The 133,846-nt window shown below is 46.3% G+C and overlaps 15 protein-coding genes, 1 long non-coding RNA gene and 8 other non-coding genes across 46 annotated transcripts in view; 11 read left to right on the top strand and 13 right to left on the bottom strand.

The window, feature by feature from the left end:
• Positions 1-2,752, bottom strand: part of sh3bp5lb (SH3-binding domain protein 5-like, b) — a 7,356-nt gene extending 4,604 nt beyond the window's left edge. The window contains exons 1-5 of one of the 2 annotated variants that reach the window (XM_018754457.2): positions 2,555-2,752; positions 2,011-2,311; positions 1,636-1,698; positions 1,247-1,375; positions 80-241 (exon numbers count right to left, since the gene is read on the bottom strand). In XM_018754457.2, the coding sequence (XP_018609973.2) occupies positions 80-241; positions 1,247-1,375; positions 1,636-1,698; positions 2,011-2,304 (648 nt within the window). In that variant the 5' untranslated portion in view covers positions 2,305-2,311; positions 2,555-2,752. Of the gene's footprint in view, positions 1-79; positions 242-1,246; positions 1,376-1,635; positions 1,699-2,010 lie in introns of both variants that reach the window. The other variant, XM_018754456.2, reaches the window with a different exon arrangement.
• A 1,372-nt stretch (positions 2,753-4,124) lies between these two features.
• Positions 4,125-12,078, bottom strand: gtf2h4 (general transcription factor IIH, polypeptide 4). Of its 2 annotated transcripts, none has more exons than XM_018754400.2 (14): positions 11,931-12,078; positions 11,384-11,501; positions 8,946-9,050; positions 8,727-8,858; positions 8,193-8,378; positions 7,714-7,822; positions 7,335-7,403; positions 6,583-6,666; positions 6,110-6,266; positions 5,873-6,003; positions 5,525-5,572; positions 5,323-5,401; positions 4,834-4,895; positions 4,125-4,715 (listed from the first exon to the last, which is right to left on the bottom strand). In XM_018754400.2, exons 2-14 carry the CDS (start codon positions 11,497-11,499, stop codon positions 4,605-4,607), a joined length of 1,389 nt encoding a protein of 462 aa, XP_018609916.1. In that variant the 5' UTR covers positions 11,500-11,501; positions 11,931-12,078; the 3' UTR covers positions 4,125-4,604. The 2 variants fall into 2 exon arrangements, with proteins under 2 accessions (XP_018609916.1, XP_018609915.1); XM_018754399.2 differs by having other exon boundaries at positions 11,974-12,078.
• Positions 12,079-12,691: 613 nt separating this feature from the next.
• On the bottom strand, positions 12,692-14,552 carry polr1h (RNA polymerase I subunit H). Of its 6 annotated transcripts, none has more exons than XM_018754408.2 (5): positions 14,433-14,552; positions 13,757-13,876; positions 13,555-13,658; positions 13,230-13,339; positions 12,692-13,073 (listed from the first exon to the last, which is right to left on the bottom strand). In XM_018754408.2, exons 2-5 carry the CDS (start codon positions 13,872-13,874, stop codon positions 13,049-13,051), a joined length of 357 nt encoding a protein of 118 aa, XP_018609924.1. In that variant the 5' UTR covers positions 13,875-13,876; positions 14,433-14,552; the 3' UTR covers positions 12,692-13,048. The 6 variants fall into 6 exon arrangements, with proteins under 6 accessions (XP_018609924.1, XP_018609922.1, XP_018609921.1 ...); XM_018754406.2 differs by lacking the exon at positions 14,433-14,552 and adding an exon at positions 14,311-14,349 and having other exon boundaries at positions 13,757-13,874; XM_018754405.2 differs by lacking the exon at positions 14,433-14,552 and adding an exon at positions 14,226-14,341 and having other exon boundaries at positions 13,757-13,911.
• A 36-nt stretch (positions 14,553-14,588) lies between these two features.
• ddx39b (DEAD (Asp-Glu-Ala-Asp) box polypeptide 39B) lies at positions 14,589-26,038 on the top strand. 3 transcript variants are annotated; one of them, XM_018754403.2, is made up of 12 exons: positions 14,589-14,650; positions 15,318-15,565; positions 15,734-15,861; positions 16,552-16,644; positions 16,741-16,924; positions 17,155-17,273; positions 20,936-21,067; positions 21,644-21,753; positions 22,137-22,281; positions 22,570-22,717; positions 24,140-24,192; positions 25,158-26,038. In XM_018754403.2, the coding sequence occupies exons 2-11, from the start codon at positions 15,328-15,330 to the stop codon at positions 24,154-24,156; spliced, it is 1,314 nt and encodes a 437-aa protein (XP_018609919.1). In that variant the 5' UTR covers positions 14,589-14,650; positions 15,318-15,327; the 3' UTR covers positions 24,157-24,192; positions 25,158-26,038. The 3 variants fall into 3 exon arrangements, with proteins under 3 accessions (XP_018609919.1, XP_018609918.1, XP_018609917.1); XM_018754402.2 differs by having other exon boundaries at positions 25,155-26,038; XM_018754401.1 differs by lacking the exon at positions 25,158-26,038 and having other exon boundaries at positions 24,140-24,629.
• A 1,231-nt stretch (positions 26,039-27,269) lies between these two features.
• mgat1b (alpha-1,3-mannosyl-glycoprotein 2-beta-N-acetylglucosaminyltransferase b) lies at positions 27,270-35,491 on the bottom strand. 2 transcript variants are annotated; one of them, XM_018754397.2, is made up of 3 exons: positions 35,238-35,491; positions 29,710-30,968; positions 27,270-28,404 (listed from the first exon to the last, which is right to left on the bottom strand). In XM_018754397.2, the coding sequence occupies exons 2-3, from the start codon at positions 30,523-30,525 to the stop codon at positions 27,703-27,705; spliced, it is 1,518 nt and encodes a 505-aa protein (XP_018609913.1). In that variant the 5' UTR covers positions 30,526-30,968; positions 35,238-35,491; the 3' UTR covers positions 27,270-27,702. The 2 variants fall into 2 exon arrangements, with proteins under 2 accessions (XP_018609913.1, XP_018609914.1); XM_018754398.2 differs by lacking the exon at positions 35,238-35,491 and adding an exon at positions 34,360-34,742.
• Positions 35,492-36,898: 1,407 nt separating this feature from the next.
• vars2 (valyl-tRNA synthetase 2, mitochondrial) lies at positions 36,899-54,608 on the bottom strand. 5 transcript variants are annotated; one of them, XM_018754448.2, is made up of 31 exons: positions 54,016-54,082; positions 53,147-53,270; positions 52,542-52,754; positions 52,317-52,398; positions 51,940-52,040; positions 50,581-50,702; positions 49,551-49,617; positions 49,166-49,263; positions 48,564-48,645; positions 47,257-47,376; positions 45,764-45,872; positions 45,345-45,433; positions 44,855-44,945; positions 44,148-44,275; positions 43,462-43,565; positions 43,160-43,241; positions 43,017-43,093; positions 42,660-42,747; positions 42,207-42,300; positions 41,839-41,909; positions 41,632-41,757; positions 40,991-41,095; positions 40,515-40,583; positions 40,355-40,433; positions 39,891-40,021; positions 38,919-39,071; positions 38,556-38,783; positions 38,315-38,426; positions 37,979-38,184; positions 37,484-37,633; positions 36,899-37,160 (listed from the first exon to the last, which is right to left on the bottom strand). In XM_018754448.2, exons 3-31 carry the CDS (start codon positions 52,749-52,751, stop codon positions 37,080-37,082), a joined length of 3,255 nt encoding a protein of 1,084 aa, XP_018609964.2. In that variant the 5' UTR covers positions 52,752-52,754; positions 53,147-53,270; positions 54,016-54,082; the 3' UTR covers positions 36,899-37,079. The 5 variants fall into 5 exon arrangements, with proteins under 5 accessions (XP_018609964.2, XP_029104038.1, XP_018609962.2 ...); XM_029248205.1 differs by lacking the exon at positions 54,016-54,082 and adding an exon at positions 54,357-54,608 and having other exon boundaries at positions 43,017-43,241; XM_018754446.2 differs by having other exon boundaries at positions 43,017-43,241.
• Positions 54,049-58,510, top strand: ppp1r11 (protein phosphatase 1, regulatory (inhibitor) subunit 11). Its single transcript, XM_018754450.2, has 3 exons — positions 54,049-54,344; positions 55,797-55,905; positions 56,199-58,510. Exons 1-3 carry the CDS (start codon positions 54,267-54,269, stop codon positions 56,378-56,380), a joined length of 369 nt encoding a protein of 122 aa, XP_018609966.1. The 5' UTR covers positions 54,049-54,266; the 3' UTR covers positions 56,381-58,510.
• Positions 58,511-60,238: 1,728 nt separating this feature from the next.
• c23h6orf47 (chromosome 23 C6orf47 homolog) lies at positions 60,239-65,982 on the bottom strand. 4 transcript variants are annotated; one of them, XR_001966219.2, is made up of 3 exons: positions 63,413-65,982; positions 61,785-61,832; positions 60,239-61,568 (listed from the first exon to the last, which is right to left on the bottom strand). XR_001966219.2 is itself a non-coding variant. In XM_018754323.2 (3 exons), the coding sequence occupies exon 2, from the start codon at positions 64,335-64,337 to the stop codon at positions 63,435-63,437; it is 903 nt and encodes a 300-aa protein (XP_018609839.2). In that variant the 5' UTR covers positions 64,338-64,970; positions 65,146-65,982; the 3' UTR covers positions 60,239-61,568; positions 63,413-63,434. The 4 variants fall into 4 exon arrangements, 3 of the variants coding, with proteins under 3 accessions (XP_018609839.2, XP_018609838.2, XP_018609840.2); XM_018754323.2 differs by lacking the exon at positions 61,785-61,832 and having other exon boundaries at positions 63,413-64,970; positions 65,146-65,982; XM_018754322.2 differs by lacking the exon at positions 61,785-61,832 and having other exon boundaries at positions 63,413-65,538; positions 65,686-65,982.
• Positions 65,983-66,657: 675 nt separating this feature from the next.
• On the bottom strand, positions 66,658-68,979 carry LOC108935621 (uncharacterized). Of its 2 annotated transcripts, none has more exons than XR_001966221.2 (5): positions 68,950-68,979; positions 68,403-68,450; positions 67,645-67,695; positions 67,396-67,430; positions 66,658-67,085 (listed from the first exon to the last, which is right to left on the bottom strand). It is a non-coding gene; the product is annotated as an uncharacterized LOC108935621 (long non-coding RNA). The 2 variants fall into 2 exon arrangements; XR_001966220.2 differs by having other exon boundaries at positions 66,658-67,080.
• Positions 67,789-67,857, bottom strand: LOC114909426 (small nucleolar RNA SNORD52). The gene has a single exon (XR_003797296.1). It is a non-coding gene; the product is annotated as a small nucleolar RNA SNORD52 (small nucleolar RNA).
• On the bottom strand, positions 68,546-68,613 carry LOC114909427 (small nucleolar RNA SNORD52). The gene has a single exon (XR_003797297.1). It is a non-coding gene; the product is annotated as a small nucleolar RNA SNORD52 (small nucleolar RNA).
• A 257-nt stretch (positions 68,980-69,236) lies between the features above and the next one.
• On the top strand, positions 69,237-69,309 carry trnak-cuu (transfer RNA lysine (anticodon CUU)). Its single transcript has one exon. It is a non-coding gene; the product is annotated as a tRNA-Lys (tRNA).
• Positions 69,310-69,824: 515 nt separating this feature from the next.
• Positions 69,825-69,896, bottom strand: trnad-guc (transfer RNA aspartic acid (anticodon GUC)). Its single transcript has one exon. It is a non-coding gene; the product is annotated as a tRNA-Asp (tRNA).
• Positions 69,897-70,387: 491 nt separating this feature from the next.
• Positions 70,388-70,460, bottom strand: trnak-cuu (transfer RNA lysine (anticodon CUU)). Its single transcript has one exon. It is a non-coding gene; the product is annotated as a tRNA-Lys (tRNA).
• An 89-nt stretch (positions 70,461-70,549) lies between these two features.
• On the top strand, positions 70,550-75,118 carry nrm (nurim). Its single transcript, XM_018754368.2, has 4 exons — positions 70,550-70,850; positions 71,701-71,894; positions 72,014-72,190; positions 72,369-75,118. Exons 1-4 carry the CDS (start codon positions 70,700-70,702, stop codon positions 72,669-72,671), a joined length of 825 nt encoding a protein of 274 aa, XP_018609884.1. The 5' UTR covers positions 70,550-70,699; the 3' UTR covers positions 72,672-75,118.
• On the top strand, positions 71,401-71,473 carry trnak-cuu (transfer RNA lysine (anticodon CUU)). Its single transcript has one exon. It is a non-coding gene; the product is annotated as a tRNA-Lys (tRNA).
• Positions 74,771-87,232, top strand: ppp1r18 (protein phosphatase 1, regulatory subunit 18). Of its 4 annotated transcripts, none has more exons than XM_018754387.2 (4): positions 74,771-74,842; positions 75,268-75,501; positions 76,179-80,689; positions 85,929-86,361. In XM_018754387.2, exons 3-4 carry the CDS (start codon positions 76,274-76,276, stop codon positions 86,214-86,216), a joined length of 4,704 nt encoding a protein of 1,567 aa, XP_018609903.2. In that variant the 5' UTR covers positions 74,771-74,842; positions 75,268-75,501; positions 76,179-76,273; the 3' UTR covers positions 86,217-86,361. The 4 variants fall into 4 exon arrangements, with proteins under 4 accessions (XP_018609903.2, XP_018609902.2, XP_018609905.2 ...); XM_018754386.2 differs by lacking the exon at positions 74,771-74,842 and adding an exon at positions 74,989-75,061; XM_018754389.2 differs by lacking the exon at positions 74,771-74,842 and adding an exon at positions 87,028-87,232 and having other exon boundaries at positions 75,186-75,501; positions 85,929-86,142.
• A 1,664-nt stretch (positions 87,233-88,896) lies between these two features.
• On the top strand, positions 88,897-99,505 carry cratb (carnitine O-acetyltransferase b). 2 transcript variants are annotated; one of them, XM_018754391.2, is made up of 15 exons: positions 88,897-89,361; positions 89,630-89,851; positions 90,328-90,446; positions 91,016-91,069; positions 91,792-91,957; positions 92,947-93,121; positions 93,710-93,800; positions 94,366-94,453; positions 94,593-94,693; positions 95,614-95,733; positions 96,504-96,626; positions 97,406-97,541; positions 97,823-97,885; positions 98,021-98,158; positions 98,726-99,505. In XM_018754391.2, exons 1-15 carry the CDS (start codon positions 89,302-89,304, stop codon positions 98,927-98,929), a joined length of 1,860 nt encoding a protein of 619 aa, XP_018609907.2. In that variant the 5' UTR covers positions 88,897-89,301; the 3' UTR covers positions 98,930-99,505. The 2 variants fall into 2 exon arrangements, with proteins under 2 accessions (XP_018609907.2, XP_018609906.2); XM_018754390.2 differs by having other exon boundaries at positions 88,901-89,361; positions 89,627-89,851.
• Positions 99,506-99,776: 271 nt separating this feature from the next.
• Positions 99,777-105,583, top strand: ppt2b (palmitoyl-protein thioesterase 2b). Its single transcript, XM_029248053.1, has 8 exons — positions 99,777-100,324; positions 101,991-102,144; positions 102,502-102,597; positions 103,398-103,505; positions 103,660-103,743; positions 103,943-104,027; positions 104,129-104,183; positions 104,288-105,583. The coding sequence occupies exons 1-8, from the start codon at positions 100,118-100,120 to the stop codon at positions 104,429-104,431; spliced, it is 933 nt and encodes a 310-aa protein (XP_029103886.1). The 5' UTR covers positions 99,777-100,117; the 3' UTR covers positions 104,432-105,583.
• Positions 105,584-106,353: 770 nt separating this feature from the next.
• Positions 106,354-109,079, top strand: LOC108935637 (40S ribosomal protein S5). Its single transcript, XM_018754395.1, has 6 exons — positions 106,354-106,431; positions 107,289-107,394; positions 107,784-107,993; positions 108,247-108,375; positions 108,779-108,877; positions 108,968-109,079. The coding sequence occupies exons 2-6, from the start codon at positions 107,290-107,292 to the stop codon at positions 109,034-109,036; spliced, it is 612 nt and encodes a 203-aa protein (XP_018609911.1). The 5' UTR covers positions 106,354-106,431; position 107,289; the 3' UTR covers positions 109,037-109,079.
• On the top strand, positions 107,533-107,665 carry LOC114909429 (small nucleolar RNA SNORA3/SNORA45 family). Its single transcript, XR_003797299.1, has one exon. It is a non-coding gene; the product is annotated as a small nucleolar RNA SNORA3/SNORA45 family (small nucleolar RNA).
• On the top strand, positions 108,527-108,659 carry LOC114909428 (small nucleolar RNA SNORA3/SNORA45 family). Its single transcript, XR_003797298.1, has one exon. It is a non-coding gene; the product is annotated as a small nucleolar RNA SNORA3/SNORA45 family (small nucleolar RNA).
• Positions 109,080-109,152: 73 nt separating the features above from the next.
• On the bottom strand, positions 109,153-116,710 carry ddah2 (DDAH family member 2, ADMA-independent). The gene is made up of 6 exons (XM_029248054.1): positions 116,245-116,710; positions 113,561-113,949; positions 112,282-112,470; positions 111,109-111,228; positions 110,741-110,884; positions 109,153-110,602 (listed from the first exon to the last, which is right to left on the bottom strand). Exons 2-6 carry the CDS (start codon positions 113,858-113,860, stop codon positions 110,486-110,488), a joined length of 870 nt encoding a protein of 289 aa, XP_029103887.1. The 5' UTR covers positions 113,861-113,949; positions 116,245-116,710; the 3' UTR covers positions 109,153-110,485.
• Positions 116,711-121,590: 4,880 nt separating this feature from the next.
• Positions 121,591-128,135, bottom strand: clic1 (chloride intracellular channel 1). The gene is made up of 6 exons (XM_018754479.2): positions 127,821-128,135; positions 125,928-126,037; positions 125,344-125,469; positions 125,091-125,197; positions 124,623-124,804; positions 121,591-123,492 (listed from the first exon to the last, which is right to left on the bottom strand). The coding sequence occupies exons 1-6, from the start codon at positions 127,860-127,862 to the stop codon at positions 123,331-123,333; spliced, it is 729 nt and encodes a 242-aa protein (XP_018609995.2). The 5' UTR covers positions 127,863-128,135; the 3' UTR covers positions 121,591-123,330.
• Between the last annotated feature and the right edge of the window lie 5,711 nt (positions 128,136-133,846).

The raw sequence follows: 133,846 nt of genomic DNA, 5'->3' as shown, positions 1-133,846 counted from the left end.
TTGAATCTAGCAACAAATATCAATCCAGAGGGACTATAAATTCTCTTATCACCGAAACTTTACTACAGGTTTCTCCTACCTTAGCGGTGGCGTGATTGAGCATCTCCTGCCAGGTGGGGTCCAGGGTGTTCCTGTCGGCAAGAAGCCCTTGTTCTGCCACGTACACCATCTCCCTAGCTGCTGAGTGCATAGAAACTGCCCTCTCGTAGCTCAGCGCCGCCTTCTGTGTCTCCTGCTGAGCCTGTTGAGACAGCAAGCAATCACGACACATGAAGGGACTCAAAAAGAGTGCAGCTAGACACCGGGTACAATATATAGTATATAGAGAATTGTCCTTCCAGCCTTTAACTGTCAGCAAAAATGGCAGCTAACTGATATTTAATGAGACAAGAAAACCAATCTCAAAAAACCTTGAGTAATATTACATATCAGAGCTTATTTAGAGTCAATATGACATGTTTTTAGCACAAACACATGTTTAGCTACACTATCTATAACTAGGAAAAAACCAAAATGTAGGTAATTTAAGTGGAAAACTCTATGTTTCAGGACACCAGCCTCAAGTAACACTCCAGCTGGTAATATCAAATTGTCAGTTTCATCTGTTGACTAAGTCTTCAGGGACCAACTGCATCTTAAGTACAGGGATGCTCCTAGTGTGAAAACAAAGAGCTAGACTTCCCCTTTTCAGCACTAGTGTTTTATCATGTGCTTTAATAAGATAAGGTTTTCTTTACTGATAATTCTTTTGTTAAAGGAAATGGGAAGTGACACCACTTTCTATGGTGTCTGAGAACACATGGCATTTATACCGTCAGGATAAACAAATAAATGTGGCTGGTGTCAGTAGGAATCAACAATGTACCGCATCATCATCTTAGTGTGGAAGAAAATCCTAACATAAGTCACTTTATGAGAAGGCCTTGGCTTAAAGTGAGAAATAGAAACAATATGGTAAAACAAACTGGAACAAGAAAGTCATTAATGCCTCACTAGGCCCAGGGATGGCTGTGCCAAGACTGATGACTGCTTTAGCCTGCATGAGTACATCAGAGCCTCCAGTGCTCACTGTCTCCTTTCACAGCAGTCAAGCATGGCTAAGGAACTTTCATCACAGTGCCATCCATGCATTGGGCATCGACAGCTACCAAATGCCAACGCTGTCGACTCAAAGAAGGGCGGCTTTAATCCTTTGCGATCTTCAAACCCCAAGCCAGGACTGGGCGTTCTCACAACTCTGCCCTACCTCTTTGGCCAGCCGGCGAGCCTCATAGTAGGGCCTGGCCTTCTCGATGCACAAGCCCAACTGGGAGCCCTGGGCATTGAGCTTCCTGGCTGAGTCTGAGAGGATCCTTCTGTAGCTCGACCGCGCGTCCTGAGCAAAAACAATAGTAAGCGAGGAATCATTTCTGTATCTCTATCATTTAAGCTTACAATTATTTACTCATTTATACAGCTGTGTAATTTTACTGGAGCAATTTAGGAAAAGCACCTTGCTCAACAGTACTACAGCAGGAGATGGGGATCAAACCTGCAACTTTCTTGGGTCCAAAGGCAGTAGCTCTAACCACTACGCTACCAGATGTCCCTGACTTCTGCTGGCTGTGACCGAAGGGCCGTGAACTAGTTACTCACATCCAGCTGCAGTTCCAGCTGGTTGATCTCAGCACTGGCCTGATTCAGGTGCTCCAGCTCCTCCTGCAAGACAAAAGACAGAGATGCACAACGAGCACAGCTCAACACATCCAGCTAATGTCCAAAAAACAAGTTACCATTGAGATTAGTATGATAAAGCACACATAAAACAGGCCTGTAAATTTAAAGTCACAAAAGAAATGCACAACACGTGGATTAGTCTTACTCTCTTTATATCAAACACACCAGGACTGAATTAAAAATGGTTTTATTTTTCACTCAATATATAGTCAATTTTGCAGCAAATCCAGGACATTAAGCGTATGTGTATGTATGCATGGATGGATGGATGGATGGATCTATGCACACACCTACCTGAATTCTTGGGTCTAGCTCTTCTTCATATGTGCTGTCATCTGCATCATCATCCTCATCGACATTTTCTTCTTCCGTTTTGTCATCCAGTTTTGCATTTTTCTCATACTGCCCCCCCACCTTGTCCCCGATGTCCCTCATCATGATGACGTCCCTCTCCCCACCGTCCCCAACCCGAGCTTTCTGCCCCTCAGCCTCCCCCTTCGACTCTCCCCCCGGCGTCTCCTCCCGCCACTCGCCGGCTTCAGGGCCTCCGGATCCTGCCGGACTTTCACGCAAGCTCCCCGGCTCCATTCCGGGCCTCGACATTCAACAAGCAACTGAATGAATAAAGTCCACCGGCGGGAGTGACAACATGCATATATTTATTCAGTCTTTCAGAAGGGAAAAATATATGCCTGAAGTCTTCTTCCTATTTTACCGTAATATTACATGTAGTCAGTTACCTAACAACAGATTCTAAATACTAGCTATCTAGTTTATTTAGATGAACCTGAGCCTGTAGTCAGCTAGCTGGACTCGAGTTAGCTAGATAGCTACCTACCATTCTTGTTTTATTGGCTCCCATTTCTAATGACTGGTAAGGTTGAATTAATGTTTGTCCTTTGTAAAGGTACGTCTGACGACTCACGATGAAGATTAAGATAATCCTAACAATGTTTCGGGTTTTATGCTAATATCATATACGTTCTGCCATATTCTCCGGCGCTCACACCTCTCATCCTCCAACTAATACCCTAACGTAAATAGAAAACGCGTTTTCCTCGCGGCCGCCGTAGCTTAATCACGTCATCAGGAAGCGCTGCTTTTGGTACTTATTCCCAGCCAAATAAACCGACTTTAACTATTAACTTTTTAACTTAACTGCAGCGATAGATCAGTCTGCAGTACTGATACCACGGCATCACATTTTATTGAAATTGTCACTTCTGCTTCGTTTAATTATTATTGTTTGCACATATTAGTAAAAATGAATCACAACTGCATGAAATTATTATTTATATAATAATCATCAATAATTATTATTTGGAATAAGTCATGGTGCAAAAAAACAAACATCGCAAAGACATTTTAATCGTTCTAATCATTGTTTTTTTGTATTTCATTTCATTTTTTATTAACATAATCAATAATGGTACAAATGATAGCAACAAAGAGTATAACAGTATAAAGATATATTAAAAAGAAAAAAACAAATGTAGCCAGAGGAATACAGATTACAGTTTAGATAAAAATGCTCAACAATTTACAGAGTGTAATAGTTTTAGTTGCTTTTATTAGTGGAGTCTTGGATAGTAGTAATGTACTGTTTGATTTCATTTGAGAGTGCTATAGGTCAGATTTCTTGCTAGAGAGTTCTAATCAAGGAAACCAAAGAGCACATTTTCCCACTAGAGTGACAATGGTTTGCGATGCTGAACATTTACATGAATGAAATTTTGCAATTTTTGCCAAAGTGTTACACTTACGAGCACTGCAGGACTACGTGCAGAACAGTTTATGATTGCTCTTTGCAAAATAAGACAGGTTGTGCCAATGTTTTTTTGAATTTTTGATGATAAAAACTTGCTGGGTAAATTGTCTGGATCAGCTTAAATGATACCTCTTTAACCTTATTTATGAATACAGATACATCTGTGGTAACAACCATATTTTCCTCCCTGCACACAGGCCTGTTACACATATGGAATTCCAGAATGAGATGACATAGGGTACGGAAGTGGCTTTGTTATTGTTTACCGAGGCTACAGAGACATAATACTTGTCAATCAATGACTATTTTGGGTTGAGTGATGGCAGTTCAACTGAGAAAGAACTGCGGAGATTCTTGAGGAGCATACGAGTACCAGAAGGACTAGCCTTCACGATAGTCAAAAATTCTCTTAGTGATATTGTTTTGATACTCTTCACTGTACACAATACAAAAATGTATTTTGGATTAATCTGAGAATTTTTTTTAACATATAATCAATATAGTTGTAATACATACTTAATACATAAATTAACATGAAGGATTTGTTTATCAATTCCACTTAAATTTCTTATAGTTTGAATTAATTTTTAACTTTTCTCCATAATTATAATCTTACTTAAATCAGTATGAGTCCTGAAGACTGATTTTCACTTGAGTTTCACCATTTGCTGTTTCTAGTGTGGTATATCATTTTCATAGTTTTCACTTTTTTCCATTGTAAAAGTGTGTGATTTGATGACAAGCTTGAATTTTTACAATGTGGGAGACCATATAGTCTAAAATGCAAAGTATTTTTAGAAAATATAAAGAGGGTATATCCTATTACTCATAAATTCATTAAATACTGTAAAAGCATGCTATTCATTAAAAAATTTATTTCAAAATACCTTATCTCACGTGCTTATGATGACAAAACAGTGCCAGCCCTCAACATTGCACAGAAATTAGACTGCATATTTATGTTCCAGACTTTTGAATGCATTCTCATTAAGTCCAACAAAAAGTGGTATAACTCAAGCTCTGGTTTCTTTCAGAGCTCTCCATCTTTTCCAGTGCCTCAGCTCACAACCAGCAGCTGGCCTTCAGCACATGTCACAGCTGGGGTCATCTGCTCCCAGCACTATGTGTGACTTTTCTGCCTTTTCCAGAACCTTTTCACTTCACTGTGTCCGTGGGGTGTCACAACCATCACCCTGTGTGGGGCGTTCTGCCACACAAGCACCCCTAATTCCTGCACAAGGGAGAGAGGTTCTTCCAGTCAAAAAAGCCCAGCTGAACTCAGTAAAGTGTTCTCAGTTTCCACAAGCGAAAAGGTCAACGGCAAAAACATGAGAGACACAGGAACTGACCTGAGCTCTGTCTCTCAGCACTTCAAAATCAGCCTGGGACAGGAACTGGTTATATAGCACTCCTGGTAAGTAAAAACAAGAAAACAGAAGTAGTACACAAGACAATCATATCTGTTACATACAAACAACCTGGCTATGGCAGACAGACAAACGTAGCTGCAGGACTTTGTGTGTGAATAAACCAAACTGCGATCTCACTGCACTGGGCCGACGAACTACAGCACCACAAATTTCACTCTAAATCAGCATTACACATACTCGGTCACTTTTATATCTTCTGGACGACAACAAAAAAAAAATATTGCCAATAAATGATGACAAACACATTCAGAGAATTTCATACAACAACACAGAACAAACACTGCCATGCAGATCACAAGTATGCAAATGAAAGTATTGGATGGGTAATTTCTGACCCCTAATCTCCATAAATGGACCCTTCAATATCTACAGAAGAGGATGTGTTTACACACTGAGACACATACTCACCTTCTGTGAATGACAGCCTGTCTCGTTCCAGCTCCCAAAGTCGAATCTGGTCAGTGATTGTGGGGGGGAGCACAGGGGTCTAACAAAAAAACAAAACATGGGAGGGGGTGAATTTGCTCACACTAGGAAACATATCAATCCATCACAATCCACCTGATCACATCATGTCATCAGCAGTGTGATTAAACCATAGGTCATATACCTGTTTGAGCATGACAGGGTGTGCTCTTGTCCTCAGAAAGTGGATAATCTGAAAGCCGCACAAGACATGCCTTATTTCAATACAAACTTGCATCAGTTACTTAAACCGTTAAAAATTATGTTTTCTAGTTTAACCAAACTGAGTATAATCAACACATTAAGCTATATTTTCTTTAAAGATTTAAAGTTCCACAAATGTTCTCAACAGACCAGGGGTCAGCTCTGTTACTGGAGGCATAAATCGAGTAGGTTTTACATTAAGCATTCCAACAGACATCAGAAAAATCATGCAAAAGGATGACGTGTGTCTGTCTATCCTGACTCAGTGTGTCTACAGCATTCTGTTTACCTGGTGAGCAGTGATGCCATTGGCTATGGCCTGCTGGACTGACTCCCTAGTCACCTGAGCCACCACCACATTGGGGAAGCGGTATAGCATCTCACTGAACAAGGCCACCAGAGCAATCTGCAGTTCTGAGTCTGGGGGGGAGGAGGAGGAGGCAGGGAGGGTGATGATCTACTGCCCTGAGAGAGGGTAGTACATTTTGGTTAAACAAATGACAGGAGAACAGTAACAAGCACATACTTGTATAGGCATACAGGCGATAATTTGTTTCCACTATAATGAAGCCAGAGTCACCGGTCCCAGGAGTGACAGGCATGGAGGCAGAGGAGCTGTTGGCCGTGACGCCCGCAGCCAGGGTGATGGCCAGCCTTGTGGGGTAATATCTCCTGGACTTCCTCTGAGAGATGGAGACACTGAGAAAATCAGCTTCTTCAACCACTTTAACTTCTCTTAATATCTAGATCCCAGTAGTTTTGTCATTCACTGACAGCAAATAATGTAAAAACATCTGATTTCAACACTTCATTAAAGACACCTCAAAGCTGTTATTCCCCCTGGTCTTTCTTACATGGTCCTCTAGGAACTGAACATGCTGTTTAGATCAACTTGTACAGGCTTGCTGTTTGCACTGGAACCAACAAGTCAATGCACTCAGCTTTCTTTGTGAACCACTGAGCAGATGGCACTGTCCATTCAGCTCCCTTGTCTCTCACCTTCCTCTGGAAGACGAGCCCAAACTCACGCAGATGCTGCAGGAAGGTCAGCAGAGATTCACTCATTCCCTCCACTGAGTAGTCCTAGAGTACAAGGGCAGACAGGGCAGACTGCCAGGTTACCCCCGCAGGGACTCAAACATGGTCAAAGACAGTTTTACAAACCCTTACAAGGACACACTTGCTTTCAAACAGACAGGTTTGCTCACCCATCAGTAATTTGATGCAACAGGCTGTCTGGCTAAACTGGATGACTGACAGACAGCTTTAAATGAACTACATGACACTGCACTTCGAGATGTGCTGGGCAGAGAAATGCTTTTACCACTACAGAAAAGCTCATAGAGATCATTTCAAAAATACATGCACAAAAAAATGCAAGATACGGCTGTGTGTAAAATAATGACTTTAGCTTTAGAGTCCCGAGGGCTTTTTGCAATAGTCACATCAGAGCAACAAAATGGCCATACTTGTAAATCACAGCTAGAATCAATACACATCTTTTTCAAATACCTCAATTGATTATGATAGATCAAGTGCTTAACAGAACTTTACTAATATTTCGTTAAAATGAGTGTAAGAAATATAAAAGTCAACAAAAAACTTATAAATGCAAATGCTATATTTGAAAACCACCTTGGAAAAATTAATCCATTTATTTCAATACTATTGTGGCAAAGCAGTACTCTCAGTGCCAGAAACTAATTATGGAACAATCAATATTCATTACAACAGCAGAAATTTTTATTTACCCTTCCAAGTGTTGAAAAACTGAGCTGGAACAAAAAGGACAGAATTTCCACCAGGTCCATCCCTCTGGACTGAGAGAGAAATGCAAATTAAAACAATGCAAACCCTTTTGAACACTTTCTGTTACCATGTGCTACAATTTGCAGATATGGAGATCTGCAATTAATAAAAAATTATATACTATGACAACATGGTAATTATTTGTATGTTGTGAACATCCTGTGACTTAACAATATATGCATGCCACCTTGCTTTCACCAATCAGAAACATTCAATAAATGGGTTCCTCATGGACAGAGGAGGGTAGAATGAGACAGCGAGTCCTCAGAGAGAGGTGCGAAAACACAAGTACAGGGGTTAAATTTCTTATTTAGGACACACCTGGGCAGTGTTGAGGTACTGGAGAATGAAGTACCAGAGCTGCGAAGCCGTATCGAGGAGAAGAAACTGAAACCCGGCCGAGGTAATGCATGGGGCTTCTCCTGCCTCACTAGGGGGAATGAGAAGAGAAATGACAGACACAGGGGGAACACAGAAAAGACATTTTTAGCACACAAACAACTCAGATCAGCACTATCCATCGAAATGAAAAAGACTTAAGAAAAACAGGTAGATTTTAATATTGATGCTAACAATATACGCAGGATGAGGGATGCTTTCTAGTGTCATGTTCTTTATCCTGATTATTTTTAAAGTCTTTAATATTAACCGAATATATGAAATATCCTTGTGGTATTATTAGAGTGAGTGGTTCTAGGATCAGGTCTTGGAACCACTAGGGATTCTGAAAGCAGAAGCAGCGGTATGTTGAAACACAGATCAGAGTGTATGAGCACTAAGTAAATTGCAGGCCCTCCTACCTTCTCATGAGACCAGCCTGCGTGAGCAGCTGAGCCAGGTCCTGGCTCACAGCTGCACTAGGTGAGCCCACCATGAAGTGCAGGATCACCTCCCAGCGCTCCATGGCATAGCGGTCTAAGCTCTCCACGTCTCGCGCATGCCGGTCTGGCCCCAGAATGCTGCCTTCGTCCGCCCATGCTTTCCCACTAAGGGGGAAGAGAGAGGGGAACCCAGGTCATCCTGCCTCATTTAACATCTCCAGTCTGAAAACGTGCTGAACTTCACTCTTTAAATGTGTGCAGAAATGTGCCAAGACATTTTCACTGTACTAACCATGTTTACTCAGAAATGCACAGCTTAGAGAATAAAAATTGATGTGAAAATGTGTTGTGAAGAAGATACTGAAGTTTTGTTTTCTTAAGTGCACAGGCCATGACCTGGTTGCTCCTGTAAACAGCATATGAGACAACACTTTCTGTCTCTGAGGTAAATAACTAATGCAGTGTAGGTAACAGAAACCTGAGGTATTCACTTCCTATCCTCGCAGAACTCACCCCCCCAGAACAGCGATTCTCAGGTTGTCTTTGAAGATGGGGTTCAGCACGATCCCTTGCAGCCCCCCTTGGAGCTGCTGGCTATGCCAAAGGCGAAGCCCCCTGAGCACAGACACACAATGGTCGTGCTCCCTGCGGGGAAGTGGTAGCGGGTTAGTTAACGCACCGGAGAGGTGTGAACCCGCTACTTTTCATACAACATGCAGCACAGTTACGCACTTCTGACCGTCCTTCTTCACCCACAGGGACGTGGCAGCCTCAGGGAGTGCTTGATCCAGGAAGAGCATTCGCATCACATAGTTCTTCGCCAGTACAGGGAGCTCCCTGCAGTAAAGGAGACAGCAAAGGCACGCAAGGACTGACAGCACTGTCATAAATTCAATTCCTGTCAAACACACAATACTATTTATCCATTTAGCTTGTGCTTTTCTCCAAAGCAACTTACAATGGGAGGCTTGTCTGATAAGCTTATTTCAGAAATGTATCCATTTATACAACTGGGTCATTTTTACCATATCTATTCAGAGTAAATACAGTCATATCCCAAGATATTTTAACTTTACGAAAAATTTTGTTTACATTTATTTATTTAGCAGATGCTTTTCTCCAAAGTGACTTCCAATTGAAACTATGTAGCATTACCAGCCCACACACCTTATTCACCAAGGTGACTTACACTGCTAGATACACTACTTAGAACGGGTCACTCATCCATACATCAGTGGAACACACTCTCTCTGTCACTGACACACTATGGGGGAACCTGAACAGCATATCTTTGGACTGTGGGAGGTAACCAGAACACCTGGAGGAAACCCACGCAGACACGGGGAGAACATAGGTGCTGTGAGACAGCAGCGTTACTCACTGTGCCACCATTTAACACCCATTTCAGATACTGAGCCTTTTTTTTGTTTTTCATTTTGATGGTAACTGCATTCCACGTACCAAGAGCCAACTTCTGTCGCGAGGGGCCGCGACACCATGCACCGCACCACCCCACCCCCCCTCCCGCTGCCTGGTACACATTGCACCCGACCGCCATGATGGACCTTGCAGCTGGTGGGCCCACATGGCCTCCCCACGATGCCTTTTTGGGCTGAGCCCGGCCGGGTTACGCGGGCTGCCCGGCCACCAGGCGCTCACCTAGGAACACTACCCCCAGGCCTGGCTCCAGGGGTAGGTCCCGGTGACCCTATTCCGGGTAGGGTAAACGTTTTCCTGTTTCCATTTTTCATAGGGGTTTTTCGGATTGTGTTAGTCTGGATCTTCACTCTAGACCTGTTTGCCGTGGGAGACCCTACCAGGAGCATACTGCTCCCGACCACATAGTTCTGGGGATCCCTAGATCACACAAGCCCTTTCACCACACCAAGGCCCCGATCCAGGGAGAATTTGCCCCAGGTGGAGGAGTTCAAGTATCTTGGGGTCTTGTTCACGAGTGAGGGGAGAAGGGAGCATGAGATCGGTCGCAAACTGGGAGCAGTGGCAGCAGTAATGCAGTCGCTGTACCGGACTGTACTGGCGAAGGGGGAGCTGAGCCATAAGGCGAAGCTCTCCATTTACCGGTCGATCTACGTCCCTACCCTCACCTATGGTCATGAACTTTGGGTAATGACCGAAAGAATAAGATCGCGGATACAAGTGGCCAAAATGAGTTTTCTCCGCAAGGTGTTGGGACTCTCTCTCCGTGAAGGGTGAGGGGTTCGGACATCCAGGAGGAACTCAGAGTAGAGCCGCTACTCCTCCACATTGAGAGGAGCCGGCTGAAGTGGTTCGGGCATCTAATAAGGATGCCCCCTGGGCGCCTCCCTTTGGAGGTATACCAGGCACGGCCAACTGGGACGAGGCCCAGGTGTCGGCCCAGGACCCGCCGGAGGGATTATATCTCACAGTTGGCCCGGGAACGGCTGGAGATCCCCCACACTGAGCTGGAGGAAGTTGCGGGGGACTGGGGCGGCTGGGCCTCTCTGCTCTTTCTGCTGCCAACGCGACCCGAACAGGAGAAGGGGGATGGAAGATGGATAGATGGATGGATGGATGGTTGGTAACTGTGCTTTCAGTGTACGATAATTGCCTATGCAATGAGTTTCTCAGGAAGGTGTTACCTTCATAAGAATAAGTAAGAGTGTATGTTGAAAAACATTCTCACTTATCTAAAAAGGGTGCTGCAATGGTATTCAACTCTGGGTCCTTTCAGTGCAAGGTGGTGCCTCTAACCACTATACCACCTGCTGCCCCATTTAAAAATACAAAGCTGGCATCATTCAAGGACCTTATTTCTATTCTCTAATAAAATTATTTACATGTACAGTTTGTTTAAAGGGTGTATTGACAGTCAAACAGATTAATAATATGAATCATCAGTTACCAGCCAGCTCAAATTTATTAACGTGACAGGAAAAAATTTATTATAAGACTCGCTTATAGGTTTTTCTTTTCCACACTTCATTAAGATCTAATTAACTGAAAAAAAGAGGAAATATAGATCTCCATGTAATTATATACTAATGAAGATATTGCACAGGATGCTACAATTGGTCTTTTCCATCAGTCGCTGGGACTTCAACATTTTACTCCCATGAAGGTGATACTGAGGAAGAGGGGAGGGGGAGGTGTGTGTGTGTGTGTGTGTGTGCGTGCGTGCGTAATTTCACCTGAACACAGCGAGGCATGTGGCTGGATGGTTGTAAAGCCGATCCAGGATGTCTGGACTCAGCTCTCTCAGGTACTCATGGAGGTTCTTACACTGCAGCTGCACGCGGAGCTTCATACCTGCAATGAGAGAGAGAGAGAGAGAGAGAGAGAGAGAGACACACACTTATGTGCAAATCATGTTGACAAATGTGTGCCAAGGCAGAGACATATATGCCAATGTGTATAAACGTAAATGTGAAGAAATGTTTGGAAAAGTGGACAAATAATATGCGCAAAAATGCCGCACATCTCGGCTGGCGCAAGTCAGTCAAGTGCGTCACAAATATTAACAAATAAGAAATATGTGTACAATTTTTACTACCCACAAAAATGTTACAATTTTTGCATAAAACTAAATATACTGTATAAACATTTTTGGTCTTGTGAAACTGTATTTCCACAAGAAAACTAAAATATTTTTCATCTTGCTGCTGTGTAACTGTTTTTCGAATCCTCCACTCACTCACTCACTCAGTTCGTCACTAACAGGAACCGGCAACTTGATACCTTTTCAAACTCTTTAAAGTACAGGATTGCGAGTCCTTTTTACCTCAACTGCTGGTGTTTTGCAGTAAACAGAAGAATTTTCTGGACAAAGTAGCAACTTTCACCAAATTCATCCTCATTCAGGTTTTCTGCTGTGCAGAAGCCATGTTGGAAGATCACATGACCAAAACCGCGCTTTGTCATTGGCTGAAATCAGACGCTTCGGGTTGCCAGAGTTTCAGGTAATAAATCCCCATTTGGGGGATTTTGACAAACCAATGGGTGTGAATGTGGAGTGAATATTATGAAGCCTATAAACACGCAAAAATCAATGACGGGATAAAAAAAAAAAGACTCTGCAATGTAGCACCAAACAGCCAACAACCTTTTTTTTTTGCAAAATATTAATATACACATGTGCTTTCTGAATCATTACCTTTACTCATTTGTTGACCCATTTCTCCAAAGCAACTTAGTGTTACTCTGCTTATAATTATTAACCCACTTATACAGTTGGCTGATCATTCTTAGTGGCACAATTGAGGGAAACAACAGCTAGAGGTGGCATCTGCAGCTGAGACGAAACGCAGAAGCTCTAACCACTATGGCACTTTCTTCTACGTTTGAAAACTAAACCGTAGAGAGAACTGGTAAAGGCTGTCTTGATGCTGAGAAATAGTACTTCTGAGGTGTAACACAAACTCTATAGGGGATCAAAACAGTGAATGCTCATGAAAACTAAGCTGGGAAATCATGGACATTATGCTGTAGTTCCACAAAAATATTTTATTGTAAATAAAAAATTAACATGAAAAATGTAAAAATATTTGGCTAACATTTACTCTTCCATTATCATTTCAAGTCTTACATTATTCAACCTCTATTACACAATCAGAAATATAGACACATTATACTGACAAACAACTCTCTCCATTACTCAGTGTCTGTTTACATTGCTGTACATTCTTGCTTATTAGCCAAAGAAATCTGAGCCAGTGTTTAGCTGGCAAAGAAGCCCGAACTTCAAAGAGTAAAGCCGTATGGATGGACATTCTCCCAGAATGGCAGTTTTAATATTAAAATATTCAGTCCATCCAGATACAGCAGAGTGAGAACAACTGCAGTCATCCGACATGCTCTTAAGAATCCTCTTTCTCTTGGAACCTGCAATTAACACCAAAGGGTGAGGAGCAGAACATACACTGAGCAAGTACTTATCTGTAAACATTGTACTGAAATACATGAATTTATAATAAACTTTATGATGATCATCTAAAATGTTTGGTGGTATATATGATTAAGTGCATTTCTGTACATTACCTGCAATGTATGCATGTATAGAAGACCGTCTGCCCTTCATCCGCAGACCTCATCTGTCTAGTATGATACACCATCCCCTCTTTGTTACAGCGGGAGCATCGCCTGTCGATCTGCAAAGGAAATATTCAAAAGCCCAAAAAGTTGATGAAGCAGCTTATCTGTGTAACTGGAACGTCTCAAAGTTCGGCATTAGACATAAGCAGTAAGCATCAGCATCCCTGATCATCCCTGCATTGCTCTTTGATCTGAGAGGACGGATTAGTTCGTGGTAAAGTGTCATACTTAAGTATTTTGCTAGTGGGCTAAGTGAACGTAGGGGACTCACCACTGGTCCCTTGAGTTCAGCCTCCTCCTCCTCTTCCTTTGGAAAAGAAGAGGCTTCCAAAGGGTTAAACACCACTGATGATGTGACCGCTTTGTCTGCGAATTCTGACAAAAAGAGCGGCGTGAGATTTTTAACACCCCTTTCTGTGGCTGGGGAGGGGCACTGGGTTTGTGAGCGTGACCCTGCGGCGCCGATGTCTCACCGTGGATGGACACCGTGAAGCGGCACCGGGGGCATGTGACCGTCTCCTCCAGGCCGGGCAGGGGCAGCACGCAGCCGCATTCAGGGCAGAAGCTGTGATCTCCGCTGAAGGTAGACATCTCTTCCAACAAAACGCACACAGGTGTATCAAACACACTCCAAACAAAGAAGGTCAAAGAATCTCACCAGTCAAATTAAACACATGTTTTTAAACACATAACAAATCTGTGGCTTACATGGACAATATACACTTCAGAAAATCAGTTGATAAATGTACAAGATGTAGAAGCAATAAAGGTTAGATATCACTTAAGTTCTAGTGATTTAACTACTTTACAAACATTACTACTTAAATTTAAAAACAATTCATGTTTTGTTTGTATCCCTTCCTTCTCCATTCATCATGTCATCACTAAAAATGCAGTAAGAGCACATCACCGTTCATCTGTTTAGCTCTTAAATTCACATACAGAAGTGTTTGTATGTTTTCCAGTGAGCTAGAATGCAGTTTTAAGAGCAGATTTCTAGTTTAGTTCACAAACCGTAACGACCGACCTCTCTAACACGTTTCTACTCCCTGCTCTCCAACGATGGCCACAGTTAAAACGCATATGGTGTCCTCTACTCGCCCTCACTTAATTATCACGTACATTCAGACATGGGATTGACAAGCTTACCCAATGCAAATATTTTACGTTATTATTTGATCGTATTGTTTTTACTTTTAAATATCGTAAATAATTACGAATAATTATAATTTCCAGACAATTTGAGAAATTGCTGTCAGGCGAAGTCAACGAACAGCATTTCGGGCCTTTATACAAAAGCTTAATGGCGCTTGTTGATGACGTCTGTTCGAATGAGTCGACTCTTCGTATTGGAGTGAAAGTGCAAGGTAAAGCGGTCGACTTGATGCATTAAACTGTTTAAATACATTTATTATAGGGTCTGGCAGGGAATGAACACCACATTTTTTGATAAAAACAGGAGGGTAGCAAATATCAGCTAAATTCCTATATTTCCTTGTGGCCTTTGTTTGTAGACTGAAGTGTGTCATGTTACGAGCTAGCATGTCATGCTAACTGTTGTGACTGAGAGCGTAATGCAATGGAGAGGGAAATTACACAAAGGGTTATTTGTGCAGCTAAGCCTTGCCCATACGGTTTTATTAACCAAATGATAAAGCAATGGAGACGTGCAGTATTTTATTGGCGGGTTTCTTCTTGCTAGCCATCTCTGTCTCGTGTTAGCTTAGCTGAATGCTTAGCTAGCTTGCGCTGTCTTTTTCCCGCCACGATGCCATGGCATGCAACTTCGTTTAAAATTAAATTCGAGATTTTTTGACAGATATGGAGTAAGAAAGAGTTACTGGAGATGCAGTTAATGATGATCAATCAATTTGCATCTCCATAACGGGTTAAAATTGTGCTGTGATTCTCATGTGTATATAATAAATACGCCGGTAAGTTAGTTCTGTTCACATACAGTGTTGTTGTATTAATGGTGTCAGTTAAAGTTACTTTTTCATCATCATATAATGGAGCTAATGTCAATTATTTTAGTCATCTGACAATGACGGAGAACGATGTGGAGAACGAACTTCTGGACTACGAGGACGATGAAGTGGATGGAGGTGGAGGAGTTGGAGATGGGGGCCTTGGAGGAGGCGCTGGAGACAGTCTGTCCCTTCGGAAGGAAGGGGTGAAGGGCTCGTATGTGTCCATCCACTCATCAGGGTTCAGGGATTTCCTGCTGAAGCCTGAGCTGCTGAGAGCCATTGTGGACTGTGGGTTTGAACATCCCTCTGAAGGTGAGGAAAGGGAACCACTTTTCCTTAAGAGCACTGATACCTGAGTAGTCCACATGCTGGGCTTTAAATAACACTTGAGGAACAACTGTTCTCCTTATTCTGGAAGCAGTAAAAGTAGGTCCTGGGATACATGCTAACCCTGCTGTGTTTTCTCTAATCCTCTCCTAGTTCAGCATGAGTGCATTCCCCAAGCCATACTCGGCATGGATGTTCTGTGCCAGGCTAAATCTGGCATGGGAAAAACTGCAGTGTTTGTGTTGGCCACCTTGCAGCAACTGGAGCCTGTTACTGGACAGGTAATATTTTGGTTTATGTGTAACAAGCAGTGAGGTTCTGTTGGTATCAGGGAGCTGATCTGTTGATGATCTTGTTGGCCATAACCAGATGATATGGTATGCCAGTGGAGAGAGATAAGGAGGGGAGATACATGGGAATGCAAACACAACTTGTGCAGTAGCATTCTGTGTCAGCTGGAAAGGTTTGTTAGAGGAGGCCAGAAGGCCAGATACTAGTCCAGGTGGGATATCACCATGGCCTTCACCAGAAGCTTTACTGAGTGTCAGATAAGGATGGATCCTGTGGATGTTATGCAGATGTTTGTAGGACCGTGTTAGAGCATCGTATTGATAGAAGCTGAGACATGAGTAGATTTTTAGAAGAGCTGGGTATCGTCAGCATAGCAGTGATGCCAGAATCCAAGAGAACCAATGACAGAGCTGAGGAAAGAGGTAGGGAGCCCAGCTCCCAGCCCTGCGGAACACCACTTGAAAGACGCTGTTGGGAAGACAGGGAGCCACGGCAGACCACCTGATAGTGTACATGACATGTAGGACTCAAAGTTTTGACAGAAAAGAGAGAGGAGAGACAGACCTATAATTCGGGACTGAGTTTGGGTCTAGGGAGGGTTTCTTTAACCTTGGTGAGATGAGAGTAGTGGGTTTAACTTCCTGTGTGTGTCTGTTTTTAACTAATTTTTTCTCTCTCAGGTCTCAGTGTTGGTGATGTGTCACACTCGAGAACTGGCCTTTCAGATCAGTAAGGAGTATGAGCGCTTCTCAAAGTACATGCCTACTGTTAAGGTATTGGGTCCTCCCTCTCATCTGCTTGGGTTCTGCTCTCACCATTGGAGGCTGCTTGCTCACCTGTTCTTTCACTCCTGTCATCTCTCTGTTCAGGTGGGAGTGTTTTTTGGGGGTTTGTCGATCAAAAAGGACGAGGAGGTGCTGAAGAGGGAGAGTCCGCATGTGGTGGTGGGAACCCCAGGCCGCATCCTGGCCCTGTCCCGCAATAAGAGCCTCAACCTGCGTCACATCAAGCACTTCATCCTGGATGAGTGTGACAAGATGCTGGAGCAGCTGGGTAAGGGTTATAACTCTGTCTCTGGCTGTTAGACTGTATTTCATTAATATTCTGTGAAGATGGCCTCTGGAAGAGTAAAATTACTTTCTTACACGGTTCCTGTGTAAGACACATGACTGTATTGAAAGAGTCTTGTTTAATAACTTGTTTTATTACAGTATTTTTTTTTTTCTGCCTTAACTGTCCCTAATCTTGCTCTCCTTATTTCCTCCTTCTTTACTCTCTGGCAGACATGCGCAGAGATGTCCAGGAGATATTCCGCATGACACCCCATGAGAAGCAAGTCATGATGTTCAGTGCCACCCTGAGCAAAGAGATCCGCCCTGTCTGCCGAAAGTTCATGCAAGATGTAATTACCTCTCTCGTCCGTCTCCCTCCGCTCCTCCCTCTACCCTCCCTGTCCAGCCACGCCTCTGCACCCCAGAACCTCAGTGGAGGGTTGGAGGAGTCTCGGAGCATCCTTGAGAGCAAAAGCCACAATACGGGAGGGAGGGGTTCCGTTGTACAACCTGATGTTTCGTCGCGAAGAGCCAAAGTCAGTACGAGAACGCACATAACCTCCTCGGCTAAAAATACTCTCCAGGCACTACGACATTATACAACACTCTGTGAGTTGATATTTGGGCCTTGCAGTCCGTTATACAGGCTGACAGCGCATGATTCTTTGAAGATTTTTTGTCTTGTGGACAAATGAATTGTTTGTTTATGCATGCTGACACATGCATACCAGCAGACTCTGTGAGGTAATGTCAGAGGAAATGATATGAAAGGCTGAAGTTATGAGTTTGCATCTCAGTGCCTCAGACCTCATGTGTACATTATTCCTGTCCCCCTGAGTGAGTTTTTACATCAGCTGTCTGCTTTGAAATAACAGAAGGCACCAGACATTTTTGGATGCATGCATATTGAGCTGTGTAGGCATAAGCACACACAAATATATGGCTGTGATCTACACAATTACCGTAGTTCAGTTAAAGCTAATGGTTCAGCTGGCTGCCGAAGCTGTGCACGAGGCGGTCAAAAAGTTCATCCAGCTGCGTTGTTTAACTTTCCTCTCGATTTATTGACCCTGCAGTACAAAGTGACTGGTCTTCAAGGACACAACGGCAAAACCTCTCCCGTATCTAAATCAGTTGGCCGTTTATTTCTGGTAGTTTCTCCCCCGACTGAGGTTTGAAATGGCTCCGTCGCCATGCGCTAAAATTGTAAAAGAAATCTTTTTGTTGCCTGTAAAAGAGTAGCCTTTTAGCTTCATATTTAGGTTCCGTTTTGTGAACACTGAGACTGAAATTTGGGAAGAAATGTGGAAATAAGTCTGCGGGCCCATGTATCAACCACAGATTAAGAAAATCATTGAAAAGTACATGCAAATAAAAATGCAGAACGGGATGCGTAAGAACGCAGAGGGACAAAAATATTTTAAGGCTTTTTTTTTTTAAAAATTAAAAAAAAAAAAAAAAAAAATTCCCAGACCCACAGTAATGCTATGCACACCATGTTACTTGTTCAGTAAGTCACTGAGGATCTCTTTCATGGCAGAAGGTTGTGAGTTAATTTCCCAGAAAAGTTGTATGAAGTCATAAGACCAACGAAACACGGAAACCATCACCTTTGGATATGGTTGTCTTCATCCCCGTCTTGGTCCAGCGTCAGCTCTGCAGCTGGACCAGCATCGCTTTCCGTTTAGCAACGTCGCACTGAAGAGAGGAACCACCCGGAAACGGAACAACACAGCCACTGTGCCACGAAAGTCGCAACACGGCCTGTTTCTGGAATCTTCTAGATGAGATGCGCGGGTCTGAGACAAGCAGGAAGTGAGGGATGGTAGGGAGGGCTGAGCTGCGGAAGACTGGAGCGGGAGGGTTGAGATAAACAAAAAGCTGAGGCTGCAGGAGACTCGCGGGTGCAGATAGAACAAAAGAATCCGGATTCATAGAAAACGCTCCAAACCAAGTCGACATGAAAATGCTGAAAGTCCTACACAATGCCAGCGAGAGAAGTGCTTTAACTGTTTAAAAAAAGACCTAATAAGAGGTGTAATTAGGACATGTCCCTTTCCCTTAATTACTTTGCCAGCAAAGGAACTTTTTTTATGAGTCATCCCATTTGAACTAGCTGTCAAATCCAGTGTCCATCTGACAAGTGAAATGTGTTGCATTCATTCAGTTTACACACATTGCCATTTATTTAAACACAGAGGACTGCTCTCTCTCTCTCTTACTCACACACACACACACACACTGTACACTCGCGGCAGTCACATCTAGGTCAGAAACACCTCACCGTGGACAGGAAATCAAAGAAGTTCTGCGGTGGACTGGACAGATGGACAGTCTGATTGGATAGGACTGACTGGACAGACCTAGACTAGAGTGACTTCCAGACTGGCACGTGATGTTTGGAGTGTAGGCACTGGATGACTGAGGAACTTGACGTGACAAGGACTGAAATGTGTTCAGATTCAGACAACTGGACAGACCAGAACAGAGGACAAATGGCAAATAAACTGAGGACTTTGGGACTGATGGTCTTACGTGGTGAGACGGTCAATGAGTCCCTTTTTGAACTTTGCTAACATTGCTCATATAAGGTAAGTACAGGGTTCCTTGTTTAGCGGTGTGTTGGAGCTTTTACTGAGGAAAGATCCTGTTTCAGGCAGAAACAAACTCTGCTGAACCGGGGTTCAAAGGAGTACAAGATTTCTGTTTTTAGGCCTCGCTTTTCAGAGGCAGCTGTCGTTCTTTGGAAAAAAATAGCTTAAATTTACCATTATGTGTTAAAGGAAAAATAGTCTAGTCAGGTTTTACAAATGGGGATTCTAACTTTTTTTGGTAATGATTCTGGTCTGGATCTCAGGTTAATAAGTTGAGAATGTGATGAACAGGCTGCTGGAACCGTCTGGTTTAACCCCCACGGTCTTGGCAAAAAATGCTTTTCGGATGCGTTTCTCTAATTTCTACAAAGTTGTCCAAGCCCTACCCACAACCATGCTGTATTATTTGACAGCGTTAGAACGCCCTCTGTAAGGACGTTAGGAGTTGGCATTGTGGCATGTATAGTTTGGGAGGGGCTCTCAAAAACGTTTGTCCTCTAGAGTGGACAAAATTGTATGCTTGGGTCTCAGGACGTTGAGACAGGAAATGGGGGCACAGGTTCCCACTCGTGGACTGGGGCTTCACTTTGAGCTGGTCAGTCATTGTAGTTGAAGATCTTAATGATAACCTATAATGTTTTATGTCGTATTTATAATGTACAGCATAGGACTGTTTTCCTTTAACACAATTTTCAATTAAAATTCTTCATTCATACCAAACTTATGAAAGGGTCTCATGGTTGTGTAACTAATTTGTCCTGTTGGGGTCTTTGACGGACACCCATAAGTGTCATAGTTAATCAGTGACGGCACAGTTTGGCGGTGAAACTGGTCACACATTGCTAAATAAGGAAGAACCAGGAACAGAGGTGGAGTCCTGTCTGTGTGTGTGTGACTGTGTTTGTGTAAATTCATTGTGGAAAATAAGTAATTGATGGTAACTCCCAATCAACTTAAAGCCAGCTGTCCTAATGTTTGCGGTTTGTAAATACTGATGAAAACTAGATGTTGTTCTTCATCTTCACACTCTAGATATGTCAAATTCTCCTTGTGGTTTTTGTCTTGAGTGGTGTATCGTGTCAGTATAAGTGTGCGTAAGAGATGGTGTGTATTTACGCGTTGTCTTGTGTGTGGTCTGTGCGTGTTGTTGTTGTTCCATGTTGTGTGTTCTCTGTGGGACGGGAGGGGGAGGGTGTACATCTAACCCCCATCCCTCTCTCCCCACCTTTCTCTTTTCTCTCACCCCTGACCTCCCGCCGCCGTGTACTCGTATCCCTCACGTTTTCCTCGCCTCCTTCCAACCCTCCACCGCAAAACGCTCCTCTCGCTCATCCCTCTTCCCCGCACCCTCCCTCACACACACATGCTCTACGTGCCTGGCCATTTTCCCCTAAACCCCTCCCCCCTGCTCACCCCAGCCAATGGAAATCTTTGTGGATGATGAGACCAAGCTGACCCTGCATGGCCTGCAGCAGTACTACGTCAAGCTAAAGGACAATGAGAAGAACAGGAAGCTCTTTGATCTGTTGGATGTTCTCGAGTTCAACCAGGTACGGTCCGCGTCCAGGAGCCACTTTTCCACCTGCCGGTCACTCCAGTTCCAGTACAGCCAACATAGTGGGTTTTTACCAGTAGGTCATCAAAAGCACTGCAAGTATGAGAGTGGCACTGCTTGCTGTTCGGGCTACGGAGTTCCTTTTTTTTTTTTTTCCATCGTTATCAACCAACTGGCCAAGGCAGGCTTGTGATCTGAAGCGTAGGACATGAGGCAGGGAACACACAATTTAGAGTCACCAGTCCACCCGAAGCTCATGTTTGGACTGCGGGAGGAAACGGGAGCACCTAGAGGAGACCAACACAAACATGGGGAGAACATGAGAACTCCACACAGGCTGAGGCAAGAACTTCAGGCATTAGCACGACCTGCTGTGTTGCCGTGCAGCCCTTGGAAAGAAAAGTGATGTAGGAGAAAAATCATTTTCCAAGCGTGACTTCGATAACCTGTTCCGCCAGCTATCGTCTTAGTACAGTACCACTCAACTTCCACTGTTAATTACCAGTTGTGCGAGATGGCATTTTCACTTTCGTAAGCAAATCGTTGGTGTGTGCGTGGTGTCACCGGCCAGGTGGTGATCTTCGTGAAGTCGGTGCAGCGCTGCGTCGCCCTGGCCCAGCTGCTGGTGGAGCAGAACTTTCCCGCCATCGCCATCCATCGCGGCATGCCGCAGGAGGAGAGGTTCGTGCGGCACTTTGTTTGTTTGTGTTTGTGCGCCGCTTTCACTCATTTGTATGGTGCTTTGTCAGTCATTTGTGTGGCTCTTTTGTCATTTGTTTGTGTACTGAGCTGCGTGTTTGTGTGGCGCTCTGGTGCGTTTATTTGCGCGGCTGTCTGAGCGCGTCTTTGTTTCCGTGTTCACTGGGCATTTCATAAAGTGTGCTTTGTGCCCGTAAGACGTCAAGTCTTGTTTCATCTTGGCTTCATGTTGTGTTTTCTCTAAGCGCACACTTGCACGGTAGGTTTGTGACTGTCATCTAATGTGGGTCCCGTGGGTGGGTCTTCATTGGTTCAGTGGTGTATGGAGGGAGATGTTTAGGTTGACCTTTGCTCACCCTCTCCAGGCTTGCCCGCTACCAGCAGTTCAAGGACTTCCAGCGGCGGATCCTGGTGGCCACCAATCTGTTCGGTCGAGGGATGGACATCGAAAGAGTAAACATCGCCTTCAACTACGACATGCCAGAGGACTCTGACACCTACTTACACAGGGTAACATGTTGAGAAACTGCTCCTCCTTGAGTTTCAAGTCTGTTGCCACCAAGTGTAGGATGAAATCAAAGTGCATAAAAAAAAAAAATTGAAAGTTACATTCTAAAGGAAAGGCAAAGCAGAGAAATGTACACGCCTGTGACAGCTGACAAGTAATGTTAGACTGTTTAGATCATTTACTTGCCTGGATGCCAAGAATTGGAAGTGCTATGACTGTTCCTCATTGGAGCGGAGAGAGTCGCCGTTTCCTCCAGCGCAATCTGACCACGCGCACGCATCCGTTGCCAGGTGGCCAGGGCCGGCAGGTTTGGGACGAAGGGGCTGGCTATCACGTTCGTGTCCGACGAGAGCGATGCCCGAACCCTCAACGACGTGCAGGACCGCTTCGAGGTCAACATCAGCGAGCTCCCGGAGGAAATCGACATCTCCTCTTACAGTGAGTGTCCGTCCTGGCTGGAAGCCGAGAGGGCCTGGGAATCCATGCCCTTCCTCTTGGGGTCCTTTGAAAAGGCCATCGGGACACGTTTCCACAGGACCACAAGACACGGCCGTCGATCCTCCAGAGCAAGTCAGAAATGGAAAAATGAAAGTGTGAGAAACTGTAAAAATGGTAACGGTAAAAATGATTCCCTGTGTAAGGAAGACGACTGGCTGGAACTTCTCAGAAGGGGTGTTAAGGACTAACTGAGGCCTTGGGTGACATGAGGCACAGGATGAGTCCGATCTTTCTATGGGCCACAGCGCGAAGGTTAACAGTTGAAGGCACCTTTGAAATTGCCGCTCGTGTTGTCAGACTGATAGGTCTTAAGTGTTCTTTTCTAATTAGATTGATAGGTTTTGGAGGAAAAGCTTCCGAACAGTTGATCTGTCTTTTGTGATTAAGAAACATTTTTATTTCACAGCAGCTTAGTGAGATCCCCACAAATGATTAGAGGAGCCAAAGGCAGAAAACGGTTAAGGATTTAATGTTATATTGTGACGGCTCCTCCGAACAGTGTCAGAGGAAATGTGTCAGCAGCCTGCTTGTCGAGCTCATTTCTTGCCCCATGACACAAATAAATGTGAGGAATGTTGTTATTAATGCAGTCGGTTGAAATCAAACGGCGTGAGCGATGCGTCAGATCCAATCCTTCGCTGTTATCCGAGCGTCTCGTTAAGTTCACATCACGGGAGGGAGTTTGCGCTAGGAAGGCAGCCGCTGGCTGAACTCATTGCTGCGTGCATCATCACACAGCTGCGCAGTATGTAGGGCAGACAACAGTTAAGGTGTTTCCTTGTTCTTCGGTAATGGTGTCGTGCGTTTATGTGTGCGAGAGCCAAAAATGAAGCAAACCAAGGAGGTGGGTCCAAAATGTATGAAGGTGTGGACTGTATTTTTACTTTTTTTGAAAGTGTAGTTAGCTAGTCTCGGAGATCACGATTTTTAACTACAAAGGGGACGCTTGATCGAAATGGAAGCTTCACACCCCGCTCTTACTGTGTTGCTGATCTGTCACTTACCCCTTGTGTTTCCAATTTGCTTGTGGTACTTTTGCCTCCTCTTGACAGTTCAGATGAAGTGTGTTGGGCACCATGTGGGGAGAGGTACTATGTAAAAGGTGCAGGTGAACTTTTACTGCGCGTGTGTATAACTTAAAAAATCACAGTAGGAATGTAGCTCTGAAGTCAATAGGCAATATTTATGCAGTGCATATATTCAGCTCAGTTTTTTTCTAGCACCCTCTGTGCTAAGAGGGTGGCATGAAGGTGGTATCTGCTCCTAGAATGTAAGGGTCTCACCTCTGAGTGCAGGTTCATGTGCTGTGGTGTACTCATGACCACTGTCTCTCTCTCTCTCTCTCTCTCTCTCCCCCCACAGTCGAACAAACCCGATAAAGAAGCAGAGGAGCCGTCAGCATCTCCATGCAATGAGTAATTTGAGTGACACACTAAGAAGTGCACATCTTTGTTTATGTAAATCGCCTTTCTGAATGAATCAAGTTTAAGCTGAGGTCACGGCCCCCCACTGATAGAAACGAGTGCAAGTGTCACGCAGACAGTGGTAGTATTGGGGCCCTCTTGCTTTTGCCATCATCACCTTTGTTTTGTGTATTCCATTTCTACTTCGAGTTCTTTGTATGAACCTAATAGGCAGCTTTTTCAGTACTTGACATATTTCCCGATTTTTCCCAATGCCCTTTTAGAGCTGTGACTTTGTTAGTTACCTGTGGTAGTTCTTTAACCTTGACATGAAGATAGAAGTGCGTGACGAGAAAAGTGGTGCGGTGGAAAGAGATGCATATTAAAAAGGAAATGGACAGTAGTTCTAGCTGTGTTCTGCATTTGAGAAATAAAACATCTAGACGGCACACGTTTTGGGTTTGGTATTAACAGCTCTCGGCCATTCTGATTACTATCAATTACATGCCTATCACAGTGTACTAGTGTAATGGCAGACTTGTACCTTGCCTGCAAAGGACAGGAAGTTGACATGCTGATTTTAAATGTATATGAAATAGCTCAGTGAAGGGGTTCAAAGTTACCGCTGACCCAAAGGGCATGAAGCAGCTTTAACTGTTTTAAGGGTGAAAACATTACTGTTTACCTTATCCATCCAACTGTTTGCACTGGGGAGGCTTGCAGCAACTCAGAGCCTATGCTGCAAGCATCGGGTGTGAAGTAGGGACCAGAGGTGGAATAAGTAAAATCATAGCCTCTTCCCTCAGGTGTCCAAGTTTCCCCAGAAGAAAAGTCACATTTCATTCCATAGAAGATACCTTTCAGTTTAGACATACTTAAAGCTAAACTGCTACACATGAATTTTAAGGCAAAGGGTTTAAAATGCTCAGTGCAGAAAGTATGCTTGAAACTAAGTTTTTTTTTTTTTTTTTTAGCAGATTATACACCACAACACTCCAGTAATTAATCCCCTAAGCTGTTAACGGAAAATGGATCAACTGCGTTCTAACTGGTGCTTTCGGATGACGCCTGTAGCCAAGTGCCAGACGGGTTTCAAACGCCCGTTAGATGTGACAGAGGCTGGAGGCTCGTTGACCAAGCAGGAAGGCCAAAGTGAGCAGCACGCGGCATCAACAGGAAGATGAGGGGAAGAGAGTGCGTCAAAGGAAACTTGATTAATGAAGGTTCGAAAAGGGAGGATGGGAGGAAACGGGTAGAGACCAAATGAAGCCTATTAAAAGTGCAGAAATACAGACATATTAAAATATTCAGTTTATTCTCAATGTATTAAAGTTATAAACATATCAGGCAGTGGCTTATCACATCACTATTAGAATAAAACCAAAAGAAAATTTCTCCTAAAGAATAGAAATAAATTTGTATTACATACTACTATGCTTCACCCAGTCAAACACCACCATGAATTGCAACAAGAGACATAAAATAATCATTGGTTTTTGAACAAACCAAACTTTAAATTCTTTGAGTGTCATGGAACTATACTGGTACTCATCTGCAGTAGTGCACAGTACAGAACGCCATTATGTGGAGGTGGGGGGGTGTTATACCGATGTCCTATGTCATTTGTGATTCTGGGTTATATTTCAGTATGGGCTTTGAAAGTTTGTTTATAAAGTCTGGTAAAGTAAATTCAGGAAGTATGACAATAGTTTTATGGTTTTAATTAAATCAAATTGAACAGCAATTATCCAGAATGCTAGATTTCATTGTCAGTAATGAGAATACACATGTAGGACCCCCTCTCTGCCCCCACAAAAATACTTGATTGCAAGAGACAGAGAACAAAAAAAAAAAAAAAGTACACCAAGGGAAAAGAATGAAGAGCACAGTGAGTCACAGGAGGAATCACCTTTCGCCCCAATGATATACCAGGCATGAGGTGGGCAACACAACAGAATGTTGGCAAAGTCTCCAACCTGCTTCTGTTCTCAAACACACACACAACCTATATCGCATTCCAGCACGTTTCCACAAGCGAAGGGAGCTCAGCTGGACATTCAGGAGAATGTCACTCCTTTGTCAATACCACCGAAATGTGATTAAGACTGAGCGTGCGCGCACATCTCCTGGCAGCAGGACCCGTTGGGCATAACACTTCACCGCAACAGCAAAGACAAGCAGAGCCCATTCAAACCCATGTCCTACATAGTTTCAGCAGCTCCTTCCATTTAGAGTATCCAGAAAAGTTGTGTGCGATCACACCAATGTCACCATTTAAGACACCCCAAACACTTTGCCGTTACAATTTGCCATCGATGCAAAATTACATCCAATATCCGTTACACGTTTCCAGTGTGAGCTTCTGTGATTTACGAGCTGAAAGAGCTCATCTGACCCCAAGAAATTTTGCACAGACAGCAGCACACTTCTTTCCCAGAGTTCCCCACATCGCAGAGCTTCAACACGGCAAACTGGGTCAATGGGAAATTCTAGTGTCACTTTTCGGCACATAGATAGCAAACAGCTAATGGTGAAAGTGAAAGGTGCTCTGGGGCAAAAAAGCATTTCCCTCACACGACTTCATGTGCAGAATGTGTCGGTAGCGTACACATGACGGCACTGGATCCACACGTGAGCGCCCCCCCCCCCCCAAACCACAGTGTGATTTCACAGAGAGTGGAACAGCACTGGATGCCATTTGGGACAGACACAGCGACTATCCCATCCAGTCGTTATCAATAACGTCCCAACCAGCATCAAGCAGAGCAACAACTTCAGAATTCTATCAATTAATATTTTACTTCTTTCATCATATAATGTATTCAGCTGCCTTAAACTTCATTCCACATGAGGAAAAATTATCCTGTTGCTCATATGCATAATCAAAACATAAATATTTATGGGCCACAGTTTATCTGCGTCTCTGTGGTTGGGGGTTGGTGTGACGCAAGGTTCTTTTTCATAACAGACCCAGTTTGAGAAACATCTTCCAGATGGAGGAAAACCCTTCTGCTGGCTCAAGCGAGACGTAACGAGACAAAACCCCGACACGATACGCGCTGCCCACCAACACGATGACGTTGTGGCACAAAGTGATTTTACTGACAGTCATCGGTTGCACGTGCTCTGCGTCTCAGTCAGTTCTCAGACACCCATGTAGTGACGCATCCTCTGCCACGCAGGACAACACTTTAAAAAAAATTTAAAAAAAAAAAAAAAGGTGTACAAATTGTTTAATTACACTCCTTTCTAATGAGAGAAGCTCAAGATGACAGAGTGAGAGATGGCACAGATGCAGTTTTCCTCTTCCTGGCCTCCCTGTCGTGCCCAGTATACCTCATCCTACTCCCTTCCCGGCCCCCTGGCTCCTCGTTCAAAAGGCCCCCCGGTTTCCTAATCTCAGAATTAATACCCGTCCCCCATTTCTTCTGTTACTGTTTCTTTGGTTTGAGAGGGTCTTCCTCTCTTCCTTAGCAGTCATCTTTACATTCCCAACCCCCCACCCCGCCCCGCCCTCCAACCTCAACTCCAGCTGGTGTCGTAGCGGCTCCAACCAGGAGGGGGCGCCAAGTAGACCCTGCGGCCCTTGGACAGGAAGCTGACGACGCCCCTGTACCCCGCCCTCGGGACCCCAGACTTGAAGTCATCCATCACCCCAAGGTTGCGAGCCAAGACCTTAAAACTGTCCCGGCTGGAGTACTGCACCCTGAAGGGCCCCCCTCCTTTCAAAGTGCCCCCTTGTTGCAGTTCCTCGATTTTGACGAGAGGGGCGCCGTACACGTCCTTCTCAAACTTCTCATCGTACGTCTCACGGACCAAGTAAGACAGATCCAGTTTGGTAAAAGGCACAAATTCAGTGTTAAGTTTAATGTAACGCAGGTACTGGTCAAAAAACTGACCCATGCTGACACCTTTGCGCCCGAACGTTATGGTTCTGGATATTTCCGGTCGGATGCAGGAGCGGTCCTTGCGCTGATCCGGCTGGCGCATCCAGTCATCCCAGAATGCGGCCGGCCACTTGGGCTCCAGCTCCTCCCACAGTTCCTTGAGGAGCATCCAGCCCAGGCCGGGGAAGAAGTCTGTCCTGTACAGGAGCGCCGCCTGGCCCGGGTCCACCAGGCCGTCGCGCCCATTATCGTTCCAGGCCGACACGCACCACAGAGTCGGGTCCGAGCGCAGGATGGGGTACAGGGCCCGGAAGTACTCGTAGAAATCTGGCGCGACCTGGAGGGACACAGCAGTAGATCTGCATTCAGACAGCGGAAACGCGAGCCGATCAACACTCCCGCACTGGGACACCACGGGAAATTGAGAACATGTCCGAAGCTCTCGAGTGATTTCGCACAAACATTAGCAGCCCCATCCAAGATAATTAAAAGTATTCTATAAAATGTTAGAGTATTCCGTACTCTATAGAAGCATAATCCCAAAAGAAAGGCCTGCCAAAAGAAGTGCGATTTTCTACATAAAAATATTACACTTTTTTTCCCCTACTCTAAAAAGGTCCTTTTTCAGGGCTGTATTCAAGTGAAAAAGCATTCAGAGCAAACAACAAACCAACAAACAATCTGCATAATTTGAGGTTGTGCACGGTCAGGTCTGTAAGTTGGCGCCAACGGAAAGTTTCACAAGCATGAAATTAAGTACGTAAAATATAATCTTCTCGCGTTTTTCCTTCATCTCCTACCCAGGCTGACCAATTTCGTCCGTGGCCGAGGTTCGGATGAGAAGTTGCCCCGCGCAGCAGCGCCTTTTCCGCTTTACCACGTTCATGACAGTTTCTCTCTCTCATTTCACTCAAACACCAGAGGGTGAAAATGGCCATCTGGTAATTCTCCCCGTGCAGATTTGCTCCGGCTGCCTCTCAGGAATCTGCAAATCCCGGTTGCGGTCCTGTTCTGCGTCACGCAGACACCGTGCTATGGTGTGCCCATTACACAAATGAGCGAATGGGGGGGGGGGGGCAAACAACATTCACAGCTGTCAAGTCAATTGGACACGCCATTTGTAATTCCAGACGGGACCCTGACTCCGGCACCCGGGCCGATATTAATCGTACAGTTTTAACTCGACAATAATTAAATAATCGCAATAGTTCCCGTTTCCTCAATTAAAGTTGCGCCAAAAACATTTGTCCAGAAAACGCACACGACAAAGGTCTAGCGAACCAAGAAGAGATTCAAAAAGTAATTAACCAGGCAGCCCTTTTCACTCCTGATGTTTTTTAAAATGTGAACCCGATTGGCTTTGCGACGACTCCTTTAGTCACCTTAGATTTCAGTCAAGATTAATTACTCTTTTTTCAGAGTGCAAAGTGTTCCTGAAGTCTCTAAGGAGTTTAATTAGTCAAGTGAGACCAATATTGTGATCCTGCCTAATAAGAGCACTAATGTGAACATCAGGAAGGATCCAGGAGTCTTAGCGGTACTGCACTATGCCGTTTCTTTTATTCAAGAACACAAAGCGACAATGCCGCACGCCACAGCCCTGCGATGCCAACGCAGAAACGCGGCGATCCGGTGCACTCACCTCGAGGTCGTCCTCGACGATCACAACTGTGGAGTAGGAGAGCGTGTTGAAGACCTGGTTGAGTGCCCAGCGATAGTGCCTGGCGATCTTGTAGTAACCCTGGAACTTCCTGTGTTCGGGTCGCACGGCGATATCGGACAGGTCCGGCTGCTTGAGGTGGGTTACTTGACTGCCGTAAGAGCCGATCACGTGAGCCGTGTCCGCGTTGCCGCAGTCCTGGCTGACGATGATGGGGTGAAGCTCTTCGGAGGGCCGGTACTGTATCAGTTTATCCAGACTTCTTTTTACAGTCACTCTGTCGCAGGCGATGACCAGGATGGGTATGACTACTGGGGCCACCGTGGCAGGAAGTTTGTTCGCGTTTGTCAGTTCCTTCTTAGCGTTTGAGTCGGGGGCGGCCGAAACGACCGCGTTCCCCATACGTTTCCCACCGCTTTTGTCCGTGTCAGGAGCTGGTTGCTGGTGCTGCACCGGCTCTCCCTTTCCGCCTTGTGCGGCAACCACCTCTTTCTTCCCGAACTCCTTCCTTCGCTCCCACAGAGACCTGTGGCTCTGTATCTGCTGCAGGAGCTGCTTTTGGGTCTCCAGTTCCGACTCCACTTCCTCGGCCAGTCGAATCACTTCCCCGGCCAGGTCGGCTCCTCTGGCCCTGCCCCCCGCCGCTCCCCATTCTTCTCTGCCCCCAGGTTCAGCTCCGCCTCCTTCCCCCAGTCGACCAATGGGTGGACGTCCCCAAAGAAAGAGGAGGAGCAAAGCATTCCAGGCAACAAACAGGAAAGCTCCACACAGGATGAGGGAACCTTTCTTGCGAACCATGGCCCAATAAGAACAGAAAAGGTGCTGAACTATTGGGGGGGTGGAACCAAGTACAGGAGGAAAAATGAGGCTGTCGACTGACAAATGACAATGGACACAGAGGCAGTGTGAGCCAATCGCAGGTGACAGCAACAGCACTGAAGGTGCGTCGTTACTACAAGGAAAGATCTAAAAGCAAGCAGGTTTTACTAAATGGCTCACAGGCTATGATCTATGAATCAGACTGAGCAATGGGGGGGGGGGGGGAATCTTAACCTAATGAGCAAAGATTTTCCAAAAAAGAAAAAAAAAATCTGTAGCAAATGAATTTTGTGGAGAGGGAGACAAAAAAAAAGGAAAGACCAGCAGGATGGGGTGGGAGGCGGGGAAAGACAAGAAGGTACAGCTGGGGTAATATCAGGGTGGGGGGCCAGAATCCACTACTTTAGCCTTCGGCCATCACCCTGAAAGAGAGAGAGAAAGAGTAGAAGATGGGAGTGAGTAGAGTACACCAGTTTACTCAGATTCAATATCCAGAAAACCATGTGCCCTGAGGGGAAGTGGTCACTCCTCCAGCTGAACACAACCCAGGAGCTTGGGCCCACAGTCTGCCGAACGTTAGCGGGTCTACTCATCTGCATACAGCGCTCCGTGTCTTTCAGTCATTTTGCGTTCCCTTGGGAGGCATGTTCCCCGCAATGATCATTCTGAGAAAAACATACTGGAGGCGTACCTTCTTTTTGTGCAAACACATTCGGTTTGCGCGACCTTTTCGACGGCATGCTGAGCGACCTTAGATCAGGAACCCTCGTACATTTCTCGCTGAATAATAAGAACACATTAGTGGCAAAGCATATCATCTTTAAATGATCAAATTACTTCAGCTGTCAGTCACCTGTTCAATTCCTATTCACATGTACCAGCCTGGTTGCTTTTAAAACTCAGTATTAAGCTCTCCTGTGAAGGTCACATTTAATAAATGTCAAAAAAAAAAAAAAAAATGTGTTGCGTTCAACGGTGGCATCAGAATGCCAGGACTCCAACATAACCATCTGCGGTAGCATTCAGAGTCTTTATTCAGCTCTACCTAGTTCTACACGTTTTTTTTTTTTGGGTGATTTGAAACACACACACACACACACACACACACACATTTCTGAATGAGCAAACTGGTGGCGTCAACACTTGGCCACTGCTGTGAGCGTCAAAGTAAATGAAAACAATATTAGTGGAGGTTTGGGGGGGGGAGTTATGAGCATTAACAATAACGTGATTATGCAATGAGTGAAGGTAAAGGGATTTAGATAAGGTGATTTGAAGTCACCTTTCCAGTGGACAGGACAAACACTCTCAGTCTATTTATAACTCACATGCCATCCTGCCACAATTGAATCTGCTGGATATGTTTTATTCACTTATTCAAAGTTGATCACTTCTATGCAGGAACAGAAATATAAATACGTATCGTTTTGCAATAACTGTTCTAATCAAGTCGATGTACATGCATTACGTTGCAAAACTGCTGTGTAGAAGCTGGAGGGGGGGGGGGGGGGCATTTATCGCAGAAACTATCGGTGTTGTGCATAAATGTCCTTTAGCATCCTTTTGATTTTTATTCCCCTAGTATTATGCACACAAATATGTGTGTGTGTGTGTGTCATTTATAAGAAAAAAAGTGAAAGGTTTATGTTTAAAAAAAAAAAAAAAAAAAAAAAAAAAAAAAAGTTTGATTTTAAAGAACAATTTTGAAATACACCTTATCATAGAACAAAAGTGTTTCTTAGGCGGGGTAAACTATTCAACTGGTGACTATTCATAACATACAAATGAACAATCTCAAGATGACAAGCCTATCCTAAAATAAAAGGGAGACAAGTTACTTTTCAACACAACCTTCAAACAGAATTTTAAAGTGTCCACCGTAAAGCTCACGTCGTTACGGACCGTGGGGCTGCAGACACGCACACGGACCCCGCTTCCAACAAAAGGTACACAGACACTGCGTTAGATCACTTGCGGCACCTCTTCGGAGTTTCGCTGCGCTGTAAATACTCAGTGCGTTGGCTCAACTTCACACATTTGGCACAAATATTTTTGTGCGGCCTCAGATTTGCCAACTTCCAAGCTGCGCTCTTTACAGCAAACGCTCACGAGAGCCCAGTTTTCCACGGAACACACAATACGGTACACTAAGGCTAGACAAAAGTCCGTACAAATCATCTGCTGCTTCGCATGCCTTTCAGGAGAAACTTATGCATGCACGCAAAACGTTTCCAAGTGTGCAAAGGGTGTGTAACGCACACAGGGTGTTTCTGCGATACGAACTGCGGGACATAAGAGCAACCCAATCCCTGAAACAAAATCTTGGGTTACTCAACGAGGTCTATTTGTACAAATACTCTGGTACCTGGGTTGGCCTTTGCCCAACGTCCCGCACCCCTCTGAAAACTTCTCGGACGCTTTGCATGCCTTTAGCTTCCATGACATCTCACCGTCGCCTAACGGCGTACGAAAGGTTGGTCGCTCATCCCCCGTTTAGCCGGACGGGCCGAGTTCTGGCAGTTACTCGCCACATCTGCGGCAGCCTTTGCCCAACTGACATGTGCCGCATTCAGCAGAAACGCTCTGAACCCCGTTGATCCACACGACGAGGTTGGTGTGGGCGCTGCGGTTCGCTGGGGCTGTTTCAGGGTAAGGGACTGGAAACGGCAATTGCAGCTGACAGCTCACCAAAACTAAACCGAGTAGAAAAAGACACACTAACAATACACCATTTATACGGGAAAAGACAGGAAGGAAAAAATTAAACAGGAAAAGAGCCGTCATCCAAGAGATTTCCATATATACACAGATGCCAAAAACCATGACAACATAATCCCGATGAGGACCGTACCGTACCGCCGCCGAGTCCCCAAACTAACATCATACCTCGTGTGTGAAAATGAGGTCTAGCTCATTAGCTCGCTACAAACTCTGAATGTTTTCCCCACAGCGCTTATGTTTTCAATCTGATTATGAACAGCCCCCTTATTACATAAGAAAATTACAACATAATGCAAACGCAATCTGACTATTAATTCATTCCTTCGCACTTTTCTCTGGAGCGACTCACAGAGTTAAGCTACTTACGCTGATTTTCCACTTTATACATCTGGGTAATTTTTACTGGTGCAATATAGGGCAAGTACCCCGATCAGGGGTGTAACGGCAAGAGCGAGCACTCGAAGCATGAGGCTACGGCTCTAACCACTACGCCGCCTGCGTCTCACTCAGCATTATTTGCACCGCCTTCAATTTCACTGCAAAAGCAACATAAATAATAAAAGCCTAGTGATTTGCTATGTGTTTCCCCATCATACTAGTATAACTTATGGGAAATAAAGATGTCTTGTAACTTGTAGCTGTGCTCTAACGTCATTTACCCACATCTCCAAACTTGTTTTTACAGGGTTTCGAACACAAGGGAGAAGTGTACACTTCGCGAGCCAAGCGGGCCTGTTGGATTGCGCTCGGAGCGGTGCGCGGACCCACTTTTAATGGAACACAGAGCACATCTGTACGGCTGCGCGCACAGCGTGAAGCTCTCATTAAAAACACATGGCTTTAAACAAGGAGATACACAGTGGATGCATTTAAGGGTAAAAGGAACTACGGGAGAGGGGAAGTGGAGCATTCGGGGGGGAGATCATGGTAAAACATGAGTTGGTGTAAAAGCAGGATGAACAAGTTCTGGCAAAGAGGGAGGAAAGTAGCACTGGAGACTATCAACCAATGAGTGAAACACACACACAAAGTCTGTGGAGAAGTGAAAAAAAGTTAGTTACAAGTTTGTAAAAGCGTTGTTTTTATTTATACCTGATGCGAGATTAGCGAAGGCGCAGCCCTGCGGCCCAGATCGCGCCGAGGAAGAGAGAGAGAGAGAAGCTGGCAACGCTCTCCGTCAGGAAACGTGTGACTATCTGGTAGGTTCGCGTACAGGAAACCAAAGGTCACGGCGTTTCTCGCTGCAGGAGAGCCGCCTTCTGCCTTTATTTCCCTTTCTTTGTCTACGCCGAGTGCGGGAAAACTTTCCAGACACCGATGACCGTGCTCTTTGCACCCCCAGCGCAGTGCCACAGGTAAAATTATCTGAAAGAAACACTGCGAGAAGTTGCTCTGCTCGCTGCGGAAACCACATCGCCGCACAGTTCCAGCAGGTTGTGTAAGTGATCTGTCGACAAGCGTGAACAAGACACACACACACACACACACACACACACACACACACACACACACACACACACACTCTCGAAGGAGGGTGCTGGAGTCCTCAGGCTGCCATCTCCTCCATTCCGGTGAGCTGCTCTACCTGGATCGGGGTTCAGGGCGCTTCGTTGAGGGTTACGCTCGTCATGTGGATGTGTGTTTAAACCCCCCCAAAAAAAGCCTCGTCAGCAGGTTCAGTTGTGTGCTTTATGAACTCACGTAAACAAGCCACACACAAGGATCAGGACTGCAGACACACACCAGAGCGGGGTGTCGCTCCCTGAACACAGATCAGATGCTGGCTGTGTGTGGCAGTAAAGTTAAAAGACTGACTTTGAGTTTATTAGAGAAACAGGATCATCACGACGGTTAATTCGGAGTTAAGGGCTAACTAACTACTAGCTAAACCCCTCTCTCTCTCTCTCTCTCTCCCTCCCCCCCACAAACGCGCGCACACACACGGCACGGCTCGGCTCGCTGTCTCTCACCTTTCTTTCCTCATGGCCTCTGCTCAGCCGTCCGGCTCTCTCTGGTGCCCCTCAGCGGTCTCCTCTTCCTCCTCTTCCTCCGTCTCCTCACCAGTTGTGCTCCCCCATGATCGCCTCCCCGCCGCGGGCTCCCACCACTTCTTCCCCTCTCTCCGCGCTCGCTACGGGCGATCCGCCATTGCCGCGGTCCGCTTTAAAGCACATGCGGGCGCATCGCAGGGAGCGCCTGGCGAGTGCGCGAGCGCGCGCGTGTGTGTGTGTGTCTTCCGCTGCTCCTCGTGCGCGCGGACGCCTGCCTGTTTTCCTCGAGCTTCCCCAGCGATTTTATTTATGTGACACGGAGCGCGGCGATAGACACTCCACTTCCGGATTGACTCATTAAAACAAGCCCCGCCCCCTCAGTCCTCCTCCTCTCCCCCCCCACACCCCCTCCTCGCTTTTCCCTAGCAACACAGGCACCTTGGCAACGGTCGCGAGGCGGCGGCGACGGCGGAAGCGCGGCCGGGAGGTTTCAGTAGTGAAAAATAACAGGTGATAAAAGGCCAAAAAATAACTGTCAGCTGTGCCCTGGCCTCTCCCCCTGGCCCAGAAGCATTCTGCTGGGTAGTGTTTCCTCCACGCCCTCCGCAGGTATTTCCACGGCCCTCCTGTCCCTCACGCTGCCGGAAACCGGTTGTGGGAGTGAAAACACATAAAAAACTCGAGTCGCTCGTGCCGTTTTTCAGGCCCAGACCGCCGCCCGTCGAACCCTGGAACTGGTTTCCCCCGAAGCCACAGACCGCCGAACACCGGCCTCCATTCCCAGGCTTCGTGTCGCTTCGCTTCACCTCTTGCCTTGTTTTAACAGCCTGCTGCACGAGCGAACGGGGCTGAAGAGAAAGACGTGATGTTGTACGACGCTGGCGCGAGCGTGGCCGCCCAAAGCGCGGGAAAGGCCGAGCGGACTGGGCCATGTGTCGGCGCGTGCGGTGGTGCGGTGCGTCGCGTCGCGTCGCGTCACACAAGAGAACGTGAGGCGCGATTTGTAAAAACAGCCGCCGTCTGAGGCGCGTCGGGACAACGGGCAAGTTTAAGAGTTTTGTAGCCATAAAACGGGTTTTAAAAGCAAAGGGAGTAGTAGAGTCAGGCGATGGAAGAGGGTCCACAAAGCGATATGCAGCGTCGTGGGAACATTCCTATTCTCTATCGACGAAGAAACTACCGAGTTTGTACGGCCCACCTGTCTGTGCAAATTTCTTCTTCTTCCTTCTTTTAAACAGTACTGTCTGGGGTCACGATCGTGCAGCTCCGCGGCTACATGCTTATACTGTGCGTCATAAATCACGTGTCCTGTGGCGGCAGAACGAGTAAAGTACTACAGTACCACGGTACTACAGTAGTTACTGCAGCGCTGGCTTTCTGCCTCAGCCCTTAAGTTTTCTGTTCTCACTGTTTTACTCCGTTTTAATCTTTCTAATCATTCTCTAACAGTATTTTACTCAACATTTATGAAACTTGGTGGGGGAAGCCTTTGGTTTGCCATGTTTTAAAAAAAAAAAAAAAAAAAAAAAAAAAATTCTCAAATGTGTCATAGGATTTAGAAGATGGAAAAACTGGAATCGTTATTATCCCCCCTGGATAAGGGATCCTTACGAAATAAATAATGCATAAAATTACCCCAACGCACTCAGTGTGTAAATAATTTATTAATGACCGATTTGATGTCCATATATTTAAAATAAGTGGAACTGCTGCATATAGTTTAGATCTACGCATCACAAGTTGAAAACTCGAGCGGTCCGAGAGAACGCTGGCTTCTCCTCGAGCCCCGAAGCAGCGTGAAAAGTCCTTCCTTCCTTTCCTTCAGCTGTCTTGTTCCCTTAACCTGTGTAACATCTGCTGCTGGTCGTCAATGTCCTTCAGCTCCTCTTCCAAGGCAGTGATCTGGAAAATTAATGAACAGAAGGAACGGAGGAAGAAGCAAGAGATGAAGAGCACTGGTGACACAGGTGGGGTGGGGTGTTCAAGGGGGTCCCCGATATTTCAAAATACAGCCCTGCTGATTTAACACATTTTCATATACTTTAATGTTTTTGTCATAGGCTACCATGCCCTCCCATCATATTAATCCTAGCACTACACATCTTTAAAGAAAACAACAGTCTGGGGACAAATGTGACTTTCAAAGAGATGTGAACCCAAGAAAAGGCCCATTATGTTTTGATTTGACATTTGTTCCTCCAGTTTTCATCAAGACCACAGCTCACCCTGTTCTCGGTTTCCTGTCTCACCCTCTGCGGCACCCGCTCTGCATAGTGCGGCATTCGGGTTCGAGACTGTAATTGCTCCAGCTTGGACAAGAGCTTCTGTCGGCGCTGGGAGAGCTGAGCACTCTGTTTGTCTGTGCCCACATTCCCCTGGAGGAAATAGATTTCCATTTTTATACATAAACCAAGAGAGGTTTTAATAGTGTCTGTGTGTGTCCTCACTTTATAAAAACAATGGGAACGAAAAGCCTGTTTGTAACTGGGTTTGTTCAAAAATACAAATTTATGTAGAAATGCAGATCACTTTCACACCGCAAGAGACAACTGAATACTGATGGGATCGTGAAGAAAATGCAATTATAAATAAACTGGAAAATGTTCATACCTTTGAAAATTTGTAACTCAGATATTTGTAAGAGGAGGAGGTAGGGTACACACATTCGCTTACAGTTCGTTAACTGCAGTAATACCACTATACTAATATCAGGGTGTTACCTGAACAGACAGATGTACTTTACAGGTGTGGTCAACCACTCCCACAGCACCAGTGTAGGGGAGAGGGGGAGCTTGGAGAGCAGAGGGTGTAGTGCCACACCCTTCGGGGCAGTGGAGGTGAAGCCTGGAGATTCGGCTAAGGATTTGAACTGCAGAGCTGTACTGGAGCAAGACTTCAGCTTGGTTCGGCGCGCACACAACCCACACTGGAGCAGCGAGAAGACACGTGCCCTCGTTATATGATGGGATACATTGCAATAAACACTCCATTGTGTTATGCTCAATCATGTAGGCCAAATGGACCAATAGACAGACTGCTGTTGACACAGGACTTACTGTCAGGTTTGGCTTTGGTCATGCAACACTGAGATCGCAGGGTTCTGGCCACTCTGATAACATCCTGTACAAAGGGAAAATCGGCCTCTTCCTGAGGAAAGTACCAGTGTGTCTGAGTTTGAAGGAGGGATCAAGTGATGGGGAGGGGGGAGAAAGGACAAAAATGTTGAATGATGACCAAAGGCACAGGTTAACACGCATCTTCCTCTTCAACGATGGACAATGACTCCCCTTCACCCACCAACTGGCTGGACCGTGGATATGGTTGCAGGCACAGGCTAGTCACCACGGCACTCTTCCCTCCAGCATGAGGCTGCAGTCTTTGCCACAGCTCCTCTGTCAGGAAGGGCATGAAGGGGGCGAGGAGGGAAAGCGTGATGGTCAAGCAGTGGAACAACACACTACGCGCCGTAACCCTCTGCTCTGCCGTCTCCGCCCCCTGTTGCCCCAGCAGTGGTTTAATACATTCCTGTGGAGGGATTCATAGAGACAATGGTTGTTTGCAGCAGAACAACAGACCAGTCACAGGCCAAGTGGTAAACAGTAAATGAGAGGAAGGTCAGGGCCTCATCTGCTAAAGGGCTGCCAAATACATTTTGCTCACCAGATACACGTCGCACAAGTTGTGCACCCAGAAAGAGTACAGTGCAGACGTGACGGACAGGAGGTCGTAGTTCTCAAACCCACGCTCACACTGTTGTACGGTGCTATACATTCGAGAGCAGAGCCAGCGGTCGACGCTGCTGACGGGGACAGTCTGGTGAGGAGGCGGACAGGAACAATAGAGACACAGTTACAGATATGGGTAGAGAGGGGGACTGCAGACTGACATCTAACCAGAAATGTTTCTCAAAATCTATTGTGAAAGGAGTCGAATGTTGGCGGCTGAGCGCTTTGTGTTGTTTTCCCCAGACGTGCCTGGATGGCTGGACCTAAAAACACCGTCAAGTGTATCGTGTTACTCTGCTCCTCCCTTCATTGTGTCTTTGTACATCTAGCCCCCCTGCCTGTAACACTCGACCTCCCGTAAAGGTGGAAATGGCACCTGACCTTGTTTGAAACAAAAAACGGTTAAAGGAAACAGGACAGATTTCACGGTTGTTGTCTGAAAAACGAGAATCGTGGCCTCTTCCCGTAACATAAATACCCTCAACTTGACATATATCATGCACTCTCGGGCCTGAAAAAACAGGCCACGCATCATTTAGAATGGAAGTCAGGCAGAAGGTCTGGATGAATGAGACATGAGGCAGTTTGGCATCGTGAGCTAACTGCAGACGTGTGTGTGTATGGGGGGGGGGGGGGGGGGGGCTCTAGGTCCTGAATATGATCTATTGCAGCTCCTGGGTCTTTCAGAAATGCTCTGTCTTATCAGTGGACTATTTTGGAACCAGAGCAGAAGGTGTGCTGTTTGGGAGAAACCATGAGAGAAGTGGAGAGGGAGAAACCTAGAAAGAGTGGAAGGTGGGTCGGAGCGGACTGTCAGGGTGGAGCACAGCGACTCACGCTGACCAAGGGATCCAAAAGCACCTTTAGTTCGACAGCCCACTGTGGGGTCTGCGCCGGGCAGTCATACCTCCGCCAAGAGGAGGAGCTCCACGTCCCGGGGCTCCAGCACTCCCAGGGCGAACCTCACTGTCTGCCACATCTTGTTGCAGAAGTGCCTGCTGCTCAGCACCTGGGACACAGACAGGCTGATGTCCTCTCCTGAAACACACACATGCACAGGGGTCACAAAGGGACAACGGCTGCACGAAACTGGTATTCAAAACACTGGCATGTAAAACAAAAGAAAGAGGAAAGGAAGATAATATGCAAAGAGGGAACACACCCTGGAAACAAAAAAGAAAGAGAATGACTGACACACCAAGCAGTACACAGATAAACTGAAAATCCAACAGTGTGTTTCGCGACGATATCATATTTCTTAAGATTACTGTAAACGCAACTGGCATTTTTGCTTTGTCCCCAAATGTGCAAGTGAACTTAGCAGAACAACGAATCCCTTTCGGGAAACGACGCGCACGGGCGGTCGCTCACCCTGGGCCTTGTATGAGCACAGAGCGAACCGGAGAGCGTCGGTGCCACACTCGGGGATACCACTGGGGAAGTCTCTCCTCTGGGGGACAGAGAGAGGACACAGTGAGCAAGCTCGCAGGGGACCGCTGATGCCAGCCTTACCTCTAGGGTGTTGCCTCACCTGCGCTTCCATGGCAACGGCAGTTTCTCTGGGGTCCAAGTTTCCTTCTTTGACCTTCTCTTGAAGCCGCTGGGAAAGAGCGCCAGAGGGCTGAGCAATGTCACTTCCAGTTACTGAGACTCTTCACAGTGTGTGTGCTATAAATAAGTCCATTCATCCATCTATCCACCATCAATGCAGAGTCGCAGTGGTCATGAGCCTATCCCAGAACCATAGGGTATGAGGCAGGGTACATCCTGAACAGGATGCCAGTCTGTCACAGGGGTATCACACACACATTAACTCACACACACACACACACACACACACACACACACTAAAGGCAACTCAGATTCACCAGTTCAGCCAAAACACACATCTTTGGACTGGGAGGAAACAGGAACATCATGTATGTCCTGTAAGTGACAATGCGCTCAGTCACACACACTTCAGTTCAGTTGCGCACCAGAACTTCAGACGCATTTGAATCCCGTTACCTGCAGAGAAACACCAGAAATAACATCCAAGGGGTCGATGACATTTCCCAGCGACTTGCTCATCTTCCTGCCATGCTTGTCTCTCACCAGAGAGTGCAGGAGGACCTGACAGGGAGCACGAGACAGAGCGAGACCATCTCAGAGTATCAGAGCCTGTCATCTCTTCTACAGCACACACACACTAAGGATCCACATGAATAACAGTGTGTGAAGCTGAGCAGTTTGCAAAACTGCCCAACACACATATTTTGTTTCACACCTTCTTCAGCTAGAAATCTGAGGAGCTGAACTGAATGGACCAGGACCCCGTTTGCTCTGGTTTAGCGTGGAACATGAGAGTTATATCGGATAGAATCTCGGCCGCACGTCCTGCGGAGACAAATGCTGGAAGCGGATCAGACACCAGTGACGGTCTCTGTCGGCTCTGCGACAGACAAGGCGAATGTGTAAAAACTGCTTCCCTGTGAAGGACGTGTCCCAGAGGTTTACATCTCCCACTTCACATCATATGACTGACACACCATGTTTGTCTCTGAGTCACCAGTGTTTGCAGGGATCAGAGAACAAATATTTCTACCACAGTCCTGTATGCCTTCAAAAAGTCTGGCGTATCAGCAAAGCAGGCATCTCTGCCCCATTACCTGTCTAAAAGGCAGCTGGCCAGTGAGCTCTGTGCCCAGCATGACCATCCGGGCCACCCAGAAGAAAATGAGGTCACTTCCCGTTTCCAGTAGGCTGTTGGGGTAGAACTGCTGCAGGTCTGCGGTCTGTGGGTAGGAAGTGAAGGGGTTTGAACAGGGCAAAGAAGTGATGATGCTGGTGAAACAGGCAGGTGGAGTGAAACGTACCTTCTGGGGCCAGCCCAGCATGGCAAAAGGGAAGAGCGCCGAGGAGAACCAGGTGTCCAACACATCTGGATCTGAGCAACGTAGACCGACAGTGTTCTTATCAACACACTCGATTCCACCATTTCATCCATCAAGACAAAAAAAATCACAGTGAAAAAATTACTTATTTTCCTACTAGTATAATAATTGTAATAAACTATCAATCATCATGTCTCCAACCGGGTCGTTTAATTGGTGTGCTGCCCGCTGCCCAGACTTGGGCACAACTCGAGCAATGGCAGTAATGAGCCTGTATCAGGGCAGTGTGTCTAATGCCCACGTCCCCTCCGGCTCTTCGTTTCACTCCCTGTCGGACAGTGTCGACTCACCCCGAGTGAGCGTTATCGCATCGGGTGTCACTCCAAATTTGGCTGCGGCTCGCTCGCTGGCCTCGGCCTCGCTTTTTCCCCACACCCACTGCTCCTAAGGAGACAGAAAAGTTCGCCGTCACTGACCAGCCACGCCAAGGACGCACGGAACAACCCGGGGGAAGCGATGAGTCGGACACCACGTCACCAAAAACTGGAAATGCGTGGGCTGCCTCCTCCTTAGCGGGTCCAAGGAAAAACCTTTCCTGGGCATTTCTCCCCCATTTAAATATTCACAGTCTCTAGAGGATTTCAAAGTTAGCTGAAAGCCTCAATGAGAAGTACATATTCAACATATTCAAAGACTGAAGTTAAATTAAAACCATTAATGAGTTTTCAGAGGACTAGACCTTTCTGATGTGGGAGACAGAAACGATCAAATCAAAGACCGCTTTAGTGTGTGAGGAGCCCCACCGTGTCTGCATCAGTCGAACCCGGGAAGGACACGCGGTACGCAGGAATCTGGTGACCCCACCACAGCTGTCTGGAGATGCACCAGTCACTGAAGAAAAAGAAAAATGCTCACAGCTTGTAGAGAAAGGTGAAATGCTATTGTCTGAGCTCTCACTCAAGACACAGGTAACATGTGAGGTGGGCTGCGTAGACCAGAGGTAGGTGAGGGTAGAAAGCTGGAAGAAGAGGAGATCAACTAACAAAGGTACAAGAACGATAGGGAAATAAAACTCCAAACTGCTACCATAGTCTCTCCTACACTGAGTTGGTCCACAGGAAGTAGGCCACCCCACCCCCAGCACTTGGTTGTTAAGATACCTGATGCTGGACAACCAGTTTCTCCACGTCTTGTGGTGCAAGTGAGGGATGAGCTCCAGTTCTCCATCATCGACCGCCTGAGATGGAAAGGCAGCGTTACAGCACTGGCGAAGGATGAGCGACAGGAAGACTCTTGCTTTTACCTGCACAGCTTTCTTTGCCATTTCTCCACAGCGCAAAAACCACTGCTTCTTCAGCAGAGGTTCAATTACGTCTCCAGAACGGCTGACCGGTGGAAGGAGAGGTGTACAGAAAGAGAGACACGCAGTTATAAAGCCAAAGGTGAACACTGTAAAAGAAGCCCTGCTGAGTGACTTGAGTGTAAAAGCTGCTATTAGCGTAAAGCACTAATGCCTTTCAAAAAGTGTTGCAATCTGAATACAGGCGGAAGGGCCGCTATGTGCTTTCGGATGGGACATCCATCAACGAGGCCTTTCGCTCCTACCTGCACACGGGTAGGGCCATGGGGTGCTCCATCTTCCCCTTGAACATCTGTTTCTCCACCAGGGCTTCGAGTACTCGTTCCCTGGCCTCAAAGCGCTTCACACCCTAGGGAGAGAGAGAGAGACAGAATGATTTGTTCTGCATACAAGTATAAGTCTAACTGTAACTGCATTAACATGTGATTCCACAGAATTTGTGGCATTTGGTAGCTATAGTATATAATAATAATTTCACAAATCTTGTGGGCTATACTATGTGAGACACTGGACCGCAAAGCCCGGCACTAAGCTGTAATTCACAGGTGCATCATAATGGCAGAGCAGAAACCCTTCAATTCATTAAAAAAAAATGTCGAAAGTTCACAAAATTCAATCTGTTTCTAGACCTCATTACATTCTGTCCCTCCTCCCCGGATAAGAAAAGTAATATTTTCCAGACAGGTCATCACTGTTTTGTGATATCGCCTCATCATCATTTCTAACATTTTGTGTCATAAGTAGTGAGCTCCCACAGATCAGTGTGATTTTACACTCTTTGTCTGTTAAAGCATCACTGCCTATTATAATAAAACCGTTTCTGACACAAAAATAGATGAGGAAATGACAAAATATGCTGTTATAATATCTCATCTGTATATGTTAAAATAAAAAAGTGAACGATCCACAGGTGAGACTGGCAGCTCCGTACCTCCAGCCACGGGCCGCAGGAAGAGGTCATGGTCCCGTCTTCGCCAATGACGGTGATGCGGGGAAGAGAGTGTCTTTGGGAGAGCAGGAAATCAGTCTGGTCATGAGCTGGGGTCACCTTCACAGCCCCTGAAAGGGAGAGCAAAATGTGAACAAACACAAACGGTGGGACAGAAGTGCGCCCCCCTCACTTTTCACAGCTGGTCAACGTCACCATGAAAACCAACAACCAGGAGACGGCTTCATAAACCATCAGAAACAAGCACTGCATATTTAAGTTAGAAGTGCAGAAGAGACTTTGTCCAGCTGACATCCCGCTCAGGTTAAATCTCCAGTTCACTTTATTTGGGACCAAGAAAAACCGTTTTCACCAGTCTTTCTTTTAATCCATTAGTTGTTATTACACTTTGGAGCAACTAAGATGTACTCCGTAGCTGTTATAACACAGCTCTCTCAGATGAATTAGTATGAAGAATATGAATAAAATGCTTTTCATATCAATTGGGGACTCTATATCTGCCTTTGTGTGTGTGTGTATGCAACTCCCCTGAGATGAACTGGCATCCTGTCCAAGGTGCACCCTTCCACACACTTTGTGTTTCCAGGATGTACTGTTGTTGATAAGGGACAGATATACACAGATAATAAGGGTGTCAGTACTGACGGTGCTGCTGATGCGTGTACACCGAGAGTGTATGAGGACCATACCTGTGCCCACACTCATGTCCACCACGGTGTCCGTGACGACCGGCATGAGCCTGCCGGTAAAGGGGTGTCGGCACTCTCTGCCATGGAGCGCCTGCAAATGGAGAAGCAGCAGCAGTAGGAACACCAGGGTAGGAGGGGAAAGAATGGGGAGGACAGCAGTGAATAGAGGAACAAGTGACAGACAGAAAGGAGTGAAGAATAAATGAAAAAACACATCATAATCTCACACTGCTCAGGGGGCTGTATGACTGACCAAACAAGGAAGAAGAAGTGGAGTTTAAAGCAGGATGAAGGTCTGGGCATGTATGCGAGTGCCCTTAGAAAACAGGAAAGGCCTTTCACAGGAAACTGTGTCGTCCTAAAACAATCAGCAGTATTTGCAACTCAGAAAAATCTCAACAGCAACTTCCTGGTTCTGCAGAACGCAGAGTCAGCTGCGGAGGGGGGCTGCTTGGCGAGGATGCGTGAGCACGTGTGTGTGTAAACTGGCCTGGTATCGGGGGTCATCTGGGTGCACGGCAATGGCCACGTCTCCCATCATAGTCTCGGGACGTGTGGTTGACACAGATATCTCGCCATCTGAAAGAACAAACGCTATCTGAAAATACATCACATCTTCCACCCAACTAGTTTTAAAGATATTTTAAATATATCCCACAGCTACTACATATTTTACATTAGATGCAAAAAAAAAAAAAAAAAAAAAAACAGGTGAAAGCTGGAGAAAAAAACGAAAGACTAATTTGAACTTCTGCTGCTTTGAGTGCCTGTGCCTACTTGATGTTACACTTTACAAGATTGGCAAAGAAATAAAAGAAACGTAAAGTTGGAAGGAAACGAACCAAGCCGAACCGAGGAAAGAACAAGCGGTGACAGAACAGCAGAGGTTCGCGGAAGTGGTCCACTCACCCTGTCCTTCCAAGGGGTAGGAAAAGGTAACCATGCTCCCGAACTCCACCTTCTGCTCATAGCCCGGGATGGAGAGCAGGGTCCGACCTCTCAGCTCTAGCATGTCCACCTGCAACGGACCAGCAGCATCAGTTTTTAACGGCTCGGCCGAACTCCTGGCAAAGCCGGAGCCGCACAGGCTTCCGGGAGTCAGGAGGTTTGGAGAGGGCTAATTACACGATCCATCACTCTTACACACCACCCACACATCAGTATATTTTTGTCAAACACATATGTAAGGTAGGGCTGGTGTCTCACAACTCCTGGGCTGCAGGTTTTAATATGAGTTTGAATTCAGCTCAGTGTGTGGAGTTTACATGTTCTCCCTGTGTTTCTTTGGGTTCCTCCCACAGTCAAAGACATGTTTCAGGTGAACTGCTGACTCTACACTGTCCTCTGTGTGAGAGCGAATGAGTGTGTGTGATTGTCCTGCGATGGACTGGTGTGCCCTCCAAAGCGGACCCTGCCTATTCCAGGATGGGCTCCAGACCACCGTAACCCTGCACAGCACAGGCAGTAACTGATGATACATGGATGGACACGTAAGGTATCAGCCATGCATAAGTGCAGTTATTATGAACTGAAGTTGCAGAAAAGCAAGGAATTAAAACATGAGCAACGAACTAAATCCCACACAAAAAGACCAAGGTGAGTAGAAAGTGAGTGTGGTGTGGAGTTTGCAGAATTCTGAAAATGTCTTTTCACAGAAGCTAAGTCCCCCTTCCACTGTAAAGTCATGCAGTGTGTATAGCGTGGCAAGAAAGATTACTTTGCATGTCATGAAAATGTCACATTTAAAAGGAAAAAGTCAAGTCAGCTCTCAAGCGTCCACGTCTCTGCCTAATCTGACTCCCCGTGACTCAGAACGGGTTAAACACAAAGAAAAACACTAAGTGCAGCGTGAATCCAGGGTACATCTTTCCTTTGAACGTCACTGACTGACTTTGTAATTCGTAGGAAATAACTTGCTGGAACTAAGGTAACTTTCTGGATCCAGAGCCAATTTGGACATGTTCATTTGCAGACATTCGCACAGTTTAAAACCCGTAAATCAGAGCTGCAGGAAGAGAGCGGATGTGCGACGTTGTCCGCCTTTTGTCAACCTGCGATTCTTGAGACAAGTAAAAGAATTCAGATGAGGCATCGCAGTGAGGAGCGAGTTTTGCGGTACAAGCAGGGAAACTTGAGACGGGGTGGTGTATTCTCAGAATAACTCATCTCGACATTCCTGTGGGTAGTTTCAAAGAACGTTCTGCTTATGACACGAATCTATGGCACGGAACCTGCGCTACACTGGCGACTGCGAGACAAGGGATGCTCCGAGATCGGTAATCCTGTGTCTTTCGCTGTAGACCTGACATCTGCATGCGTGCGGGGCGCAGGCGGTTGGGTTGCAGTCTAGCACACGGTCGTGAGACTGCAGCAGCGCCACCCGGTGAAAAGCCTGGCCTTGCCTCGATGTCGGAGATGGCGGAGCCCAGCGCGCAGCTCCAGTTCACCAGTCCCTCGGAGCGGTACACCAGGCCGGAGTCGCACAGGCGGACAAAGGCCTCTGTGACAGCACTGCTGAAGTCCTAGGGGAGGAGTCACAAGAAAGGGGCAGGTCACAGATGGACCACCCACATCACCCTGTCCTTACATACCAACCATCCTCTATTGAGGAATTTGCAGGGCAAATGACTCACAGTATACACACATTGGAAAGAACATAAAGTATTTAAAGCAGATGAGCTCCCTATTTATGCATATGCAAATCATTACACTTTCAAGGAAAAATCTATAAAGCCACACGGTTTCAACACCCAGCATCATTCCCTGCTTTCAGTGTAACCTTTACTGTACGACATGGTGGTTTAAGCATGGAAAGGTGAACTGAGCATGGTTGGATTTCGTCCCCGAGTCTGAACAAATTAATCTTAACCTCAGTTTGAATGAGGTTATGAATGCAGTAATTTTATAATATAATGGCAACTTGGAGGCCAGTCCCATCCCAGTGGAGTCAGAGATGAAGTGACAGCATGGTGGGGCTGCCTGGGGTGATTGAGGACTCTGGGCACTCTGCCCCAGGCTGCCCTGCTGCCAAGTGCCAGTGTGTTTATCTAAGGTGTGGAACAGACCTGGCACTTGCCTATCACACGACAGCAGACATGGATGTCCTTCCGGATAAGAGCACCCGTTAAACTGCCAAAACATAAGGAGTCACCTCGTGTTACAGTGGACATGAACACGCCAACACACCGTAGAGTGTTATTGCCGCTCAGTGGACATGAACGACGTGTTTTACACAGTTAAAAAGCAGCAGCGTAAACATTCGAGGTCGTTGGCCGCGAGCACACAGCCTCCAGCGAAGCCCTTGGTTTCGCATTTCTATTAAAAGGCTGGCGACTCCTGACTTTCCGCCAGTAAATGAATTAGTGGAATGTACTTTAAAGCGGTGCTGGGAATTCCACAGCGGTAGCAGGGAACCTGCGCTCACAAAAAGGACCCAGCGGTGCAATTGGATCCGAGCTCACAGCTCAGCTCTCATCAATCCTGACAACCATGTACATCATTCTGGCTCTTTCGGTCTTCGTGTGTCCGGATCCAGAACACTGCGGGATTTCACATCCTGCTCGAAGGCAGACTTTGTTCTTCTTATTCCAGCTCCAGTCCTCTGAACTGTACACACACGCTTGTCAAAAAAGTGTATCATTTGAAAAAGGTGATTGCCTGGCTGACTCAGACATACACACATATACACACAAACACGTTCATAAATTACCGGGTCCATGGTGAAGCACGCTCGACTCCAGTCCAAAGATGCTCCCAATTTCCTCAGCTGATGATATATCTCATCTCCTTTCCTGAGACACACACACACACACACACACACACACAATCGCTCAGAATAAAAAAATTGTACGATATTATACATGAAACGGCTCATGTATAATATCGTACAATTTATTTCCCCACAGGTAGCAGTGTAACTACAGCTATAATATGAATACAGAAACAGGGAAAGTACACATACATGTGTTCTCAGCTATTTAAGTCTGACTTGAGTGTTATCTGCCATTGAAGCACATGGAGTAATGATAAAGTGCTAAAGGTTCAAATGGAAATATGTAAAATGAGGCTACAGTTATTAAAAAAAAACATTAATCAAACATGGTGGTAAGTAGATTAGCTGTTGTACTGAAGTGTTTTCTTTTTTTTTTTTTTTCTATTTTACTACTATTTTTAGATTAAGGTGGCGGCTAAAAAAATACACATAACCTGTTCTAAGCTCTGCAGATTCTGGGGATGATTACAAAGGTTTGGCGCATTTATTCTTGGCAGAACAAAAAGGATGAGCGAGACATGACCAAGGGAGAGACTCACTCATTCTTCCAGTTCCACACCTCCTGGAGAAACTCCTCCCTGCTATAGTCCTGCCTGCGCCTTCCTCGCTCCCAAAGGAGCCTGCGCTCCACCACTGACTGGCGCACAAACACACACAGATAGAGAGCGGGGGAGGAAAAAAAGGTTGTTATGCGACTTCAGCTTCACTGCACGCAGACCAGTAGCATCTGTGATTTTCACTGGTAATATTATTCAGAGCTTTTAGAAGAAATTCGTCCAACAGATGTTTGTTCTAACACTCATCACCTTCATTATCTATCAAATGTTTGTCACATTCAATGATCACGTGATTAGGAAATGAGATATTCCTCTTAAAAGGGCGACTCTTTCCATACCAAACCATGCCTGTTATGAACAGATTTACCTGTGTGGCGATGCCGGCGTGGTCACAACCCGGCACCCACAGAACCTTGTGGCCCTGCATCCTTCTCCTAAAAAAAAAAAAAAAAAAAAAAAAATCACAGTACTCATTAAAGCCTTAAGTCCAAAAGATGCCAGCTCACACTTATACTGAAGGACATGTTCTTGGGAGACTAGACAGCGCACAAACATAGAAATCTCACAGCTCTGCTTTAAGAATCAAATATGCCTCCATTTTCCTAACGTGTTTGCGATAACAGCAGGTTAACCAATCATAGTGTTAAATAACTTAACTTGTCCTTAAACAGGTTTTACCATGCTTTGCCCAAGTCGGGAGTATGAGTCAGCTACAAGGCTGCGGTACACGGCACAGCCTTTTCAGACTAACATCCACCTACCCCTTGGGGGCCAACGCCGTTCGCACGGATGTCCTTAACTAAACTGGCATTTAAACAGCCCTGGCTGAAGCTCTCACTTCACTTTAATCTCAGGTTAAAGTTGTGTTACAACTCAGATTACAATTAAATACACGCAAATACATAACAGGATCAGAGAACACAAGTGAACCCTTTAAGGAGGCAGTACAGCGGCACAGCAGGTAGTAATGATGCCTCACAGCTCCAGGGATATAGGTTTGGATGCGAGTTTGAATCCAACTCAGTACGTGTGGAGTTTGCATGTTCTCTCCGTGTTTGCCCGAGTGCCCTCCCATAGGCCAAGTCCAAAGACATGCGTTTCAGGTGTTCTGAGGACTCTAAATGGTCCTTAGCGTGTGTATGTGTGAGTGAAAAGAGACTGTCCCGACAAGGACTGGTGTCTCATCAAGGATGAACCCTGCCTCACACCCAATGCTTCCAGGATAGGCTCCGGACCACCGCAACCCTGCGCTGGACAAGGAAATACTGATAACCGATACGTAAATGCACCCTTTAATTAAACACAATCTGAACAAATCAAACACTTTTTCCCCTCAATGAAGTATTTATCACAATGAAATTTTCCAAAGCCTATGACAAATAAATTTTAAAAGTTACCATCGAACCAGGGCATCCTGTATGGCAACAGTGAGAGCATGGCCGAGGTGCAGACTGCCAGTCACGTTGGGTGGAGGGATACACATGGAGAACGACTGATCGACTGCGTGCGGCAAACTGCTCTGTACAGAGAAACGTCACCGAGTGAAGAAGGGGTTAAGCAGAAGGAACGTGAACTGATCTTCAGAGACTAAATCTGAACACCATCATGAACGCAGAGTCTGTTCAACCCCCACAGCAATACTACACACAGCATTATGACATAGAAATACAATTAAGGGAGATGTAATACGGAGAGAGAATGACCGTTGTGGGTGTGCTAAAGGCTGCATTCCTGCTTACCCCAACCGAAAACTGAAATAATCCTTTAGAATTACCTTATTGCTCCAAGGAATTGCACTTTATAAGCTGCTTTTTGTTTCATTTATTCTCCCATGTTAGAAATTGTCAGGGTTGTAAGCCAGATACAACATCTACAAATTATAAGAGTGCCCTGAGCTGAAAATAAAAATTTAAGTTTGATAACTAACTGCTAAATATACTGGCTCCTAAACTTATCAACACAGCTTTGATCTGAACTCGTTTTGTTTGTAACTCCGAGGTCATTTTTTAACACCATCAAATGACAACAAATTCAAACTCAATAATATAAATATTACTCAACTTATCGGCTGGCTGTGTTTGGTAAAAACCTCAGATATAGCAATAATAAATTAAAATACTAAGTAAGACCATTTTAATATTTTATTAACTCCGCAATATATTAAAACTAATTTAAAATATGTGAAAAAATCATGTTCTCTCTGCAAACACCTACAGAATGCTGATTGCTGTCTAATTTATTCAACAAACGTGCAACATTCTTCATCTTGTTATTGATCACCGACACTCATGAACACCAGACGCTAGCTGTAAACACTACGGAAGCGAGTGGAATAAAGGTGGTCCTGCAGTCCTATTGTCTGGACTAACTTTTGTGCCATCTGTCAGCTCCGCAGGTAAACACAGGTCAGAACAGACAGAAAGTAAAAAAAAAAAGAAAAAAAAAAGATACACGAAGAAAAACATTGTTCAAAGCCGGAAATTATTGCGTAATAATTACAAAATTGTTTTTTTTTTTTTGAAAAATAACATCTGTACCCCTGAAATCACCAGTGGACCGTTCATAACCCGAGAAGCACATATAATAAACATATAATTTAGTGGTCACACCTGCAAAATTTCTAGAATACTGTCTACTTTTCATCACATTCTAGATCCAGGCTGTCAACAACGAACCTGAACTTGAGACCCTAAAGGGTGAATCATCGTACGACACGCAAATGCCGAACACACCACCCTTCTTCACTTGATCCTTACATGAAGTTCAGGACTGAAGAAGCCTTTCTTCTCCCACCACTGGTACCAGCAGGCCTCCACGTACTGGGGGCTGTAGGATGCAGGGAACGGCAGCGTGGTGTCTGAGAACAGGGGGCAGAGGTCCGGGTTCGAGAAAGAGACCACGAGGAGTGCATGAGACAGCTGGTTGTGCAGTGGTTATAGCTGCTGCCTTTGGACCCAAAAGTTGCAGGTTCAATCCCATCTCCAGCTATAGTACCCTTGAGCAAGGAATTTATCCTAACTTGCTCCAGTAAAGGTAGACAGGTGTAAGTACCTCAACATTGTAAGTCGCTTTGGAGAAAAGTGTCAGTGAAGTGAATAAATGTAAATACAATAAATTACGTAACACATCCTACCTTTCTTTTCCCCGGGCAGGGTGGCCCCAGCGTACACGATCCGTTCTGTCTCAGTCCACTTAATATTGTGTCCATCGACAACCTGGGGAGGGAGAGTTGGAGAGGGGGTTACGCCATCAGTGGCAGCGATTGCACCAAGAGTTCTGGGCGGGTGGGGGTCGCAGCCCCATGGGACTCCATTTAGTACAAAACCCTTCACATATAGAGCGATACTGAGATGCTCACGCTGTGCTGAGCGTTCAGGATGGCCTTTTCCTTCTCCTTCCTCCTCTTCTCCTGCTCCACTTGGGCCCGAGCAGCATGGCCAGAGGTGGGAGGTTGACGGGAGAGGATCCCTGGGCTACGTGAAAAGCTCCTGCGCTCCGAGGACCCCCAGGGCCTGCCGATCCGTCCTCTGCGAGCGTTGGCAGGTAGGCGGCAAGCTGGCTTCCACATTGTCTAAATAAATATATTTTAAAGGTGTTAAATATTGCATCAGATCAGGAAGTTAGAAAAGCTGTCTTTTTCATGTCACCCAAAAGGTGAATGAAACAAATGAATAAAATGCAATTGTTATCATTTATTATCATCTCCATTTGTTGGCCTTAAGTATTCTGCATATAATATCACTCGCTTATATAAAAACATTGTCTTAACCAATACATATACATTTATTAAATTTAAATTTTATAATAATCAGGCTGTTTCATCCTCCCTTGTTACAGTACAGTCCCAGTTCAAAACATATTTTACAATAAAAACCGAGACTGTCATTTTAGGACAGATATTTAGTAAAAGCAATTCATAGACGATGCTTGACTTTAAAGAAAGAAAGAAAAATATGAGTGTACCAGTTCATTTTACGGGCGTCTGTTAAAATCCTGGTCCTGATCCTGCTCACTTTGAAAAAGAGCAGGGCGCAGACATTTTCTGCCGACCTTTGAACTCTGACCCATGCTTCGCCAGTCTTCCTTCCTGAAAAATTGAAATACGTTTCAAAATTTCTATAGTAGAATTTTCTGACAATATTTTTGGAGGAATTATAAATAACTAAAGGCGTTTCATATTTTAGTCAACGCAATTTCTAAGTAATTTACTGTTTACGCCCTGTAACTGAAGGTTCCGCCGAGAGTTTCCCTGGGGAACACAAATACCGGCGCACCGATTCCGCACATGGGCTGCGATTTTATAAGGGGAAGTTTCTTTCAAATTAAATTTTATTGACAATAAAAATTAGAAAATGTATATAATGTACTGAACAAATAATTAGTCATATTAACATTACAACATTGCTAGCAGGACAGCCAAGAGAAAATAAACAAAATATAAACATATTGTAGCGCAGCTCAGAAAATATACAATACTTGTAAAGATCTGACAAAAATTTCTGTGTGCCAAGCAAGAACACGTAAACAGCTGTTTTGGAGAACCTTCACAGAATTAGCACCTGGTGCGTAGTCTATAAAGAGGAAATTTTCTACATTATATATATGAATGTTGCATCTTTCAGGGCACGTAAAGCAACATAAATCGGCAGGTAAAGAGAGACAATGTACAACTTTTGAGGTGGTTCGCTGCTTAACAAAATGCCAGATTCCCAATTCACATTTCGGGAGGAAATGTAATAAAAAGTCAGATAAAAGCAAAAAACGGCCCGTTCAGATAGAATTTAGAAAAGTCTGCACCATCCACCCAAGTGAACGCGCGCGCGCTCCCTCACCGGAAGTGGTCCGTCCAGCGGTACTTCCGGCCTGGTCCTGCGTCGCGTCAAGTGCCACCAAAACAAACTGACTGTCGCCAAGCGCTACTCCGGTCACTTTGATGGTAGCGTCCTGAACAACCCGCCGCGTTTTACCGTGCGGAGCGCAGCTGGTAGCACAGCGCGCGTCGGGAGGTGTGTTGCGCTTCGTCAGTGCAGTGAGTGCGGAGCTAAGGCTAAGCTGCTAGCCGACTCGCCGACGACGACTCGCCATGGCGGAGGCTCCGGGCACCTCGAGCGAGACGATCACGGAGACCGTGCCGGCGGACACAGCGTCGCAGCCGCAGCAGGTAGTCAAATACCGAGTGATGGGGGGAGGAGGAGCAGGAGCAGGAACCATCCCTGCATGACCCCGGGCTGAGCGAGGTGTCTTGACGACGAGACAAAATGCAGGCAGCGGCACCGCTTCCGCCTCAGACCAGCAGCATCATCACGCGTCGGCCGCTTCTTCGCTTAGTCATTTCGAGCGCCGAGTGCAGGGAGTTCAGCCGAGTTGCGTGTCTCCAACTTGTCCCCACTTGTTCCCCTGTCCTCTTCCCTTCCCATCAAACGTCTCCACCTCGGGTTCGTTCGGCCGATTTAGTGAGCTGACGGAATTTACCCGTGTCGTGATAAATTTACCCTGGTACTGCGAGCCTCGTTTCCTGCAGGCCTCGAGTGGAGTCTTTTTTTATTCTTATTTTTAAACAAAAAAGAAACAGATGAAAATGTTTCAGTGTGTCGTACTAGTGTGTAGGGGGCGGGATGCTGAGCAGGAGCTGAACACACAGTTGCTCAAACTACATTTATTATTCATCTATCTCGTGCTTTTCTGCAAAGCCACTTACAATTATTTACTCTACAGCTGGGGAGTCTTACTGGAGCAATTTACCGTAAGTACCTTGTTCGAGGGTACTGCAGCGGGAGGTGGGATTCGAACCTGCAACCTTTGGGTCTTAAGTGTACGTATTAATGGGAGACCAGCGTGCGAAAATGTCCACTGTGCCCTGGGAAGGGACAGAATGATGCCCATCGAGTGTCCGGCTTGTGCGCGCAGAGAGCCAGGTGTGTGCCGAAGAACATGCCGGAAACATCAGGATGTTTTACTGAACCTCTGTCTGCGAGAGACACGAGGAGTGACGAATGAATGAATGAATGAGGAGAGTGTGACGTAAGCTGTTGCTGTGAACAGAGGGTCCTTCCATCCGAACCTGCGTACGTACATGTTAATAAGTGATGCTTTGATATCGGTTGTTCTAAAAAAAGACTTATGATTCCCAAAGGAGTGTGATCGGGCCTAGTGAGGCAGTGCTCATGTTCTCAGCAGCCCGGTCCACGAGAGATCGCATGAATCTCGCAATGTGACTCATCCTCTCAGGAGCTCTCGGTAATCCAGCAGATAGCGTGATGGTTAAATACGGTCTGAGGGCCAGGGTTCGAATCCCGCTACTGCTTTAGGACCCTTAACTGAACTGATGTAATAAAAATGAGCCAGCTGTATAAATGGGTGAATCACTATAAGTAGCTTAGTGTTGCTTTGGAGAAAAGCATCAGCTAATTCAATAAGAAATAAATTAGCAAAAAAATGAGCTGCCGTTCAGGCTGGTGTACTGCGCTGGTATTGCACTTTGCACCAGGATACACACTAGGAATTGTGGGATTTTGGAGTTTTGCGACATTGTGGGCTGTGGCTGTGGAGCGGAAGCGCAGGGGAAGGGAAGGTCCACGTGAAGACATGCTCAGCGATCTTCTTCGTGTTGCAGGAGGGCCGCAGTCTGACCATCACGCTGAGGAAGAGGAAGACCGAGAAGAAGGTGGAGTGGTCCAGTGACACCGTGGACAATGAGCACCTGGGTCGGAGGTCCTCCAAATGTGGGTTTGAGCTCAGCCCCTTTACACGTCGTCTGCTGCTCCTGTTGAGTCGCGGCCCTTACGTTTAGCCTTCCTTAAGTGTATTTTTGTTAATTTCTTAACGTCAGTGAAATTGCAGAAAAGCAAAGACCGTCTATCTTCAGGTCTTTGGAATCATGGGAAATAAGTTTTAGGTTGTGCAGTAAAGTGTAAATATTCATTTTAAAAAAAAAAAAATCAGAATTTTTCTATAGTGTGTAGCTTCACTTTATCAAAAGTAGGTTTTTTTTTTTTTTTCTTCCCCCCCCCCGCAGGCTGCTGCGTATACGAGAAGCCCCGGAAGTTTGGAGAATCGTCTTCGGAAAGCGAGGGAGAGGACGAAGAAGGCTGTGGAAGCGCACATTGTATTCTGGGACACGGAAGGAGTAGGCATGGACAGAGTAGTAGTGGCGGCCCGGCGGCGCCCCCTACTTCTGGAGGATCAAATGCCCAATAGTAGGGTTATTGTGAGACTGAACACGATAGTGAATACGGCCTCTCGTAAAGATAATACACACAATTCTAGTTATTCCCACTCGAGTTAAATTCAACCACTACGTATTGATAGAAAAGAGTCGATTTAGGACATGAAATGCAGGAAACGATAACATGGTGCCTGACAAAAGCAGAGGAACTTTAAAGGAGCAAGGTGCTGTTGGCAACCTACTGAATGGGGTGGTAGCCATTTGTATATAACCCAGCCATTTTACCTTTTATGATCACGTTTGTTTTTAATTTATTTTCATAAAACGTAATTGTGAGAATATATTATATCTTCCAAATAGCGCACTGACTGATAGTGTATGGTCTAAGATTACAGATACGCCCCCCTTCTGGCAAATACGTTGTTAAACTAGAACGCCTTTCATTTGAAAGTGTTATTTTTGACTTGAAAAGTGTTTTTTGTGACTAGTAAATAACAGAAAACATTTATACAAATAGTAAAACTTTTAATGGGGTTGATGGGTGAAAAGAATGTATTTCAATTCTAATAGTGTAAATTTGAAAACGTGTCAAAACATTACATAACAGTTGACATACAGTAAGCTGTAGACCGACGCACTTCTTACAGTCCGCACCATGTTTATGTAGAAACCTTTAAAAATTACCTTATGTCAGGCGTTACTAAGTATTATAGATTTATTTATGATAATGCAGTGCAACAGAAGAAGTCTCTGCTACTGTTTAAACAGATCAGCACGTAAAACTCTTTCAAATGATGGGTAAAATTAATTAAAAAGGGCATTGCAGTGCTATTTTGATGTTATGCTGAGATATTTCCGCACATTTTTCAGACAGTGTTCACACATTCACTGTTATCATGCTGAAGTTTGGAAATAAAGATGTGAAATTCATGGTATATACATACTTTAATCAGACACTGCACAGGTAGCTGAAGCAGGACGATGAAAATATAATAAATGTTAAATGAGTTGAGTTAGATTCTGAGCAAAAAGAATGAGACGAGGGCAGGTAGAGTCCCTGTACAGGTGTCCTCCGATACGGAAAACATGACACGACGATGCAGGTGACTGAGCGTAAAGTTTGCCAAAAAAAAACGTTCCCGTTCCCAGTGCTTTGGCCTGAAGGCCACAAGCTCCCTTTATTCATTCCAGTTGCGTGTTGTCCTGGTCGCTGGAGATTTTTCTCTTCCCTGGTCGGCAAAATGGCCTTAATGAAACTTCTGTTTTAGTGACACGCAGAATCTGACCGTGGAAACTGGGTGACTGTTGAGTGAGAAAATGGGAAACCGCAGTGGAGACTGTTGACAAAAGAGCTGAACAGGTGATTCTTTCACCTTCCAGTGACCCTGGTTAAAACTGCAGGGAGAAGATGTGAACCGAAGATGTTCTCCACACAGACACACAAATGTTTATAAGCTGTGTGTCTAACTGGCAGCGCAAACATGAAAGTTGCCCAAGGTCGTCTGCCCAGCCAACATAAGGAGGACGGGTTCAAGCAGCAAAACCACCGCCACCTACAGTTAATGAGTAGCTTATTCATGGGGTAGTGGGTAGTGTATGTTTTAAGGCTCTTGCTTTCTAATTTCAATGAAATTGGTTTGGATCTCACTCCTGCTGCAGAACCCTTGATCACGATACTTAGAGTGGCCCTAGTAAGAATAATACCCTGCTGTATAAGTGCAGTAAATATGAGTTGCTTTGAAAAAAAGGCATCAGCTAAATAGTAACAGGAGGCTCTTTAAAAAAAAAAAAAAGCACGTTGAAGTTATACTGCCTCATTGCCTTTTCACCATGTCTTTCCTTTTCTATCATCCACTCTGAACTGTACTGAACTCTTGAAATGGAATCTGATGACTGGATATGCACCGGAAAGTACGAATTCCAAAACAGACCACCACCTTCTGTTGTTTTCATACATAAGTGCACTGCTGTTGTATTGTTCATGCACATCTCTGTACATAGTAAATGCAAAGAACTAACACCAATAAACATGTTTGGGCTGTGTGTGGGTGTATCCCTCTGTTTGGCACTGTCAGAAATCTCCACGTACCTCCTCACTGGCTCAGATACTTATGGTGGTGATCTGCACAACACTTGTGCTTTGTTTAGTAAATGGCAAACAAGGGGAATAATACAAAAATTGTGGAACGAGGGGTTGCGGAGGATCTTAGTCACGTACCTCGGTTTACGCTACATTTCTTCCATCTCTTCTAGATCACAAAGCCATTGAATGTGAGTGAAACAGGTAGAGCAGAGCTTAGAGTCCCTGCTGTCTACCCGAAGGACACGGGTTTGAATCCAGCTCCTGATGAAGCCCCATTGAGAGACACTGATCCTGAAGTGGTACTGCAAGAAATCACTCACTGTGGTATAGTTAGCAGTTCTGAGAGGAAGAGACTTTTTAATGTATAGGGCTTCAGTGATGGTTTGAAGATGTAAAAAAAAAAAAAAAATCCCACGTTAACCCTGCGTTCTGCTTTGCTGGACACGCACTACGAATGCTGAATACGCGGATTGCTCGCGGCACAGCTGAAGAATGCGGTCGTACCTGTTTGGGTTTTGCTGGTTGGACTTCGTTGATGTGTTCGTACTTGGCTAGAACACACGTGCTCAGTATGTTCGTGTTTACGACACAGTTCTGGATTTTGACTTATCATCTTAGTTTACCATCTCTTCTGTGAAGACAAGTTTACTAAGGGTGCCCAAAGCGTTAAAAAATGCTTCAGTAGTTTTGACCCTGATAAACACCTTTTCCTAATAGTTATGTCAACTTTTCTTTTTCTCAGAGTCGCACAAAGGGAACAAAAACCACTTTGTGGGGGAAACGTGGATGATCCCACAGCGTTTTTCAGCGGAAGTTGGCAGGCTCAGTGCGCAGCACTGCTGGATTAAGAATATCCAGAGCAATGAGCACGGCTAAACATAAGCTCTACTTTGCACTCACATGCTGTACAGGGATTAATCTCAAAAACTAAAGAAAGTGGAAAAAGTTTAAGAATGGCTTTTACTGTTGAATACTTTTGTCATTTAAATGTTGACCCTATGCAATTACTGTAATCACCAATATTTAGTATATTTACATTTATTCATTAAGCTGACACTTTTCTCCAAAGCCATTTACAATGTTAAGCTACCTGCAGTTATTGACCCATTTATACAGCTGGGTAATTTTACTGGATCAGTGTAGGGTAAGTACCTTCCTCAAGGGTACTGCAGCTGGGATTTGAAATTACAACCTTTGGTCCAAAGGCAACATCCTTAACCACTACACTAGCAGCTTTCCCAATTATATAAAATTACTTATATTAATAAATATATTAACTGCTTTTTCTGCTTTTCTCTTGTAAGTAATCTTATAATGCTGCAGTTTTTTTTTTTAACAGTATTCTCTATTTTTTGTCCTCTTGCTATCAGCATGTTACAGTAAATGGTCAGTGGCATTATCTGGAATTTGGGGTTGTATAAACTAAGTGTTTTGGAAATGTATCACTGACAGATATTCTTCATCACCAGACCAGTGCAGACAAGGTAAACAAACTGGACTGAGGGTGGACTCCCCCAAAGCCAGTGTGACGTGTAGATCAGGGGGTGTTGAATTACCTCTACTTCAATACACCACGTTACAGAAGGCCAACCAGACACAGAACAAAGCAAACCTGCATAATAAACATTTTCCACATCATTATAATATTCTGTTAGGTCATAATCATTCAAAAATACCTATGCAGCATCACTATCCTTACCTTTTATTATGATTTTGTATTTTGAGAAACTTGCACTTTTTTTTTTTTAATTTGCTCACATTTCACTCACTGCTGACCCTTCAGTTTGAAGAAATAGTGCAGTACATTTCTCACAAAAATGATACATCTTGACAGTCAGTCCAGCTTTTCATATAATATATTTTATGGTGTATTAGAGGAAAACATTTTATGTCCCTCAGCCAACAGGACAGCATAAATTTCCACATACTTTGACAACGGGGATCTAGACATGCAACAAACTCCCACCATAGCAAACATACAAATACATACAATGTGAACATGTGAATCCTGTTCAATTTCACACAGGTGCTCAAACAAAACTGGGAATAATATCACAACATGTGAAAAGTCAACCAAACCATGTTCATCCTAAAATGAAAGTGGTTCTCAAACGAGCACAAATGAAACTAATGGAATATTCAACAGTTTTTGAGTTAAGGAATACAAAAGGGTTCTTCTGCACATAAAGTGAGAAAGAACAAATAGATACTATATTGCAATCTATTAAATGCTAAACATGGTAGAAACTTCAATTCACACATCTGTTGACCGCAGCTGTTAACTTTGAACCTAACCACACTTTCTTAAAAGACACATAAAATTTATTTTCTCATATAGATATCCAGAAGAAATGGAAATATTATGATATCAACTATTAAAAATGGCCACAATTTGCTTTTCAGTAACTAGGTTAAGATTCATCTTTAGCACTGCAATTAATATGAAGAATGTGCCGTTTTAACTGTGATGCTAAGAGGTGATTTAAAACATGTTCAACACCCTCGAGCTCAACCATAAGCAAGGTTTTAGGCATAGTCAGCTGAATTCACCTGACTTGCATGCTTTCGTGTCGTCTGACCGCAGGCGAAACCTTTTGGCTCCAAGATGTCTACATTGACACTGCGATGCATGAAAAATTCTCATGGAAAACAAGGCATTTTCAGAAAATCCAGAAAATTGCACCGACAAGTTTTCAAGGGAAAATCTGTAGAGAAACTGGAAAGGCTTGGCATGGATAGAGCACAGAGTTATTTCCACATGGGTTTATTAGGTATGTGTTTTGTGCAATAAGATTAGCAAAATTTGTAGTGATCATCCTTCACTTTGACCCCCAGCCCTGCATGGGGTCAAAGCCTTCTGTGGCAGTGAGGGAAAGTCGTGTTGGGAGTGCTGATATGTCAGGAATCGAGTCCTTCTGCACTTACCACAACAGCTACACAATTTTTACAGTGTTACAGTTCTTCCATGCTACTGAAAGGTTTTATTGTAGTAAAACAAGCTAGGATTTGTCCATATCCTAGGAATAAATACAAAAGCATAACCTGTGTGCTTTACTCCAAAAGCTCACTTGACTATTTACTCCTTATTGTCTCAGAGGATGGTAGGTCTTCAGTTCAGCTGAATAAACCACTGGGACCTTGAAAAACAAGGAGGGAGAAAGAAGTGAAAACTCAAAGTTGTAATGAAAATAAACGGGAGATGTTTAAGACAATTTGCTGAAAAATTCAAGTTCTTTTTGCTGACTTTACCTCCCATGATCAGTAAGGTTTCTTTTATATTTTATAATGCAAGATTAGAGTAAAAGAAGCAGTCAGCCAGCAGTTTCAAATCACGTGAAACGCAAACAGCTTACCTCAACTACTTATCTCAACCATCTGCCAAAAAGTGTTTAGTCTTGTATCTAAAGAATTTAAAGACAAACTTTCACTTCTGAACAAGTTCCAGAATTACACTACATACTCTATTCTAAGTTAACAGTGTACCATCAGAAGACACACTGGGCCTTTAGACAGAGCAGTACTACGATGGTATACAATATTACTTAGCTTTAAAAATCATTATGAATTCATGTTTCTATGCTTATAGACACTGTATTTATGATTAACAGCTAAAGACTGATTTACATGCAGACCAGTGATGAAGCAAAGCAAGCAGCTCAAATGCAATGAAAGTAAAAAGAACTGGAAAGAATCATGCAAAAAAAAAATGGAGGCAAAAGAGAATGCAAATAAGCTGAAGGCTTCTTTGTCCAATGAAACAAATGAAGCTACATAATAACATGGCTGAAAGGTCATGGTGACACAGAATGAAGACTTGGCTTCTGTGCTAATGGGTATAAAGAGTGTCTGTACACAAACGTGATCCAACCACACAAATACTGCCAAATTTCACACTGATGTAATCTATATATATATATATATATATATATATATATAAAAAACTTCAATTGGTCCCTGCATCCATTTCATCAATTAGTATGGTAAAAATCAACACAGCAATGTGCCAAACTACTGTATTATTATAGGGGCATTTCTAGGCATGACAATTTCTCCCATTTACTAAATTTTCTATTTGTCAGGTGAATTAAGAGAGAGTGAGAGAGAGAGAGTGTGTCTGTGTGAGAGTGTTTGTGTGTGATTACCCTTAATGGACAGCTGTCCTATCCGTGGTGTACCTTGCCTTATGGTTATATGCTTCTAGTAAAGGCTCTAGACCACCGTGACCATGCACCGGATGAGCAGTTGATGAAAATGAAATGGAAAAAATAAAAAATTACTGCCACCACAACCTACTGGAACATGTCTTGGCACAAATCTGGTTCTGCGTGAACATCAATTCCTTGCTGCCTAAAGTCTCAAGTCACTGCAACAGCTGAAGTGACAACGCCTTCCCCTGTTCTTCTCGATGTGCATGACACAGAGGACAGATGGAGGCTCTGAGAGCAGAGGCCTGTGAGATTTCGCACAAGTCAAAAGAGACCTCTTCCTCCCACACAGTTCCCAGTGGACACGAGAGACAGGAAATCCCAATCCTCTGGGGCTGAAGTGTCCACTTACACAACCTAATGGTATGAACGAAATTGTCTGCTCACTAAACAGTAATATAAGAAGTAATGCTACAGCTAGCAATTCCTACAGGCCACAAAGTCAGAAGCCCCTTATTTTAGTCAATGTGTTGTGTACACAATGGAACGGTACTGTAAACTACAATAAAAATCTGATCAGAAAGAGACGGTGTCTGCCTTTAATTCAGCCCGATTTCACACCCCACTGAATACAACATGGCCAGTTTTCAGTAGCTGTCTGAATAAAATAGATTTCACTATGGTGCCAAATGGAACAGAGAACACAGTGGAACATTACATTTTACAGTATTTGTAAACAGACAAACATTTTAGTACAGGCAGGAAAATCAGTAAGATGGTTGTTAGTTGGCAACATGACATTTACCAAGGATTAGGACACTGGAACAAAAACTCACCACAACATATCGCAGTATTTTATCACTGCACAGTCTTTCCTTTGTCATGGCCCTCCTTCGGTAGGTCAGTCTCTCCCTGCATCTCCTGTTCCTGCCTCTTCTCCGCTTCCTCCTCTCTCTTGGCCTCACCTGCCTCCCCCAACACCACGCTTTGGTGTAAACTGACGGAGATCACAAGTACCTGCAGGATGCCGTACACTAGAGCAAACTGCGGGAGGTATTCCTGGATCAGCCACAGGAGGCCTGCCATCCCCACTGTGGATACAAAAAACATGGCCATCCCGTGAATCCACAGTTTCAGTGTACCCTGGACCCCCAGGATGTCCAGCACCACCCTGACCGGAGGGGAGACTGTCCACAGGAAGCCAACAACGAATAGGTCGAAAAGGTGTCGCAGGAAGTTGAAGCAGATCTCGTAGTGCTCCGGCAGGACCTCACCCGTCCAGGAATGCATGAAAAAACGGAACGGGGAAGCATAGTGCAAACGAGGGGTGGGAGACGGAGGAGGGGTTCCATAGTCTGACTCGCCTCCATCTTGATCACAGTCCCATTCCTTCTCCTTTTGGCCTACACACCTTTGAGCCTTTACAGCTCCGTGTTCAGCCCTTCTTGGCCAGGAAAAGTAAGATGATGGCAACATCCTCCTCCACCACCGAGGAGCGGTCTGCACAGGAGTCTCCATCTCCAACCTCCCAGCCCGAAACTCTTCCACTTCCATGGGCTGGGCTCTTTCACTCATCTCCCACTGCTGTTTGGTAAACTCCTCTTGGTCACTTTGTTTTTTCCCACCTGGCCAAAACCAGGTGGTCATGCCAGTCCAGCCAGATCCCATCTGTTCCTCATCCTTCTCGGTCTTGCCTCCCCAAGGACGATAAGACAGGGCTGGGCGAACCCAGCCCCAGAGTCGGCCCACGGCAGCCGCCATAAGACGAGACTTATTTGTTGGCTCTCTTTCTAATTGTAATCTCAAAGTGTTATTTCATAGAAATTCAGAAAAAAATGTGTTTTGTGCCTCCCCAACTTTCAAGAAGTAATGATTCTACAAAACATAAATTAGAAAAATGCCCAGAATAGACAATTCCAATATTTCAGAAGCGCACAAGGAATGGCAACATATTTTTGGCACACCGTTTTCCAGGAGTATGTTTCCGCAGATCTCAAAAGTACCAAGGATAAGCGACATCTAAGGAGCGAAGCGTTGAAAAACCGCAAAAACATCTATGGAGGAGTGTTACCGGGAGGAAGAAACCTGGTGAAAGGCGGTTCGGATATTAATGGATGTGTTCATTTGGAAAACTTGCAGGAAGAGAGAGGCTGGAACCACAGCACTGCAATAACCAGGTTACAGAAAGTGAAACGAGTGACACACAAATCCTCACTTTTAACGTGTGTCACTATGAATCAAAAAGCCAACATGTGGCAACATGTCAGTCCACTTAGGAACAGGGAAAAGAATCGAAGTAACTGGATTGGGAAAGAAGAACTTGAAGAAGCAGACTTCGGGCTCCTTGGACTCCTTCCTTGGAGGCGTTTATCTTCCTGTTTTTAGATCCCAATCCTGCGAGGAAAATCAGATTTCATGAGTCTGGAAACAAAAAAACTTGTTCTTGTCCTTTTTTTAACACACGAGTTTATGTGTGGAAATCCCGGTTTTCTGGAACTTGCGGCGCCTTCGTACAGTTAACATCCGTTTCCAAAGCAAAAATGACGAAGAAATTCAAATTATTCGCTACCTGAAACACTCACTGCGTCCTAGAATCCCGAAGCGAAGGCGCAGCTCCGCAAATCGCTCTTTCTTTCACATGAAACTTCGTCACAGTCTCTGGGCGGCGGATCTCTGCGAAACTTAATGTCTCCTGCTGTTGTGGGAGTTACTCGTGTCCTCGCGCTCCTCTCCCCTGTTCACCGGCGCGAGCTCCCCGCCGGCGCCACCCCGCGCGCCGCTGAGTCCGGTAGGCGCTCAACTGGGGAAGAGCCGCTCCGCTCCGCCGTCTCGCGCTCTCCTTCCCCTTCCGCCCACCTCCCATTTAACGGACGGAAACGCGAGGACGGAGTCACTGTGACCGCCGCACGGACTCGGAGCGACTACCGGCTACATCACACACACAGTCTGTTCAGCACGTTCACTGTAACGTAGGCAAAGTAGAAACGTTACAAAATGGCATACGCGCCGGGCGTTAAGAACTGACACGACAAAGTGACAAGGTGAAGGTAACGCGGGGGACCCCGGGAGACCCACCGCCTTGGGCGTCTCACACACCCGATCTGCTTACGTGGAAAATCATGTACGGCGTCCAGCCGCTTCCTGTGCTCTGTCTAATCCGTGTTCCAAAAAGAAATCTCCTTCCTTTTCACGTACAGCCGTGTGGTTCGAGCCAGGAGCAAAGGGGGATTCGCCCCTCTATGTTTATACGCGTCAGTTTTCTGAAGGAAACACCTGGCAACCGGAAACAGCTGAGGCGTGTGTAGGCAAGCGCGCGGCCCGAGGTACGGAGCGGCGGGAGGGACACTGTGCGCCGCTAGGGCCTGCCCGATCCGCACTGGGGCCGCGACCCGTATTAGCGCTTCACAGGCCTGGCCCTGTGACTGTTCTTTAGCGCTACAGAAGCATGTAATAGGGCAATAGGTCATTATTTTATATAAACAAACCCGAAGCTGTGAACCCTGAGCTCATCTCAGTTCCAGTTGTTCCTGACAAGAGCCAGGGCTCTAGCGCAGAAAACTTACATGCCAATCTATAATAAGCATTTTTCACATATTACCAGCATGTATTGTGAAATGAAAGTATGCAAGTCTATTCTACTTTACAACAAATAGTGAAAGGCCCCCAAGTCACCCTATAGAAGCAGGAACCATTTCTAGTGTTTCTCCACCCTTAGATGAAAAGAACAAAATTCATTAGTCACCTACATAAACTTACCCATCCTGAAATGCTACTTTTCACAGGGCAGTGCTGTGCATCATTAAAAATCCTATACATGTTATATAGCTCAATCCACCCCAACTTTCATTTTCACCTCACCAACAGCATTTCAAGCCATTAGGTATCAAGTGTAGTTAAACAGGCCTACTCTGGACTTTTATTAAAAAAAAAAAAAAAAAAAAAAAAAAAAAAAAAAAAAAAAAAAAAAAAAAAAAAAAAAAAAAAAATTCTGCCACCAGGGAAGATATGACCAAGTACCAACTGAAGTGATCTCAGACAACAGGGAGCCAGAAAAGTGAAAATTGTTTATAAAAATGCATTTTATTTCTTTTTTTTTGTAGCTACCTCCTTTTCTAAGAACAAACCATTTAAGACACTTATACAGAACCAAAAACAAGTTTGTGTAGTCCATTTACAATCATGACTGGCTAGAATGAGGCTGAAGTACTGATGACAAGACTTCATGTGTCAAGTTGACATCAAAAAAGACAAATTTTGAGTATAGGAAATAGTGATTTAATAAACAAGTTCAGCCTTTATACTTAATGTCAGAGCTTCACCTTTAGAAACAAGTGTATAAATTAAACTCCTGCAATGTATAGTACTAAACATTACTGTATTGCATTAACATTAATAGGTCATTCCAATACAGTATAATCCTTCGTTGATAGCTGGGGCTTCATAATATTACCTGCGAGTCTAACTTCTTCAGTCCTTCTTCAGTCTTGGCAACAGGATTCAATTTCTGCACTCCAAAAACAAGTTACATGTACAGGTGAATCTGTGGAGCAGCCCAATGAAGATTATGCAACCATTGTTCAAAATCAGTCCTGCACACTAAAGCTCATTTTCATTCCTGCTACCTGAATACAGGTCAACTCTGGATGGCCTCAGTGCGCTGCGAGTAAAACTTCAGTTTAGATCAGATGAACCGAATAAAAACGCAATCATCATGGGCACTCCATATAGTGGACCAGTCAAGCAATAATTTCCCTGTACTTGTTCACTTTCATAGAGTGAATCATCAAGTCAAGTTTTACAGTCTGGTTTCAATACTTACCATGTAGCAATGACATCACAACAGCTTGGTCCACACTACAGGAGTACAGAAAAGGGACAGTTTGAAATCACACTCAATGAAACACTGAAACCAGTTTAACAACTGTGCAGTGTGTTCAGTGCACTGTGAATGAGCTTCATTTCATAGATCAGAGACTCTAGTCTAATGAATCATCACCACACACCAGTAAGACACCAAGGGGTCTCAGGACGCAAACACAACTCTTGCTCCACTTTGGATGACACTTACCGTCAGTACAGCTGGGTACCTAGGTCCAGTTCAGCCAGTCTCCATGAAAGTCTGCTCAATTATAAAAATAAAAAAAATCCAACCTCTTAGGTGAGCCAGAATCTGCACTATGAACATAACCCACTTTTCTAAGCAGGAATGGTGTGTTCAGTGCACTGTGAAAGAACTTCAGTCTTAAAATCAGAGACTCTAGTCTATGAAATCATCATCGCACACCATAGCACCCAAATAAACCGCACTACTGTAATTCTGACCAACTTAAGCTTCATTTGGGTCAGTGTTCCTGTTCAGTTACTTGATACTCACTATACTCATTGGGCTAGTACTCCCACATGGTAAACATTTAAGATAATGCCTCTCTCAAAGGTAACTTCATTTAATATACTAGTATATTAGACTATTTAAATTTTTTCCTGTATCATTTACTGTACTTTTCTAATGGGTACTACAATCAGAGAAGGGATTCAAAGTGAAAACAACAGTAGCCACTATGATGTCTAGAGAGATGTTGCAAATATGAACATTTAAACAAATTTAGGAATTTTACTTTTGTATAAAGGGTTTCTATACTCATTTACATTAGGATTCCCATTTATGTGGACAAATTGTACAAGTGGCTACAAAAAGGACATTAACCTCTGCAAATACAGCAGTAAAAGTAACACTACTGCAGACCAAACAGTGCTAAACTAGAGATAATAGCTACAATCTTTATTAGAAGATTAAATAACACAAGTGCCAGTCAGTAAAACACATACCATTAAATAAAGTACCAGGGGTCCAGTCAAGCCATTCTTCATGCAAGTCTGTTCAACATGTTTAAAAAAAAATAAATAAAATATTTAGCCAGTCACTAGAGTTTGACATTTTAGGAAAATGTCTGCAGATGGGTTCAAAGGTGTGTTCAGTGCACTGTGAAAAACTTCAGTTTTAAATCAGAGACTCTAGTCTAAAGGAATCATCATTACACACCAGATGTCATCGCCTCAATAAACTATGCACACAATAGACACAAAGCTTTAGTTGTGGTCCAGCTGGAGGCTCACATTTCATTTTAAAAGCTTAATAAGTAACTTGTGTGTGGAGAAACATCGAGTCGAGGAGCATGACGACGACTACTCGTCAGTAGTGTCACTGAACACGGTATAAAAAAATAAAAAAATAAAAAAAGGAGTTAAGAGGAAAGCACGTTCTTAGGTAAATATAACATAGATCAGAAATGTCTATATAATTGCCCTAATAATCAAACCATGATGAGAACAGTGAATTAACAGCCTTTTTTTCCCCTTCCTGCGTCTCCCTCACCTCTGTACTGCAACCACATCGCAGTGCACATCGCAAAGGAAGCTGGGAGCGGCACGCGGACTGCTTTATTGCCGCGCTGCACGGCGGCGGGTCCTCGCACTTTCACAGGTGTCCATCATATTGCCTGATGAAGCACGGCATTTTTCGACGAAGTAAAGTTAAAGAAAATGCTTTTAAACAGTTGGGTGGAATTTTAAGGAATAAAAAATGAAATATCATGCCGTAAGATTGGGAAAAAAAAGAAAGTTGGATTTTTTTAATATAGGATATCCATAGGAGAACTTCAAGCCCGGCTAGCTCAGTCGGTAGAGCATGAGACTCTTAATCTCAGGGTCGTGGGTTCGAGCCCCACGTTGGGCGACTGAAAGTTTTGCAAATTATTAAACTGTTCAAGGTTTGATAAGATACAAGCAGTGGGTTAATTTCGATAGAAGGTACTTTCCGCAGACTGTACATAAACCAGAGTAACTGATGCATTTCATAAGTTATTCTTTTTTTTCCCAGCTAATGGAACGTCAAGGCACTGATAAGCGTAGATGTGGAATGGAACAAATTCTGTACCCTGGAGTCACGTCACATGTCTGCGTCCAAATCTCTCCTTCTGTTGATATAATGCACTCATTGTGCCTTTCGCTGAGATTTACGTCGCTCTGGGGAAAAGTGTCTGCTAAATGAATAAATACAAGTTTATATAAATGTAGGTAGTCGATAGGCAGTGAGCGCCACGTGGTTACCCAGCGGGTGGCAAACCCCATAAAGACTGAGGGGGACTGACACCCAGATCCGAACGCACAGCCTTGGAAATTGCCAGCAGTGCTACCCGCTGCGCCATCATGCAACAAATCTTTGAGCGGCTACAAAAATATGGTTTAGTTCTCCCCGTCGGGGAATCGAACCCCGGTCTCCCGCGTGACAGGCGGGGATACTTACCACTATACTAACGAGGAGACGCTGGAAGATATTCTATCTCTACAAATGAAAGCGACAGGTAGGTGAATGTAGGTAGGTAATTCGTGTAAATTCATTTCACAATCAGAATCAGAACGAGCTTTGTATTGCCAAGTATGTTCACACATAGGAATTTGTCTTGCTGACAGAAACTTCCACAGCACAGACAGAATGACAGTGACAAGGCACAGATGAGAAAATAGAATATGTGAATAAAGGACAAAAAAATATAAAAATATAAGTACACAATATACAAAAATTAGTCACTAGACATTGTACAGGTATGTTCTATACAAACGCAAGGGAATGTGAGTAAGACATATGATGTGATAAATAGATATAATTATAAATATAAATAGCGTTGTGTATTGCACTGGTTTACTCTCTAGGGGGGATCATTTAGCTGTTCATGAGGTAGATGGCCTGAGGAAATAAACTTTTCTTGTGCAGGGCTGTCCTGGTGCTCAGTGCTCTGTATCAAAAATATCCACGCCCAACGTGGGGCTCGAACCCACGACCCTGAGATTAAGAGTCTCATGCTCTACCGACTGAGCTAGCCGGGCTGTTTTGTCACCCAAAGCTCGAAATTCCTCTTTCGTTTCTATCTTATGTCAAACTACTGACTTGTTATGGTTTGTTTTAGTTTAATTTTCTATTGGCAGATGTTGACAGTTAAGAATGAAGAAGTAACGAAACGCGAACGCTCATAATTAGTCCGTAGAAAAGGCTCTGCACTGGTGGTGCGCGGCGCGGCCCCACCCCGGAAGTGGCTACTGGCTGTACACAGTGGAAAGGGTGAAAAATGGCGACAGTGAGCGCTCGAGACTTGCTGCTCTGCGCTCTTTCCTTGCTCAACTTCGTGTTCGTCTTCGGCACCGGAGCCGAGTTTGTGCGCTTCGTTTCGTTTCGAGCCATTTATCAGAACATCACCGGAGGACCGCCGCCTTGCCACGGTGGGGACATGGAGTAGGTGTGGGGGGTAGCTGGCTGCGTTGTGTATAACTATATAACTTGAGCGCGAAACGTCGTCAAGAATCGCGCGAGTTAGTGCTCTTTTTCACCGACCGGCAGCGTGTGTGTCTGATGAAGTGAGCGCCTCGTGAGCTAATTTGTCGAAATGCGCTGCGGGGGGGGATATATTTGTTGGAAACAGGAAGAGGTCGCGCGTGTACAGCTGAGCGAAGCGCTGCAGGCTGCTGTGTGACAGTGTAGGTTATTCAATTGTGGGAATAGCTGCTATTTGTCTCACTTGTTTTTCTATCGGTGGGTAGGCTGGAGGTAATCAGGCCGTTTTTCTTTCATTGTTTGGAAATTCGTCTCTCATATGCGAATTACATGCGTTCCCGATGACCTTGTGTATTTATTCCTGATACATTTCGTACCCATCGATTTTTAATTCAACTTAACAAATGTATTGTAAATGCAAAAGAAACAAAATAACTGCTGTGCTTGAAGTTGGCGGTCGCTGGTGACGTGGTCATGTTGTGCCGAGTATGATCTCGAGCCCGGCTAGCTCAGTCGGTAGAGCATGAGACTCTTAATCTCAGGGTCGTGGGTTCGAGCCCCACGTTGGGCGGCAGTTTTTCTTTAAATTTTTTATTTTTTTTTTAAATATATATAATTTGTCTATCACTAAAACATCAAGCTACTCTTTGTATTTGACAGACAACATGATTTTTCAGTCTTTTCGCTCTCCCTGAAAATGCCATTTTTTCCTGTCAATAATATAAACCAGTTTTTTTTTTTTTCCCTCTAGAATCCCATTGATTTTTAATAGGATGTCCTGTATTCTTTTTCCGCCAGATTCGGTTCCGTGGTCTACGGCGCTGCGGAGCAGTTCGGTGCTCCGGGCCGTGGGGGCTGATCTGGGCCTGGTGGCTCTCTTTGCACTCCAGCACAGCCTGTTGGCCTGGGGCCCTGTAAAACGTGCCCTCTCCTCCGTTTTCGGGGTCCTGAACAGGGCGTTTTACTGTGCCACCACTGCCCTGGCACTGCAGGTACATGTTGTCATTGACAGCAGAGTGGAGTATCTGGAAAAAAAACTGCCACATTGTCATGGTTTTACCTCCCAACCCCATTTGCCCATTCTCGTTTGTTTTTGTTCTCTTTGAGTCAGGTGTTGATGCGTTGCTGGCAGCCAGTGACTGACGCCCCTTGCTTGTGGTCTGTGAGCAGCGTGCCTTGGGATACCTGGTTTCCCTTGATCTGCTTCACCCTTCACTTCCTTTGCTGGGCCATCATCTGCAGCATCCTGTTAATTTTCGACTATCCGGAACTGTTGGGCCTTAAACAGGTAGTTATTTTTACCAGAGCCCGGCTAGCTTGGTTGGTAGAGCGTGTGGATCGTGGGTTTGAACCCCACATTTTTGCAACCGCTTCTCTATTGGAGGAAAGCATGTGTTAAATGAATCAATGTAATTTAGACTGCTACGTTTCTTCGTATTTCACTCGCTCGCTTCTCTTCCCTCCAGGTCTATTATGAGTGTCTTGGCTTGGGAGACCCCCTGTCCCTGAAATCCCCTCGAGCTCAGCGCCTCTACGCCCACCTGCGCCACCCTGTCTGTGTGGAGCTGGCCATGGTCTTGTGGCTCCTCCCTGCCCTACCACTGGACCGGCTTATCTTGGCTGGGTGTCTTTCCATCTACCTGGTTCTGGCGCACTCCCTGGACACACAGGACTGCGAGTACCTCAGCGCCCAGCTTCACAACAAGCTGCACCTCTTCACACTGCCACCGGACAGCCACACGGAGCCCACGAATCATAAGCAGGACTGAGGACTGTCCATCACTCTCCACCTTGCCCCTTGTAGGCTTGCCACCATTGTGGACTGACCACAGTCCACAGCTGAAACTCTTATAAAAAGTGTATTCACGTTGTAATGGCACGCTCTCTACAAAAAGGAAATATTTTAATGAGGGGCTGCTTTGTGTAATCTTGGGAACAATATTTTTCTGCAGTGTTGGAGATTTTAAAAAAAACAAAAACCTTTGACTGTACAATAGTTTTCCCATGCTGAGGTGCCTTTTTTTTTTTTTTTTTTTTTTTTCCCTGAAGCACTGATTCTCCAAGACCTTTTTATAGTGTTTTATACTTAAAGTTGAATTGCATGTTTGTTACAGGTGGTGTTTTCTAATTACAGTTTGGATGGAAAAAGTAGGCATAGTTGTGAGGTAAGGGTGGAATGTGTAACTGCACTGAAAGACTGTCAATGTTAATTTCCATTAGCGGTTGCTTTTCCACACCGACTTGCACAGCCTTGTTTGTTTATGCAGATCCATATTTGAGGAATAGTTTTTAACTTAAGTCCAGAATAGCAGTAAAATACGTTGAGATTTTTCATCTCTCATAATAATACACCTTCCAGGGGGGGTTCTACAGTTTTGTGATTTGCCTTCAGCTTTTCTTTTAATTAGTCGGTGGACTTGGAAAACTGAAAATTCTGGAAGTGCGTCAGCAAAACTTTCATATCACTTTTCCTGTTTGGTTTGGATTACTCTTGGGGAACTGATTCAAATTCTGGGTCACAAATTGACCTTAAAGGGTTGCTTGCAAGTAATAGAAGAGCACATTGGAAAGTAAAATTTAGTAAACAATTTTCATCGAATTCTAGTGCACAGCAGTTCACGAACAGATTTGTTGTGTTGCACGTTTTGGCAGGTTTCATCTGGTTATGAAAAGATAGTATCGCCAAGTCTATTAATTGTCATTTTTTTGTTCATTTGTCTACTGAAGAACTGCACAGTTCATAGTGTTTTAAAACAATTTGTGTCATAGTAAAGGGAGTCACAGGTGACTGGGACATGTGTTTTTATGTGTGAGTATTAGACATTATCATTACACTGGTTTGTAAAATGTACGGCAAAATAGATTGTAATGTTTTTTTTTTTATTATTTAAACTATGACATAGTATATCTTAGTTTACAGTGTCTTGTTAAAATGATACTTGGTACTTGTACTTTTATGTTCAGAGGCCTTAAACTGTCGTTAAGCTGTTTTTTCCACCTTTGTAAAGGAGCGTTCAGAGAGAAATTACATTCTGTTCAGACACTGGCCTCTCTGAAGTGTGAAGATTGTTCTTAATTAGTCCTAGATCTAAATGTATGTGTATATTAATGTATTGAGGACATCATGAATGGCATGCCTTTTTAATTCCCATTTTGACTTGTATTGAATTTAATTTTATGCTACCAGTGTTAAGTCATACGTTACATGGTGACATAGACAGCGGGGAATAAGACTTTCACAAAGAGTCTTTACTTGCCGTTATGCCGAAAGAGATGCCTTTTTTCGCAGTGATTTATATTCATTTCTAATAAAATCTGCACGGGAGTTTGGTTTAAAAAAATCATGGAGTACCATCATTTCTGGTCCACTGTTATTTGCACATAGCACGAACTCATGACACACGTAGCAGGGGGTCTTAGCCCATCACGTGTCATTACTGTACTTACTGTACGCGTCACTCGTGGTGACAATGGGCGCGCGGCCGCGGACGGCTGCGCATCGGAACTTCTTGGCCGCGCAGGTCGAGGGAGTTGACAATATGGTGCGTGGCCTCCTCCTCCTCCTCCTCCTCCTCCCCAACGCAGTTAATGTCATTATCGGATTAGCGTCGAAATGCAAGAAAGACACAAATATATAATCAAGTGGGGAAATTTATGAGCGTGGCTTTTTCCAGTCAAATTCTGCCCTGCCGAGCTCAATTAATGCTGTAAATCGTCAGCACAACTCTATGCGCGACCGCGGCGGTGCTCTCGATACCATCAACGGCATTTGCGAATCAATCAAGAGTCTGAAAGCTGCTTATGGAGCTCAGAGTCAAAGCAGAAGCTCGAAAAGCCTGAAGATCAGGAGCGCGGTCGCGGAGACGCGCATTTAGTGACGTGCGCGCCGCCGCCGCCGCCGCCGGGGATCCCGGTTCTTGCCAGGACTCGGAACAAACATGTAAGGCGCGTTTAGTTTCTTGCTCTTCTTATTATTACGTGTGAAGGTGAAGTTCAAGTTGTTCCTCTCGTCCGCGATCATGTGTCAAGCGACCGGCGGCGACACGAGCAACGGATCACAGGAAAACTGACGCTGTTTTACTCCATTTCCTCCGCTACTGCACTACACTGCATGCCTACTGTTAAATGTTCCTTTTAGAAATATTTCATCTACAACTGGGTGAGTAGTGTCTACATGGAAAAGTAGAGGAAGCGTCAAAAAAAAAAAAAAAAAAAATCCAAAATCTGTTTCTGCGACTCTTCCTCTCCCTCCCCGTTTTTCCTCTCAGCGGGACCAGCCCTCCTCTCCTCTCCTCTCCTCTCCAGCATGTTTCAACTCAGTTTTCATTCCTAATTTTTTCCCTCTCTTTTTCCCTGTGGCGGCAGAGTGAGTGAACATCGACCACTTTTTTTTCCCCCACGTTTTTCGTCTTTTTCGAACCGAACATGTGAGGAGCAACAAAAAAAAAAAAAAAAAAAAACGGACGCGTGGATATAATTTTGCGGCTTCGGATCGCGTCGGAAACGGTCCTCCAGGAAATGTAATGCTGGCAAAGCAAGAAAGAAGGAGAACAAAAGTCGAGCATTAAAAGGACTGGAGACGCGTCACTGACACATCAGGTCAGTAACACATCGTCGTCACGCAAAACGCGTCTGTAGCGGCTCTGTCTCACACACACACACACACACACACACACACACACACACACACTCGAGGCACCGTCCTTGTGAACTGCGCGCAGCGAACCACTTCCTTGTCATTTATAATATTTCTATATCAAATTTCGATATTGAAGTCTTTATGAGGAAAAGAGACCTCATTCCGCATTTACTCGCGGAAAAAGGCGCGTCGGTCGGTTATTTAACGGGAAAGTCCGCGCCTTTTGTTGGAGTTTTGCGCTTCCTTCACCCACACAGACGCGTCCTGGCTGCTCAAGAAGAGAGAGACTATGTTTTTGTACCACTGGACCCTTCTGTACAGATTTTCAGAACTCCGAACAGCAAAGGAAATCATATTTCAAAAGCTGGCATAGCAGCAATACTAGAGCAGGTAGTGTGATGACTTTGTGTTCGGAAGTGGGAAAAAAACACCTAGAAATGAACTCCATGCAAAGGCGCTGGATACGGTTAACGTTCCGCCTCTCGTAAAATGGACAGTTAGACTTGCGAAGGGTGACCTTATTCATCGTTTTCCAGCGTGTTCACTGATTTAGGGTGTTTGTTCGGTTACCAGATGTTTGTGCACATTTGTGGAGTGTTAACACTGGAATGACATCCTGCCATTTCTGTCTTAACAGGACTCTGCCGACGGGGGAAGAGTTGTCAAGCGGCTCAAAATTTCTGAAAAGTCATATATTTCTCCAAGCAACAAGTCTCCCCTCTTTTCTCCGCTATGTCCGTTTCCTCTCTGCCAGAATGGAAGCAGCTCCTGTTGGATCGAAAGCGGAGGGAAGAGGAGGTGCGAGAGAAGCAAGAGCGAGAAGAGCAGGAGAGACTAGCCAGCATGCCTGCCTGGAAACGAGGGATCATCGAGCGGAGGAGAGCAAAGCAGGAGGGTGAGGGAGAACGCGAGAAGGAGGGCAGCTCCCAGGCTGTAGATGGCAGGGCCTTTGGCCAGCGAATCAGTGAGATGGTGATGCCCGCAGGGATGCGGCTCGAAGACACTGTCGCAGCCGGACCGAATATAGGGCCAGAGCCGCAGAGTCAAGTGTCAGTTGAGACTATAGGGCCAGTCCGTCAAAATCCGTTCCTTCTTGCACAGAGTGGGAAAAGGAAGAAGAAAGAGGAGGAAAGTGGCGGAGAGGTGGTCCAGGGGTGCAAGAACTCAAGGGAGAATGGAAGGAGGAGGGGAACTGAGGAGGAAGTGAGGTGTAAGGAGAGGGAGTGGGCTGAGGAGACCGAAAGAAGGAACAGCAGAGGATATGATAGGGAGTGTGGCAGAGAGAAGGAGCAAGAGATTCCCTTAGAGAGGCAAGGGGATCATAGGGACTCTGAACATGGAGGAAAAGGATCTTCCAAAGGTACAGTGACACCAAGAGAGAAAGAACAACATAACCTGAAGGGGAGGCAAGGGGGTGAAGGGGACAAGTCAGACTCAAATGCCTTGTATGCCCTCTATCCGCTCCCCATTGTCCCGTGCCTTCACACAATCCGGGCTGAAAACATCATCATCATTGAAAAGGAGAGAAATAGTGTGAATAGAGAAGAGCAGCGTGAAAGGGGGAGAATGGAAGAAACGGAACCACAGGAGGCTTGTGAAAAGCGAGGGATGACTGTGGATCTCAGGGACATTTTAGCAGGTGGAGGAAGTGTGACAGAGATCAGAGCCTCTGAGGTGCTCATCATTAAGCCCATATCCAGTGTGGAGCACAGGGGTGGTACCCAACAGACTGTCAGAGAAAAAGAAGGAGAGGGTAGAAAGCTAGGGAGTGGAGTAGATAAAAAGAGGGATGAACCCAAAAGGGAGGCATTTGCGTGGAGTGAAAAAGAAGAGGCCTTAGGGGGAAAAGACTTTGGTGGAGAAAGAGAAGACAGAAGCTGGCCCAAGGTAAAGGTGGCCACACAAAAAGAGACAGGGGTGGAGAAAGTTGACAGGAGAGCAGAGGGGGAAAGAAGAGAACTAACGCAAGATGAAAAGGTCTCAGTAGAGACAGCAGGGCGGGTCAGCCAGATCCTGAGCAAATTTGGGGAACTCAAAAGGACCCCCTCGCGTTCTAAAAGCACAGACTCCTTCAGCCAGCCTGAAGGAGTTGGGGCACGGTGGAATCCGGAAGAAGGTTTGATCTTGGGAAACAGAGGTGAACAGATTCAGGGGCGGGAAGAGAGAGAGAAGCAAGAGGAGAGAGGCACGTCATTCAGAGGGGTCCCAAAACGCTCTTTCAGCTTTTCAGACCATGTGGCTTGCTCCAGGGAGAATGAAGCGGAGGAAGAGGAGGACTATGCTGAGAGGAGAATCGTAGAGAGGACATGCTCTGACAGACGGGTAGCACACAGAGGGGGCTACAGGGAAGCTGGATTTCTCAAAGTCAGCCAGTGGGAGAGTGAGGACAGAGGACAAAGGAGCTTCTCTGAGTCCACACCGCAAGGGGTGGCAGGCAGGTATGAGGAGAATGTGTTGGGGCCAAAGAGTGATGTGGAGGATGTGGAGGAGAAATGCCAGGGGCAAAGCGGTATGATGAAAGTCCTGAGGAAGGAACAGAAGAAGGACATGTGCATCTCCACTGAGAAACACATGCAGTGGGAGGATGGGAGATGGTGGAAGAAAGAGGAGGAGGGAAAGGAGGATGCCCTTAAAGTCCTCTCCTCCAGGAAACCGGACACATGTCAGCTCAGTCAAGTCATGTCCAGCGGACAAAATGAGAGCGGAGCAGAAAGAGACACGGGAATTGAAAGGGTGGCGGGCCAAGATTTGCAAAGAGGGGGCAAGTCATCACTTCACACAGAAGGGGACTGGGACCAGGCTGTAAGAAAGAAAGAGGGCAACGCTGGCAGGATTGCTCCAGATGGAGCACCGTCACACTGGATGGAGGCAGGGAAAGAAGGAAGCCACCAGCTTGGGAAAAATAAACCCGTGGATGGCCTGGCTTTTCAAGAGGAAGCCAGTTCTCTTCATAACGTATTAAATGCCCAAAAGAATGAAGAACCTTTGCGTAGTGCAGAGCAACAGAATCGACATGTTACAGGACACCTGAATTCTGAAGTGGTCCACTGTCTAGGTGCAGAAAGTCCTGCCCCTGGCAGAGAGAGTGAGATAGAGGAAGGATTTGGAAGAAGCAGCAAGAGAGGAACAGATATGTGCTTCCATGCAGATGGAAACACGGCAAGGGATGGTGAGGGGGCCCCGAGCCACCCATATGTACATAAAGGGTACAAGAAAGGGGTTTTGCAGACAAGTGCAGACCAGGAAAGGGACAAAGGCTCTGGCAGTCAGGACATGGCTGTCACCTTCCAAGTGAATTCCACTGAAACGGAATGTCCCTCTGCTGCAAGCGGAATTCGTATCCCAAGGGCACATTTCTTTGGGCTTGAGGCTGAGCCAGAGAACGCGAGCGGTAAGATGTGTAGCATCTCCAACATGGACGGGGTGGAGAAGCTGGAGGGAGGGATGGAAGTTGAGAAAAGGGAAAGCTGGAAGGCCGGGCGACCGTTGACTCGCATCGAGTCGCTGCGGGAAAGGCTGAGACAGAGAGAGCTGGAGAAGCGGAGAGCCCAGGAAGGTGAGGGGGAAGCGGGGTACGGGACGGGGGACAGGTGCGAGAAGGAGGGCCGAACGGAGAATGCAGAGGGGGAGGAGGAGGAAGCGGGAGGAGAGAGGAAGAAGGGGCTTGAATGGGAACAGCAAGGGAGGGAAGTAGCTGAAAAGAAAGGAGTCAACACAGAGCAAGGAGCGAGCAAGTGGCTGTACGAAATACAGGAAGGGCCTCCGTCATCGACATCCAGCCCCCTTGATGTCAGACGGGAAGCAGGCATGCGAAAGCCCTGCCCCCAGCTTCCTGGCTCTATTTCATTCTCGCAGTTGTACTCTGGCACAAGAGAGGAAGGCGCCAGGGGGACTGCTGCTGCCTGTCCGTGGAGTCCCACCTGTCCTCTAACAGACGAAATTGAGGATGAAGAGGGACAACACGTAGAGGAGTCGGCGCCCGATCAGCAGAAGAGACGACGCGGCGACGAAGGAGGCACGGACGAACAGGAAGAGGAAGACTCGCTGGAGGAGGCCTACAACCCGCAGTGTCTGTCTCCCTCTCTTACGACTTCCTCCTCCGACACTTCCCAGTCTCCTCCTTCCCCGCTTCTGCCCTCTCTTGTCGACATGAGTAGGATTTATAACCAGAAGCCGGTCGTGGCCAGGGCCCCGCTGTCCGTAGGAAAGTCAGACCCGGCACCTCAGAGTTTAAAGGTTCAAGGAAGGGAACCCGCGGCCCAGGTACTCCATGCACAGCCTCAGCAAGACTACCCGTTCCAAAAGGGGGGGACGACGGAACAGCAAAGCCCATCGCTCCTGGAAATGAAAGCAAAGCGATGCCAGCAGGGTCGTCGGGGGACGGGAGAGGAGACGGATGCGCTGAGCGAGAAAGCTCCGTCGGCGAACACGGGCATCCAGATGGTGCGGAGACAGGTCGAACTGCTGAAGCTGAGGGAGCTGGATGCCGGGCGACAGGCTCCCAAAGAGGGGACGCGCGAGGCCCGTGCTCAGAAGGGACCACCCAGAGACAGACTGATGGAACAGACTGCAGCCGAACCAGAACTACAGCAGCGTCGGAAGCTGCTGCAGCTGGCAGAACAGCATCGGAAGGAGCCACAGCAGCCGAGCCAGAGGACGCAGCCGGATGACGGGGAAACGCCGCATGACCAAAAGGTGCCCGTGCAGCTGCTGCACAACCAGAAGACGCACCCGAAACAATCTCAGCCATCCAGGTCTTTCACCGTCAACCCCAAATCCAGCCCAACCCTCGAGAAAACCCCAGAAAGCTCAGAGAGCGAGAGCACATCAGACCCCTCCGCTCCTGCCTCTACCTCTGCCTCTCCCTCCTGCACCCCTTCCACACCCCTATTTTCTCTCAGGAGCGCTTCCGCAGTGCAAAGCAAGAGGGGCAACACTATCACCATCACCCCCAGGAGATCCCCAGCAGGTTCTGGGACCACCGCAACCCCAGCAACCAGCAGGACTCCCCCCTCAACCCAGACTTCTGCACCCAACGGGGACGCCGGCAAGAAGAGGTACCCAACGGCGGAGGAGATAGTGGTGATCGGGGGGTATCAGAGTCTAGAGAAATCCTGTTTGGTCAAGCAAGGAAGGACTCACAAAGGGGTGAGTGTGCAGGGGCTGCTGGCTCTTGTCTGGTTACTGCAATGATCTCATGTGGTTTTGTATTTTTTGGCTGCAAATAGCGCAGTCGTTGTCAGCCGTTATCCGGACATCCCTAGAAGTTCCGCAGAAATTCAACGGATGGGTCTAAGAGCGTTAACGTAAACCGAACGGCGCCGGACCCTGGAAGCGACCGTTGAAACTACGCCGCGACACTCGTGCTCGCTCCTCCGGAAAGCGGTGACAGCGAAGCGTTTTTCCTTTGTCGTCGTGACATCGTTCTGCTCTGCCAAAACTTCGCCGAGTTTTTTTTCTGACAGGCTCATCATTTCTTTCTGTTGCTAAGGTGTGATTTTTTTTTCCTTGTTATTTCACTTTAGACTCAGTCTGAATGACAACTGTTGTTAAAAGCATAACCGCTTAAGATATCAAAGAATTTTTCGATGTTTGCAGTGCCGAGGTTTAATCGTCACTAAGTCTTGCAAATTTGAGCTTTTTGAGAATATTTAACATCACTTTGTTTGAAGCTTCTAAATGTTTGAGGTTGAGAGGATCTGAATCTGCAAAACCCTGTATTTTAAAGGCACTTGGTGGCTTGTGTTTAGCCAAACATTATGATTTAGTTGCTTAGCAGACAGTTTTTTTTTTTTTTTTTCCTGAAAGCATACTGTTTTTGTGCTTCATTTGCTTTATTGACTTTTTTCGCGAAAGCAATTCAGAGGCCCAACAGAAGCAGCCCTTTTGGGAACCATTTGTCCCCTGTTTCAAGTCTTAATGATTACCCACGTTGCTCCATTTCTACCTGTAGTTTTACACTGTCAGAGTGTCACCTCTCGGGGCCAGACGTTGACCCAGAATGGCACAGACAGAGCCGGAGTTACGCGAGACAGCCTAATTTGGAAAGCGTGCCGTGCTTGCTGTGAACGATGGGCAGGAAACCACGACGGCGAAAAACAGCCTCCCCTCTTCCTCTCCCTTCTTTCACTTCGCCGCTGGCTGTGCATTTTGTACAAATGGAGAAATGCGTGCGTTTAGAGAAAGAGGCATCCTGCAAGAGTAGCAGAGAAACGTGCCCTGCTGAGATAATTCCCCGTACTACTCTGTTACTGGTTTATTTACATTTATTTATTTAGCAGATGCTTTTCTCCAAAGCGACTTCCAATGAACTCTACGTAGTGTTATCAGCCCACACACCTTATTCACCGCGGTGACTTACACTGCTAGATACACTACTTAAAATGGGTCACTCATCCATACATCAGTGGAACACACTCTCCCTGTCACTCACGCTCTATGTGGAACCTGATCAGCATGTCTATATAGTGTGGGAGGAAACCAGGGCACCCGGAAGACTTACACTGCTAGATGCACTACTTACGATGGGTCGCTCATCCATACATCAGTGGAACACACACACTCTCTCTGTCACTCACACACTATGGGAGAACCTGAACAGCATGTCTTTGGAGTGTGGGAGGAAACCAGAGCACCCGGAGGAAACCCACACAGACACGGGGAGAACATCGACACAGACTGAGCGGGGATCGAACCCACGTTCTCTCGCACCACCCAGGCGCTGTGAGACAGCAGCACTGTTCCACTGTGTTGCCCGGTTTATTTTTTGAAGTCGTAATCAAAAAATGTATTCTGGATTAAATGGAGATAAAAGTGTCCAATCGAAGCTGGCTGATAATATCTTTCTCTGCCTTTTTTTTATTTTTGTAACGCTTATGTAACGCAGCACTGATGTAATAATGACAAGGCATACCCACTGAAATACTTAGCTTGTTGTGGGGGGTTCCTTGTGCACATGTGGCCTTCATTATGGTGAAGGCCTCTAATTTCTGCTTCTCGGTAAGGATGATTGCCATGTTGATCTCCTCACTTTGGGGAGACTTCCATCTTTGTAACTGGGAGCACAGCGGACAGGAAGAGAAGAGCAGGCGGTTGTTAGTACGGTGCTGTGTGAGAGAGCCAGCCGGACTGCGTCACAGGGTTTTGAGCGATTTCCCCAGCAATGAGCCGACGTACAGGTCAGCTTCCTCACTGAGGTTCGCTCACTTCCTTTGCGAAAGTAATGGCCCAGCTAGGAGATCGAGTTAGGTAAAGAGTAAGTTCTTGTCACGTCGTACTTTGGAACGCCCTTTTCTTTCCATTAAGAACTTGTCTCTATGTTTACTCATTTATATAGCTCACGCTTTTCTCCAAAGCAGCTCACAGCTTTAATCTACTGACAACGATTTATTCATTTATTCAGCTGGGTAGTTTTTACTGGAGCGGGGGTGCGGTGGCGCGGTGGCGCAGCGTGTTTGGCCGGGCTCTGCTCTCTGGCGGGTCTGGGGTTCGAGTCCTGCTTGGGGTGCCTTGTGATGGACTGGCGTCCTGTCTGGGGTGTGTCCCTTCCCCCTCCGGCCTTGCGCCCTGTGTTACCGGGTTAGGCTCTAGCTCACTGCGGGACAAGTGGCTTCAGTGTGGGTGTGTGTTGTTATTGGTGCAATTCAGGGTAAGCACCTTGCTCAAGTGTAATACAACACAAGGTGTGATTCGAACCCAGGTTCTTTAAGTGCAAGATGCCGGCTTTAACCCCTGTGTTGCCTGCTGCCCCCTTTGTGCATCTACTAACCAATATCATTTGGCCTTAATTGCCTTATGGTTTTTTTTAAATTTCAGACATATGCCTCCGTGGCCAAAACTTGATGAGATGAACATTTTCACTTGTTGCGTAGCAGGAAACCTGAGTGCCACAAACTAAAGGGTTTTCAAAAAACGGGACTCATTTTCAGTCACGCAGTTAGCTGTGTAGTAACGAGTGAATGTGCAGTGATTTCGGCCGTGCTATAAAGACGCCCTCTAGTACGTCCCCGTTTCCAGAAAGCGGCTCTGTTGTGTTTGCGCTCTACTGTGGCACCGGAGATGTTTTCCCGTCCTCTGCCTTTCAGTCCTGCGAACTTGACGAGGCAATGGGCTCAATTATTCGGCCGATTAATCCTAGTTAGTAGCGTGCACGGGGGTCGTGCGGGGTAACCGATTCGTAAGAAGGACCAGTGAAATCATCTCGTGAAGAGGCAATGGCAATTGGTCCCTGATGGTCTCGGCTCTGCCCGGGAACGTATCGCTGTAGAGTGCCTTAACCACCAGGCACGCCTTTGCCCTTGAGAGCATTTTGCGTCAGCTATCCCATCATCCTCTGAGGCTTGCCACCAGATCGTGTCAGCAGGGGGCTAATGAACTGCTGTTTTCTTATGCCTTCTGGTTTGTGTTCTCTCTTTCTCCCTGTCTATCTTACCCTCCAAAAGCTCTGCGTCTCTGCCACTGAGGAGCTCCATCTGTCTCCTTCATCTATGTCCTGTTAGTCAGCGCATCTTCTCCCTGCTGGAAGCCTGTCTGACATTACGGAAAATGATGCACTTTACCACAGTCTCACCCTCCTCCCCCCCCACGTGCTGTGCTGGCCTGAGTTAATCAGTTCAGTTTGTGGGATTAGCCTGCTGTGCCGCTCCCCTAATTTGTTCATCCTCTCCCTCATACTTTGCCATTGATATTCTGACATGTCTGGCCAGTAGCATCTGCTGCATGAGGTTTATTGGGTCACGATGCGCACACATCCCGTGCTTTAACACCGCAGCTTACAACTGACTGTAGCGCACCCTTATAAATCAAGGAATTACAAAAGTACATAAAATCCATCCCTTCATTTCCATTAACCGCTTGCCCTGGTCAGGGTTCAGAGGGCCCGGAGCCCATCCTGGAATGACTAGGCGCAAGGTTGAGGGGGGTACACCCTGGACGGGATGCTAGTCCATTGCAGGGAGTACATGAAAAATAAGTAAGAAAATGTTTAAAGCATTTTAACAATGGAATGTCGTCTCTAAATTGCCCTTAGCATGTGAATGTGTTTTACATTACTTTGCTGCGAAAACCACATGTAAAGTCAAAACTGCCTGACCCCGTCTCCACGTAAACCAGCCTTATGGGATATTTACATTTATTTATTTAGGAGACTCTTGTCCAAAGCAACTTCCAATGAACTCTATGTAGTGTTATGAGCCCACACCTTATTCACTGCAGTGACTTACACTGCTAGATACACTACTTACACTGGGTCACTCATCCATACATTAGTGGAACACACTCTCTCCGTCACTCACACACTATGGGGGACCCTGAACAGCATGCCGTTGGAGTGTGGGAGGAAACCAGAGCACCCACAAGATTTACACTGCTAGATACACTACTTACACTGGGTCACTCATCCATACATCAGTGGAACTCACACACTCTCTCTGTCACACACTATGGGGGAACATGAACAGCATGTCTTTGGAGTGTGGGAGGAAACCAGAGCACCCGGAAGACTTGCACTGCTAGATACACTAACACTGGGTCACTCTTCCATACATCAGTGGAACACACTCTCTCCGTCACTCACACACTATGGGGGACCCTGAACAGCATGCCGTTGGAGTGTGGGAGGAAACCAGAGCACCCACAAGATTTACACTGCTAGATACACTACTTACACTGGGTCACTCTTCCATACATCAGTGGAACACACTCTCTCTCTCGCTCACACACTATGGGTGAACAGCATGCCTTTGGATTGTGTGAAGAAACCAGAGCACCCAGAGGAAACCCATGCAGACACGGGGAGAACATGCAAACTCCACACAGACTGAGCAGGGATCAAACCCACACCTTCTCGCACCACCCAGGTGCTGTGAGACAGCAGCACAACTCACTGTACCACCGTGCCACCCTACGGATATGCAAGAATAACCTTAGACAAAAATTAATACAACATAAAATACTAAACATATTTAATTATGGAGTATATTTTTATAAAAGAAATGATGAAAAAGACCAATATAAACAGAATAAATACATGTATATATAAATGACCCCCGCTAATAAATCCCTGCCTTGTCTTCGTTTTGCTACAAATGAGCAATTAGCTCAAAATTAATTTGAAGAACATTTACTTTAGAGCATAATAGCTATATAATCATAACCCTGATAACCTGCCCTTTTGATTACTTTTCAACACAGTATTAATGTACTGTCATTAATGTCATCTGGCATTCAGTATGTGTATACTCTGTATTATCCTCTCAGCAGTCATTGTGTGTATGTACTGTATTGTATGAGCCTCTCAGCCCATCATTCATTTTCAGATTCTCATACACTGTGTAGTCGGTGTGTTCCGAGCCTCTAACAGCACGCACTTCTTTCTGTTTCACCCCAGGCAAAAGTGTGCTTTGACGAGACGCAGCTGGAGCAAGTGTGTGAGTACCCATCAGAGAGCACAGCGCTGGCCTCCCTCCCCTGCCCCCAGCCAGACTCCGAGAGAGAGGTCGAGGAGAGGGTGCAAGGGCAGGAGGAGGAGGAGGAAGAAGAAGAGGAAGAGGGAGGGATGTTTGTGTCGAGCAGCAGTGGCAGGAGAGCGTTTCTGCGTGTGGGTCAGTGCTGCTCGCCCTGTCGTTTCCGGAATGTTCTGTCGCCGTCACCGAACAGCATGCGGGTCACCTGCTGAGCTCAGCATGGGCTCTGTTGCGGCAGCACACCAGTAAAGGACAGTTGTTGCATGTTTCAGTAAAAATGCTCTGAGCATACAGCGTGCATTATATTACACTGTTCTTCACTACTGACACTGTTCCCCATCCAGTTTGGTGATATAAAATATATGCGGTATATACATTTTTACTGTATATGCACAAATAAGCATTTGTCTCAGTGCTTTAATGTTATTGTATAACACATAAATGTTAAAAATGCCTTCGTTTGCTTTCGTTTACTTTTTTAGCAGGTGAATATATGTAACTTAATCTCAACGATATTTACATGATCATATTATGTGGCTGTTTTAGCAGTAGTACAGCAAACTGTTGTTTTTGGCATGAGGTATTGCGAGTTGTTCGTATTAATTTTTTGAGCGTCATCCTGAAAAAGGTTATAACTGAAGTTTTAATATAAATGTTAATGATTATACTTGGGGGTGCGGTGGCGCAGTGGGTTGGACTACAGTCCTACTCTCCGGTGGGTCTGGGGTTCGAGTCCTGCTTGGGGTGCCTTGTGACGGACTGGCGTCCCGTCCTGGGTGCGTCCCCTTCCCCCTCCGGCCTTACGCCCTGTGTTGCCGGGTAGGCTCCGGTTCCCCGTGACCCCGTAAGGGACAAGCGGTTCTGAAAATGTGTGTGTGTGTGTGTGTGTGTGATTATACTTTTTAAAATTATTCTCTACTTGCATTAAGCCTTTGTCCGAGACGACTTACGAGGAACAGATTTATACATGGAGAAAGAAGTGCTCACACTAAATGTAACGGATGTCTTATTGTTTTTTCCCAGATGAATCCTGTCGACGATAGAAGGCAGCCATCCTGCAAAACTCTCACAGAATGTGGTTTACGTGTTTAATACGTGTAGTTTTCTATTTTGGGCATATATGTATATGTTGTGTTAACAAAGGCTTGGAACTTAATCTGAACTGTTCAAAAATATATATATTTTTTCAAGAATAGGGTTTTATACATTTCTTTAAAAACATTTTATTTTAAAACAGCATGTACCTGTGTGTCCCTTATAATAAAAAAAAATGTCAGATTTTGCCTGTTTGACTTTTCTGCCTTGGTGCACACAAAACTGGCGCTAAATGATTTCCAGTGTTTCAGTAACAGTGGATGTATGAGCTGTATTAAATAATATGGTGAAGATATTAGCAGTTACTGTGGTATTAAGATGCTGTGGTTAAAGTCTATTTTCCTCCTGAAGGGGGCATAGTTTTGAATGAACTGGACTCAGATTTTCACTGTATGTCTCATGTGCAAAGATGGTTCTTTACCCTCTGTAGTTTCTTCAAAGACTCAAGGAATGTGTCATGTATGTAAAATACCAACGAAAATGTGCTAGAAATTAGCTGTGACATGATGAGAAGAAGGTCAACATTTGTAGGCTTGTTGTTTCATACAAAATGTTTAATTATAATTGTCGAATAAGAACTGCTTACTTGTTATTTTGTATCCCTGATTGGTACTTTATAAAAAAAATAAAATTATTATGTATCTGAACGTACAAGATATTGAATACATTATCACTCCCATTAAGAGTATAACAATCAAGACAGAGTATTATGTTTGTATCCTGCTGAAGCTTGAATATTTTGTCATGGCTTTATTTGTGTAAAAAAATGTAAAAAAAAAAAAAGAGAGAAATCAAAAAAAGGGGAATGGCAATGTCGTCATATGGGAAAATATGTTTTGGTTACTGTTGTAAAAGGCCCATGTTTTATGTTTACTGGGTGAAAACTTTGCATTTTTATTTCTCTGTTTTCTATTGCGGATTCAGAAGCTGGCTTCAAAAAACAAATAATAAATTATTGTAGACACAATCGAGTCATTTTATGTGTCTTTTTATGTTTTATTAGAGAGCAGTTGTGAAATACACTGCATGATGTCATAACACCGTGAGGATGTGGCTGTGTTTTGGAACATTTTGTACTACAGTACATGTGGATTCTTTACTCTATTTTAACCATAAAATTAAATACAATTTTTTTGTGTGTGTTAAAAGAGATAAGGTAACGTAGCAATTGATGACTAAAATAGTTACTTGCTTACTTTTACTCTAACAGAATTTGAAAAGGTTACAGATATACACTGAATACTGAAGATTTCTCGACTGGCTGCCAACTTTAATAACTTATATAATTTTGACAAGACTGGTTGGGTGGAGGGGGGCGCAGTGGCGCAGTGGACTGGACCGGGTCCTGCTCTCCAGTGGGTCTGGGGCTCGAGTCCCGCTTGGGGTGTCTTGCGATGGATTGGCGTCCCATCCTGGGTGCGTCCCCTCCCTCTCCGGCCCTGCGCTGCTGAGTTGGGCTCCGGCTCCCCGCGACGCCGCATGGGACAAGCGGTTCAGACGCTGGGTGTGTGGTTGGGTGGAGATATCACGTTTTTCTTATCCAGAAAGATTAAACTTGTCCCCACCCAACTTTCAGAAACACTCTGATGATCGACCTCCGAGTCAGAACACAAATTCCTGGATTTATTAAGCCTAAAATTCAATTTGTCGCAAATTTTTATATACTTTTTTAAAATCTTTGCAGTCCGCACAAGGCAAACACGCTTAAGTGTGTATAAAGCGCACATTCGCTTCCACGTTTTCGGCGGCGCCTCCATTTTCCAGTTGCGCGCATAGTCGAGGTTTTACGGCGAGCCACTTCCGCCGTAGGTTGACGGAAGAGCGCTGCACGTGCTGGCCTGCGTGTACGCGCTGCGCGTTCGTCGTGCGGAGCCTCACGGAGACGAGCGTCTCCGAGTCGCAGCGCAGCCGCTCCCGGGGGCCATGGAAGGCCAGCGAACCCCGTCTGTGTAGCTTCCGCACGGGCAGTTTGACGTGTGGCGGCGCGCTGGTCCTCGCTGCTGCCTGGAAGTGCGCAGTTTTAAGCGACGGGAAGTTCGCTAAAGGATACATTGTTACAACAAGAAGAAGTGTTTCTGAGGCGCGTGATAATTAATTCCGCTCAGCGCAGCACTGTGTGTGTGACTCTTTTCCACTCTTCTAGACTAAAAAAGTATCATAATATCGTTGCGACGTCGTGGGACTCTGTGTGTGAACGTGACAATGATTCTGAAAAAAATCCCAGCTTTCACACATCATGGTACTCGCCTGCTTTGCCTTTGGGTGAGTACTAGCCTATATCTTACCGTTACTTCTTTGGTTACTTTTTATGCAGTTTTTTGCCGCCATTATATTATCATCACAAGACCTGCAGCTCTTCCTGTCTAATTCAATGCCTTGTCTAAATGAAAAAAACATTTCATATGTATCTCTGCTCTCACTTCCACGTTTGAAGTGTCAGCTTCCTGTTTTGGGTCCTTTAAATAAATGTGTCCTGGTGGTGTGTGCCTCCTCCTGGAGGAGTCTTCTCATTGTCCGTGTGCTAAAGCAGGTGGCGCGAGGACACGGCGTCCCCTTCTCCACGGTGCCCCCGCAGCCGGTGCCCCCTTTGGCCCACACTCTGCAGAGGTACCTGAAGGCTGTCGAACCCCTGCTGCCTCCGGATGAGCTGGAGCACACGAGGGAGGCCGTGCGCCGATTCGGCCAGGAGGGCGGCCTCGGGGAGCGACTCCAGCAGGGGCTCGAGAAGAGGGCCAGGCACTCGCACAACTGGGTGAGCGGCGCGCGGGATGTCGGAGGTCCTGCGGGGGAAGGTCGGGGATAAGGGGAATGGAATTCTGGCCCAACATGTGGTGCAGTAGTTAGGAATATTCATTAACTACTTCTGATCTATCACCTGCAGTAGCATGCTTGAGCAAGGTACTCCCCAGCTGTTTAAAATGGCTAAATCCAAAACTGTAAGTCACGTTGGAGAAAGGTGACACAAGTAATGAATAAATAAAATCATCAGGAAAGTCTAAAGGTGAGAAGAGTGGTGGTGGGAGGGAAAGAGTGGTTGGGTCATCGCAGCAGCTCGGCTGTCGGTGAGCCGAAACGCACTCGTCACACAGAAATCCGGTAAGAAAGTGACACGAGACCCACCGTTAGAGAGAGAATGCGGAGGATTCCTGGATGGAGCGAATCCCTCGGGTAGGAGTCCAAGAGGTCCAGGATACACCATATGATCCCTTAACTAATCTCGTTCGTCAGATCTCTGACTGGTGGGTGCAGTGGGCGTACCTGGAGAGCAGACAGCCGCTGGCGGTGCACTCGAACCCAGCCATCGCCCTTCCCAAGCTGGACTACTCTGACTGGAGGGGCCAGCTGGTGTGAGTTGCACATGCGTATAAAAATAGGAGCCTTTTTCAAAACGGGTGTTGGGTTCTTCAGACAGCTGAAGAAATTGTTTCATAATATTGACATACTAAATCAGAGATAAGTATTGGTGCAAATATATTACGTGATTTCATATCATGTCGTTGCTTGTAACTCCCCGAGAGCGTCTAAAATACCGGTACTTCCCGAGATAAGTTAAGTAACTAACGCATGCCTGCCGGTACCAAAAGTTTAGCCTTTCACCACAATTATGTGTTGTGGTGGCTCATACTTGAGACTAAAATGTAGCCTCAAATGTCAAAATGAACGCACCAGAAATATTACATGACTGTACTTACTATCTCTAAAAACTCCTTCCATATAAAGTACACATAGGAACGTGAACAGATGCAGTTTAAACTGCCATGGATCAGACTGTGCAAATGATGCTGTGACATAATTGTGTAATTAACGGTGATTCGATGCAGATGTGCGTGCAGAGGTAATGTCCCAGGTGCCTGTGTGTCGATTTAATTTCACGATTGTATGGTAGGGCTCCTGATAATGGCCTTGTCTCTTTTAGGTTCGCATCAAAGTTGATAGCAGGAGTCTTGGATTTCAAAGCCAAAATTGACAGGTCGGTCTCCCTATTCGAACACGTCACCGACTGTTTAAAGTGAATTGCCAGCAGTAGCCGGTAGTTTGGCTGTTAATGACATGTACTTTTAACTCGAAGGTTACGGGTTCACGGCCCACTCTGGGGTACGGTTGAGAAAGGTACATACACTGAATTGATACATCTGGATAGTTTAGTATAGCAACGTGTGAAATACTCTTGTTTTACATAAATGCATCAGCCAATCAATGAATTAATAATTGTTCCACATCATATAGTGATGTTTTACCACATTGTGGGAATGTCTTTCTGGTGAAAACCTGAGTAGTGGTTTATGTGTCCAACATATTCAGTATGTTGAGTGAATTATTTCACCTTCAATTCATCATTTACAGTATCGCTTTCTTCATGCCCCTGGTAGCAGTGAAGGGAGTTCAGATATGTCCAGGATGGACTTGCGTTCTGCTCGAAGCTGCACAGCGCAGTACCGCAAATATTCACTTCCAGACTAATATCATTCTAATACCACTGTGGATTTTCTCTCTGGAGACCTGTGCCTAGGTGGAGGAGTCATGTAATATAACCTCTGTGTTCCTTACTGGCGTGCAATTTAGTACAGACCGTCCACAGTGACGTGAGCAGTACAAATAGCACCTTGCATCTTTGTATTACAGGCTTCGTAGTACTGCTGTGTCGGACAGCACTTTGAGTTCAGTGCGTCTCTCCTTCTGTCCTCCTCCCAGCGGCCGCTTGCCGGTGGAGTATCTCAGGGGCAGGCCGTTATGCACGGAGCTCTTTCCTCTCCTTTTCTCATCCTGCCGCATCCCTGGACCAAAGCACGATTATGTGGCCCACTACAGCAAAGCCCGTCGGGCTCCCACGCACATCACCGTGGTTCGGAACTACCAGGTGACCCCTCTCCTCCTTGTATCAAATACAGTCATATGCCGACATTTGAGTAGGAAGAATTTGACAAGGAGTTCCGTTTAACACGCTTGCGTTTATGAGGCATTATTTTGCACGTATGTATGGGAACGGAATTTCTGTCCTGAATGCTGAACGTCACAAGACATACATTTGCGTTTATTAATTTAGCAATTTTCTCTAAAGTGACATACAATTCTAGATACGCTATGCTAAACTTATTCGCTCATCTATACAGTACAACGATGTAACACACACACACACCTAATTTTACCTGAAGAGTGTTTGGGAGGAAGCCCACGCGAACACGGAGAGAACATATCAACTCCACCCGCAATGAGTGGAGATCAAACCCACGTCAAATCACACATCCCAGGCTGCTGTAAGGCACCATTTCGGCATGTTCTCAGTGCAAATTTATTTGAGTTGATTTTTTTTTTTTTTTTTTTTTTTTGCATTGAAGGTTGAATTAATACGTAAACACAGAGTATTGTATGTATTTTGTATGAGCGTTGTGGAGGCATACAGTGTGCAATAATTACAAAAGAGCTGAACAAGTGCAGGTAGACAGCCATGCAGTATTATTGGGTAATAAAAGGAAACCGCTGTGTCTTGTTTTAACTAACAGTTGAAGTAACTGTGCTGTTTTTAATGGCATCTGGTAAAATTTTGGCATAAATGGGTGTCAGTTTTGGGGCTCAAAATCCATACAATTTTTTTTCTCCCAATGGAACTAATGATAATTATATGTTCAAGTTATGAGTTAATGTTATGAAGTGTTTCTCAGGAATGCATTACTTTGTTAGGGGAAGGCTACAGCCAACAAATGCAGCATCTTGCCATTTTTTTTTGTAGTTTACGCTGGTTTCTCCAGCCTCAGCTTGGATTTTCCTGGAGGCTTAGCCAGCTGGGCCCAGCCGTAATTTTTGATGTTAACCCCTTTCTGTGTGTTGTACCCATTCTTGTCCCTCTAGTTCTTTCAGCTGGAGGTGTACAACAGCGATGGCACACCTCTAACTGAGGGACAGATACACTCCCAGCTGTGTAGGATCAGGTCTCAGTCCTGGAAAATGGACAAAGAGCCCATGGGCATCCTAACCAGTGAGCACCGCAACACCTGGGGGCAGGCCTACAACCGCCTGCTGAGAGGTAGAGCTCTGTGGTGCATGACATACACTCCACTCACTATTGTTTGCCAAACAGAGATACAGGCTTCCCTTGCATAACGGATATTCATTTTACGAGAACTGCCCGATGAGCTTATTTTGCGGTAAAATTAGCGTGATGGCCGTACTGGAACTGACATTTCAAAATGCAGACCTTGGTGATGTGGCGCACCACACAAGGTGAGCAAATTCCTCACGGACTAAGCTGGGTTCATACTCAAGTCCAGCGGAGGAGATATGAGGCAGCCAGAGGCGTCTATGTGCCACTGTGCTGCCCAAGAACGTTAGATCTGGACAAGATCAGAAAGGCAAAATAAGATGAGAGCGAAAAGAGCTATAAACAAGTTTAAGTAATTTAGAGCATGGGTCTTAAGCCTGGATTTAAAGGTGCTGTGTGTAGTTCTCATTTTGAATTGGTTTTGAATTGGATTTTGTTTGTGTTTGAAAGACAAGGCAGGAATTTTGTACGTTTGATAAATTAGGTGAGCCTTTTGTTGCTTGGTTTTATGTTTTTTATTTGTAATTTTAAAAATTTATTTACATTTGTCTTACTTTATACTCTTTCTTTTAGACAAGATAAACAAGGAATCAGTGAGAGCGATTGAGAAGGGAATTTTCACATTGTGCCTGGATTCCCCGGTGATGAGAGTCTCAGATGAGAAGTACGAAAGTTATCGACAAACATATTTTTGTGGAGTGTGTGCATGTACATCTACACAGTGTGAATGATTGTATAGTGGGTTTAAGGGTTTTGTACTGCAAGTCGGGTGTGTTGTGCGTAAACCTGCCAACGCATATTGACTCTGGCATTCCTTCCATGCATTTGCCCGGGTCCCACCCTCTTTGTGCAATATTTGTGTGTAACCTAGACAAGCAGTTGTGCTTAGAGGATTATATTATAGTCTGTTTCTCATGGCACTCCAAGATTATTTTGCACCAAGGCTTTCCAAAGTATTCTTTCAAGGGACTGGGATAATGGGACCACTTCACATGGCTCTAATGTGGTTAGAACAAGGTTTTGGATGGGACTGGGCTGTCAAAATTGTGTATATGATCAGCTCTGTGTTTTAAATGGGACCACAGTTCTTCTGACTTTAAAAAAAAAAAAAAAAAAAAAAAAGGGTCAGTGTCTATGACTTCAGGCCTGTTCCAGCTAGTCTGTGTACATCACTGAGCTGTCTTCTAAACTGAAGCCATGTATATAATGCTAATTGCAACGATTGACAGGTATTCAAGTCGAATGGCAGCCCAGATGCTACATGGGGGAGGGACTTACTCCAATAGCGGCAACCGCTGGTTTGACAAGACACTGCAGGTGGGCCACCGGATAGATCTCTCTGTAGTGAGAGGAATAATGTCTCTATCTGTCTGTAGGGCTTGGAGTCCAGAGTCACTGTTCCGTTTTCAGGACATTCTTACGTTTATCGTAATGTTCCTCTGCCTCTGTCTTGTAGTTTGTGGTGGGAGAAGACGGCTCCTTTGGGTTGCTCTATGAACAAGCTACTGCTGAAGGCCCCATCATCTCAACTTTACTGGACCACGTCCTGGAATACTGGTACTCGGAGGGAGGGAGACATGATTTTTCCACACTACATTTCTACCATCCTTACATTCGGCTTGTCCAATGCAGAGTTGTGGTGGTCTGGAGCTTGTTCTGGAAACGTAGCCCGATGCCGAGTATACCCGGAATAGGATGCCAGTCCAATGCAGGATTTGTCGTCTTGCTTTTTCGCTCTCTCTACAGTTCAGAGTCGCAAACTGATGAGAAGCTGTGTAAACCCGGAGAGAACTTGCTGGCTCTGCAAAGAATGAGCCAGATTCCAACCTGTAGCCAAGGAGCTGTGGGGCACCAGTGCTACCCGCTATGGCGCCCCATTTCTACCATGTTACAAGAAGTTTCTCCTAACACAAATGCCACTTTAAATGATTGACGTTTTAACATTCCCTAGTTTTGTTTGTTCTACAGATAATTTAGTGACTAATTTAAATACGATTGATGTAACATGTCAGCTTGATGAAAACCCTTAATACAGAAGGAGCCATCAACACTAGGATTGGGAGCCTCTGTGCGAGGTTCTTTCTGTTGCTGGACTTAATGGCACCACTGGAAGGAGTGAAACCTTGACAAACCTGGCAAAAGTGTGGGGTTTTCCTCCTCCAGCTGGCACACCCAGAGCGCCTCAAGAGTTGCGGTCTATAGCCCAGCTCTAGGGATATGGACGCTGCAGTGTTTTCTCCAGTCGATGAGACTGCCAAAATTTTCTGTGCTAGAGTTAGCCGAGGAGAGGAGCAGTTCTTTTCTTCAAGAACAGATGTGTGCATGTATGTCACATTGTGTACCTCTTCTGCAGTCTAGTCTTCATCCCTCCAGTACCGTGATGTTTACGCTGCACTTTCCAAGTGTTATTCTTTTCAAGATTCCAAAAATCGTTCCGCCCTCCGGCGGAATAACCAGATGTTTTCGCTCTCGTGCAGCAAGCAGCCAGTCTCTGTGAGAGCTCCCCTGATCCCGCTTCCCATGCCCAAAAAGCTGTACTTCTACATTGATCCTGAGATCAAGAGAGACATTGAACAGGCCAAGCAGAGCCTTGACATGTGAGTTACACTTTGCACTTGGCTCCTCTTGGGGACAAAGTGAAAGGACCATGTTTTTCTTTTCTCTGATTAGCAAAAATAGTTGCTTTATGTAAGAACATCAGCTAAATGTCTTTGTGCAGTACAGCATACTGCAGTATACTTTAACATTGAATATTGTGCTTGGTGCTGCAGATTGCATCTTAAAGCATTACAGTGCTGTTCCTGTACAGCTGAATTTTTACAGAAGTAAAAAATGTTTTTAAAGAGAACAGTTTCACTCCTTGGGCTACAACTTTCAGATGTGTGACCGTGATTCCAGTTCCACATTCCTTGCAACACTGTCATACTCAGTATGTTTTTAAAAGAAAGAAAAAATTGATAAGGAACTCGTGTTGTTGTTTTCTTGTCAGTGATAAGTTGACAGAAGTATACGGAACAGAAGTAACCTTGACTGTGACACTCTTAAGTTCTTTATTGACTTTAACACAGTCATTAAAGTTTAGCTATTTATAGGCTTTGTTTGTGTTTGGAGTCCTGGCCTTTAGTTGAGTACTTGCACCGAACATGATGCCACCTGGCGAAGAAAACGTGGTATTACAAAGTTACCGTAATACAGTATGTGGCCTCCTGAAAATCCTGCTAACTCCGACTTGACTTACTTAAGACTTGTCACAGTGGATCATGTAAAGGACCATGTGCTGAAAACCAATCCCTCATGTCTTCATGCGTTTTCAGAGGTGTTATACAGCGACAGTAGTGCCTCTAATTGTTCTGCCTCTCGTTTTCAGCCTGATCAACGACCTGGACATAAATTGCTTCACTTTTCGAAGGTTTGGGAAGGACTTCCCCAAGTGCCTTGACCTGAGCCCCAACTCATTCATCCAGGTGGCCCTCCAGCTGGCCTATTACAGGTGATCCGGAAAGTTCACCTGCACAGCAGGGCTTCTCCCCTCTCTTACGAGCAGACTCTTCAGGCCCCTGTGTCCAGTTGGGCGTCTCCCTTTAGCAAGAACTGTGTCAATGAAAGCAAGCGGCACATGTGAATGGAACATCTACATTTATTCGTTAAGCTGATGTTTTTCTCCAACACTTAATAGTGCTGCTACTTACAATGATTTAACCATTTATACAATGACTACACAAGGTTATACAGCTCAGTAACATTACTGGAGCAATTTGAGGGAACTGCAGCCGGAGATGGGAATCGAACCTGCGATCTTGCATCCAAAGGCGACAGCTGTAACCACTTCCCCTTGTAACCTTTTTCCTGAAATTTTAGTAACAGCTTTGTTTCTCGGTTATTTATAGGTCAAGATTTCAAGTATTTCATGTATAACTTTACCTTTGTTTTTGTACCCATGTATTTCATGATTTGGTTTTAAATTGGGTGGCTTACTGAGCAAAGAAGATTTAGGAATGCGATTTTATGAAGTTTCTTGCAATTTGAAGACTGAGAAATGGAAACATGCTGAGAATAAACATTTACAAAAATCTTACCTGCTCTACTAAACATTTACATGAAATGTGTTGTACTACCAAGTGAATTGTTTGCTAAGGATATTTTATGTAGGTGTGTTACTTGATGCTCACTAAATCATATAGGCGCCAGCTAGATGTTCTAGATGTTAAGCTCTAGTAAATCCTTTCATGCTCACTTTTGACATGTCCTCCCTTCCTCTCCCTTCTCCAGGGTCCATAATGAAATTTGTGCCTCCTGTGACAGCGCCTCCCTCAGGATGTTCCGAGGAGGACGCACAGATTTCATCCGCTCTCCCACCATTCAGGCCCTGCAGTTTGTACGTGCTTTTGATGACCCGTCCGTCTCGGTAAGTAGGTTCTGCGCACATGCCCTGCTAGCATGTGATTCTCCCATGACAGAGGTATGGCAGACATTCACATGAGTATGACACAGGGGCTAAAAACAGTCCAGCAGCTGACCAGAGGATGGCAAAGACTAGACAGCGGAGGAAAAGACCAGAACTCAGCCGTTAGAATAAATGTGATTATAAAAGACATATAGAGCAGTGTTTGCTTAAAAAGGACTGTTTTGGTGATGCAACAATAACTGGTTTGACCAGCATACACATGATGTGAATTTTTATTTCAGAGGGAGGGTAAAGTGGATTTGCTGAGAGAAGCCGTGGAGGCTCATGCTACTCTCACTGAGCAGGTATCAGCCGGTCGCTGCGGCTACCGTTGAACACCAGCGTCAGAGCTGGTGGATTTACGATCAGGCAGTTAATACCGCATGCAGTTATGAAAACGGAATGGCTGTAGCATCTTTAAATGTACTTTTTTTGATCAGGCGCTGCAGGGGCAGGCCATTGACCGTCACCTGCTGGGTTTGAAGCTGCAGGCCATCGAGGAGGGACTGAGTGTGCCCAAGATTTTCATGGACACGGCCTACGGTCTCGCCACACACTGGAAGCTGAGAACAGGACAGGTAGAAAATAGACCATGTTCTGTAATTAGGGTGTTGGGCGCCTCGGGGTTTGCTGGGTTTCACTCATTCTCCAGCAGCTGTTAAATAACAGTTCGATATGTTGCTTCCTCTAGTGCTTCAGGTGTAAATGAAGACATACTGTGAAGTGTGCAGGGACTTGGTAGCACTGCACAATGACAAACCTGTTCTAAAAATGCTTGACAGAAAGCGGTAACATATTCCTCATTAAAATATTGGATGTCGAAAAGCTCTATTTGGTGCTGGTCAGATGGTCCAAGCATGTTGCCGTCCTCGGTGCATGTTTTATTACATTTACATTTATTCACTTAGCAGATGCTTTTCTCCAAAGTGACTTACAGTCAACTCTATGTAGTGTTATGAGCCCGCACACCTTATTCACCACGGTGATTTACACTGCTGGATACACTACTTGCACTGGGTCACTCATCCATACATCAGTGGAACTCACACACTCTCTGTCACTCACACACTATGGGGGAACCTGAACAGCATGTCTTTGGACATCAGAACAATGAGCGGTAATCTCCTGATTACTTGGACCCTTAGGTACTATCCAACACGGACAGCGTGATGTGCTTCGGGCCACTGGTTCCGGATGGATACGCTGTGTGCTACAACCCGCAGCCGGACCACGTCCATTTCTCCGTCACGGCCTTCAACTGCTGCGAGGAGACGAATGCCGAAACTCTTGCCGTCACTGTGGAGAACACCCTGCGTCACCTCCAGGAGTTGCTGCAGCCCTCCGCGTAGGACCGGGTTCGGCCACGCCGTCGGCCGTGTAAAGTTGTGCCTTGAGATCACGTTTCTCAGGAGTTTCTGTGCTGCATACACTTACGTGTAAAGAACATCTTTACATAGACACATGGTGTTTGTTACATGCTTGCATTTGAGTGTGTTCTGGAATTTCAGCCATAACACTAAGTTCACGCAGCGGGTTGCCGATGGAGGAGGAAACCAAACCGGCCCGTACCAAAGCAAGACTGTGGTGCGCTGCCTAGATCTTCGTGCTCCAGGTGCCCTTGCTCTCGAGCCGCTTGAGGATTTCTACACTTGTGGCGAAATGTTGCTTTGAAAGGACCAAAGAATGTCTGAATTAATCCTGTCCTGGAATTGTAAGGGTGCAACGAAACCGCGGTTTGTGGGATTTTTCCCATTTTGCTTTTGTTGGGGGTGGAGGCTGATAAAGGTGCTCACGGGAGATTTATTCATGTTGGAGCGCAGCGGTTGGGCAAGGCGATGACTTTGGTGCAACCCAAGTTACCCTGGTGCTTATTCCCCATTTAGTTACTGCTTTTTTTTTTTTTTTCCTCCCCCATTATTGTTACTTTCAAGTGCAAGGTCATGCAGAAACCCTGAATGTAGCGTGTTCCTGCACAAAAAAAAAAAAGTGTTATAATAAAGCTGATTTGTGATACAAGAGTTTGTCTTATTCAGGCGTCGTGCGTGGGCGGCGAAACCGCTCGCACCAGAACGACGACGACAACAACAATGACGCTTTGCCTCGCGCAGCTTAAACGCCAGCAGGAGGCGAGGAGGCGCGCGGACGGGGAGCGCGAGGCATGAAGGGGAAGTGGCGTCATCTCGGGCTCTTATTTTGAAACGGCTGACCGGAACAAACAGACCCCGCATTAAAAGCATGCGGTTATTTAATGAGAACGAGCTGTGCTGCTCTATTAAGTTCATTCGAGAAGCCCGATAGCGGGAAGAAGTGGCAGGAGTTGGTTTTTTTGGAGTAAATTTTGTTTTTAAACAAGTAAACAACTTGTTTCTCATCTTACACTTTGGCAAATAAAATTTTTGCAACTGCAGAGACAGCAGAGCGCATGTGTGCAGGACGTAGATGTGTGTGGAATACGAATATTCGGAATAGCCACCAGGCATTTGATTTTGTGTGCTGTGTGTGTGACATGCGGCGCTGCGGGTAGACCGTCAGTCGCCATGGCGGAGTCGGGTCCGAGCCCCCGGAGGAGCGGGAGGAGGAGGAGGAGCAGCAGCAGCGGGGCGCCCTGCTGCCTCTGGATGCTGCGGCCGCTCCTGGGCGCCTGGCTGGCGGCCGCCGTGGTCGCGTACCGGCCGGTGGTCGTGGTGCACGGGCTCTTCGACAGCTCCAGCGACTTCTGCAACCTGCTGCGCTTCATCAACGCGGTGCGTGTCCGTGTCCGTGACCCTGCTGTCCGTGCGTGGGTTCCGTCACCTGAAGCCAGGTGACCTGCCACCTGCTCCGTTCGCCGACCACAGACACAGACTCAGCAGCAAAATGATCAAAATGTGTCGAGTTCCGTTTGGGCGCTGCGAGAAAACCAGATCGGGTTGGTTGTTCCGACTTGGCTTTAATCTCTAGCATGAATGAATGGGAGCAGAACGCGGCAGAGTTTCGTGCGATGGATCATCATCGGTGTGTGTTTTGGGTGACTTAATGATGCACACGAGTCGTGACGAGTTCGCCGCGGCTAAGTGGGGGGCTCCAGGTCTCTGTTGAGCGGCTTATGTTTGCGAGGCCCCAGTTTTATCGCTCCTCTCCGCGTCTCTGTTCTGTAAACCCCTGTTTGCTTTGCTCATTCTTCGGCACACAAACACACGCGCTGAGTAAACACGCGCGGACGCCCTCTCTCTCTCTCTCTCTCTCTCAGCCTCCGCGCGTTCTTCCCTCTTCCTCGGTCTCTGTATTATGAAATATTGATAGAGGATCGCGGACTGTAGGCTTTAAGACCGACCCCCAGGGAAGAGCTCTACCAGTCAGTGTGGCGCTGCTATGAACCAACACCTCTTGGGCAAAACACTTTCACTGCTTACCACGCTAGGGTCACCACCTTTTACACTATAACACAGTGTACTATTCACTTCACTGATACTCTACTCATTTCTTTGGCTCCCTTCCTAGCTAAGCTGAGCCAACTGATATATAAAGGCTTAAATTAACACTCCTGGGTATTTGAGCAGCTGAGGGTCAGTACTTTGCTCAAGGGTACTACAGGTGGAGGTGGGATTTGAACCAGCAACCTTCAGGTCTGTAGGCAGCAGCTGTAACCACTACACCACCTGCTGCCTCAGCTTTATGCTTGGAGAGATAAGTGACACAGATGACTCATGATGTGGGGGGGGGGATGATGAACTCATTTTAACATGAACTAAAAAGAGGTTTGTCCAGTTTAATATGAAGCCACCCTGGGCGGCAGTCACCAAACCCAGTAATACCGTTGAGTGATCCTTACTGAGCTCTGTGTGTAGGATTGTGGGAAAACTGTTTTTTTTTCCATGACCTGTGTAAAAAATCTTGACTACTTTAATACCGGTGAAAAGCAGGGGGGTCATGTGACGAAAACCTGTATTTGTATAACAAAGATAATTTCAGTGCAAATAGTTTTTTTTTCTTCTTCTTCAAACATTGATATGTTTATTGATTCCAGTACAAGGACTCTGCTGGAAAGTAATCGCAATAAACTTGAAACTTTTTAATACCCTTAAAACTGGTTTTTCAAAGCTCTTTACAAAAAGAGAATCGAGAGCAAATGTTTTCAGTGCTGAATAACATAACTTGTTTCCATTCATAACAGTGACACTGAAAGCAGGGAAATTTGGCTAATGGGCAACAAAAAAGTAATATTTTACTCAAATTCTATGAATGTTTAGATGCAAAATCCACTCTGCCGCTGAAACAAGTGTGCAAAGTCTAAGTCATAAAAGTTGTTGGGGGATAGCTTACGTATGGCTTGTGACTGTGCTTACCGCTCAATATTTACTCTCTATGACACGCATGCACGCACGCTGTTGTCTGACGCTCCCTACTGACCCTGCTGGCCTTCTCCCTCAGTCCCATCCAGGCACCAAGGTGTCAGTGATTGACCTGTTTGACCGTAGCGCCAGCCTGCAGCCGCTGTGGAAGCAGGTGGAGGGTTTCCGGGATGCGATCTACCCCATCATGCAGGACGCCCCCGACGGCGTCCACTTCATCTGCTACTCCCAAGGTCTCTGCCTCCCTCCCGTTTCTTTTCTGCTGTATCGTTATTAGCTAATGCAGCTGAAACTTCTCCGAAGGGACTTCCAGCGTTATTGGTAGGTTGTTGATACCGATGGCGGGGCGGGCGGCACACTTACTCCTTGATTTGTTTACCTGATGCTCATTTTTTGCTTGTCCGGTTGGTATTGACAAGTTATGTTGAGAGTTATATGGGAGGATGATTGGAAATCCTAAAATCAGCTTGAGATAACCTTCTGTGTTTCGTGGTCATCCTAGATGGCCTTTTATTGAATTTCATTATTAATTACAAAAAACGTCATCATTAAAGTTCACTTCTGAAAATCTTTCCATTTGTGGCCAATAGGTGGCCTGGTTTGTAGAGGGATTCTCTCTACGATTCCTGACCACAACGTCCACTCGTTCATCTCCCTTTCTTCACCGCAGGCTGGGCAGTACGGAGGTCAGTTTACCGTAATCTCATACTTAATATCGTGTATCACTTCGCTGCAGAAATACCTCATGCATCTTGTGAGAAAGTGCAGGTCTGTCATTCAGTCATCAGCTTGGTATTCAGTGTACAGCTGCAGAATCAGCGCTGTTACACTCCGGGCGTCTTGTTTACATCTTGACGATTCTTATCCGCAGTGCTTTGCTCGTCATATCTTGGCTCCTTTCCGCTAACCTTCTGGAACTCCAGAGATGTGTGTTCACAGGCACAGCGAACCTCGGATGCATTAATGATTTATTTCCTCAAGCTCTTTACACCATGGGATATGTGAGCTTTTAAGGTTGCTCTATTAAAGCAGGAAACATCAGCCTTTTTAAAATGGAGCAGCTACATTTCCCTTTAGCCACCTTCATCAGAGCACAGCAAAGGGAGACGTTGAGAGTTGAGTTGTTATTTATTTGTTTACCAGATGCTTTTCTCCAAAGCAGCTTGCAGTATTATGATGCTACTTACAGTTATTTAACCATTTATACAGCAGGGTAATTTTTACTGGAGCAGGGATATAAACACAGGACCTTGGATTGCAAGACATTGGCTCTAACCGCTCTGCCACCTGCTGTCCCTTCAGTTCACAGTCATGGCTGTTTTTGTTTGCTTAAAAAAATAATGATGCGTGTACAGCTTCGAAAAAGAAATGTTTAAACATTTCACTTTTCTAACAGCTTCACACTCATTTTCATCTAGGTTTAAGCCAAGGCTGTGACTGCTTATGATGTCTGACACATCTCCTTTTGTTGTTTGGGGTCCTTCAGACACAGATTACCTAAAGTACGTCTTCCCCCAGTTTGTCAAGTCCAACCTGTATCACCTGTGCTACACATCGGTGGGGCAGCGAGTGTCCATCTGCAACTACTGGAATGGTGAGACCCTGTAGGGAAGAGCCGCTGGAATGGTGGGATGCCTGAAGTAGACGTATATCATTATTCCAAAGACGTCAAATGCATCGAGTACGAAAGTGGAAGTGGTTGTGCTCATACTGTCGCTGTGTTTTATTCTGCATCCCTTGTCTTACAGACCCCCATCACAGAGACATGTATGTCAACAGCAGTGATTTCCTGGCTGTGCTGAACAGCGAAAGACCAAATTCCAATGCAACGGGTAAAATAAACAAGTTGCATACAGAATCAGTATATTTTGTGTAGTTTGTGTGTGTATCGATTTCTCTCTATGAAATATTATTGCGATTTGGTAGCAGCAAGTCCCTTTATACCTCGTTGTTTAAATGAACCCCACCCTCAGTGCAGGGTATCTAGTCAGGGAGCACTATACCACTTAGAAATTGCTCTTTATCTGTCAGTGTGGAAGAAGAATTTCCTGCGCATTAAGAAGCTGATATTGATAGGAGGGCCAGATGATGGAGTGATCACACCGTGGGAGTCCAGGTCAGTGTCTCTGCATTTTTTTTATGCGTTCCCTTTTGCTTTTTATCGTCCCGCGTTGAGTAAACTTTGTCTTCTTACACGGTCACTCTTGCCTCTGGCAGCCTGTTTGGTTTCTATGACGACAATGAGACCGTTGTTGAAATGAAGCACCAAGAAGTAAGTAGAATGTTTCTAAGCATCACCGTTGAAAGCTCTGTCTACTACAGCACCACTTGTCGTCTTCTCTGTTGTATAATCCTTGTCTTCCCTCCTCCCCATAGGTGTATGTAAGGGATGTGTTTGGGTTGAAGACGCTGGACTCCCGTGGTGACCTGGCCACATGTGTGCTTCCAGGAGTCCAGCACACAAAGTGGCACTCCAACGATACGGTCTACAGCAGCTGCATAGAAAAGTGGCTCACATAGAGCTCGCGCAACCACACAAGTCTTTGAATAATGCAATGCACACAGTGACCTCATCTTCTGTCACGTTCTAAACTTTCAAATACTTTTCTTTAGCCAGAGGGATGAGTTCAATATGGAAATCCTGTCTTCTGGACTTTTAGTTTTACTCCTCAGTTATTTTCCTTTCTTCATGAACTACATCTCTTTGGAACCATCTTTTTCAGATTTTTTTTTTATTTTTTGTCCCTGACCAGTCAGACCATAGCAGTAGAAATCATGCCTTAAATTTCCTAAATTTCCATGTGTTTTATAGTCCTTCTACAATATAAATCCCAAGTGCTATGACACTCTGCCTGTGAAGGGTGCTAAGGGGTGGGGCTCTGGGACAAAGGGAATGCATTACAAAGGGAATTAAAGTAAAAATGGGAAAATGACAGGCAGTCCTACTTTATGACTTTCCTGATGTCTAAAAGCATATTTATAATACCTCCCATGATATTCAGTAGCAATCTCAGGCAAATGATCCTATGTTTCAGTAGGTTTAGATTAAATGAATGGTTTCTGCTAATGTTATTTTACCTATTAGTAGTTAGTGATATGGTTGCTGTTAATCATGTTTTAATATGTAGAAGAGATTGAAACCTTCTACAAGATGGTCAAGTTTATAATGGAAATAATGCCAGCTTTCAGTAAGAACAAGTATGGCAAGGTTGCACAGAGTTTTCATAAATGGTCTAAGCTTTCCTGAGCAGTACTTTGTTATAAAAGGCTGAGTGGAAAGTATTTTTTTTACCCATGATGACTATATTTCATATTGTATCTCAGTATTTTAAAAAGAACTCTATTACTGGAAGTTTTTTCACTTCCAAAAGGGAATTTTTTGACACTTGAAATACTTAAAGCAAAAAAAAAAACAGTAAGCAAGAGAAAGTGCTGTTTGGAAGCGGACAAAGAAAAAATGTGTTCTGTGCTCTAATGAAGAACAGTTGTTTTAATGCCTTGATAAATTACAAGTTGTAAGATTGAATTTGTTTTCTCCGTTCAGTTGGACCCAGTCTTGCGTTATTCTTGATTTTTCCTGCAAGAAGACATTTGCAAGTGTGCAAATATGGACTCTGCCCTAAATCTGTTGTGATTATATATGTGGTTCAGTAGTAGCTTGCTGGAATGTTAACCAAGTCTTTAGGTAAAGATCAATAAAATATGCTTTGTAATCAGTAATGTTCATTCTGTCTTTATGTATTTCATTGTAATGTGATGGTCATATATATTCTTCATATGCAGTAATTTTAACATGATGTCTGAGCCTCTGTTCCCCTTTAGTCCTTTGTTGGTGAAAAGGGCATACACATCACATCCTCTTAACGGCACTATAAAAAATATGTTGGCCTTTTCTCAATTATCCTTCTTTTAGAAGAATCATGTTTTCCATCACTTGTCCAGTCCTGGGCCTTTTTGGTTGTACCTCACCATCAACATCAACCAGGGTATCCTCTTTGGCATCCTGGGTGAACTTGGAGAACGTCAACAATTCCCTCATCTTTGTGGTATCATGAACTGCCAAGAGTCTTGAAACGCAGAGCCATCGAAGACTGTTGATTGACACCAAACACACCTGCTATACCTAAGTGTTATTAACTGCTTTTGGGGTTTTGATTATGGTGTAAGAATCGTTGGTGTATTTCTCACCAACAATTATCAATTCCTAAGCTTACAAAGGACAATGATTTTGATTTGTTTTATAGATCTGTAATGAAAAGGGTATCTTATATAAACCATGAATCTTTAGTCCAGTAATCTGAAATGACCAAGAATCCCTGTAACTGACTGCAAGCTTTCGGTAGAACTGCGTGGTAGGCCTCCAAACAGCACACATTGATAAAAACTACAAATCCCATGAGGTCACCAAGGTTGAGCGGAAGTGTTTGCAGCACTTCCTGCGGGGTGGATATCCGCACGCAGTGACTCGTTTGCGGCCCTTTTCCGTCGCGGTGAAGTGTGGTGTGCGTCTCTGTACACAAGTGAGTGAAAGAAATTGCTTAAGAACGTACTGAAATTTCATTTGCGATCAAGAAATTGAGCTCTGAAGTGTGTTATTAAGTCATCCCGTTCAGTCCGGTGGTAAATGTTGTTGAAGTTAGTGGTAAATTCCGTTTTTAAACGGTCATTAACGCAACGACTCGGTAACATGTCGGTCGGACTGGAGCCACATGGACAGTAGATTTGGGTCTTCGGGGACAATCGAGACCCAATACAGCATGGGATTCTGTTAATTCTGTTGCTTTTCATGAGCAAATTAAGTTTTTTTTAACCGTAGATCGTTCTATTTGGTAAGGAGGTGGCTAAGAACCAGCAGCCGTTAAGTAGGGCCTGGAATGCGGGTAATATCAGTTGGTCCGGGTTTGGTTCGTCCACGTTTATGATCTGTGTATAAATCATATCATGTGTCTGTTCCTGCCTTGACAATTTCTTAGCTTTGCCGTATTAGTGCGCAATTCGCAATCACTGCAATCGTTTGTTACCCGTGGAACAACTCAACGTATGATATTTGAAATCAAATGTAACTGTGTAAAAGTGAAAGGTTCAGAAAAAAAAAAAAACAATTTTAATCCTGAAAACTGACTTGATGAGGTTGGTCCAGTGATTTGGTGAAGGAATGAAATGTGTAGACAGTGTAAATGAGAGTAACCTTTCACAAAGAGGTCCTCTTGGTCCATACAGTGCTGCTCTGTTCTGCCTCTTTCCAAATGGAGCTTTTCTGCCCAGGACAACAATGTCATCTCATCCAGGGTTTAAATGTTTACTTTTATTTGGGATTTCAGACCTCCCCTGCATTGTTGTAGGAGTTCTTGTTGAATTTTTTTCACTCTCTCCTCAGGATGACCGAGTGGGAGACTGCCCCAGCTGTTGCTGAAACCCCAGAGATCAAGCTCTTTGGGAAGTGGAGCACGGATGATGTCCAGATCAATGACATCTCCCTGCAGGTAACTGGCCTGACGCACGCATCCGAAACCCAGTGCGTAACGTCCAGACTTGTGGTCGAAGCTGGATTTTGACATCTGCGGGATTGTGCAGCGGGATTAAATCTGTACGCTGCACTTGTAATGAGTAGTCGGTGTGCGAGCGAGACTAGAGTCACATCCTGACAGCCAAACATTGTCCTGGTGTGCTAGAGTTCTCGCAGAGCAAACTTCTCTGCTTATTCATTGGCTGTAGCGTGATTTTGCCCAGCTGATCACCAGCTCGGATACACTACCGACAAACTTAAACCGTGAACGTTTCCGTTGTGCCTTTCTCGGCGTCTGCAAGTCTTTTTATGGAAATGAGTCGACTCTGTTAGTTGGGGTTAATTGAGCTGCTTCTGTCTGCCCAGGACTACATTGCTGTAAAGGAGAAGTACGCCAAGTACCTCCCCCACTCCGGAGGGCGCTATGCCGCCAAGCGTTTCCGCAAGGCGCAGTGCCCCATTGTGGAGCGCCTCACCAACTCCATGATGATGCACGGCCGCAACAACGGCAAGAAGCTGATGACCGTCCGCATCGTTAAGCATGCCTTCGAGATCATCCACCTGCTCACCGGAGAGGTAGCTCGCTGCTGAGACTCTCTAATGCCTTCAAGTCTCTATCTGAGGCTTCGCGTTTTTTTGTGCGTCTGCAGAAAGCTTGCAGTTTATGCAGTGGCGGATTGTCAGTGTAAAACTTGTAAATGTGCGACCTGTTTTTTGGAATTCCAAAATGTGTGGTATTGAACTTCGTCGGATGTCATGCAGCATGAGCGCTACTGAGTTCTATGTTTGTGGAGTCGCTGATGCCTAGTTTCTCTTGCCCGCTGTCCAGAATCCCCTCCAGGTCCTGGTGAACGCCATCATCAACAGCGGGCCTCGTGAGGACTCCACCCGTATCGGTCGGGCTGGAACCGTGAGGCGGCAGGCTGTGGACGTGTCCCCCCTGCGCAGAGTCAACCAGGTCTGGCTGCAGCTCTCATGTTTACCTCCCGCTGTGTTCCTCCCTTTGTGACAGATTTCTTCAGCTTTGTTCTGATCAGACTGGACTGTGTCTGTGTCGCGGAAATGGGTGTTTACTCAGTTTCTTCATTTGAATGAAATATTTGCTAGTCGGCGAGACTAGAGTCACATCTTGACAGCCAGTCATTGTCCTGGTGTGCTAGAGTCCTCGCAGAGCAAACTTCTCTGCTTATTCATTGGCTGCAGTCTCATGTGGCCCAGCCAATCACCAGCTCAGAGATATTAGCTGCCTGACTTGCCCTATGACCTCTCCTCTCAACAGTTCACTATTGTTCAGCATCACTGCTTGCTCACAATATGGAACGTGGACTTGTGTCTGAGTATTGTCCTCTTTTCTCTCGTAGGCTATCTGGCTGCTCTGCACAGGCGCAAGAGAGGCTGCCTTCAGGAATATTAAGACCATCGCCGAGTGTCTCGCCGATGAGCTCATCAACGCAGCGAAGGTGAGGCTTGGTGGAAAATGTTGGGTTTTTATTCTGGGGTTTAGCTGAAAGTGTTTATTGGGTCATTTAATGTGATCTCTCATCTCATAGGGTTCATCCAACTCCTATGCCATCAAAAAGAAGGATGAGTTGGAGAGAGTGGCCAAATCCAACCGTTAAATTTTGCTTTACAGGTTGAAATAAAGTCGTCTCCCAATGTTGACTCTTGGAGTTTTTCAGCTGTGACTGGGGAGTGTCTAAATGTTGTTTGGCTTTGATGCTGAATTAGTTGAAGCCCATGATCACTAAAGTCCTGGTGAGAGCTGTGTGATTTTTTTTTTTTTTTTTTTAAGCAGGAGTTTGCAGTACTTTGAACAGTTTACACAAGTATGTCTGCAGCTTGGCCATGACTGCAGAATCCCACAGCCAGAGTAGTCATGCAGCAGTACCACAAAATAATCTGCAGAAGCAATGTACACTGGACTTTTTATCATGTTTATCTAAAATGCTACAGCTATGAAGCATCACATACAAAACGCACTACAAAAATGTATAGAAAATGTAGAAATTAGTTTTTGTTTTAGCAGAGAACAGACCTATAGGGTACCAGGCGGTTTAAAATTCACATGCGCAGGAACAGGCTGAAGGAAGAGGAGGTACAGAATATATAGTAACACATGGAGGAAGCATTTAGCACTTCATATTTTGGGACTTGAGGCATATGCCACTTAGTGTATGAGAAATAATTTTCTCAATGTCAGTCGCATCATGGGGCAAGAGGGTGAAAATCTATTGGGAAAGTGCTCTCCTTCAATGCGATTAGCACGGAGAAGTGGGCTTCCAGAACCTCTCATTTGCATGTGAAACATTCCCACCCCCACACAGTCGGCCCTCCCTGCGCAAAACAATAAACGCTTGTGTCGTACTTCATTCCTTTTAATTACCCTACATGAGGCTACCGCTCCGCACGGACTACCCACGACGCGGCGGCAATTCAGGGCAAAGACGGAGCAGAAGAAAACGTGAACTGGCGCATCCCAACAACCCAAAGAACGCCCATGCAGTCACGTCGACGGCAGGAGTCTGCTGCAACCCTCGTTTGATTAATATTTCTACCGTTAACTGGAGCTAACGTGCTGAACACTACAGTCCTTCAACCAACTAACAGAAAAACTGCTAAATTAAATGCAAAGGATGCCAACTTTCCCGGTTCCCTTGACGTTTGCGTATCGCGGAAGGTCGATACTGCAGGTTTCTAGCAAACGCACGTTTTGTTTTCGCGCCGTTTACGTTACCCTCGCAATGGTTGACGAAAAGCATATATCCTTCAAAAAGCTCTTCGGAATCTCCCAAGAATGGATCCGTTCCCCATCGCCCTTTTGTAAAACATTATTTCGGTCGCACGTTAAGGCCCTTTTTTGCGATAACTATGTAAAGACGTCTAATTTCCCAGAATATCTGTCTAAGCTGTGTATCATGAGCCAGAGTCTGCGGCAGTGACCCCATGGCTCCTCCAAACAACACGGGAGTGGCGGCGCCCTTCGGCACGGCTCCGATCCCCCGGCCGAGAGGGATGTGTGTGTGCGCGTGTGTGTGTGTGTGCGCGCGTGTGTGTGTGTGCGTGTGCGGTTACAGCTGCGGCTTGCGGTTGATGAGCAGGCAGAAAGAGGACAGCGCCCCTCCGAGCTTCACGGCCTCGCTGCAGGCTGTGGGGAGCAAGGTGTAGTCCGTCAGCTTCTGGAAGGCCTGGGGAGAGAGAGACGGACAGAGTGACGAGGGACGGTACCGCCGCGGGTGACGTTCGTCCAGCGTGCGGCGATTCTCTATGAGTAAAAGGAAAGCGGCAGGAAACACCCAAAGAGAAGGAGCCAGCTGGAAACTCACGGCGGCGCTGTTGGGACACTCGTCGGCAGGGGGGTGGAGCAGGTAATCCACCTGGGACGGACCCCGGATGTAGATGCAGTTGGCGGCCGCATCTTCGGGGACGGTCAGCACGTCGTAGTGGTGGTCAGTGAGCTGTTCCATCATCTGGGGGGGGGGACGACAACACGCGACCTCTGTCAACCCAGCAGCCGGGATTCGTACGAATCCCATCACAAGCGCACGCTGTATGATTGAAGGATGTTGGGAAACAGGAGTTCCCCAGTAGCAAACGGCCCCGGGCTGTCAACTTTCCGTAAATTCTGGAACCGTGGAGCGCCGTGCGGAAAGAACCACTGTACGCTTAGCAATACACAGACACGCACACGCACCTTGAGCGTCTTCTTGGCCCCCTCGCTGCTGCTGATGATGATGGTGTCGGGACCCCCCATAGAGCACACGTTCTTGAGACGAGTCCCCCCGTACACCGGCACGGTGGAGACGGCGAAATCCTGCCCGTGGAAGAGGAAGTCCAGAGTAAACAAACACGTGGACACTGACGCAGACGCACAATTTCTGCCTCGTCCCTGAAACACAAGCGCAGCTGCATAAACACCAACATTAATACCGTTACATAACAGTTATATATATATATAATAGACACTTATACATACAACTTGTATATAAATTACAAACACACAAAAAAAGGAGGGACCAGGTCCTTCCTAAAAACTTCCGACACTTACCTGACACTTTTCCACGAAGCGCTTTACAGTTATTTACCCCTTTATGCAGCTGGGTAATTTTACCGCAGTAATTTCAGGTAAGTACCTTGCGCAGGGGGGAATACAGGTGCGGTGGGATTTAAACCCGTGACTTTCGGGTTGCTGTGGCCTTGCAATGAAAGAACGCGAGTTTGAATCCCCCTTCCTGCTGCTGTACCCTTGACGAACAGGTCGATTACTGTAAATACTTTGTAAATATTACTGTAAATATTTTGCTATTATTATGCCTTCAGCAGAGCTCTCAGATACATACTGGATCATAATAATAGCAAACACACTGTCCTCTTCATTCGTTTTGTATCATCTGATTAGTCAACTGACTATCAGTTTTATTAGCACAGCAAATATTAATAATAATAATAATATTATTATAGAAATATTTTTCCATGGTGTATACTACTTATCGAAGCTGTTAATGGGTCAGAACAAGAAAAAGCCTCATCTGAATTAAAACAATGAGATGGAGCTGATTTGACTCAATCCATTTTTACATTTGTAATTTTAATTGATAATTTTTACATTTATTCAAGTGCTTGAGCACGAGTAGTTTTACTTTAGTTTTTTTTTTTTTTTCTTTCAAATAAATCTACTCAGCCCTAATATGATAATATGCTACGTACAACGCAGAGCGGAGCCGTCAGGTCACTTTACACGTAAACTGGTCTTTAGGCCGCGGACTGGGCACCGGAGCTGTAGTCCGGAGGGCAGCGGATCTCACACACACACACACACACACACACACACACACACACACACACACACACACACACACACACTCACCCTGAACGTGTCAGCCAGCACTTCGGCACCCCGATGGTTCGTATGGGAGGAGATGCCCACGAAGAACTCCCTCCCGGTGAACAGCACGTCGCTGCCCTCCAGCGTGGCTCCGGCCGACCCGCCCTCCTCGTCCCCCATCTCCACCACGGTAAGGTTCAGCTCCGACAGCACGCGCCTCACTGCCTCGGCCTGAAGAGCAGGGGTGGAGGAGGGATGTGTCAAAGCAGGTCAACACTCGATGAGGAAGGACACACACACACACACACCCAACAAAATACAAGGAAAATAAACGCGAAAAGCACCGCCGTGCGTTTTGTCCGCACCTCTTCCCGCGCGTTTCCTCAGTCTGGAATCGTCTTTTGTCATTTTCTATTCCTTCTCATAATATTCTCATCTCATAATGTTATATATTATACAAGGCTGCTCTACAACTGGGAGCAGCTCACATGGACGTTTACACGGAGAGCAACTTTTAAAGCGCATTTTGCAAAGCCGGTTTCGGGGCATCTCGTGCATCGATTACGTTGGATTGATTATGCGTTGCCATCATCAATAAAGGTCAATAAGACCACGTAACAGAAATTTTGTTATGTCAGTTTGTTTGCACTTTCCATTCGGTTTTGTTAGATTAATCACGTTTAGTCTGTACTATATGTCACTTTTTAGAGAAATATTTCAAATTCTTGAAATTTTCGAATTTTGGCAAAGTTCAGCCAATTTTGGCACCGGGTTCCAAGCGCCGAATATTCCAGTACATTTCAGGATCTGGTGCTTTCTGGGATGTGTTGGTACTTTCTAGGATGTTCTGGTGCCTTCTAGAATCTTCCAGTGGCTGTGAAATACCAAACTAAAACTGACACTCCAGAGGAACTAGTGGTATTTTTGTAATCGGTAAACAGGAACTAATCGCAATCGATGCAAAATCGACATAACTAAGAGCTTTTGTAAAAAACGTTGCCACGTTGCGTTACATCCCAGACCCCCGACAGACCCCGTAAGTTGAGTGAGCTCACAGACGGTGGGCCGGCAACTCCAAGCGTGCACTCAACCCAAACGCCCGATTTACTGAAAACTGTTCACAGGGACCCGTCCTGGGTGTGTCCCCCCCCCTCCTCCGGTCCTACGCCCTGTGTTGCCGGGAAGGCTCCGGTTCCCCGCGACCCCGTATGGGACAAGCGGTTCAGAAAATGTGTGTGTGTGTGTGTGTGTTCACAGGGACGTTTCATCGGGAGAAGCTCTCGGAGACTTCGGACGCTTTTCGGGAGAAGCGCAGCCACACCTCGCTTCGCCTCTGCTGCTTCCAGGGCCGCGTGACGAGGGCGGTCTCGCCCTGGATGACGGCCACGTCCTCGATCCGCCAGCTCTCCGGCAGCTCGGGGTCCGGGGGGATCTCGATGAGCTGGAGCCCCACCTTCTGCCTGAGGGCCCCCGTGAGGACCCCGAACTGGCGCTGCGCTTTGGCCAAATCTGTCTGAGCGTCCCCGGCGGCGTCTCCCTCGGCCGCCGTCTTCCCGAAGGACCCCGGGACGCCACGGACCACGGCGTGGGTGAAGCGGCCGTACGGACGGACCCCGGCCATGTCGCGCGGTCCCGAAGTTGCGTAAGTGGGGGGACTTTCGGAGCTGCCCCTCGCCGGCGCCCAACTTCCGGGCAGATGCGTGAACTTCCCTATTAAAGCAAAAGTGAAGAGAAATGAAGTGATTTCCAATCATCCATTATGTATTTATTCTTTGCTGACAGAAGAGAATAAATACATAATGGTACGATTCCCTAAAATTAAAAGAAGGAAGCACTGCAAAATTTAGCTTTGTCACAAAAAATGCTTGATGTAAGCTAGTGAACATGTGACACACACACACACACACACACACACACACACACACACACACACACACACTTTTACTTTGTACACTCTGACTACGGGACTCCCTCCTTTCCGCTCACATCCTGACTGCTGTGGATTGCTGGCACGGCGTCGCGCCGCTTTTTTCACCGCCCTGGAGACAGATGGGCCGAGTCACGGAGAGGGATTTTGAGGCAGAGCTGGGTTCCGTCCCGATAAACACTGATTATACAATGGTAAAAACCATACCCGCCACAGCTATGCAACGGTCACCACTTCTGAGCGGCGAAAGCTCCATACAGCACGAGTAACTTGTGCAGGAACCAAACCGAAAACCCCCAGCGTGATCCCTCAAAACCCCTAAATACATTACATTTACAATCCCACACAAACCCCACGCTGAAGGGGTGGGGGGGGGGGACTTTACACTTGCCTGCAACTCACTGCAAGGACTGATTTAGCTGACATATCTCACAGCGATTACACAGGTGGGTTAGTTTTACCAAAGAAATTCAGGGTAAGTACCGCGATCAAGGGTACGACAGCATTTACCTGACACTTTTCTCCAAAGCTCCTTTTACTCACACACCTATACAGCTGGGTAATTTTACTGGAGCAATTTTAGGGTAAGTGCCTGTATCAAGCGTACTTACAGCTGGAGGTGGGAATCGAACCTGCGACCTTTGGGTCTGAAGGGAGTAGCTCCGACCACTAGGGTACCAGCCGTCCTTTAATAACAGGAAAGTCCCAGACTGAGTTGTGATCCTTTGTACAAACAGTATTGTGCCAGTGGCTGGGATGCGGGGTGGGGGGTGAATACCATATACATGATATATGATATATGATATATGATACTGCATGGCAGTGTGGTCTTTACCACACCATGCCAGCCTGCTCTGGGTCACACTTCTACACTCCCTGTCCACACAAGGGCCTCATTGTTCCAACGCCACATTGTTGATGGACTGCACAGCCACCGGCGCCGCAGCCCCCTGCTATCGCCGAGGCCTCACTTCCGCAGCCCTTCATCGCAGTCATCACTGAATTCCTCCTCCTCCTCTTCGTCATTTAGGGCACAACAACTTTTTAGGTATTGGGTTGGACCAAAAAATACTAGCAGATGTTGGGAGGGACACAAAGGGTGCTGTTGTTACGCCTATCATCGTCCTCATCCTCACTCCTCTCATCATCCTCGTCTTCATCCCCCCCCCGCCATGTCCTCAGCAGCGAAGAATCCGCGGGTTCGGCGCTCAATGGCCGCGCGCGCGCTCGCAACAAGTGTCGCGCGTGGAAGTTGGAGAAGCGCGCGGAGCGGAGCGCACCGCACCTGCACTGACCGGGTGCTCACACACCGCGCTGAGGCGGTAACATGGTAAAGCTGGAAGGCGCAGCAGCGGCACAAACAGGGACTTAGAGCGACGACGTGAACGGAAGAAGAGACGGATCGTTCGATCGCCTCTCAAACACTCCTCTCAGCTCCATCCACGACGTGTTTCGGCGCGCGCGCACACACGCACACACACACGCACAAAACACCACGCCTGTTTGTGCAATTATAACTGAGCTAAAAGGCGCGTCTGCGCAACCGGCGTGTTTCTCTAAGCGAGTCGCCGGCGGCGCTGCGCGGTTCTGTTTTACACACGATGCGCTCGGTCCCGAGTCTCTGAGTAGAGAGGCAGTGATTTTCTCTCTTGTTCCCTCACACACACACACACACACACACACACACACACACACTCGGGCGTTGAGATGCAGAACAGAGGGATCTGGGTGTCCAAGCTGACGCCCAGGGCTAACCCCCCCACCCCCACGCGACCGTTCCTCTCGAGACCCCCCGTTGTGAGCACTCGCATTTCTCCTCTTTTGGTTTGAATTTTGTTCTTCTTGTGCGTTATGGAAATAATCCGTGCATGTCCCCCCTCCCCCACCCGGCTCGTTATGTCCCCCGATGCGCCTCCCCCCCCCACGCGAGTCCCTTTCTTTCCCCCAGCGATCGAGCCGGTTCTCCCGCCCCATCCCCCCATTTCCACCCACAGCCAAGTGGCATAAACTGAACGACACTTTTAATAAAAAGTGAAATAAAGTGTAACGTCATGAGCGCGAGACGTCGGAGAACTTACCGGAAAAGCCTGCAGCTGCGGGGCACTTTCGGACAGGGGCGGGGAGGGGGGGGGTAGATCCTCGATCGGGCTCCCGAACCCGCCCGACGACGTGTTGCTTTGTGTCTCTCTTCTCTTCCTGCGCCTCCTGCGCTCGGATCTGGGTTCGAGTCGAAGCCCCTCCCGTGGAGACACCCCCGCGCGAGCTGTCACACTCACAGTGTCGTCGGCGCGGGGCCGCGGGCACTCTGGGGGGGGACGATCATTTCTGCGTTCTCATCTATTGTTTCCGCCACCACGGCCACCACACCCCCGTCTTCGAGCCCCCCCTCGCCCTGCCCGCGCGCTCCCGATCGCGCGCGCGCGCGCCCGGAACCTCGAACCATCGCACTCTCCCCTCTCCTCCGTCCCACACTGCACAGTGAGGGAGCGACACCCGGCCGGTTCTGCCCACAACGGTACCGGGAACCCAACAAATAAATTCGCCTTGTTTTGCGCGCGCCGCTCCTCAGCGCGCACGTGCAAAAACAACAAATAATCCGCCCCCCTTTTTTTTTTTCTCTCCAAATCAAATGTGGGTCACTCTGGGATATTTGGTGATGTTTCGTGATATTTAGTCATCCACGCAGCGGCGACAGATTTAAAATGTCCAGTGTGGCGTCCGTTCCTACATGATGATGTCGGTTGTTCCTGAACTCGGTCGCTCCCTGCGGCCTCGGTTCAAAAAAGGGAAACACTCGCGGAAAAGTGATAAAATAAATAATAATAATAATAAGAAGAAGAAAAAGAAACAGGATGATCCGCATTCATGAAGTTGTTATTCATTTTATTTTAGAGGGGCTTAACTAATAATCCATTCCAATGAAAGAATTAAGAGATTATTCATATGATGTAACGGTACAAAGGTTAAGAGAACTCAGTGAAAATAAATCTTCTCATTCCTTCGCTGGAATCAGCGTGGATGCTTTACGTCGTTTGTTTTTCTGACTTGGGTGCGAGGAGTGTGACAGATGGTGTGCGTTCCCGCTCCTCAAGCTCATTAAAAACTCAGGAGGCGGAGCTGCGCCCCCTAGCGGCGCCCGCGAGCCACGTAACACGGAGGAGAGCTGAGCCAGGAGGCCCAAGTGAGACTTACCCACTTCGTTGCTGTATAAGGATGAGTCCCGTTTGTCATAAGACAAGTATGTGATGGTGAAGAAAAAAAAAATGGCAAAACTAAACAGCACAATGGAAAACCTAAAAAAAAAATCAGGAGTGAGAGAGCAGAGGGGGAAGGGATTGAAAGAGCAGAGGACAGGCAGGATTACAAACCACCATCTGTCCTGCTCTCTAGAAGGCAAAGTACTATATGGTCCCTTTTCAGGGCACAGACACGGTGAACGCGCAGCCCGGAGCAGACGCAAATACCGCGCTCGCGAAACACTTTACCACATCTGTACTCAAGTGTGAATCAATTCTTCGCAAATTACAAAGATCGCCCCACCCCATCAGTTGAGGGACCCCCACACCAGATACAGATGGCGTACGAAGTTCACGTGTCCTTACTGCTCACCCAGCATGCCTGTTTTCCTCATGACCCCCCTCCCCCCACTCTCCATCACAAGACTGCAGGTCACTTGACAGCCCTCCCTTTGGACACAGTGTCTCTCATTATAGCCTAATGAAGGATCATGAGTCTCCTGTGTTTCTCCATCCTCCAGTCTGGGGTCCATATGAGTGCAAAGCGACACTATAGTTCCGGCACCAGTTACTTTGGGTAGAGAAGAGTGACTCCCAATCAAAAATCTGGATGCAAAAGTACAGCCTTGCCGGTTTGCGCGGAAAAGGCCCTGCTGTCTGAGTGCATCAAATAAACTTAAAGTACATCAGTGAAGAATAATACAGAAAAAACTTGGTGTGCCACATGGTGTCAGGCGTTGGTGCGTAAACAACCTCTAAAATTACCTTCAAGTTTTATTAGATTTATGTGGAACTTCTCCAGCTGAACAACTGACTTCATGAGGAGTGACTTCAGTTTCCTAATTCCATTAAGTGTGTCTGGGAGGAGACACCCATTCCACATAATTTTGCTCAGTTCCACACAGAAATAAGCGAGTGGAGCACACAGCAGCCTTGCGGAAGAGACGGGAGGAATAGACCACAACCCATACGTTCTATCGACTTCATATTTCTTCAGCGATGGACGGATGGGAAGGAGTCGGTGTTGATTTCTAAGAAAAAAACCACTAACAGAGAAAAGTACATTTAAGGTCCATATTCAAGCCAGACGCAAAAAAAAAAAAAAAAAAAGAAAATCACAGGTGAAGAAAGACAAGGGGAGAAAAGGTGCGAGGCGATTTGGAGCAACTGACCGCACTCGACCGGGCTCAGGAGGTCAGACACCGAACGCTGAAGGAGGTAGAGGAGAAAAGGAGCAATGCCTCGTCAGCTTCTCCTCCTTATCCTCCTGGGTCACCTCCCGACTGCGGGTACGTACAACATCGGCGAAGCAGCAGAGAGGGTTCCAGAAAATGTGAGAATTACTCTTAGTGTTTTTTTTTTTTTTTTTGAGGAAAGAAGTCATCTCTTCGGGGGGTGTTTTGAGCAGTGTGATCACTCAATTTATTCTCTTCTGAACAGTGATGCAGGGCACTGGACAACAGATACCAGCTAGACAGTTAGAGATACAGTAATAGCACATGACTCAGTGTGACCAGTGAACTAGTTGACAGTTGAGGAGAGGAAAACAAAAGACTCCCGGGGGGGGGCCTCCAGGGGTCCAACTACCAGCGGCTCCCTCTCCCCCTTTGTGCATTTTAGCATTTTTTAAGATTACATATTTGGACTATGACTATATATTTAAAAATATTAACGTTATCCGGAATAATTCAACTCCTTTCCTTGTTGGGCACTCCAGGCTTTTTTGTGTTTATCAAATTCGTCCAGCTCATTTATTAACTGCCCAGGGAAATACCTGCATGGCATTCTGCGCGTTAAATAAGCAGCAACGGAAACGTATTATCCGAAATCCGCACCGGAGCATTTGTGCACTCTGGACCACCGAGGTTCAGCCGTGGCGGTTTGCGTTCCAGCCAGGCGGCGAACCACCCGATTCAAATCGTTGTCCCGACCGGACCCGGCTCCCCGTCTGAGCCCTCGGCGGCACGAGGAGAGCTGGAAATCCCGCCGGCCTCAGCTGAATAGCCCCAGTGTACGTGTCCAGCTTCTGCTCTCTGTGACCGGGGGCCCCCGTCCCCTGTGCTCCACACTATCGGCTCCTTGATCCACCCTCTTCCTTCCTTCTGCAGTCCAGCCCTTACAGAGCGCCGGCCGAAGGACACCTCGGCGTGACCCGAGTCCTGTCCCCGGGTGCCTGCCGCGTGACCGTTCGAACGCGTCGCTGTGATCTAACACGTGGTCTTTCCGACAGCCGCCTTGCGGTGCTACACGTGTGTGTTCCCGGCCATCTCGCCCATAGACTGCCTGAAGTTCCCGCAGGAGTGCCCCGCCGGGCAGCGCTGCCTCTCCAGCGTGGCCATCGGAACGCAAGGTGAGAGCGCGGAGGTGCGGTCGGCGGGTCCGGGTTCCGGTCCGGATCACGTGAAATCGCACCCCTGCGCGTGTGGGTGGGAGAACTTTTAACGAGTCTGCTCGCATGACACAAACATCGCATCAGGTTAGAGAAATTATTGTGCTTATTTAGTGCAGTCGGTTTCCATGAAGCTTGCAGCTGGAACCACGGTAAGGCAACTTAGTTTCGCCCTTTAACAAAGCTGGATGCTCACGCAGGGCAAGTACCATGGTACCAGGGTACAACAGCAGAGTCCTTTCCTCGAGTCAGGCTTAATCTTCGAGCTACAAATCCAGACGCAGTCCCTCCTGTTAACGATCACTACCGGTTTCAAAGACCACGAAAACTAGCCTACGTGACACAGCACACACTATTTTCGCTGACTTTACAGGCACATCTTACCATGAAACCAGGTACAACACCTGTAACACAGAGAGAAAGCAGTACAGTCCAGTGTGGCTCTGTACCCCGTTACTGTGCTCACACAAGTATTCACGCGGGCTCACTGACTGATCACTTTTCTTGGCCACCGCTCCACCTGTTGAACGCGGGGGGGGGGGGGTTAACGGCGCACCGCCGCGCGTGGAGCTTCCTCTCGGCGCGCTGCAGTGATACCGCGCTTTGGTTTCAGAGGAGGCCCAGCGGTCGCAGCTCAGCACCGCGTTTCCAAGTCACGGTGCCTTAACCGCAACGCCTTCCCAGGTACCCTGCGCCTGGTGCTGTACGAGAAGAGCTGCGCGTTCGCCTCGCAGTGCGGCCTGTCCGGGGACAAGAGCGCCGCCGGCCTCAACTTCACCTACACCAACGAGTGCTGCGACGCGGACCTGTGCAACGGCGCCATCGGCTCGGCCCCGCCCCGCCGGCCCGGCTTCCCGCTCCCCTTCCTCCTGGCGCCCGCCCTCGCGCTCGCCGCCTGCTGACCCGCCCACGGCGACCGCCGCGGCCTCACGGGAAACAGGAAGTGCAGGGGCAGCACGGCACCAGACAGCAGGAACCGATGGAGACGTCACACGCGCACACACACACGCGCACGCTTCAGTGGACTGAAAGGAGTAATGATTCACACGCACAAAAATTACCCCGACATCCTGCCAACTTCGCTTCAGTCCACTCCCAACTGACGACGATTTAAATACTAACAACGATCCACCTTATTATATAACCCACTTACGACACGCGATGTATTCGACAGTATTAAAATCCATAATTCCACACTTTGTGAAAACGTGCATGAGCGCGAAAAAAAAATGCATAAAGAACTCGGAGAACTCTTTCGTCTAATGGTTTTATTGGGTAATGACAAGCGACAGCAGACTTGCAGGGTCATTTGAGCAAAGCGGAGCAATGCGGAATAGCAGCCGTTTCAGTCTCAAATCAAATTTACACTGGATTGTCATCGGCTGCGGCACTACTGACGTTTAACCGGGCGCAACTTGGTTCGGCGCAAGTCTACCTTCTACGACGTGCAAATGAGAGGCGGTTGCAAAATGAGGAGTTAAAGGGAGAGAGGAGGGACGGGTGGCAGGTGGGGTGGGGACAAGGGATGAGAGATGGAAACGTCCCGTTTCCATCACATAGACATCATCTCTTATAATGGTCCCGGTTAGAGGAACCCTGCACTGACCAGTGCGCTCAAAGGCAGCCAAAATATCCAGTTTTCAACAAGGGGCTTGTGGTTTGTCTCTAAAAACAGCACTGATTCAGCGTTAAACGATTCTTGTCCTCCTCCTCCTCCTCCTCCCATCTACTGTTGGAAGGAATAAAATGAACGAGGCCAAACCGCCTTCTCGGAACATGGACGGATTTGGAGAAGGGGGGGGGGGGAGTGCAAAAGGCCTCAATTAAAAATTACATTAATTCCGATATTAAAAAACATGATTATGAAAAACCATCAGTCTTCAAAGAAATGACACCTGGAGTAAGACAGACAATCCACACTTGGTCCCTTTAAACTAGCACTGCTAAGAAACTATTACAAACCTGCATGTTTTTAAGCGGCTAATTTTACGCAGAGCTGAACGACTAAAAAAAAAAAAAAAAAAAATCCTTTGGAATCTAGTTAATGTGGCGCATCTCAGATTTTAAGAGATTTGTTTTGCTCTCCAGGCTCGATGGATTACGGTGCTCGTGAAACTGTCGCTTTCACTAAGACAGGTGCTTCGAACCCCTGGCCGGAATGTGCTGGGGAGGGATGGGGAAAAAAAAAGAAAATCCTGGAAAGCTATACTTGCAGCAGCTGCTGGAAGTCGCATGGAACGCGACAGACGGAGCCCGATGTAGCGACTAAACCGCCGGACGATTCCGTGCGACCAAACGCTGCTCGGCGGAGCTCACTCTCCCGCAAAAGACACGCCTGAAATAAGTGAACGTTCCGGACAATTCATACGCAGTTCATGAGTTTAAAGAGCGTCTGAGGGTTACTTTCAGTCTCTCGGGGAAGTGTGTGTGAAGTGTGGGCTTGGCATCCGCATACTGGGGAGGGGGGTGTGTGTATGTCACAAATTCAGTCAAAAATTCAAGTTCGTGCCCACACGTACTGATACATATTACGGCAACTTGGGATCGATTTCGCGCCCGTAACCACTCCGCAGAAGGGCGTCCCGACGCTTCCTGGACTTGAGAAAACGGTCGGCCGGGCGGCGGAGCGACTCGGGAGGGGCCGCAGACCTCGAGGAGGAAAGGGGAACTTAAGGCATGTCGCAATCCTGCGTGGTGCTGCTCGAAGGGAGGAACCGAGAGGAACCGACAAACCCGAGCCGTCCTTACGCCACACGCCGCGCCACCGCTCTTTTACCGCGTCACGTACCGCTCCGTGGCCAGTGTACCTGAGCACACGTAGTCCCGTCCCCCTTACAGCGCTAGCGTGGTTCCTTACTCTGTCGCTGAACACTGTACAGCAGCGCGCGTTCGCCTGCGTTCTTCCAGCACCAGCGCTGGAGCGCCCAGGTAAAGGACCAGGTGGGTGTTTAGAGAGGGGACTGGAGGGTGCGGCTCTCCGGCGCCACGTGGAGGACAGAGGGGGGTAACCAAAGACACCAAAACAAGGAGGGCCTTTGGCAGAAAGCACTTAGATGGCCTTCTCGAACCCACAGGGAAGATAGGCACCCATGGGGGGGGGGTGGGGGGGGGTTGAACTGGCCTGCGAAAGGTTACCGTGCACAGTGCCCCCCAGTGCGACTCTCAGGAGGCCATCGCTACGGCAACGTGGAACGCGTTGGGGGTGCCAGGTGGCCTTCGAAGGACCTGGACTCTGCGCTGCAACTCTACGACTGAAGGTCCACGCAAAAAGGTTGAGTCGGGTGCGAAAAGCAAGCGTGATGCAAGTTCTGTGTGTGTGTGTGCGCGTGTGCGTGCACGCAATTAAACAGATATAAAGCAGTAGCAAGTCTTGCCGAAACTATAAACTACAGTTAAATTTATCCTCCCCAGCAAAAACTACTGGTCTTTTTAAATTACGATTTGTGTGCATGTGTACATGTGTGTGCGTGGGTGGGGATTTCTGCGGGTGTGTGTGTGTGTGGGGGGGGGGGGGGGGGGGGGGTGCATGTGCATAGCGCCTATCGGAGCGCCTTAGCTACGGAGGCATAGGCAACGTTGATCTCTTTGTCACTGGGGCAGGTGGAAGCGAACTCCTCCCTCGCGTAAGCGGCGTCCAGGTATCTCCAGAGCGAGGCGAGGGTTCGAGGGATGGAGAAGTTCCGGCACTGCTGACACACCACCTGAGAGCCGGGACAAGAGAACGGGGACAGCGTTTGCACACTCCGCTGCTTTTACTTTTATTTACACACATCGCTGAACCGATGTCGCGGACTCTTCGCGTTGCCCTCCGAGACGCGCGTCCGGTAGATGGACAACCACGCGAATCCAAAGGAAAGATCTCGATGCTCACATGAGAGCGACACAGTGGACAACGTGTACTGTATATGATCGGGAAAAGGAGGAAGGAAGTGACAAAACACAGATTATGAATACAGCCAGGAGCAGAACTGTGTTCATAACTCACTTTGTTCGTAACTCAAGTTACGTTTACCATTTAAACCGCACTGAAAGCTTCGTAATTCAGACGTCCCTTAGTTCAACCCTCTGTAACAGTGTGGCATTTTTTTATTCATTTCAATCTGTATGAAAATTCGTGTAAAAGGAGTCAAGATTTTTTATAACCCTCCATCTCCAGAACCTTCCGTCCGGTCCTCATTGCCGACCAATTTATCCACACACGAACAATGTCCATCAAACTCTGGCCACTTTCATCTTTCTTAGCTACACAATCAATAAAAAAAATTAGTGCAGATGTGCCTTCACTTATTCATAGGTAGGGTGCAGTGATTAAAGCTCCTGCGTTTGGACCCAAAGGTCGCAGGTTCGAGTCCCACCTCCAACCGCAGTACCCTTGAACAAGGTACTTACCCAGTAAAAATTACCCAGCTGTATAAATGGGTAAATAAATTATAAGGAGCTTGGAGAAGAGTCACTTTGGAGAAAAGTGTCAGTTAAATTAATAGATGTAAATGTAGTAAATAAAATACTTAAGATTTTCTTAACTTTGAGCTACAGTAAAATTCATTTGAAATGACTGAAAACAAACAATATTTGTGCAATACAAACTCCTATTCGACGCCGATTGTCGAACCGCTCGTCCCGTAAGCGTGTGGAACGTCCATCAGAAGCAGACACAAGCTGCAAACACTGTGGAAGCCAGTTGAATGAATGCGTTAATAAAACACTCCTAACTTTATTCCGTCTCGGTACCGGAAACATGGGACACTCCAGCTCCGCAAGGTAAAAGCTGAAAGGTCGAGGGTGTGTGTGTGTGTGTGTGTGTGTGTGTGTGAGAGACGCGGGTCTCTACCTTGACGATGTGCAGCTTGGGCAGCAGATTGCAGTCAGCCAGCGTGAGGTCTTGCCCGTCCAGGAAGGGCCGGGACGAGGTGGCGACTTCCTCGGCGCTGTTCTCGTCGATCTCCTCGGGAAGGGGGGTGCCCAGATAGTCGTCCAGCTTCTTCAGGGCCTTCAGAAGACCCTTCTCCAGATCTGGGGGTCAGATGGGGTCAACGTTAGCAGAGAGTGGGCAGCGATGCTAAAACAAATAGGCAGAATTGAATCCCAGTGCACTTATAAATATATAGAGTATATACACACGTTTAAAATTTATTTTTCAAAAAATATGAATTCATCTCAACGATTTCAGATTTTACAAGAAGAGAAGAACCCGCCGCACCGCAGCATTTGGAGATTCTACAGTCTAACGCCGTTAGACCATTGGACCGTGTCTCGAGGGATAAAGTGGCTTAAAATTCGCTCGACGTCACACACTCACTGTCATTGAGCTGCGGGTTTGAGTTCTTGATGTAGGCTGAGAACTTGGAAAAGACATCCAAGCCAGCAGTGTTGGATTCTGGGTTCCGAGCCGCCAGACGGGGGTACCTGCGGGCGAGTCCTTAAGCGATCAGGACCGATACCTTCTAAGGTACAGGTAGAGAGAGACACACACACACACACACACACACACACACACACACACACACACACACACACACACACACACACACACACACACACACAAAGTTTACTTTGGAGGGCAGAGGTTCTCCTCCAGGAACTCCTCGATCTTATTGGTGTCCGTCTTCACCTCGGTCCCGTACAGCAGAAAGGGGGGCTGAGCGCCGGGGGCCAGATCTTTCAGGATGTCTGGCTTCCTGCGTGTGAAAAGGTGAGTTAGAAACACGCGCTTTGACAGCAGCAGCCACGACGTGACCCGAGCCGAACGGAAACGCTTGAAAACGCACAGCTATAAAAATCAATAGTTATTCAGAGACGGTGAGAGGAAACTGTGGCGCGGATAAACTCTCAACTGCAGGGCGCGTGCACACACACGCGCACACACAACAGCTCTCCGAACCACAGGAAGCACTGCATCACAATCATTGACCGCATTTTAAAAAAAAAAAAAAAAAAAAGTCTCCATCACAGAGACCTTTTTCGCGGAACTTTGGGCGAAGGACCGACCCGACAGATGGGAAAGAGCGACCGACTGACGGAACGAGTCCTTCTCCCACCTCTCTTCGTTCAGCACACACACGACTCGTCTAAAGCGCAGCACATGTACACTTATGAGGCACGACGGAGCGCGAGCCGTGTCTCCGGAGGCGCAGACCTCTTCATGTCCACCGTGGTGACGTTGAACGTGACGCCTTTCAGCCACAGGACCATGAAGAGCCGCTGGGAGAAGGGACAGTTGCCGATGCTCTGGCCATCGCTGCCCGCCTGAAACGCAGGAGGAGGAGGAAGAGGAGGAAAACGTGAGCGCACGCAGGAGGAGTCGGGTTCCATCACGTGAGGAGTCGCCTCCAGGACCACGTTCAAGGCCTCTCCGCTTTGGCAGGGAAACCTTTCTCTACATTCACACCACAACCTGAGCCACTTCTCTGCTTTGTTCCATATTAACTTAACACCCCAAACCAGTTTACCATAATCCCCCCCCCCACCCCGACCCTCCCAAACTACATTAGTGCTCCGTGGCCTCTTCGGATGGGACACAAACCACGCAAAGATCACGTGAAATACACAGCTTATGAGAGGTCAGAGGAGCACGTGCTCCCAAAACTAGTTAACTGTCTCACTTGTATCCTGCAACACAGCAAAACAGAGAACACCACCCCCACGCTCCACCTCACTGTGCACACTGACTGTGTATATATATATACACACACACACACACACACACACACACACACACACACACACAGGTAACATCCTGAAATTACTGACACACCTCTCCCTGTACTATCTGCTCACTGGGATCTGTGCTAGTAACCCAGCTCTGGACTAGTTATCCTGCTTTCTACTAGCTGCTCACTGGGACCAGTACTAGTCACTCAGCATTTTCCAAGTTGTTTGCTGGGATTTGTACTAGTTAGTTGGTTCTCTACTAGTAGGAATCTGAACTAGTTAGATCATGGCTAGTTAGTCAGCTCTACACTACCTGGCTTATATACTAGTTAGTTGACCATACTACCCAGCATCTGCACTAGTTAGTCAGCACAATACTAGTTAGTCTGTACTCTCCAGCTGGGATCTGCGCTGGTTAGTCAGCACAATACTAGTTAGTCTGTACTCTACTAGCTAGGATCTGTACTAGTTAGTGTACCCTACTAGCTGGGATCTACACTAGTTAGTGTACTCTCCAGCTGGGATCTACACTAGTTAGTGTACTCTCCAGCTGGGATCTACACTTGTTAGTGTACTCTCCAGGATCTGCACCAGTTAGTCTGCTCTCTCTCTCTACTGGCTGCTCGCTGGGCTCCAGCAGCAGCAGGTGGTTTGAAAGGCGAAATGAAACAGGAAACGGAGCAAAAGCGCATTTCGAAATCAACAACGGCGTCTTTCACAGCGAAGCAAAAACGCGCCCTTTCCACCTACAGGGACCTCGTTGTATAAACGGATTTATTTGTTAAAGTTTACGTTTACTTTTATTTTTTTTTCCCCCTCACGGGACGCCAACGCCCCTGGGGAGCTAAAAATAGCCCGTCTCAAACCCGGGCTTCCAGGTCGAGTAAAGCACGTTGAATCGACGAAGGACGTGTTTCACCGTCACTGTACACCGTTTTGTGCGACCATCGTGTCCTAAATGAGTCCTCATTAATCCCGGAGGAGTTTGTGTGCGTGTGTGCGTGTGTGTGTGTGTGTGTGATCGAGAGTCGTTCCGCTCCGGCCCTCCTGTGTGTGGGTGTGTGAGAGAGACACGGAGCCGCCGCACGAACCTTTACACTCCAAACTCTGATAAGTTATCGTCCGCGGAAAGGACAATTAATAATGATTAATAACCATTACTGTCTATTAATGGCTATTAACGGGTAGTACAGGGCTGTCGGAGGCGGAGATCGCGCTCACAGGCGAAGCGGAGCGGACAAAAGAAAAGCGATACTTTGTATTTGTTCGTCTGTAGTAGATGAAGGCGGCGCGCCGCTACGCAGCTGTTTCACGTTCGATACAAAGTGTTCAATGGCAGAAAGCAGGAGCCGATGCAACAAAAAAAGTGATACTTGACCTTGACAAAAAGTTCCACTTGAGGCTGGTTCTCGTCGCACATGATCGTGTTTCCTTCGCGCCGATTCGGAAAGAGAAAGAAAGAGAGGAAATGATCTTTTCTTGACGCGGCGAACAAGACGCCGATCCGATCGGCCGGTCGGACCCTAAACTTGCTCCCCCACGGAGGTGTGCGACGACGGTCCCGATCCGATCGCCTTCCACACACAGCGCGGTCCTCACCCTGCAGACAAGCCTGGTGGAGCTGCGACAGATCGGCGGGTCTGGCGCTGCTCTTTCCGCACTGTCACACACGCGCGCGCGCGCCCGCACACACACACACACACACACACACACACACACACACGCCTCGAACTAGACTCGCGGTTGGCGCAGCGCTGCGTGTGATGCGATCGGGCCCGAGTGACGGGTGAGTGTAACCAACATGTCCGTGGCCCCACGCCCTGCCCTCTGCTCCGCTCTCCCTCCTTCCTTCCTTCCTTCCTGTCCGCCTCAGCGCCGACCTGTTGATCGCTTCATTTCCTGATGGCGCGCGCCGTGGGAAGGAAGGGGCCACGAAAGAGGAAAATAAGAGGGAGCGAAAGCTCGCGGCAGCGGAAGCTGAGTTTATCAATGGAAGGGGTGGGGAGTAGAGCCTCGGTTTGCACCCCGAGCTTCTTTCAAACCGCTCCCATTATTATGGTGTAAAGCAGCCAGTCGTAGGAAAATACAATTAAACCGAACGAATTACAGTAAAGCTTTTATTAACGCTCCTTCGACTGGTTTGAAGGAGCTTTGCAGTAACTTCTAGGTAATGATTTACGGTGATTTACCCATTCAAACAGCAGGGTATTGTATATCACTTCAGGGTAAGTCAGGGGTTTTGCAGCAGGAGTGGGATTCGAACTGAGTACCAACCCCATCTGCCCCCCCATGGCTGAATATCATAGTCGGGAGTGAAAGAGGATAGATTTTAGTTTATTCAGGGTCTACTCTAGCTTTTTGGGGGATTTTAATTTATTTGCTCCCCATGTAATCAGTACCATAACATTGTTCTGAAATGAACTTAATTATACCGCACAGACACATGGGGTATACTGTATATGTACACCGGTACATAAAAACGTCCTGTTTGTTGGCAGTCCTATAAGAAGGGACCGATATTTTTTTCCCCCCAATAAATCAAATATTTAATGACACCAAAACGTATTTCAAAAAGAGTGTATTTTGAAGCTCAGTTTGGACGAAGTGCAAAGATAGCAGTAACAGTATTGCTATGCTTAAAAGAACAAGACTTTTAATAAATACTTGAAAATATATAATTTAAAAAGGATATATTTACAAAAAAGTGCAGGCTGACTTCTGGAATCGTGCAGAGAAAAGGTGAACAATAACACTTAAAATAACAGCACTACAGTGTAGCGTCCCACGCTGCTCCAGGGTTCCCCATAGGAGTCCTCTCTGTTAAAGAAACCCTCCCTGGATCCCAACTCGGTCCAAAACTACAGACCAGTCTCCTCCTCTCCTTCCTGTATAGAACTCTAGAGTGGGCGGCCTGTGATCCAACTGACTGAATTCCTCACCCGGAACCATCTCCTTGATGGAAATCAGTTTGGTTTCGAAGTTGGTCAGTTCACAGAGACAGCGCTCCTTGCAGTCTCTGATGCTCTCTGGTCGGATAGAGTCGCCTCCCTCTCCTCAGTCCTCATCCTCCTCGATCTGTCTGCAGCATTCGACACTGTCAACTACTGGATTCTACTGTCCTCTCTTAGTCAGCTTGGGGTCAAAGGTGCAGCACTAAGATGATTTGAGTCCTGCATATGACAGATCCTATCAAGTGGTCTGGCGGAGCTCTCATTCTTCTCCTCTGCCTCTCTCAACCGGTGTCCCACAGGGCTCAGTACTGGGTCCTCTTCTGTTTTCGAACTACACCTCCTCCCTCAGCCCGGTCATGGCCTCTCATGGATTCAAATACCACTGCTATGCTGATGATACCCAGCTCTTTCTCTCATTTCCACCTGGAGCATCAGACACTTCCGCATGTATTGCTGCCTGCCTGTCGGACATCTCTGCATGAATGTCTGATCATCACCTCCAACTCACCCTCTCCAAAACAGAGATTCTTCACCTCCCAGCTGGCCTGTCCTCTTGTCTATCGATCAAACTGGACAACTCACTCATTTCGCCTACCTCCTCAGCTAAGAGTCTAGGAGTGATGGTTGACTCAAGTCTATATTTCTCTCAGCACATCGAAGCCACAAGCCGGACCTCCAGATACAGCCTCCATAATATCTGCAGGATCCGTCCTTAACTCACAACAAACTCTGCCCAACTGCTTGTCCAGGCTATGGTGACATCCCATCTGGACACTGCAACTCTCTCCTGTGTGGCCTTCCTGCTACAGCCATCAAACCTCTGCAGCTTCTACAAAACACTGCTGCACGAGTCGTGTTTGATTTGCCTAAGCGTTCCCACGTATTTCCTCTTCTCATTTTTCTACACTGGCTTCCTATAGCTGCCCAAATCTAATTCAAGACCCTGGTTATTGTCTACAAATGCATCAGTAGAACTGCTCCCATCTATTTACAGTACTTGATCAACTGCTACACCCCAACCAGACCCCTTCGCTCGTCTATTTCTGCTCGCTTGGTGGTCCCGGGGGGGATTCGAATCTGGGTCCCGCGGTTGTAAGCTGTGACCACTACACCACCTGCTGGCCCCTCGCTCTGTGTGTATGTGGAGACCGTTATAGAGACTCGGAGCTCGGCCTGGCCAACCCCAGACCCACCCAACCCGGTCAGACCACAGACTTCAAAACAGTCACATTTATACTTATTGTCTCTGAGGTGATATTCACTGAAGACAGTTCCTTCTACCAAGACTTTTGTTCATTTTTTAATTGTTTCCGTGTGTCGTTTTTGCGTGCGTCTTTTCACGTCCTTAAAATTTCCACAAATTCTCTTGAAAGTGATGAGTGCGGGTGCTGCTGGGTTCTAATGATGTGTTACTTTGGGAAGCATCGGGAATAAGGGGGCAACTCCAGTCCCTAGAGAGGGTGCTATTCCCTTTTAAATGGTCCTCAGAGGATAGAGGAGAAGAAGGGGGGGGAAGGGTTCTGGTTTGACTTGGTCCAGGATGGAGGTGTCGGTCATCATATTCCATCATGCTCCATCATATTTGTAGTTCAGCCAGCATCTCTGAGTGCCGATACAATAAACACAGTAAAAACTTAATGTACTACATGTGAATTACTGCACACATCCTCCAGTAGGAGGCACTGATGAGCTGAAATGGAGTGCGGCCCGTTTTGAGTTGGAGCTTTGAGTGAGGTGTGTGTGTGTGTGTGTGTGTGTGTGTTTACACACAGTCCCCTGGGTGCATTTCTGTCTGAGAGACTGTCTGTCATCAGGCCACAGTGATGGAGTACAGGGAGTAGGGTAGAGAAGGGTAAAATAGGGTAAAGTAGGATGGGCGTGCGTTCCGTTCAATTCCGGCTCACTTTGTCCATGAGCAGAATAGAAAACAGAAATAGAACCCGATCAGCGTCGCTGTGACCATCGGTCAATAAGAAGAGCAGGTGTGACGCTCGAAACCGTCTCCAGACGTCAGGAGAAACTATTTATTTTTCTCTGACTCACATCCATAACAACAGGCAAAAGACTAAGTAAAAAAAACACCAATGTATGGTAAATAAGGGCACTATGTGATACTAGACAACAACATTCCAGCTGTGGTTTGGCCGAGATGTTTATTGGATTCATGTTTATAAGATCTGTGCCGATGGTTCCAGTTATTTCCCAGTCTGCGTTTTTCCTATTAATTAAAGTCTTCTTTTGGGTACGAGGCGTCTCCTGTGTCTTTTTCTTACAAAACGACCCGCTTTACAGAGGGACGAACTTCCAGCAGCAGGAGGAATCGGATCAGTCGGCTGTGTTTGGGCAACAGCGGAAAAGCCCGCGGCTCTCGTGTGACATGACCGACGTTACCATTTGGAGTTGTAACGCGGTACTTAACAAGCGATGGGAAACCTTCATACTGCATTAAACGTTAATCTTGCACCTTGTCTTGAGCTAAGAAGTGTAACAATGAGTCGTCACAAGTGATCTCACCTTCCGCCTTGGAAACACAGCAAAGGGGAGAGTGTGTATTGTGCTGAACACCATGCACCGTGGTACCTGATCACCGGCCACACCTTAAACGGAGTCATACCTGTTTTTGCGAAGCTGAGCATTTGAACACGGGGGAGGGAGGGCTGCGTAAAACTTTGGCCTTGGGGCGCAATGAACCAAACTCATGTCACACACACACACAAAATGCAACAGGTCTTCAGATACATGCCGCCCCTATTTAACTGCCAAATATGTAAAGCTAAGCGTTGCTGCCTCATGGCACCTAAGCTGTTCGCTGTGGGTTTGAATCCAGCTCAGTCTGTCTAGTTTGGGTTAATCGTGTTCTTCCTGTGTCTGCTTGGGTTGGGTTTCCTCTGGGTGCTCTGGTTTCCCCCCACAATCCAAGGACAAGCAGTTTGGATGAATTAGTAACTCTAAATTTCCTGCAGTGTGTAAACGGGTGATTGTGTGTGTGTGTGGCTACCCTTAAACAGACACGCATCCTGTCCAGTGCATAACCCCCACAGCCTTCCGCCAATGATTCCAGGATAGGCTCCGGACCTCCACGGCCCTGATCAGGGCAACCAGGTTGTGCAAATGAATGGGGGGAAAAAAGATTGTTCCTATGCTACAGTGATAAAAACATCCGGAAGAGCGCAGAAAGATTTTTACTGAATCTGAACCAAGTATATTAAACTTTGGAAGAATAAAATACAGAGTAAAACACAGCAAATAGCAAATCAGAGAATGTGAAAGAGTTGAGCACTGTCTGGAAAATACGGCACCGCTTCTCCTCCAAGTCACAGCGCTTAGAATTGGGACAATCGACTAAGAGTCTAAGGACGAGCTCTTCAGCAACACTGCTGCGACACATTTCAGGGACGTTCCAGCTTTTCTAGAAAAAAAATCAAAGTCAAGAGCCAAAGTGATTCTGACTTTTGGCCCTTGTGCGGAGTTCTTTAGTGCAGGAGAAACCTGTGCCTACAGCCAGTGTCCGGGAGAGCAGGGGATACCCAGTGCAGTGGCAATCTGGGTGGGGTAAAAAGGTGGTATTCACACTGATTGACAGCCCTTGGGTAGGGTGAGAGATGGGAAGCATATATATATTTTTACCAGATTTCAATGTGACACACAAGAACCCCACTGGATGGTTTGCACCACCGTGAGCAGTAACAGAAAGGGGTTCTTCTAGTACATCAACTTGATCCACACAGAGGCCAGCAGGGCGGCGCTGGTGGCAACGGTCAGGGACACTTTGACACCGGGGGCCCCATTTGTTATGGGGTTGCAGTTGTCCGTGCTGCAGCAGGTTGTTGTCACGACGTACGTGGCGCTCAGAATGGTACCGGTGTACGAAGAGTTGCAGCCGGGAGATGAGCCGCTGTAGCAGCCCTGGGTGGCGAAGCCTGAAAAGCCGCTCACTCCGGTAAAAGCTGGAACGAGGCAGAGACACAGGACGTTAAATTTCCACATGGAAAGTGCATGATCCCGACGCTGGAACACCTGGGGTGCCGCTGTCACTTTTGGTGGAACGAAGATCTGGGTGAGGCTCACCTGCGTTGCTGGTGTAGCAGCTGGTCTGGTTGCTGCTGCAGGTTGCGGTCGAACCGAAAAAGCAGTATCCAAACAACCCCACCGAGCAGGTATTACATTTTAGGGCGTCCGCTGTGAGGAAGGACAAAAAGGGGAATGGGAAAGCACAGCATTTAATCATTTTTCTTGCCAGCGGAAACGTTCTTCGATGTGAAACTGCTTCACTGCACTGTAAGAATTCCAGATTATTGCCCATAAGGTCACTGGGTTCTGCTGTGTCATAATGATCAAAATAAAACACTTTTTACCTACATTTGGACCGAGTGCAAAGTAATTATTCCCACTGTAGTGGGAGACTCACCGCTTGTCTCCGAGTCCCACACCTCTATACCTATGGTCCCACTGT

This window comes from Scleropages formosus, chromosome 23, assembly GCF_900964775.1.
Source record: "Scleropages formosus chromosome 23, fSclFor1.1, whole genome shotgun sequence".
Taxonomy (NCBI): Eukaryota; Metazoa; Chordata; class Actinopteri; order Osteoglossiformes; family Osteoglossidae; genus Scleropages; species Scleropages formosus.
Note: the sequence above shows the minus strand (reverse complement) of the source record. Positions and strands in the feature narration are given on the sequence as shown.

Excerpts from the sequence above, each read along its gene's own strand:
- gtf2h4 (XM_018754400.2), bottom strand. The coding sequence starts at position 11,499 with ATGAAGCTCCGCGTGCAGCTGCAGTGTAAGAACCTCCATGAGTACCTG. Across the intron at positions 9,051-11,383 it reads ACATGCCTCGCTGTGTTCAG|GGAGCTCCCTGTACTGGCGA; the intron begins GTGAAATTACGC and ends CCTTTACTGCAG. Across the intron at positions 4,896-5,322 it reads CAGGCTGTCATTCACAGAAG|GAGTGCTATATAACCAGTTC; the intron begins GTGAGTATGTGT and ends TTTACTTACCAG.
- polr1h (XM_018754408.2), bottom strand. The coding sequence starts at position 13,874 with ATGTCTACCTTCAGCGGAGATCACAGCTTCTGCCCTGAATGCGGCTGC. Across the intron at positions 13,659-13,756 it reads CTTCACGGTGTCCATCCACG|AATTCGCAGACAAAGCGGTC; the intron begins GTGAGACATCGG and ends TCTTTTTGTCAG. Across the intron at positions 13,340-13,554 it reads CTGAACTCAAGGGACCAGTG|ATCGACAGGCGATGCTCCCG; the intron begins GTGAGTCCCCTA and ends TTTCCTTTGCAG.
- ddx39b (XM_018754403.2), top strand. The coding sequence starts at position 15,328 with ATGACGGAGAACGATGTGGAGAACGAACTTCTGGACTACGAGGACGAT. Across the intron at positions 16,645-16,740 it reads AGTACATGCCTACTGTTAAG|GTGGGAGTGTTTTTTGGGGG; the intron begins GTATTGGGTCCT and ends CTCTCTGTTCAG. Across the intron at positions 22,282-22,569 it reads CTGACACCTACTTACACAGG|GTGGCCAGGGCCGGCAGGTT; the intron begins GTAACATGTTGA and ends ATCCGTTGCCAG.
- mgat1b (XM_018754397.2), bottom strand. The coding sequence starts at position 30,525 with ATGGTTCGCAAGAAAGGTTCCCTCATCCTGTGTGGAGCTTTCCTGTTT. Across the intron at positions 28,405-29,709 it reads TCGTCGAGGACGACCTCGAG|GTCGCGCCAGATTTCTACGA; the intron begins GTGAGTGCACCG and ends GTGTCCCTCCAG.
- vars2 (XM_029248205.1), bottom strand. The coding sequence starts at position 52,751 with ATGTGGAAGCCAGCTTGCCGCCTACCTGCCAACGCTCGCAGAGGACGG. Across the intron at positions 50,703-51,939 it reads TCTTCAGTCCTGAACTTCAT|AGCAGTTTGCCGCACGCAGT; the intron begins GTAAGGATCAAG and ends TTCTCTGTACAG. Across the intron at positions 38,784-38,918 it reads ACTTGTGCGACGTGTATCTG|GAATGTATTAAACCACTGCT; the intron begins GTGAGCAAAATG and ends ATCCCTCCACAG.
- ppp1r11 (XM_018754450.2), top strand. The coding sequence starts at position 54,267 with ATGGCGGAGGCTCCGGGCACCTCGAGCGAGACGATCACGGAGACCGTG. Across the intron at positions 54,345-55,796 it reads CAGCGTCGCAGCCGCAGCAG|GAGGGCCGCAGTCTGACCAT; the intron begins GTAGTCAAATAC and ends TTCGTGTTGCAG. Across the intron at positions 55,906-56,198 it reads GGGTCGGAGGTCCTCCAAAT|GCTGCTGCGTATACGAGAAG; the intron begins GTGGGTTTGAGC and ends CCCCCCCCGCAG.
- c23h6orf47 (XM_018754323.2), bottom strand. The coding sequence starts at position 64,337 with ATGGCGGCTGCCGTGGGCCGACTCTGGGGCTGGGTTCGCCCAGCCCTG.
- nrm (XM_018754368.2), top strand. The coding sequence starts at position 70,700 with ATGGCGACAGTGAGCGCTCGAGACTTGCTGCTCTGCGCTCTTTCCTTG. Across the intron at positions 70,851-71,700 it reads AGGACCGCCGCCTTGCCACG|ATTCGGTTCCGTGGTCTACG; the intron begins GTGGGGACATGG and ends TTTTTCCGCCAG. Across the intron at positions 71,895-72,013 it reads CCACTGCCCTGGCACTGCAG|GTGTTGATGCGTTGCTGGCA; the intron begins GTACATGTTGTC and ends TCTTTGAGTCAG.
- ppp1r18 (XM_018754387.2), top strand. The coding sequence starts at position 76,274 with ATGTCCGTTTCCTCTCTGCCAGAATGGAAGCAGCTCCTGTTGGATCGA. Across the intron at positions 80,690-85,928 it reads AAGGAAGGACTCACAAAGGG|GCAAAAGTGTGCTTTGACGA; the intron begins GTGAGTGTGCAG and ends GTTTCACCCCAG.
- cratb (XM_018754390.2), top strand. The coding sequence starts at position 89,302 with ATGATTCTGAAAAAAATCCCAGCTTTCACACATCATGGTACTCGCCTG. Across the intron at positions 89,362-89,626 it reads CTCGCCTGCTTTGCCTTTGG|CAGGTGGCGCGAGGACACGG; the intron begins GTGAGTACTAGC and ends CGTGTGCTAAAG. Across the intron at positions 91,958-92,946 it reads CCGTGGTTCGGAACTACCAG|TTCTTTCAGCTGGAGGTGTA; the intron begins GTGACCCCTCTC and ends TTGTCCCTCTAG.
- ppt2b (XM_029248053.1), top strand. The coding sequence starts at position 100,118 with ATGGCGGAGTCGGGTCCGAGCCCCCGGAGGAGCGGGAGGAGGAGGAGG. Across the intron at positions 103,506-103,659 it reads CATCTGCAACTACTGGAATG|ACCCCCATCACAGAGACATG; the intron begins GTGAGACCCTGT and ends CTTGTCTTACAG. Across the intron at positions 103,744-103,942 it reads ACCAAATTCCAATGCAACGG|TGTGGAAGAAGAATTTCCTG; the intron begins GTAAAATAAACA and ends TTTATCTGTCAG.
- LOC108935637 (XM_018754395.1), top strand. The coding sequence starts at position 107,290 with ATGACCGAGTGGGAGACTGCCCCAGCTGTTGCTGAAACCCCAGAGATC. Across the intron at positions 107,395-107,783 it reads TCAATGACATCTCCCTGCAG|GACTACATTGCTGTAAAGGA; the intron begins GTAACTGGCCTG and ends CTGTCTGCCCAG. Across the intron at positions 108,376-108,778 it reads CCCTGCGCAGAGTCAACCAG|GCTATCTGGCTGCTCTGCAC; the intron begins GTCTGGCTGCAG and ends TTTCTCTCGTAG.
- ddah2 (XM_029248054.1), bottom strand. The coding sequence starts at position 113,860 with ATGGCCGGGGTCCGTCCGTACGGCCGCTTCACCCACGCCGTGGTCCGT. Across the intron at positions 111,229-112,281 it reads TGCTGGCTGACACGTTCAGG|GATTTCGCCGTCTCCACCGT; the intron begins GTGAGTGTGTGT and ends TTCCACGGGCAG. Across the intron at positions 110,603-110,740 it reads AGTGTCCCAACAGCGCCGCC|GCCTTCCAGAAGCTGACGGA; the intron begins GTGAGTTTCCAG and ends CTCTCTCCCCAG.
- clic1 (XM_018754479.2), bottom strand. The coding sequence starts at position 127,862 with ATGTGCGACGAGAACCAGCCTCAAGTGGAACTTTTTGTCAAG. Across the intron at positions 126,038-127,820 it reads AAGTGGAACTTTTTGTCAAG|GCGGGCAGCGATGGCCAGAG; the intron begins GTCAAGTATCAC and ends CCTGCGTTTCAG. Across the intron at positions 125,470-125,927 it reads ACCACGGTGGACATGAAGAG|GAAGCCAGACATCCTGAAAG; the intron begins GTCTGCGCCTCC and ends TTTCACACGCAG.